At 34.0% G+C, this 144,179-nt stretch overlaps 7 protein-coding genes across 13 annotated transcripts; 2 read left to right on the top strand and 5 right to left on the bottom strand.

Annotated features, from left to right (window-relative positions):
* Window positions 1–30,103: 30,103 nt before the first annotated feature.
* Window positions 30,104–31,162, top strand: LOC139854815 (uncharacterized). The gene has a single exon (XM_071844100.1). The coding sequence runs from the start codon at window positions 30,104–30,106 to the stop codon at window positions 31,160–31,162; it is 1,059 nt and encodes a 352-aa protein (XP_071700201.1).
* An 18,424-nt stretch (window positions 31,163–49,586) lies between these two features.
* On the bottom strand, window positions 49,587–50,729 carry LOC139886305 (CCG-binding protein 1-like). Its single transcript, XM_071870069.1, has 3 exons — window positions 50,471–50,729; window positions 50,218–50,291; window positions 49,587–50,057 (listed from the first exon to the last, which is right to left on the bottom strand). Exons 1-3 carry the CDS (start codon window positions 50,646–50,648, stop codon window positions 49,716–49,718), a joined length of 594 nt encoding a protein of 197 aa, XP_071726170.1. The 5' UTR covers window positions 50,649–50,729; the 3' UTR covers window positions 49,587–49,715.
* A 456-nt stretch (window positions 50,730–51,185) lies between these two features.
* Window positions 51,186–54,165, bottom strand: LOC139886303 (LAS seventeen-binding protein 3-like). Of its 7 annotated transcripts, XM_071870064.1 has the most exons (5): window positions 53,815–54,165; window positions 53,618–53,679; window positions 53,438–53,507; window positions 52,614–52,809; window positions 51,670–52,085 (listed from the first exon to the last, which is right to left on the bottom strand). In XM_071870064.1, the coding sequence occupies exons 3-5, from the start codon at window positions 53,471–53,473 to the stop codon at window positions 52,030–52,032; spliced, it is 288 nt and encodes a 95-aa protein (XP_071726165.1). In that variant the 5' UTR covers window positions 53,474–53,507; window positions 53,618–53,679; window positions 53,815–54,165; the 3' UTR covers window positions 51,670–52,029. The 7 variants fall into 7 exon arrangements, 6 of the variants coding, with proteins under 6 accessions (XP_071726167.1, XP_071726169.1, XP_071726168.1 ...); XM_071870066.1 differs by lacking the exon at window positions 53,815–54,165 and adding an exon at window positions 51,186–51,567 and having other exon boundaries at window positions 52,078–52,154; window positions 53,438–53,802; XM_071870067.1 differs by lacking the exon at window positions 53,815–54,165 and having other exon boundaries at window positions 51,666–51,988; window positions 52,078–52,154; window positions 53,438–53,802.
* A 2,033-nt stretch (window positions 54,166–56,198) lies between these two features.
* On the bottom strand, window positions 56,199–61,294 carry LOC139886302 (uncharacterized). The gene is made up of 15 exons (XM_071870062.1): window positions 61,060–61,294; window positions 60,526–60,928; window positions 60,271–60,448; window positions 60,040–60,179; window positions 59,322–59,961; window positions 59,145–59,245; window positions 58,912–59,056; window positions 58,749–58,817; window positions 58,182–58,227; window positions 57,687–58,048; window positions 57,284–57,363; window positions 57,031–57,166; window positions 56,759–56,945; window positions 56,589–56,671; window positions 56,199–56,500 (listed from the first exon to the last, which is right to left on the bottom strand). The coding sequence occupies exons 1-15, from the start codon at window positions 61,157–61,159 to the stop codon at window positions 56,378–56,380; spliced, it is 2,793 nt and encodes a 930-aa protein (XP_071726163.1). The 5' UTR covers window positions 61,160–61,294; the 3' UTR covers window positions 56,199–56,377.
* Window positions 61,295–77,588: 16,294 nt separating this feature from the next.
* Window positions 77,589–78,584, bottom strand: LOC139854807 (uncharacterized). The gene is made up of 3 exons (XM_071844090.1): window positions 78,245–78,584; window positions 77,960–78,067; window positions 77,589–77,882 (listed from the first exon to the last, which is right to left on the bottom strand). The coding sequence occupies exons 1-3, from the start codon at window positions 78,539–78,541 to the stop codon at window positions 77,589–77,591; spliced, it is 699 nt and encodes a 232-aa protein (XP_071700191.1). The 5' UTR covers window positions 78,542–78,584.
* A 30,996-nt stretch (window positions 78,585–109,580) lies between these two features.
* On the top strand, window positions 109,581–110,269 carry LOC139886301 (uncharacterized). Its single transcript, XM_071870061.1, has one exon. It carries the CDS (start codon window positions 109,750–109,752, stop codon window positions 110,122–110,124), a length of 375 nt encoding a protein of 124 aa, XP_071726162.1. The 5' UTR covers window positions 109,581–109,749; the 3' UTR covers window positions 110,125–110,269.
* Window positions 110,270–110,718: 449 nt separating this feature from the next.
* LOC139886300 (uncharacterized) lies at window positions 110,719–111,871 on the bottom strand. Its single transcript, XM_071870060.1, has one exon. The coding sequence runs from the start codon at window positions 111,769–111,771 to the stop codon at window positions 110,881–110,883; it is 891 nt and encodes a 296-aa protein (XP_071726161.1). The 5' UTR covers window positions 111,772–111,871; the 3' UTR covers window positions 110,719–110,880.
* Between the last annotated feature and the right edge of the window lie 32,308 nt (window positions 111,872–144,179).

The following is a 144,179-nucleotide window of genomic DNA, read 5'->3' as shown; positions in this document are numbered from 1 at the left end:
AAACATTCTGGGACACAATAGGCACAATTCTGTGAATCGTCGTTCGTACGTGGTGATATAAAAACCTTGTGTTCGTAATCCTCTAAGCTCTACCTTGAGCTTATTGACCTCGTTCCTGGGACGATACTGCTCGTTCATCAATTGCTTGAATGCTGACCATGGTAGTGCGTAAGCAGCATCTTGTCCTACCTGCTCGAGATAGGTATTCCACCACGTTAATGTCGTACCTGTGAAGGTATGCGTAGCGTACTTAACTTTGTCCTCTTCAGTACACTTACTTATGGCAAACACCGATTCGACCTTCTCGGTCCACCGTTTCAATCCAATTGGTCCTTCGGTTCCATCAAATTCCAAAGGTTTGCAGGCAGTGAATTCTTTGTAGGAGCATCCTACATGATTTCTTGCGGAATTAGTTCCACTGCTAGATCCAGAGTTATTGTTATTTTGCATTGCAGCCTACACTGCGGCTATGTTCGCAGCAAGGAAAACATGGAAGTCTTCCTCACTCATGTTCAAGTTCTGACGAGTCGCCGGTGCCATTTCCTTCAAAATAGCCAAAAGAATTGAGTTAATCATATATAATTTAAAAGTAGTCAATAGTATTTCATAGCTTAATATGAACTTATTTATAAAAGCTTTTTCTTCATATTAGCATTTTATAGTTTTAATTAGGGTAGTACCTACCCGTTAAGTTCATACTTAGCAGCTATTATACAATTCAACTACTACGATTCTATATGAAAAACTTATTACAATAATATTTCGCGTTCAAACTTTATACAATATTTTACAAACTTACAATACCGCTATAATACATATAGGATGAAATATAGCACATAATAACTTTGCTACTCAGCAGCTATGAAGGCAATTCTAGTTAATACGCAAGTTGTTCAGCAAAAGAAATAAAGACACGTAATTCATAAGTCCAGAAACAAGTCATGCATTCAGGTTTTACTAAGACGACTTCCCATCATTGATCTTGTGAAAAATAACCGTTATGACCATTGGCTAGGCAGCATGTTGTAATGTCGTCAAAAGGATGAGGGTTTCGTAATGTCCAACAGCCCCGTAATAATCTAAAAACCTTGTTTCTCACCCCAACTACTGAATCCGTCACTTGTGGAAAGGTTTTATTTAAAAGCTGCAATCCGATGTTCTTTTTCTCACTTTGGTAAGAAGCGAACATCACTAACCCGTAAGCATAACATGCTTCTTTATGTTGCATGTTAGAAGCTCTTTCTAATTCACGAAATCCTATGTTGGGATATGTTGAGTCAAAATAGGTTCTTAACCCGTAGCGTAAAATTGCATTTGGGTTCCCGCATTTAACGCTTTAAAGAAAACACGGCGTAACTTACGGTCTCCCCAATGTGATATACCCCACCTATCAAAGGAAAGCCTTTTTATAAACTAAGGCATTTCTGGAAAGTCTTTCAAATGTTTGACAAGTTAATTTCGCCATAACCAAATGTGCTGATGAATTCTGACCGACTCTAGACAAGATTTCCTCAATCAAATTCTCTGGTAGGTCTTCTAAAATATTCGGTTGTCTACCCTTAACGTCCATTTTGTTTTTATACTGTAAAATAGATAAGGATTAGTTTCATAAAAGATAATTAACAAACAATACAAGCAATTTTTACATAGAACATAAAAGTACAAGTACACTACAATACATATAATACACAACATGATTACAACCCTCTAATCTGAATCACTGGTTTCTTATTCTTCGAACTTGGTTCGTTTTCCTAATTTTCTAGTAATATATGGTGTTCCTCTAATACGAGCAGTCATTTTCCACAATGGTTTAGAAAAACCTGGTGGTTTAGAGGTTCCCGGGTCATTGTTACATTTTAGGAAATACGGATGTTGCCGATACATATAAAGTTCATCGGGGTTGGAATCGGGTTTCTCTATTTTTATACCTTTTCCCTTATTATTTTCTTTCGCTTTATTAAATTGGGTCGAGGTAATTTCTATAACATCATCGGAATCCTCATCGGGATCCGATTCATCGAAAAATTGATAATCTTCCCAATATTTAGCTTCCTCGGCGAAAACACCATTGACCATTATTAACTTTGGTCCGTTGGTTGAGGATCTTATTTTATTTAATCGATTTACTATAGGTATCAATATTTCTTCCTCCGGAACCTCTTCTTCTTTCGGTTCCTCCTCTTCCGGTTCCTCCTCCTCTGGTTCCTCTTCTTCCGGTTCCTCCTCTTCCGGTTCCTCCTCTTCCGGTTCCTCTTTTTCCGGTTCCTCTTCGAGAATTTGTGAATCTTCCCAAAATATATTCGACTCTTCATTATTATTAGGTGAATTGATGGGATTTGTACTAGTGGTAGACATCTATCACACAATATCAAACACATTAAGAGGTTAATATATCACATAATATTTACATGTTAATAATATATAGTTTCCAACAAAAGCGTTTAGCAATCGTTTTTAAAGAAAACACGGTCGAAGTCCAGACTCACTAATGTATCCTAACAAACTCGATAAGACACACTATTGCAAATTTCTGGTTCTCTAAGACCAACGCTCGGATACCAACTGAAATGTCCCGTTCATATTGATTATAAACGTTCCATATTAATTGATTTCGTCGCGAGGTTTTGACCTCTATATGAGACGTTTTTCAAAGACTGCATTCATTTTTAAAACAACCATAACCTTTATTTTATCGATAAAGGTTTAAAAAAAATTATGTAGATTATCAAATAATGATAATCTAAAATATACCGTTTACACACGGCCATTACATAATAGTTTACAATATGAATATATTACATCAAAAATAAGTTTCTTGAATGCAGTTTTACATAATATCATACAAGCATGGACTCCAAATCTTGTCCTTATTTTAGTATGCAACAGCGGAAGCTCTTAATAATCACCTGAGAATAAACATGCTTAAAACGTCAACAAAAATATTGGTGAGTTATAGGTTTAACCTATATATTATCAAATCATAATAATAGACCACAAGATTTCATATTTCAATACATCACATACATAGAGATAAAAATCATTCATACGGTGAACACCTGGTAACCGACATTAACAAGATGCATATATGAATATCCCCATCATTCCGGGACATCCATCGGACATGATATAAAAACTCGAAGTACTAAAGCATCCGCTACAACGGATGGGGTTTGTTGGGCCCAATAGATCTATCTTTAGGATTCGCGTCAATTAGTAGACTGGTTTACTAATTCTTAGGTTACCAAGTAAAAGGGGCATATTCGGCTTCGATCGTTCAACCATAGAAAGTAGTTTCATGTACTTGTGTCTATTTTGTAAAATATTTATAAAGCTGCATGTATTCTCATCCCAAAAATATTAGATTTTAAAAGTGAGACTATAACTCACTTTCACATATTTTTACTTCGTCGGGAAGTAAGACTTGGCCACTGGTCGATTCACGAACCTATAACAAATATGTACATATATATCAAAGTATGTTCAAAATATATTTACAACATTTCTAATACGTTTTAATGTTTTAAGTTTATTAAGTCAACTGTCCTCGTTAGTAACCTACAACTAGTTGTCCATAGTTAGATGTATAGAAATAATTTGATATATATTATCTTGACCCAATCCACGACCCAGTGTATAAACGTCTCAGGCTAGATCACAACTCAAAGTATATATATTTTTGGAATCAACCTCAACCCTGTATAGTTAACTCCAACATTACTGCATATAGAGTGTCTATGGTTGTTCCAAATAATATATATAGATGGGTCGATATGATATGTCAAAACATTTGCATACGTGTCTATGGTATCCTAAGATTACATAATATATTAGAATATATGTATTATACAATATAAGTTATCTAGGATATGATTAATATAGATTTGTTACCAATTTTCACGTAGCTACAACAAGTAAAAAATATCCAATCTTGTTTTACCCATAACTTCTTCGTTTTAAATCCGTTTTGAGTGAATCCAATTGCTATGGTTTCATACTGAACTTAAGTTTATGAATCTATACAGAAAAATTATAAGTTTATAGTCGTAAATACAGGTTACAAGTCTTTTTTGTAAAGGTAGTCATTTCAGTCGAAAGAACGACGTCTAGATGACCATTTTGGAAAACATACTTCCACTTTGAGTTTAATCATGATTTTTGGATATAGTTTCATGTTCATCAGAAAAATCATAGTTTATCATAGTTTTTAATTAACTAACCAAAAACAGCCCGCGGTGTTACTACGACGGCGTATATCCAGTTTTACGGTGTTTTTTCAGGTTTTCAGGTTTTAAATCATTAAGTTAGCATATCATATAGATATAGAACATGTGTCTAGTTGATTTTAAAAGTCAAGTTAGAAGGATTAACTTTTGTTTGCGAACAAGTTTAGAATTAACTAAACTATGTTCTAGTGATTTCAAGTTTAAACCTTCGAATAAGGTAGTTTTATATATATGAATTGAATGATGTTATGAACATCATTACTACCTCAGGTTTTGTGGATAAACCTACTGGAAGTGAGAAAAATAGATCTAGCTTCAAAGGATCCTTGGATGGCTTGAAAGTTCTTGAAGCAGAATCATGACACGAAAACAAGTTCAAATAAGATTTCCACTCGAAATAAGATTGTTATAGTTATAGAAATTGAATCAAAGTTTGAATATGAGTATTACCTTGTATTAGAAAGATATCTTACTATAAATAAGAAAGATTTCTTGAGGTTGGATGATCAATTTACAAGATTGGAAGTAAGCTAGCAAACTTGGAAGTACTCTTGATTTTATGAAACTAGAACTTATAGAATTTATGAAGAACACTTAGAACTTGAAGATAGAACTTGAGAGAGATCAATTTGATAAATAAAATTGAAGAATGAAAGTGTTTGTAGGTGTTTTTGGTCGTTGGTATATGGATTAGATATAAAGGATGTGTAATTTTGTTTACATGTAAATAAGTCATGAATGATTACTAATATTTTTGTAATTTTATGAGATATTTCATGCTAGTTGCCAAATGATGGTTCCCACATGTGTTAGGTAACTCACATGTGCTGCTAAGAGCTGATCATTGGAGTGTATATACTAATAGTACATACATCTAAAAGCTGTGTATTATACGAGTACGAATACGGGTGCATACGAGTAGAATTGTTGATGAAACTGAACGAGGATGCAATTGTAAGCATTTTTGTTAAGTAGAAGTATTTTGATAAGTGTCTTGAAGTCTTTAAAAAGTGTATGAATACATATTAAAACACTACATGTATATACATTTTAACTGAGTCGTTAAGTCATCGTTAGTCCTTACATGTAAATGTTGTTTTGAAACCTTTAGGTTAACGATCTTGTTAAATGTTATTAACCCATTGTTTAGTATATCTAAAGAGATGTTAAATTATTACATTATCATGATATTATGATATATTAATATATCTTAGTATGATATATATACAGTTAAATGTTGTTACAACGATAATCGTTACATATATGTCTCGTTTCGAAATCATTAAGTTAGTAGTCTTGTTTTTACATATGTAGTTCATTGTTTTTTTTTTTTTTTTGATAAAATGTAGTTCATTGTTAATACACTTAATGACATGTTTACTTATCATTTATCATGATTAAACATAGTGTATCAATATCTTAATATGATTCATATGTATTTAGTAAGACGTTGTTATAACGATAATCGTTATATATATCGTTTCGAGTTTCTTAATTCAATAAACTTAATTTTATGTATATAACTCATTGTTAAAATACCTAATGAGATACTTACTTATCATAATATCATGTTAACTATATATATAATCATATATATGTCATCATATAGTTTTTATAAGTTTTAACGTTCGTGAATCACAGGTCAACTTGGGTGGTCAATTGTCTATATGAAACCTATTTAAATTAATCAAGTCTTAACAAGTTTGATTGCTAACATGTTGGAAACACTTAATCATGTAAATAACAATTTCATTTATATATATATACATGGAAATGTTCGGGCCACTACAACCCGAGCGCGAAGCTCGTTGACTTCTTCTATTACACCGGGATGATTGTTGGTTCGGACGAGCGGATGAATAAGATTCAGAATTTGAGATAGTATATTATCGTAACGAGATACTCTGGAAATGAGAGAGAAAATGGTGTCTCGAACAGGTTCGCCGGTAAGTGCTTCAGGTTCTTCGCCAAGAGGGAAATGCAGTGGATGGAAAGGATCACCTTCTTCTTGTCTCCAATGACTAAGTAGGCTACGAACCCATCCCCAATTCATCTAGAATATGTGATGGCTAATTGGTTGATCCATTCCGGTTACACTGTCTTCGGAGTTCAGGTGAATATCCATATCGGAATAGCTGTCGGAGTTTAAGGAATTTGAACTAGATACGGGATCCATCTTGTATAATTAGAGAGATAATTTTTGATATGAAATAGATTATAGAATTTAGATTGGTACTCTTCAATACATAATTTTCATATGTATATATAATACCAAAATTCCATAAATCACGGAGGAATTTTCAGAAGATGTCAGGAAAACTTTACAGTAACAGATACGCTAAGTTATGAATTAGCAGATACGCTAAGATACGAATTTTGTCTATACACTATTCATGCAATCAATGCAGTAAAACGTGTCTTGACTAAGAATGATAAGCAGGTAATTTTCGACAAGAAATGATAAGCAAAACTTTTAACATGCAGACACGGTCGAAGTCCAGACTTACTAATGCATCCTAACAACTATCAGTTAGACACACTCATGCAAGACCTAGTTCGCTAGGACCAATGCTCTGATACCAACTGTGACGATCGCTCCAAATCCATATGGACGAACACGTCATTCATCGATTTCATTGCGAGGTATTTGACCTCTATATGATATGTTTTGTAAAAATTGCATTCTTTTGAAAAGGCACACCATAAATGAATGTTTAAATCAAAGGTTTTCGACATCTGATGATTTCTATATATAGACAATCACCGTAAATAATGGTTTACAATAATACTTCCGTTGACAATGTAGTCAAAATAAGATACATGGTGATGATTTGGTGAATGCAATGTTTCCTTGAAAAAATATGTCATGTATGACTCCATGCACATAGCTTATCTAACATATAAGCAAACAGCAGAAGACTTCTAGGGAACCTGAGAATAAACATGCTAACAAGTGTCAACACAAAGGTTGGTGAGTTCATAGTTTTAATGTTGCGCATAATCGGTATATAAAGGTGGATCACAAGATTTTAGTTGTTTCATCCAGAAACGTTTATCAAAATATTCTACAAGATTGAGCACCCTGGTAACTAAACTTTAACGTCTATATAATAAGTACCCCTGTTTTAACATACATGCAATCAACATGTACAATACACGCAAACCAACGTGTACTAACCTCAAATAGCATACGTCTGTTTTATAGTTCAGGTTAGGGTTTCTATACCTAGAACAGACGGGGATGTCAAGCCCTATGGATCCATATACTACTACTCGCGCCCACCAGTTCTTATAACCGGCAGTTACTAGGTACCAAAGCTAAGGGATTTTCGGTTCAAACTCAGTATAGAATTTAGTATGTTCTTGTGTCCATTGTGTTTAAAATAAAGTGCATGTATTCTCAGCCCAAAAATATAGATTGCAAAAGCAATTAAAAAGGGAGCAAATGAAACTCACCTTAGCAGCCAAATGATGTCGTTCACCAAAATGTGACATATGTTGGTCTCAACCTAGAGAACATATGTTGGTCAATAAATGTCTATCAAGCTAGGTCAGGTCATAGTGTATCACAGTCCTAATGCTCGAGATCGACATACAAAAGTTATCCAAAGTCATTTCAAAAGGTCAATTTTGACAATAGTTCAACAAAACGAGACGTACCTTATATAAGGAGTCATTTACTCGGTTGGTAATATTCAAAAATCCAATTTATAAATCTTACAAACAAGTTGTTTAAATATTAATTACAGATTCAAAAGCAATTCCAATTAACGTCAATCATAATTCAGTTGACCATATCTTTTGATTCGTTCATCGAAATTACGCGATTTCTAAATGAAAAGTTATTGATTTTTCGCCAGCTTTCCAAAAACATGCATATCATATACCTTTTATCAGTAATATATGTATTTAATTCGTGATTCATCATAAACTGTTTAACGACGAAATTTAGCATACAAGCATGCATAAATATATATACTCGAGCACTAGACATGGATACACTATTAATATATAAAAGATAAGATATTAATGCTCACGTATCAATATAGTGATTCAATATTGCAGGAAAGTACGTAGACGCAACAGAGATGATAAACATTAGGTTTGACTTGCAAATAATACCCACGTACATTACCCATAACCTCCATAGCTATAACCACTGGCGGATCTAATGTGTTAAGAGGGGGGGCGCCCGCCCCCGGTGAATTTCAAAATTTTAGTGCAAATTTTTTCGATTTTTCGATGTTGCCCCCGGTGGAAAAAAAATTTTGCCCCAAAACCTTCATATTTTGCCCCAAAACCTTCATATTTTGCCCAAAAACCTTCAAATTTTGCTCAAAAAACTATATATTTTGCCCCAAAACCTATATATTTTGCAAAAAAAATTCCTTACGTTTTAAAAAAAAATTCGCCCCCGGTGAAAAAATTTCCTGGATCCGCCACTGGCTATAACCCATAATTTCCTTAGCTCTATCCCGCTTGAAAACCCATTTTGAAAGTGACACGCTCATGACTTCGTCGTAGTATTTTATGTATACTACTAATTAATAATACTAATAATAATATTAATCTTAATAATAATAATAATACTACTAATAATAATAATAATAATAATTTAAATAAATAAATAACTTACGGAGTAATATATAATAGAATGAAGTGAACAAAACACAAATTCGATCGAATTTATAGCACTTGAGCCACCAACTTTACCCATGCGATCGCATGGGATTCATGGGCTTTAGCCATGCGATCGCATGGCTCATAGATCCAGCTCACACTCGATTGTTTTGTAGTTCGTCGACATATTATTATATTATATATAATATATTTTAATTTATATAATTAATTATATATTATATTATATTCACGTGCATAGTTGACTTGTAATTTTTGTTCCGATAAGTCGTACATCGTCACTCGACTTATGTTCCGGTTCCAGTTTTTCGAATGTCCCTTCGTACGCTGAGAAAACTCGCTCTTTACGTTTCGTGACTCGTACCTTTGTCAAATTATAGACTTAAATTATCCATAACCTATACCACTCGAAATATAACTTATACATTCGAGTGTTTTGGTCATTTACTTCTATAAATCATCTTCTCGTTATTTGTTAATATATATATAATAACAAATCATTTTATAACCAAGTTAATATTATATTTTATCGTATTGTTAAATATATATTTTTAATATTAATAAACACGTATTAAAATACATATCGCAAATTATTCATATATCTAATTCCAACAGTTAATATTCCTTATTATTGTATGTGTCCAAATTACGTTATTTAAACAAACACTTTACCATTTATTCCGAATACCGTTAAAATGAATGATTTCTCAAATCAATGTTGACCTCACAACAGAGACCCGTAATAATATTATAATCCTTAAGAGACTCAATAAATATCTTTTAATTCAATCGTTTGGCATAATCTTTTAACTCCGTAGTTAAATATATCAATCAGATAATCAAACCAATAAGTTTAATGTACAGTATCATATACTCAACATTTTGTTACGTTTTCAAGTTATAGTATGTATCTATTTACATATAATTGTTCGTGATTCGTTGAGAATAACCGAAGAGTAATTGAATAGTTTTAAAATTTTGAGATTCAACTTTACAGACTTTGCTTATCGTGTCAGAAACATTAAATCATATCAAGAATTTGGTTCAAAATAAGTCGAAATTTTCTGGGTCATCACATTGTATCCATTGCGTTTAAAATAAAGTGCATGTATTCTCAGTCCAAAAATATAGATTGCAAAAGCAATTAAAAAGGGAGCAAATGAAACTCACATATCAATATTGTGGTTCAATATTGTAGGAAAAGTATGCAGATGCAACGGAAATGACAAATGAAAGGTTAGCCTTTGATTCACCCATGGTACCCACGAACATTACCCATAACCTCCATAGCTATAACCCATAATTTTCTTAGCTCTATCCCGCTCGAAAAACCCGTTTTGAAATAACTCGCTCATGACCTCGTCGTAGTATTTTATGTATAAAAATACTAATAGTAACACTACTACTAATAATAAAAATACGATTAATAATAATAATATTAATCTTAATAATAATAATAATAATGATATAATAATAATAATAATAATGTGATATGGCCAAAACGGATGGTTTTATTTTCGTGGTGTCGTCAGGCCGCGGCACGTCAGAATCAGCTACCACGAGGGCAAGTAGTGGGTTGTTTTTATTTATATTTAGCTGGGGTTCCAAGCTATAACTCACCTACTTGTCTTCTTTTTAACGAGTAAGTGGTAAATATAACTCAGGTACATATTTTTGTATGTTTGTTCAGTAATGTGGGACAAAAGTGCCTATATAGTTAACCCCAGTGACAAGAGGTGATAGATTAAAATTAACTAGATAAAATAGTAATTAGACAATAAAAGTAAAGATAAGTATGAAGAATAGAATTCTGAAGGGGAATTATCGCAAGAGTTTGACTTCCTAGGATAAACACTAAACCTCAATCAACTAGGCTGTGAACCTAACTGATTTGTCACTAAGAGTTTAGGCTTTGAAGATTCTGGCTAAGACAGGTATCCCTACTCCCAACGTTAACCTGAAAGGTTTGAACGACCTTATGGATGGAATCCTAGGTACATGAACAAAGTGGTTTACCCAATAAAGGAACGTCTCAGCTTTTCTTAATCCTAGTTGATCTAACTAAAGCAATATCCTACCACTAAATCACTATGCTATGCCTGAACATTAACAGATGTGCAATCTTAGATATCCTAAGGTACTGCTAATTGGGATAAAAGTCTCTCCTTTTGCGATCACTTATTCAACTCCGGATCATCTTACAATATCTCAAGAACATTGCTTCTGACACGAATCATACTTCTGAGTAAGCTAGTGTTCACTGAACTCTCTATTTAACTCTAACCACAATCTAAATGGGCAGCTCTTCTATGATGAACAAATGGTTATTCATACGTAGGTACTATATCCCTATTGTGACGTTAAGCACACATAACTACTTACCTCATATCCTAGGGTTGATCAGGTCCTAATACTAGGTTATAGCCACGTGAATAAGCGGAAAGGGTGATCCGTAAATTAAACTTCTAAACCGTCAAGGTTTCAGCATAATAATATGATAAGTTTCAGATAAAATATTCAACACATAATAAACAATTGTAACAGATAGATAATCATGTAAGATGAAAGCAACTCAAGATAATAACTTTATTAAATTAAGAAAAGCTTTCACCGTTTACAGACGAGATCTGGACCATTACAAGTGCTGACAACCTCTAGCCCGCTCCTATTACAATCTTCGGCGTTCGCCTCCGGGTACTTAATTTCCCGCTCGGAGGTGAGAAGGCCTTGAAAGCTCTAGTGGGAGAAAGTGTATTGTAGTGAGAGACTGAAGAGAGGTGTGTCTTGGAATGAATGACAAAGACCCATTAAATAGACTTGAAATTTGCCAGCATACGCCTGGTACGGCGTATGGCAGCCCGTTTTTGGCAGGCCGTATGCAAGGCAGGCCGTATGGTGGCACGTATATGGCAGGCCATTTCCATACTGGCAGGCCGTATGGCAGGCCGTATGGCTCGCTGGTCAGCCTTGATTTCCTGGATCGTAATTTGATTTCTTGTCTTTCACCGTTTTCGCTCTAGAATCTTTGTTTTAGCTCCGTTTCTTTTGATTCTTTTTGCATCGTCTTTATAATTACTTTGCCTACAAGTTTAACCAAAAAAGCGATTATTTTGCCGATAAAGATTTGAACTTTATGCTTTTGGGACTCAATATCGGGGGTAAAAACATGATATTTTTAGCCGATATCAAATATCCCACACTTAGACTTTACTTGTCCTCAAGAAAACTTCTGAACTTAAAATAGTGAGGACTTTAATTCGTAGTGATCAAGCTGTTTTGTTCCGTAAGACGGAAGGGCGAAAACTTGGTTTTTATTCTTTTTGCTATTCTCGAATCTTTTCCCGCAAGCATGAGAGGAGGTTACATAACTGAGGCTATCTCACTCGGGTCACTCATTTCACTAAAGTGTTTAGGGTGTCCTAAAGTTCTAAGAAATGAATTCACTCTTAGCCAGTCATGCTTACATTCTTCGTCATAAGCTTGATCGAGACTCAAATCTCCATCACTTATTTGCAAGAATTTTCGGTTATTAACTCAGCTTAAATTGTGAAGAGGGGGGGGGGGGGGGGGGGGGGTTCGGAAGTTTCTAGAATGCGAAGGGTTTTTGATAGATAGGAGTTACTTTTTCGAAAGATTGATTTCGGCGATCCCTTCAGCTTTTGTCAGGAATTTCTTGGTGAGCATCCTTCTTTTTGACTGCCAGGAGTTCTTTTCTCGAATCTTTGCTGGTTCTGCTCCCTTTCTCAGAGCCTTTATTCGTAGAGACTTTGCTCTAGTTTTTTTTTTTTTAAAAGCATCTTTTGCTTTTCTCTTCGAGGTCTCCTTTTGGGCGATCTTCTCTGATATTTGGCTTGGATGCTTGCATTTTTCTAGTGCGATTTTGGAGGTTTTCCCGAAAAAAGAGTGATTTAGTCGGGATTTATTTATTTATGAAGCGGATAGAGTAAGTAAAAAGAAAAATGTGAAATGGATTTGTGGAGCGAAAATGAAAACGAATGTGTATAGTGGGGGTTGTTTTTGTCTTCGCAAATAGCTGAGGTCTTCACTTAGTCATCCTCGTCAAAATGTGTGATTCTGAAATGTAGATCAAGAGCAAGTTCTGATTCCGAGATGTTAACATTGGCGCGCTCAACGGAAATATAGTGAAGCACTAAAAATGAGTGCTTATAAAACCTTATTTGGGGGTGCCTCACAACAATTATAGCAGGTCGAATTGCGCCTTTTGTTATGCAATGCTCTATTGGGAGAATTGATTTTGATTTTTCGCAAAAAGTTTTCAACCTTGTTTTACCCTTTTTGTCTATTTTGTAGCAAAAACTTTTTGATCTTTTATAGAATTTTATCATCCTTAGCGTTTTGTAATTCAAAAAGTTTTAAATTTTGTGAAAAACTTGAGGATGTTACAAGAATCATTATGTGCAACATTTTCTATCCCACACTTTAAAATAACATTGTCCTCAATGTTAAGGATACGGAGTATCCCACACTTTAGTTTTTTTTTTTTTTTTTTTTAAAAAAGAGGCGTTGTGTTATTAAAAAGTTTATGTTGGTGGGGTTGCCAATCCCATACTTAGTTTTTAAAGTGGTATAGTAATTTGCGTATATTCTATTTGAAAAGGTGATGAAGACGTATTACTCCCCTATGGTTTCAAGACGTGCAATCGGATGGTGCGCTGATTATAGATTCTTCAATTCTTGTGCCAGCGTCATCCTCGTTCAAGTCATTTTTGCTCCAGTATCCACCTCGTACGGTCTCGATCATCGTTTGCTTTGTGACGTTTATTTCATGCAATATTTATTCTAAAAACAACCATACATGATAAAACATAAAAGTAGTTATGCCCGAAACCGGGCGTACACAAATATAAGATAATGTAATGTAATGTAGCATCAGTAATAAAAGTACGAATGTTCCAAAAGATAATCATGATTACGGCTGAGGTGCTGAATATGGGGGAGAGTAGATCACGCTGGTACGGGCCCTGGTTGTGTTCCTCAATCTAGATTGACCCTCGCTGGTCATCTCCTCGTCTGTGGCAAACTGGTCTGCCAACTCTGCTGTATTCATACCCGAGGATATTCTAAATTCTATCTCATCTGATCTAGCTATTAACCCAGTTAACGATGACGTGCTCGTATGAACCATCGGCCCTGCCTGCCAACCCATACTATCCTGTAAATCTCTACCTCTTCCCCACTGCTGGTTCACATCCATACTATCAATACCCTGCGCAACCCCTGCAGTCGTACGTTGCACCAATGCCTGTTCCTACCTAGGGTCCTGACTAACAGTAGACGTGTTAACGTTGAACAACTCTTCAACAAAATTCTCGGCCCCTGTAGTCTCTGGAGGTGGCAGTAGAGGTGTAGATGTGATAATTGTACGCTGCGTGTAGTGATGAGTAGGTGGAGATGGAGGTCCTGAAAACTGATGGCTCGGGCCTGCTCCCCTAGGATCAAGGTGGGCTGTCATTACCGGGTACTCATGTGGGTATGGTGGGATGTCGAACTGCCTCCCCGCATAATGCGCAAAGTGATCCAAATTCTCAAGGATCGCGTGCTGGCAAAACCAACTCTCATGCCCGGGTATATCCCCCATGTGGTACTGGTAGCCGTACGGTGGATATCGTGGACGATCACCATCGCCAACTGATGAGTGACGGCGAGTGTCAGTGGGCCGTCCATGGGCTGTGGGGTCATCCTCATCCACAGGTTCCTGGGAACCTCGTCTCCTACTACCATCCCGTGTCCGAGTATCAGGTCTGAATCCCTGAACTCTCACCCCTGGTACCGTCCGCTTTTCAGATCCAGGTATCTCTGGGTTCTCCTGGATGATCAACTGCTCACCCTCAACGCGAATATATCTCCAGTAGCTCAACAACTTATACCCAATTTCCCCTGATACGGCCCCAATCGTATAGTTAAACCGTTCAACATCCCCTAAAACACGCATGCTCTTGAGCAACTTAGTCGCAACACCCCCTAAAACCGGCACAACCGTGCTTGCCGAATTCTTCTCACTGGTGATAGCCCGAGCTAGGAGATGCGCCACCTGTAGATTCTGGTTGTTCATTATGGCGTGCATCAGGCGCATGTCTCTGATTGTAACAACACCTCCGAATCTGGCTTTAGGATGGAGGGTTTTGGTGATTAGGTGGTAGAGGATTCGGAGTACGGGGTTGGCGAATTTTGACGCCTTTTTACTTGACTGCAATGGCCTGTTATCTGTGGTGTTCTCTTGCCAAAAAGTCTGATGATCCATGTAATTCAAGGTGGTCAATCCATCTCTGAATAAGTCCCCGGCAGCGGCTCCAAAAACTCTACTTACTCTCGTGATATGGCCAAAACGGAATGTTTTATTTTCGCGGTGTCGTCAGGCCGCGGCACGTTATAATCAGCTACCACGAGGGCAAGTAGTGGGTTGTTTTTTATTTATATTTAGCTGGGGTTCCAAGCTATAACTCACCTACTTGTCTTCCTTTTAACGATTAAGTGGTAAATATAACTCAGGTACGTATTTTTGTATGTTTGTTCAGTAATGTGGGACAAAAGTGCCTATATAGTTAACCCTAGTGACAAGAGGTGATAGATTAAGATTAACTAGATAAAATAGTAATTAGACAATAAAAGTAAAGATAGGTATGAAGAATAGAATTCTGAAGGGGAATTATCGCAAGAGTTTGACTTCCTAGGATAAACACTAAACCTCAATCAACTGGGCTGTGAACCTAACTGATTTGTCACTAAGAGTTTAGGCTTTGAAGATTCTGGCTAAGACAGGTATCCCTACTCCCAACGTTAACCTGAAAGGTTTGAACGACCTTATGGATGGAATCCTAGGTACATGAACAAAGTGGTTTACCCAATAAAGGAACGTCTCAGCTTTTCTTAATCTTAGTTGATCTAACTAAAGCAATATCCTACCACTAAATCACTATGCTATGCCTGAACATTAACAGATGTGAAATCTTAGATATCCTAAGGTACTACTAATTGGGATAAAAGTCTCTCCTTTTGCAATCACTTATTCAACCCCGGATCATCTTACAATATCTCAAAAATATTGCTTCTGACGCGAATCATGCTTATGAGTAAGCTAGTGTTCACTGAACTCTCTATTGCTAACTCTAACCACAATCTAAATGGGCAGCTATTCTATGATGAACAAATGGTTATTCATACGCAGGTACTATATCCCTATTGTGACGTTAAGCACACATAACTACTTACCTCATATCCTAGGGTTGATCAGGTCCTAATACTAGGTTATAGCCACGTGAATAAGCGAAAAGGGTGATCCGTAAATTAAACTTCTAAACCGTCAAGGTTTCAGCATAACAATATGATAAATTTCAGATAAAATATTCAACACATAATAAACAATTGTAACAGATAGATAATCATGTAAGATGAAAGCAACTCAAGATAATAACTTTATTAAATTAAGGAAAGCGTTCACCGTTTTTAAGCGAGATCTGGACCATTACAAGTGCTGACAACATCTAGCCCACTCCTATTACAATCTTCGGCGTTCGCCTCCGGGTACTTAATTTTCCACTCAGAGGTGAGAAGGCCTTGAAAGCTCTAGTGGGAGAAAGTGTATTGTAGTGGGAGAGTGAAGAGAGGTGTGTCTTGGAATGAATGACAAAGACCCATTAAATAGACTTGAAATTTACCAGCATACGCCTGGCAGGGCGTATGGCAGCCCGTTTTTGGCAGGCCGTATGCAAGGCAGGCCGTATGGTGGCACGTATATGGCAGGCCATTTCCATACTGGCAGGCCGTATGGCAGGCCGTATGGCTTGCTGGTCAGCCTTGATTTCCTGGATCGTAACTTGATTTCTTGTCTTTCACCGTTTTCGCTCTAGAATCTTCGTTTTAGCTCCGTTTCTCTTGATTCTTTTTGCATCGTCTTTGTAATTACTTTGCCTACAAGTTTAACCAAAAAATCAATTATTTTGCCGACAAAGCTTTGAACTTTATGCTTTTGGGACTCAATATCGGGGGTAAAAACGTGACTTTTTAGCCGATATCATAATGCTAATAATAATAATAATAATAATAATAATAATAATAATAATAATAATAATAATAATAATAATAATAATAATAATAATAATAATAATAATAATAATAATAATAAATATAATTATAGAGAGAGTGTGAGAGATAGATAGTTAGGTGAATGAATCAGAAAACAGAAACGATTGATATATATATAGAATAAATATAATAATATAATAATATAAATATAATATAATAATTAAAGAGAATCAAACGTGTTAAATTAAAATCCGCCATTCATTTTTTATTTAATGCCAACAGTTTATCACATACCAGTATTTCGTACTCTGTTGCTAATAATTGACGGGTAAAAGTATAAATAAAAAGAATTCCACTTTTATAATTGAACACATATATTTATTTTGGTCTTAAGCTTTATAAAACTAGCTGTAAAAAGGTCCATTTATTTATTAAAATTACTATATACGTTCGATGTAGAGTGTACGTACTAGTCTGCTGATCATTCCGTACTACCGTAAAATTCAATCGAATGAATTTTAATATTTTAAAAAGTCATATTTATTAAATACTTAAGGGGTATTCTATGTAACTTATAATTAATAATTTCTATCATGTCGCTTTCATGTGAATAGTAAATTAATTAATTTCATTTTATTTACTATTCATATGAATAGTAAATGAATTAATTTAGATTCAACTATTTACATTATTGTACGTTGTGCTTTACAGCTTGTACATCTTTGATTTAATTGCATTTTTCTTATAAATTAAGAAAAATTACATCATAAAAATAAAATGATTAAATACGTAAAAATTTTAATTTAAAAATTTCATCATTCAAAAGTAAATTTTTATCATTTCGTATGTAAATATTATTCGCATGTTTCCGTATATATAAGTATCACAAGTTATGACGTTCGTGATCGTTAGACAAATAGGGTGGTCAACCGTTATGTAAAACTCATTTACAAAAGTTTTAAAACTTGTCAAAATTCATTGTTTATCATGACAAAAATATTAAATCATATAGAGAGTTGGTTTAAATAAGTCAAAATTTTCCGGGTCATCACACCATGTCCTTTCTCCTTGTCTCTTCACTGAATAGGGCATCCTTGACCATTGACATGGTAAGTTTGCTATTTGAGTTGCTTGAAGCGACCTGTCTGAAAGGACCCGTTCATATATATTATAAACGATTCACAATAGTTGATTACATTTCGAGGTATTTGACCTCTATATGATACATTTTACAAACATTGCATTCGTTTTTAAAAGACAATCTTTCTTTACATCAAAAATTGACAGGCATGCATACCATTTCATAATATCCACTATCCAACTATAAATTGATTTAATAATAATCTTTGATGAACTCAATGACTCGAATGCAACGTTCTTCGAAATATGCTATGAAAGACTCCAAGTAATATCTTTAAAATGAGCAAATGCATAGCGGAAGATTTCTTTAACACCTGAGAATAAACATGCTTTAAAGTGTCAACCAAAAGGTTGGTGAGTTCATTAGTTTATCATAATCATTTATTTCCATCATTTTAATAGACCACAAGAATTTCATTTCCAGTTCTCATAAATATACGTCCAATGCATAGAGACAAAAAATAATCATTCATATGGTGAACACCTGGTAACCGACATTAACTAGATACATATAAGAATATCCCCTATCATTCCGGGATCCTCCTTCGGACATGATATAATTTCGAAGTACTAAAGCATCCGGTACTTTGGATGGGGTTTGTTAGGCCCAATAGATCTATCTTTAGGATTCGCGTCAATTAGGGTGTCTGTTCCCTAATTCTTAGATTACCAGACTTAATAAAAAGGGGCATATTCGACTTCGATAATTCAACCATATAATGTAGTTTCGATTACTTGTGTCTATTTCGTAAAACATTTATAAAAATTGCGCATGTATTCTCAGCCCAAAAATATAAAGGGTAAAAAGGCAAATGAAACTCACCATACTGTATTTCATAGTAAAAATACATATAACGTCATTGAACAAGTGCAAGGTTGGCCTCGGATTCACGAACGTATCAATATTGAGATTCAATATTGCAGGAAAGGTACGTAGACACAACGGAGATGATAAACACTATATTGATCTCACGAGCATACCCATGAACCATACCCAATCACCTCCATAGCTATAACCCATAATTTCCTTAATCCAATCCCACTCGAAAAACAATTTCGAAATCACTCGGACAGCACTCTGACGTAATATTTTATGTATACTAATAATATCTTGAAATAATACGGAGTAAATATATATATGTAAATCGATTGAGAGAGTTTAGAGAAAAATATTTTCAAGTTTCTTATGAAATAATGAAACCTATTGAATTCTATTTATAATAGATTTTTGAATTATTAAAGTGAATTATTAAAGTATGAATTATTAAAGTGAATTATTAAAGTATGAATTATTAAAGTGAATTATTAAAGTATGAATTATTAAAGTAAATTATTAAAGTATGAATTATTAAAGTGAATTATTAAAGTTAAAGTAAAGTAAAAATAAAGTAAAGGTATAGTTTAAGTATAGTAAAAGTATAAAACTATGTACGTATAATACGCGTATAAATATATATAATATTAATTTAAATCATTATATATATTTAATAAAATAAAATATAAATATCGTTATCTTTATCATACTGGTTAAGTAATGAGTTGTCAAAAGTGGTTCTAGATATTTATAAAAGTTATATACGTTTTAATAATAAAGTTCTTTTTAAACTGAAAACGTTTTTGTACGTTTGAAACTAAATCAAATAAATATAATAATTTTGTTTTCCAAAACCAAATATATTTTTAAGAATCATTTTGTTTAAAGGTTAAAATAATGGAAATCGTTATATCATAAAATATTTTAGAAAAGTAGAATCATATATATTCATAATAGGTTTCAAGTTTTTAAATTACAGTTTGTTGGTGAAGTATGGGATAAAGTTCAAAGATTAAATAAACGTATGAAATCATCTTAATGAAAAATGTCGAGTTACATAACTTGTCGATATCCAACATCTAAGTTATTTACACTTCACGTTCTTACTTATAAATCACTTTACCATTTTCCGAATGTTGTCAAAAAGAATAGATTTCTTAAATCACAGTGGACCTCATAACATAGACCCGTAATCATATCATAATGTATCTGATAAATCAATCATTTGATATTATCTTCTAATTCCATCGATAAACATATTGAAACAAATACGTTCATGTAAAGTATTATACGTTTAATACTTTATTAATATTCTCAAGTTATAATATATATATATACATATATATACATATTTATTTATATATAACGGTTCGTGAATCGTCGGAATTTGGTCGAGGTTATAATGAATGTATGAACACAATTTAAAATTCTTGAGATTTAACTTAACAAACTTTGCTTATCGTGTCGGAATAATATAAAGATAAAGTTTAAATTTGGTTAGAAATACTGTCCTAATCCATAAGGACGAATACAATAACATATGGTTACATCGGGAGGTACTTGACCTCCATATGTTACACTTTACAAACATTGCATTCATTTTTAAAAGACAAACTTTCATTTCATTGAAAGTTGACAGGCATGCATACCCTTTCATAATATATCCAATCTATAAATGACTTAATCTGTTATCTTCTTAACAATAATCTTTATCGAACTCAATGACTTGAATGCAACGTCTTTTGAAATATGCCATGAATGACTCCAAGTAATATCTCTAAATGAGCAAATGCACAGCGGAAAATTTCTTTCAAACCTGAGAATAAACATGCTTTCAAGTGTCAACCAAAAGATTGGTGAGTTCATTAGTTTATCATAAACATTCATCTCTATCAATTTAATAAACCACAAGATTTCATATATTTAATTGTACACGTAACCCGGGTACAAAATAACACGCGTAACCTGCGAATTAAAAATCATTCATATGGTGAACGCTTGATAACCGACTTAACTTTAATGCATAGAATATCCCCAAACAGAACCTCTCGTCTGTATAATAATAATAATCTTGAAGTACTTAAGCATCCGTACCCCGGATGGGACTTGTCGAGGTCCATAGATCTATCTTTAGGATTCGCGTCGATTAGGGGCCATACCCGTTTCTTAATCATTAGGTTACCAAGCTAAAAAGGGGTGATATTCAATATTCATAATCCAGCCATAGAATGTAGTTTTTGATCACTTGTGTCTATTTCGTAAAACTTTAATAAAATCAGCGCATGTATTCTCAGTCCCAAAAATATATATAAAAAGGGAGTAATGAAAATCACTATACTGTATTTTGTAGTAAAAATACATATGACGACATTGAACAATGCATGGTTAGCCTCGGATTCACGAACCTATATCATTATATATATATATATATATATATATATATATATATATATATATATATATATATATATATATATATATATATATATATATATATATATATTAACACACATAATTGTAATCAAACAAATTTATATATATATATATATATATATATATATATATATATATATATATATATATATATAATATATATATATATAAATATATTAGTTATAACATTTTTATATTAATAACTTATGTGTTTCATATATTCATTTTATATATTTTAAATAAATAAAAATATTAATTTTGTTCTGTTATATGTATTAAATATCTTTATATATATATATATATATATATATATATATATATATATATATATATATATATATATATATATATATATATATATATATATATATATATATATATATATATATATATATATATATATGTATCATTTGTTTGCTACAATAGTAATTATAATAATACTAAAATAATATTAGTAATGATAAAAATAATAATGATAATACTAATATTAATAGTAATGATAATAATAATAGCATTAATAATAATAATAACAATCTTATTACTAATAATAATAATACTACTTAATGATAATACTAGTAATGATAAGATTATTAGTAATAATAATAATAATAATAATAATAATAATAATAATAATAATAATAATAATAATAATAATAATAATAATAATAATAATAATTGTAAAAATTATAATCATGATAATAATAACAAATTATAACTAATACTTATATTGGTAGTAATAATAATAATAATAATAATAATAATAATAATAATAATAATAATAATAATAATAATAATAATAATAATAATAATAATAATAATAATAATAATAATAATAATAATAATGATGATAAAATCTTGTTTAATGATAATAATAATAATAATGATAAAAGTAATAATAGTTTATACCTTTAAACAAGTGGGCTTAATATTAGTCCAATAGCTTTAATACTTGCAACCCAACTTTAACTTAAGCCTAATCTAATTCTATTTGTAACAGGCCCAAAAATATATTATCCAAGCCCAAAAAGGCCTAAGACAGCTTCTTTTATTAAAAAGGAATTTGTTTGCAGTCGCCTGGATTCGAACCCAGGACCTTTCGATAATCACCAACACACTTAACCATCTTTCTGCTCCTCCATTTCTGATTATACTCACACATAAATTTAGTAATTTTGTCTGTCCTCTTCTTTATAACAGAACCCATTTAGCCTCTTCATTATCATCATCTAGTATCGGTATTATTATCACAATTATATCCTTAATCATTCGTTATTAGCAACCTATCATTATCTTAATTCTTTGTGATCATCATAATCACATATTATCATCAATTCGTTAATCATCCAACATCATCATCGATACCTATTATGACCATCACTTTATCAACATCATCTTAACGTTTCCGTTATCATTTCATTTATTAATCAACCAACACCTTTAATCATTGATATCACTAGCATAATTGTCATAAAAAAAATATTTAAACGTCTTTATACTATTTTGGTTTGGCCACACTAATTCCACTTGCATAACCTTTTTCTTTGAAATTGATAAAGCAAGGTATTTTAATGTCCAATATACCCACTTTATCAAAGCTGTAGATCGTGACCATATTCTTCTCGCTCTATCTCGTTAAACTATTCGAACGAAAGTCAACGATGATGGTTGTGAATAAGGGTGAATTTATGTGGGTTTGCTTGATGAAAACAGAAGAAAAGGTGCAGTAATGAAGCTGCTGTTACAGCAGTTACGGTTGGCCATGAATAAATAAAACAACCAACATGTGGTTGTTTGGGTCGTATTGGTTACTAGGTGTGGTGCATTCCATAGCAACAGAAAAAGGAATCAATTAGTGAGTAGTAGCAGGTTACCTTAACAGAAAACGAATAGAAGATGGTTTTGATCGTAGTAGAAGGTAGGAAACAAGCAGTAAACCGGTGACAGTAATAGTAATCGAGCATCAAGAATTTGTTTGGATGATTTTTGTGTTGTTATCCCCGAAGCAGAAACAGAAATATAGCAGTGATGGAGTAACAAGAGAAAGCATCAATGATTTTGGTTGTTGTTGTTCGAACAGATACATAAATAATACAAGTGGCAGTTATTTCAATGGTGGTGATTTGTATGGGTTGTTCGATATAACCAAAACAGAAATAGGTTGGTGATCGTTTAAAAATGAAGGTTAACCGTAGTAGTATCTAGGGATGTTTGAAGATAGTTTTGAAGGTGGTGAAGAAGAAGGTGGGTTGATCGAGTAGTGGTGTTTGAATTATCTATATGTATATATCTATATATAGAGGTGGTGTTTAAAGGTGGCGAGTGGTGATTTGTTACGATTAAACAGAAAGACAGAAGCGATTGCAGCTGTAGTTGCAGCTATATATGGTGGTTAAGATGGTGCTCGCCAACACCGAAACATAACAATAGAAGTTTAGTTATTTGGTGGTTGTGATTGAGGTGATGATCTAGTGGGTTGGTACCGAAAAGAAGTAGCAGTTGCAAAGTGGTGTTCGTAGTTTACGGTTGGCTTGGTTGGTGGTGGATCACGATGATCATGGTAGAGTGGTGGCGGTAGTATTGCAAATCAAAGAAACGGAAAACTAAAGCAAGTGGTGTGTGTGTTCGAAGGTATTGTTCGATTCTTGAAGTAGAACTAGTAACCATGGCTCAAGAAAACTAAGAAGAAGGGTGTGATTGATTGTACAAGAAACTAGAATAGTAGTAGTAGTATTAGTACGTACAAAGAAAGAAGAAAAGATTGATTGTTTCCAGTTGTTAAATTTTGATTCTATGAATTAGTGGAAGTATTATATTATATAGAGAAAAAGGAAACAGGGAAATCAAATTAATTGATATGGCATTTGGAGTTATTCTGTGTAAAGTGTTTGTGTTATTGTCTCATATTGAAGCCATCCACATATCTATATATTACAACTGTCATAATTTTATAATGAATAAATATAATAATCAAGGAAGAAAATAAACGTGCATTATTTTAGCCGCCTTATACTATTACTTTCAGGGACTGGATTTCGTACTCCGTTGTTTTTTAGTGGCGAATAAAAGTGTTCAGAAAAATTCCATATTTTTAAATTAACTATATTTATTTATTTTGGTCATTATGGTATAAAATTAGATCATTAACTATTAAATAAAATTTACATTAATTATTCACTCCCAACCCCAAGTAAAATATAAAAAGTGTTAAAATTCAACAAATAGTTTCTAAATACATTTTTAATAAGCCTAAAATTTGTAAAACTCATTTTCGGATCATCGTTTATTTTAAAATCATATAAGTTTGAATTTAACTTACTTAATATCAATCGGGACATCAAATGAGTATTACAATCATTTAATATTTATTTTTAATATACTTAATTTATATATATATATATATTTTTTAAATAATAATTATTATAATATCCTATTTTTATTTTATTTTACATAGTTAAATTTTAATAGTAACAACATATAATATTTCAAATTATATGTTCAATTACCATTTATATATATATATATATATATATATATATATATATATATATATATATATATATATATATATATATATATATATACATAGGGTGAGGATCCATGGAGAACTCATGGTAGTAGAGAACTCATGGAACTCGTGCAGATTCACATATTTTTTTTTTTTTGCAGATTTTTTTTTCTGTTCAGATTTTTTTTTTTTGCAGATTCAGTCAATCTGCGTGCAGATTGACGATTTTTTCCAGTTTTTTTTTTTTACATATCGACTTTTTTTCAGTTTTTTTATACAGATTGAGTCAATCTGCGTTTTTTTTTTTGCATTTTTTTTTTGCAGATCGACTTTTTTCTGTGCAGATTTGACTTTTTTTTTTTTGCAGATTGAGTCAATCTGCGTGCAGATTGACGTTTTTTTGCGGTTTTTTTTTTTTTGCAGATTCACTTTTTTTTCTGTGCAGATTCGCTGTTTTTTTTTTTTGCATTTTTTTTTTCCAGATTGTATTTTTTTTCATAGATTGAAGCTCAATCTCCACATAGATTGAAGTTCAATCTATGAGTTCTATGGGTTCTCTACATACTCTAGTTCTCTAGGGATCCTTTCACTTATATATATATATATATATATATATATATATATATATATATATATATATATATATATATATATATATATATATACACACACACACACACATATCTATTTACAATTAATGGTTCGTGAATCGTTGAAACTGGTCGAAGGTAATTGAATACATGAACATAGTTCCAAAATTTTCGAGACTCAACATTATAGACTTTGCTTATCTTGTCGGAAACATATAAATATCAAGTTTAAATTTGGTCAAAAATTTCCGGGTCGTCACATTGCTGAGTGTTACTACCAGCGTTTCCCAACTATCGGGAAGAGAACTAAGTAGCAATAGCGCCTGAACTTCATCGCAAAGCGGCATCTCTACAGACGATAACTGGTTGACCAAGCTCTGGAACTCACGGGTATGCTCGGCAACTGAAGTTTCACTTTTAAGCTTCATGTTGACTAAATGCCTCATCAACAGGGCTTTATTCCGAGCAGTCTTGGCCTGGTACATGTCCTCTAACTTTTTCCAGAGGACATATGCGTCTGTCTCTTGTGCAACATGGTGGAAGACACTATGATCAATCCATTGACGGATCTGACCAATAGTTTTTCGGTTTGATTTCTTCCACTCTTTTTCTTTGGCAGAATCAGGATTTGTACCCTTTAATTCAATAGGGTCAAACAAATCCTTACAGATGAGGAGATCTTCTATCTGAGGTTTCCACAGCGTGTAGTTGGTGGCAGTGAGCTTAATCATGGCTCCGAAAGATGATCCTGACTCTTCCGTGGATATTATCACCTTACAAATAATTTTTCAACACAAACGGGGTTGAAAACTTCAGAAAACTCAAAAACTCGACCAACGCCTCTAACCTGGCTCTGATACCACTTTTTGTGATTAAGAGGGGATCGACTGGACGTTGGTACACACAAATTTGAGAGAAAATAACTCTATTACTCACAAGAATAGATTACACGAGTATTACAAAACTCAAATACAAAAACTCTCAAACTAACACACTAAGAATTCTCACCTCTCTAGGATGTATTCACTCTTGGTTAGGATTACACATATCTCACACACACTAACTAGGTTGTGATTACACTTTTTCTGAATGAATTACAATGGAGCTTTGCACCTCTATTTATAGAAAATTTTGAGGAGGTGGAATGGTGTGAACGGAGATAATGTGAACACAAAAAATGGTGGCTAGCCGTAACTGTTTCCAATTTTGCTACTTCCTTATGGTGTGAACGAAAAAACAAGTGGCTAGCCGTCATTGAATTCAATTTTGCTACTTTCATATCCATAGTCAAAATTGGCAACTTTGAATATCTAGTATCTTCTAGATTGCGGTTAGAATAGAGACATCTAGCGGCATCTAGAAAATACTAGATTACGGTTGGAACTTATCAGTGTCCATATGCGTAAACCTTGGATTATCCGTACGGATGGATATAAACAACAAATTCAACATATATGAACACATATTTGATTACTCTAACAACACGATAAACATGATACTCCGTAAGTGATAACCAAACATGCATGTATTAACATTGTTCAATAACATATGTAAACAACCAATGAACTGGGGACTTTTCACATTATGTTCTAACAATTACAAACCTATTTTCTAACACTTATGTGATCTCTTAGCATTATAAAAAAGTTTTGTTAACTTAAACAAGTCGTTAAGAACTTGATTCGTGTTTAATTATGTCACGTTAACCACCATTAGTCAAGTAACGTGCATTGCTTTTTGTAAGTCTAAGTTCACGGATTATATGATGTAAAGTTTGATTATAGAGGCTTTTGTTAGGTCTATGGTTAGTTTTGTTGTTTGGGTTCGATGACGAGGTTAGTTTGATGTTTGTGGTTTAGATTGTTTTGTTGATATATAGTCAGTAGTTTCATTAGCGGGCCTTTGTTTGAGTCGTGGACCTTTGTTATTGTCAGGTTTAATGTCACTTTTTTTCATTTAGGTGCTGTTTGTTTTTTAAGATCTTTTGGTTTAAAGATCTGCGGACCATGTCTGTAAAGAAGATGTGGTCTAAAGGTCTGTATGCTGAATAGTGAAGACTATTTGTTTTTATATCTGCAAAATAACTTAGTTCTGTCTGCAGCACTTAGAAGCATATTTCTAAGTCTGCGAGGCTGCAGACATAATAAGACATTATTTTATCTTATGTCTTCAGAAAAACAAACTGTCTGCAGTAAACATGTCTGTGGGCGCGAAGACATAAGACATAATAAGGTCTGCAGACAGGAAAAAAAACAACACCTTAGCTTCTTTAATAGTGTATGTCTTCTCATTTGTTAGTCAGTCGTTCAATTGGTTGTAATTTTGTAGGAGATCGTCTTTTTGATGAAAGACTCGTTCAATAGTTACTGCAATTATATTGTTACTTATTTTGCCCTTATATAATTATATTTTGTCAAAATAGAACCATCATCTAAATTAGAGTTAAATAAAAGGTCAGAGGCGTTTTTCCGGCACCCCCAATTTCAATTTTCGTCAGCACATCTCACCCGTTTTAAGTTTAATCAGATCTCTACAATATAAATCATAGTTTCTGTTTTTAGAACAGATACACAATGTGAATTGTCATGAACATTTGACAAACACTTCAATACATATTAGTCCTAAATTGCTAATGTTCTTTTTATTGGTAATTTCAGTGGCGAAGCCAGAATTTCGAATGGATGATGTCATAAAATAATATTGTAACGTAACACATTGCAAAAAAATTAATTGACAATTCCCAGTTAATAGAAAAATTCTTAAAAGTATTTGCATTTGAAAGTTCTTCCTCATTAGACGAAACTTTTCGTTTTACAAATCTATCTAGCGTGTCTTGCATCTCTATATGATCAATATATATCAAATAGAATGTACAATTACATAAATAAATAATACATGTTATAAACTAGAAATATCGAACTAAATTAATTATAAAACCTAATGTTCAATACACCTTAAGATTCTACATTGTAAAATAATAATTAAAAATTACAAAACAATTACATCAACGAAATATAATAATTTTTTATAATCGCTTTTGCTTCTGTTGTTGCGAATTTGCGATAAAAGGATCTCTATTGAGAGTATGTTATATCCTAATACTCCGTATAATAAATTAATTATAAAGGCCATATTTTTGAATAAGCTGGTCTCGTTATTTAATATTAAAAAAATGGGTTGTGCGTTATAATATACGGAGTAATATGGACTATGGAGTATATGTTTCAACCTCTGCCACCGATAAAACTTGTCCATAAGGTTTTCATTGAACGAAGTTTGTATTATAAAAATTGGGTTGGTGTCATCATGTAATAACCCATAAATTTATATTTAATTTCGATACTATATAAGGCCCCAAAAAAAAAAAAAAAAAAAAATTTGTTGTTGTCAATTGACCCACTCCCAATCACATACCTCCGCCTCTGGGTAATTTAGTGTAGTAGAGAAATTTGGGTGTTGTTTATTTTTCACTCTGCAGATCTTTTTATATCTTAGGTATGCCCGCTTGCAGACGCTTTTATTGCAGACTGTTTGTTTTTCTGAAGGTATAAGATAAAATAATCTCTTATTTTGTCCGCAACCTCGCAGACTTAGAAATGTGCTTCTAACTGGCGCATACATGATTAAGTCATTTTGCAGAGATAAAAACAAACAGTCTTCAAAACTCAGCATGCAGACCTTCAGGCCACATCTTCATTACAGACGTGGTGCGCAGATTTTCTGGCAAAAACATCATAAAAACAAAGAGCACCTTGGTCTTCACTTGAAAATGAGTTAGGAGGTATAGAGTGTACATCCATTAAGTGATGACTACTCGGGCCCAAAAGTGATTTTTCATTCCTGACTGTTAGAGCTCTCGGTGTGGGAACAAGCACCCCGGCGTCGGATTCCGACTTTTTAACCATCGACCGTCGCCACCACACCACCCCGGCGTCGGTCCAGCGTCGACCAGGCCGGCGTCGGGTCCAAGACTTTGGTTCTTGATGTTAAGTGGGCCCCATTTTCATATTTCTAGCCGTTGCATCCGTTTTTTTTTTTTTTTTAAATTACATATTAAACCTCTATAAATACACACACAAATACCAACGAGCTTCTAGCTCAGTGGTACCCGATGCCTTTGATCCCTGGGCCCACAGTGGGGAAAGCTTTGACCAATAAAGGCGCAAGTTCGATTCTCAGTCTGGGCGCCCCGCATGGAATTATTTTCCCCTCCGGGGGGGGATATGTGAAGTGCTTCGGGGGACTAGCTAGTTGGGGTAAAGATCGCCTTGCCGTCACTGTGGTACCTGGGAGGAGGTGCTTTTCAAGCACAGGTCCCTTTCGGGGTGGGATTGGTGGGTGCTACGGCACACAGAGTTAGCGTGTCTCTGCCAATATACACGTTTTTGACCAATACACAAATCACATTATATATACTCACACAAACCTCACTTCTCTCATTTTTTATACAATACAAATAATAGTTTAAAAAATACAATGGCTTATTCATCTTCCGACGATGAGTATACGATGCTTGCACTCGAAATGTTAGAGGCCGATCAAAGTGATGAGGGGGATAGTTCTAATGTTCGTTTAACGCGACGCTATATCAGACGTGATCACCATGAAGCCACATGATCGCCTCATAAGAGACTATTTTGCTGAACGTCCGAAGTATAGCGAAGTGGAGTTCAAACGTCGATTTCGAATGAGGAGACGTGTATTCAACCGAATTATGGAAGGTATATTAATTTTTTCTGCAAATCGTTTACCTAAATATTTTGAATGGTTTCATGTTAGACCTGATTGCCGTGGCGAGTTAGGCATTAGTACACATTTAAAAATAACTGCGGCACTTCGTCAGTTGGCATACGGTTATGCACCCGATGCGTTAGACGAGTATTTACAAATGTCGGAACGTGTAGCTCGTGAAAGTTTACAGAATTTTTGTAGATGTATTACTGTTTTATATTCAAATGATTATATGCGGGAGCCTACTCGTGAGGACATGGAATGTTTATACGAGGTTCATGAGGAAAAGCACGACTTTCCCGGCATGCTAGGTAGTATAGATTGTATGCATTGGGTTTGGGGAAAATGTCCGGTTGCATGGCAAGGCCAATTTAAGCGAGGAGATCATAGTCATCCAACAATTATGCTTGAAGCCGTTGCCTCGTATGATAATTGGATATGGCATGCTTATTTTGGGGTTGTTGGGTCAAATAATGACATAAATGTGTTAAATACCAGTCCTTTGTTCGAATCGATGCTTAATGATAATTTCCCATACATCCCTTATGTTATTAATGGTGTGGAGTACAAAAGAGGTTATTATTTAGCGGATGGGATTTACCCTCAATGGGCATCGTTTGTTAAAGCGTATTCGAGTGCAGCTGATCAAAAGAGTAAATACTTTTCACGCAAACAATCTAAGGCAAGAAAAGATGTTGAGAGGACTTTTGGTATTTTACAAGGACGTTGGCATATACTACAACAACCTGCAAGGCCTTATTCGTTAAAGGCTATTCAAAGAATTATGTATGCGTGTATCATAATGCATAACATGATAGTTGAAGATAATGGGTTCAACATTTCTGAGAATAATTGGGTGTATGAACCGGTTCAAAACATGCAAACTACTTGGTACGATAGATGTGAAGAGTATAAAGCCAGGACGAAGGAATTACACGATCGGGAGGTGCATGAACGTTTACGAGACGATTTAGTCGAACATATTTGGGCTATTCGAGCTCAGGAGGAAGAAGAAGAGGCGGAGGATGAGGGGGAAGAGTGAAATTGGTCGAAGTTTATGCATTGTATTTTTATTTTGTAGTTTAATTTTTAATTATGTAACTTTTTTTTATTATTAATGAAGTTTATTTTGTGTTAATATTGTTTATTCAAATAATTAAATTAATTTTAAATAATAATTAAATAATAATAACATACAATATTTTATCTTTCCAAGACACTGAACTGACATTCTTCCTAATTCCCCTGTTTTTTTTTCACCAATGTCCGTTTCCAGTGTCAGTCCAGTCAGCGTCCAGTCATCAGCAAGACACTGAACTAACACTGAACTGACGCGTCATCACACCCAGTGCTCTTATGACTTAGTCGACACAAGTTTTGTAATGGGTAATAAGTGTTTCCGGTTATAATTCAGTAGTCTTATAACTACCTTTAGTGGTTTGATTCTTGATGTTATAATTCAGTAGGCTTATAACTACCTTTAGTGATTTGATTCTTTATTAAGAATACTAATAATGAAGTGTAAGAACAAAGATGATAATGGAGAGAAAGAAAGAAACACTTTGTAAGTGTGAGAAATGGTGCAAGTTTAATGCTTGCATTCATGGCTATTTATAGCAAAAATATCACAAGTTTAGGTAATACAATAATATTACTTTTGTGTTTCAATAATTGACTATCCATTATATATATATATATATATATATATATATATATATATATATATATATATATATATATATATATATATATATATATATATATATATATATATATATATATTATAACACTCCCCCTTGGATAGCAATTTTGTTTGTTGAAGATCAACTGTAAGTTACTGCCTCGTTAAAAACCTTGCTAAAGAAAACTCAGTGGGAAAAACTTTAGCTAAGGGAAAAAGAGTGCAGCATGGAGTTGACTCCCCCTCAAGTAGACATCGCTTCGGTTGTTACATTTTTTGAACATGTCTCATGCCAATGTTATGAACGTGTGTTCTGAAAATAGCAGTTGGAAGTGCTTTCGTGAAAAGATCAGCAGAGTTTTTGCTGGATTGAACATATCTCATTTCAATCTCGTTGTCCTTAATGAGATTTTGAGTGTATAAGAAGAATCTAGGAGGTATGTGTTTGGTTCGGTCACTTTTGATATACCCTTCTTTCATCTGTGCTATGCAAGCTGCATTATCTTCATAGATAATTGTTGGACTTTTATCGCGTTCTAGTCCACAAGAATCAGTAATGATTTGTGTCATTGATCTCAACCAAAAACATTCCCGAGTAGCTTCATGTAATGCAATCACTTCGGCATGATTTGATGATGTAGCAACAAGTGTTTGTTTTTGAGAACGCCATGATATTGCAGTACCTCCATTTAGGAATACATATCCAGTTTGAGATTTAGCTTTATGTGGATCAGATAAATAACCTGCATCAGCATAACCAACCAAATCTTGTTTTGATTCGTTAAAATAAAATAATCCTAAATCAGTAGTTCCTCGAAGGTATCGAAATATGTGTTTGATCCCATTCCAGTGTCTTTTAGTAGGAGCAGAGCTGAACCTTGCCAACAAATTAACTGCAAAAGAAATGTCAGGTCTTGTACAATTTGTAAGATACATAAGAGCTCCAATTGCACTAAGATATGGTACTTCTGGTCCAAGAATATCTTCATGATCTTCACATGGACGAAATGGATCAGTTTCAACATTGAGTGATCTAACAACCATAGGAGTACTTAATGGTTTTGCCTTGTCCATATTGAAACGTTTCAAAATCTTTTCAGTATATGTTGTTTAGTATATGTTGTTTGATGTACAAGTAAACCATTAGGCATATGCTCAATTTGTAAACCAAGGCAATACTTGGTTTTTCCGAGATCTTTCATTTCAAATTCTTTCTTTAGAAGTTGAATGGCTTCATAGATCTCTTTATTTGTACCTATGATGTTAAGATCATCAACATAAACAGCTATGATCACATATCCGGATGTTGTTTTCTTAATGAAAACACAAGGGCAAGTAAGGTTATTTGTATACCCTTTGCTTATCAAGTAATCACTTAATCGGTTATACCACATACGTCCCGATTGTTTTAACCCATATAAAGATCTTTGTAATTTAATCGAATACATTTCTTTGGGTTTTGCATTTGATGCTTCTGGTACCTTAAATCCTTCAGGTATCTTCATATATATATCACTATCAAGTGATCCATATAGGTAAGCAGTCACAACATCCATGAAATGACCCGTCCTAATCCATCCAGACAAAGTCCATATCGATTATAAACGATTCACAACAGTTGATTACATCGCGAGGTACTTGACCTCTTTATGATACATTTTACAAACATTGCATTCGTTTTTGAAAAGACAAACTTTCATTACATCAAAAGTTGACAACATGCATTCCATTTCGTAATATATCTTACTATAATAGACTTAATAATAATCTTGATGAACTCAACGACTCGAATGCAACGTCTTTTGAAATATGTCATGAATGACTCCAGATAATGTCTCTACAATGAGAAAATGCACAGCGGAAGATTTCTTTCATACCTGAGAATAAACATGCTTTAAAGTGTCAACCAAAAGGTTGGTGAGTTCATTAGTTTAACATAAATAATCATTTCATAATTTTAATAGACCACAAGATTTCATATTTTCATTTCTCGTAAACATACGTCCCATGCATAGAGACAAAAATATCATTCATATGGATTGAACACCTGGTAACCGACATTCACAATATGCATATAAGAATATCCCCATCATTCCGGGATCCTCCTTCGGACATGATATAAATTTCGAAGTACTAAAGCATCCGGTACTTTGGACGGGGCTTGTTGAGCCCAATAGATCTATCTTTAGAGTTCGCGTCAATTAGGGTTTCTGTTCCCTAATTCTTAGATTACCAGACTATATAAAAAGGGCATATTCGATTAGATAATCCAACCATAGAATGTAGTTTCGATCACTTGTGTCTATTTCGTAAAGCATTTATAAAAGCAGCGCATGTATTCTCAGTCCCAAAAATATATATTGCAAAAGTATTTAAAAAGGGAATAATGAAACTCACAATACAATATTTTGTAGTAAAAATATTCATACGACGATACTGAACAATGAAGGACTGGCCTCAGATTCACGAACCTATATCATTTGTATATATTAAAACATATAATAATATTCAAACAAGTTATTAATATTCAAACAAGTTATGTATTATCATTAATTGTAATTTTAGTAATGTATTAACCTTCGAAAATAATTTGTACATGCTCTCTAGTGCTTTGGTTATACATGACGATCAATATTTTAACAACATAATTGAAGATAGATGGTCAGGTTACCTTTCCAAAAATTCATCAAAATTTTAGTATTAACATTACTTTAATACAAATACCACTTTGTTGATTGAATATCTTAGAAAAATAAGGAGATATCTCGGCTTAATGTTTATGAGACTCTTAATGCTTAGATAACGTTAACTTCGTTCACCAATCTGGATCTATCCAACATTCGATTTATATACTCTTATAGTGCTGTCTACTTCCTTGATTATTTATAATAATCCCATGAGTAAAATAATTGAACTAACCCCACATGATCAAGCATCCGCTCGTACATGTCGTTTTCCATATTTTGTTTATTGAAAGTTATGCCTTAAAGAACCATTTTAATAATGAACAATGAATATACTACTACAATAAAATGATCTGAAAGCATATTAAAGAAAATTAATAAATACAAAATAAATTATTTATATAGCTATATACCTCAAAAAAATTATGTCGTGGATGAAGGAAACCGAACAGTAATGGAGCTATTTAGACGACATGCTGCAGTATGCTTAGGTTCGATGGTCTATAGCTACGGTCTACAGTAGTTCAAATCAAACGGACGATGAATAGTATCAATGGTGGTTTTGGGGTGGTGCTTGACAAAAACGAAACAGGAACATATACCGCAGCGAATGACAGTGGTGTTTATTGATCGAAACAAAAAAATATAGCAGCAACATGTAGTGATGTTGGTAGTGGTTGATACGTACCAAAAGTATAAATACTAGGTTATACTTAATTTTTTTTTTGTTCTTAAATTCTCTGAATGTCAGCTAAAAAAATAATAACGTCACAGGCTCAATTTCGTCAAAGCCCAAAGACAATCGGTCCCCATGCATTTTAATCATAGTCTTCCTAATTTTCAATTTTTTTTTTTTTTTTTTGGTCCAAACGTGATGTTGTTGTTTAAAACGTGACAAAGTGCATCGAGCTTGTTTATTCTTAAAGGCCATCAACATGTCACGTGTGAGATTAAATACCATGTTTGAACCCACTTTTATTACCTCACGTTTGGTGACAATGAGGCCCGGTGTGAGGATGGCCGAAGGTTAAGGTTGGTGGAAGGGTGGTTCACGATGGGTGAAAGTGGGTTTGATGAAGACGGTGGCGGGTTCATGGAGAGGTGGTTCATCGGCTGAGGGTGGTAGCCGGGAGTGGCGTATGGTGGGTCAGCGAGGATGGTGAAAATGGGTGGTGATAGGGAAGAAGAATGGATGGTGGGTGTTTGATCATCGAGAAAGAAACATTGTGTTTGTAATAGCTTTTGAACTGAGGAATGAGACATTAACAAGGTGATGGACATAAAAAGAAATCAAATATGTGGAGTTGGAGCACATAGTGCTCATGGGTTTCTGTTGGAAATGATGGTGGGTGATAATATATTTACTTTGCATATGTATATAATATAATATATAGGGATTAGATAAAAGAAATAGATGGCCGATGATGATTAACCAAGTTGGAGGAAAAGTTTAATATAATAATAATAATAAACTTAAACGTGTGAATTGAAAAAGTATGCAGCCTTTTAAATGTCATTTAGCTACCGACACTTTTCCAGCACAGTGCTATATCGTGGTCCGTTGCTAGACAGTTAACGTATAAAAGTGCTCCTAAAAATCCCGAATTTTTAGTTTAATTATATTTTATTATTTCACCCATTAACTGTTTGAAACCTGATCAAAAAGTTTCGATAATTATTTATTTTCTGTTCCAATTTATATAAACGGACTACTAATATCTAAACTTAAAAATGTAAAAATATTTTTAACAAATCTAAAATCTTCGTAATCGATTTACACTTCAACTTTTATTTTAATCTTTCATGAACATGTATTATATCTATATTAAAACTAACGAAACGTCAACCGAGTGTCACTGACGTTTACTAATTAGGTTCAAAATCAATATATTCTCTTTCTATATGCAAACACTTTTAAATAGCAAGTTTTAACTATTAAAATAAATATATTATATATATTTTTAAACAATTAGATTTAATATAATTTTATATATTTACAAGAAATATTTATATATACATATATATACATATCTATATATTTATAATAGTAGTTTTCATTACATCGCATATTATTTTACATATTTATTTCCTAAAATTAAATCATATATTATATCAAATAATATTTTAAATTATTATTATATATATATTTAAATATATATGTATCTATTTATAAATAGTTGTTCGTGAATCGTCGGAAACAGTCGAAGGTCAATTGAATATATGAATAAGTTCAAGAATTTGAGACTCAACCTAACAGACTTTGCTTATCGTGTCAAATCCACGTAAAGATTAAAGTTTGAATTTGGTCGGAAATTCCCGGGTCATCACAGTACCTACCCGTTAAAGAAATTTCGTCCCGAAATTTGAGTGAGGTGGTCATGGCTAATAATAAATATATTTTCATGACGAATATGAGTTGATAAATAGAGTTTTATCATCATTGAGTAATACAGATAAAATAATTCGATTATTCGAAGAGCACGAATGAAACTATCATGAGAGAGGTCCCAACGGGCATCGTCCACCTTCGCCCAAAAACTTGCCCAAATTTTTAGCCGTTAGTAAAATAAAAAAAAATCCAACGGCTATCCCAACGGTCACTTTTACCCTATAAAAACACCAACCATATACTTCATTTTATACACTCAAACATATATTTCTTTTACATTTCCACCTTTCTCAAAATCAAAATCAAACACTCCCAAACTGCAAAATGTTAACACTTCCCCCAATGATTGTTTCATTCGATGTTCATTACGGAGGTGATTTCCGTAATCAAATGAAGGAATATAAGTGGTGCGACAGTATTTCGTTTGAAGATATTGACATTCGTGATGTTGGTTTACAAGACTTGCTATCCTTTCTGAAGGAAAAAGTCCCGTGTGAATTCACGTCTGTTTTCTTTTATAAAGACGATTATGATGCGGATTGTAGGGCAAGTTTTATGTGTACCGATGATCAATGGTACTTTATAAAAAATACCATTGAAGATCGTGGTAAACGTATTTCTTTGTATGCGGTTCTTGAAGATGAAGAGACGTTGGGTTATCGTTACTTCGATTAATCAACTGAAGCATCAGTTGAGACATCAAGAGAAATACCGATGTCTCCAGAGTACCTCACGGATGGTGAAATGACTGGTGAACGCTACTTTGCAGATGACAATTGACGACGACGAGTAGTTTGATTGTAATCTTTTAATTTTTAATTGTCGTGATGTTTTAAAATTTTTTTTTTATTTATTTATTGTAATTTTAGTATTGTTGTCGAGTTTTATATCTTTCTTTATGTTTCAGAGCTCTTCGTCTTTTTAATCTCCTCTCAATCTCTAGTAAAACGAGTAATGGTCTAGAATTTGTAAGTATGGAGTTTCGAATGAATTTAATGTTATAATCAAGAAAGAACGTAATAGCACGATTTGATTAGTCAAATTACCAGAATCATTGAGAGTAGAGCTATCAAGAATATACTTTCTTGATATGTTCAGAAGTTAATTAGAATGAAAGAGTTATGTAACATGACACATGATGGTGGTATGATCTACTGTGAACCATCATGTCCCATTAGAACTCAGCATGACTTACTGTAATATAATCACGTTGATCAAATGTCATTATATTATACTAACTCATGCATCAATTCCCAACATTACTTCAATAACATTCATATTTTAAGCTCGAAAGTTTACAGAATATAGAAACTAGCAGTTTCTATACGATGTAATACTGATAACATGAAAAGATTAATGATTTCAGATAAGAATAGTTATAAAAATATCTCCAGAAATTTGGAGGATATTTATAATGAAAGATACGATAATATCTCGGAATATCTAAGATCAGAGAATGATAGAAACTATTGTCTGCAAGGGTTTAGAGTAAGGAGCAAGATATTCACTAAAGATTTCAACGGATTCAGAATTATCTGGATTCTTTGAATATAGGGTATGGTTCTTGTATTTGTCCTTGGTCTCCTTCATGGTTAACTTTATCCGTTTTCCATTTCCAACATTTCTGAGCTTTTCCAACATTCAGAGTATCGATTCGTAGACTGAGTGCTTTTCAGGATTTCGGATGAAAGGTCATAATTCTAAGAGATGAATGTTATACATATAACTGTTGTTGTAGATATGCTGTGAGTTTTCAAAGTACTGATTGCTGATTCCCGATAATTGGTACGTCAGTTCTCGTTACAAGATGCGGATGAGTACATGATGAGACTTCAATAGATAAATATAGTGATTTGTCCGAGAGATTTAAACCAAAGAGCAACGAGGTTACTGGTACTTCTGCTGGTAATATGATGGAATATAAAAGGTTCTCCGGTAACAATAAAAGAGTACACATATAATTCAAGGTTATAATAAGGTTGTTTTAACGAAAAGTCAAAGTTGACTTGCTAGAGCTGTGACAAAATTTGCTAATTTGGAAAGGGATTGCAAAGTTATTTTGGGTAATAATAACACTAAGAAATTAGCATAGCTACGTTTTAAACTTTTACTCAGTTGCCGAGAGTTTCTCAGGTGAAAAGTTATATGCATCAATCTTTTCTTCCGTAGATGAAATGCGGTTGGTTCATCCTATCGATTGAGGTGTTTTCAAGAATCATGAAAGGTTTGAACGCAGATTGTAATCATCAAGATACAATTGAGGTTTAAGATGAAATCAAGTGGCAAACTTGAAGAATTGCTTAGTTTCATATGTTATAATTAATATTTTAATTCATTTTAATTGTCCAATGTTGATAGTTCACAGTTAGCAGTGTACAATAATAATTCATATATAATTATATATATAATATTCGAATTAATACGTATCGTGATCCGTATATGTCTCAGACTCGATCACAACTCAAAGTATATATATTTTTATAGAATCAACCTCAACCCTGTATAGAGAACTCGATCATTACTGCATATAGAGTGTCTATGGTGATTCCAAATAATAATATATATAGATGCGTCGATATAATATGTCAAAACCTTGAATATGTGTCCCGATATTTAAAGTGCGTAAAATAAATAACAGGAATTAAATGACGATAAATAAAGTGCGTAAAGTAAATAACAGAAATTAAATGACGATAAATAAAATTGTGATAATTAAATTGCGATAAATAAACTGCGATAAATAAAATGTAATCAGTTAGCTAGGAACAGTTAGCGGAAAACAGTTAGCGTGAATTCTTAACAAAATTACTCATAGTTAATTTGTTTGTTTCTAACAAATTTTATTTGTCAAATGTTTTCTTCATTATGCCACTTGTTGGATTCTGATAAATCAAAATCCAAATATGAAATTGGATGAATATGGTTATTCTGTGGTGAACGGATTTGTATATCGGTGGATGTAAGTAGGATAGTATATGACTGTTGAATCAGCTTCGTCGAATGTACAGTGTAACTTATTAAAGTGAAATCTAAATATTCCTCGAGTATTATCTACCCGTTAAAAATATTTTCACCATTAACAGTTTGTACGAAAGAATTTTAATTACAATCTTTATGAAAATATATATACATATATATTTTCTTCAGATATAATCATGAATTTAATGAGTTAATGTGATATTAATATCATTTGATTTACTATTAGAACAAGAATATATAATCTCTAAAACATTAGAGATTACATAATCTCCATGTCGAACGAAAATTAAATAGATAGAACGATACGTAGAACGATGATTATACTCGAGGTACAGAATGAGATGTAGAAGCTGGTGATGCGGATGTTGTTGTTGGTGGTACTAATGCTGTTGGTGCTAAGGTTGGTGATGTTACTAGTGTTGGTGATACTGTTGGTGCTTGCAAATTGTGTACCGTTCTCTCTAAAATTAACACTCGAGCTCGGAGTTCTTTAACTTCTTCTACTAACCCTGGTTGGTTATCAGTGTGAGGTAGAGATCGGATATCTTTTCTAGTTTCGTTAATGGTAGTCTCAAGACGAAAAATTCTGGCAAAAAGGGTATAAACGGTGTTGCAAACAGGTTCGCCGGTGAGCGGGTCGAGTACTCCAAGATTAGGTGGTAGATTCGGTTCATGATATGGAGTACCTTCTTCCCTTTTCCATAGGGTGAGTATGTCGCGAACCCACCCCCATTTTCTCCAGTAATCACGGTAGTTGATTGGTTGGTGTGCTCCCGTCACGCTGTCTTCGGAGTCAGAGGAACTTGGTCGATTCGTAGAGGCCATCTTACGCGATCTCAGGAAAGATTTTTGGCGTGAAGAGTTTATTGATAGAAACTGATAGTTGAATGGCATTCTCAATGCATAATTTGCATAGATATATATAGTACCAGGATCCCTTAAATTAAGGAGAAATTTACGAGAGATATCAGGCAAGGTCTACAGTAACAGGTACGCTAAGATATGAATTGTCAGATACGCTAAGGTATGAATTTTGTCTATACACTATTCATGCAGTCAATGCAGTAAAACGTGTCTAGACTAAGAGTAATAAGCAAGTGATTCTCTAAAGATGATAAGCAGGTAATTTTTGACACCAAATGATAAGCAAAACTTTTGACATGCAGACACGGTCGAAGTCCAGAATCACTAATGCATCCTAACAACTTATCAGTTAGACACACCAATGCAGACATGGTTCGCTAAGACCACCGCTCTGATACCAACTGAAATGACCCGTCCTAATCCATCCAGACAAAGTCCATATCGATTATAAACGATTCACAACAGTTGATTACATCGCGAGGTACTTGACCTCTTTATGATACATTTTACAAACATTGCATTCGTTTTTGAAAAGACAAACTTTCATTACATCGAAAGTTGACAACATGCATTCCATTTCGTAATATATCTTACTATAATAGACTTAATAATAATCTTGATGAACTCAACGACTCGAATGCAACGTCTTTTGAAATATGTCATGAATGACTCCAGATAATGTCTCTACAATGAGAAAATGCACAGCGGAAGATTTCTTTCATACCTGAGAATAAACATGCTTTAAAGTGTCAACCAAAAGGTTGGTGAGTTCGTTAGTTTAACATAAATAATCATTTCATAATTTTAATAGACCACAAGATTTCATATTTCCATTTCTCGTAAACATACGTCCCATGCATAGAGACAAAAATATCATTCATATGGATTGAACACCTGGTAACCGACATTCACAATATGCATATAAGAATATCCCCATCATTCCGGGATCCTCGTTCGGACATGATATAAATTTCGAAGTACTAAAGCATCCGGTACTTTGGATGGGGCTTGTTGAGCCCAATAGATCTATCTTTAGAGTTCGCGTCAATTAGGGTTTCTGTTCCCTAATTCTTAGATTACCAGACTATATAAAAAGGGCATATTCGATTAGATAATCCAACCATAGAATGTAGTTTCGATCACTTGTGTCTATTTCGTAAAGCATTTATAAAAGCAGCGCATGTATTCTCAGTCCCAAAAATATATATTGCAAAAGTATTTAAAAAGGGAATAATGAAACTCACAATACAATATTTTGTAGTAAAAATATTCATACGACGATACTGAACAATGGAGGATTGGCCTCAGATTCACGAACCTATATCATTTGTATATATTAAAACATATAATAATATTCAAACAAGTTATTTATTATCATTAATTGTTATTTTAGTAATGTATTAACCTTCGAAAATAATTTGTACATGCTCTCTAGTGCTTTGGTTATACATGACGATCAATATTTTAACAACATAAGTGAAGATAGATGGTCAGGTTACCTTTCCAAAAATTCATCAAAATTTTAGTATTAACATTACTTTAATACAAATACCACTTTGTTGATTGAATATCTTAGAAAAATAAGGAGATATCTCGGCTTAATGTTTATGAGACTCTTAATGCTTAGATAACGTTAACTTCGTACACCAATCTGGATCTATCCAACATTCGATTTATATACTCTTATAGTGCTGTCTACTTCCTTGATTATTTATAATAATCCCATGAGTAAAATAATTGAACTAACCCCACATGATCAAGCATCCGCTCGTACATGTCGTTTTCCATATTTTGTTTATTGAAAGTTATGCCTTAAAGAACCATTTTAATAATGAACAATGAATATACTACTACAATAAAATGATCTGAAAGCATATTAAAGAAAATTAATAAATACAAAATAAATTATTTATATAGCTATATACCTCAAAAAAATTATGTCGTGGATGAAGGAAACCGAACAGTAATGGAGCTATTTAGACGACATGCTGCAGTATGCTTAGGTTCGATGGTCTATAGCTACGGTCTACAGTAGTTCAAATCAAACGGACGATGAATAGTATCAATGGTGGTTTTGGGGTGGTGCTTGACAAAAACGAAACAGGAACATATACCGCAGCGAATGACAGTGGTGTTTATTGATCGAAACAAAAAAATATAGCAGCAACATGTAGTGATGTTGGTAGTGGTTGATACGTACCAAAAGTATAAATACTAGGTTATACTTAATTTTTTTTTTTTGTTCTTAAATTCTCTGAATGTCAGCTAAAAAAATAATAACGTCACAGGCTCAATTTCGTCAAAGCCCAAAGACAATCAGTCCCCATGCATTTTAATCATAGTCTTCCTAATTTTCAATTTTTTTTTTTTTTTTTTTTTGGTCCAAACATGATGTTGTTGTTTAAAACGTGACAAAGTGCATCGAGCTTGTTTATTCTTAAAGGCCATCAACATGTCACGTGTGAGATTAAATATCATGTTTGAACCCACTTTTATTACCTCACATTTGGTGACAATGAGGCCCGGTGTGAGGATGGCCGAAGGTTAAGGTTGGTGGAAGGGTGGTTCACGATGGGTGAAAGTGGGTTTGATGAAGACGATGGCGGGTTCATGGAGAGGTGGTTCATCGGCTGAGGGTGGTAGCCGGGAGTGGCGTATGGTGGGTCAGCGAGGATGGTGAAAATGGGTGGTGATAGGGAAGAAGAATGGATGGTGGGTGTTTGATCATCGAGAAAGAAACATTGTGTTTGTAATAGCTTTTGAACTGAGGAATGAGACATTAACAAGGTGATGGACATAAAAAAAAATCAAAATATGTGGAGTTGGAGCACATAGTGCTCATGGGTTTCTGTTGGAAATGATGGTGGGTGATAATATATTTACTTTGCATATGTATATAATATAATATATAGGGATTAGATAAAAGAAATAGATGGCCGATGATGATTAATCAAGTTGGAGGAAAAGTTTAATATAATAATAATAATAAACTTAAACGTGTGAATTGAAAAAGTATGCAGCCTTTTAAATGTCATTTAGCTACCGACACTTTTCCAGCACAGTGCTATATCGTGGTCCGTTGCTAGACAGTTAACGTATAAAAGTGCTCCTAAAAATCCCGAATTTTTAGTTTAATTATATTTTATTATTTCACCCATTAACTGTTTGAAACCTGATCAAAAAGTTTCGATAATTATTTATTTTCTGTTCCAATTTATATAAACGGAGTACTAATATCTAAACTTAAAAATGTAAAAATATTTTTAACAAATCTAAAATCTTCGTAATCGATTTACACTTCAACTTTTATTTTAATCTTTCATGAACATGTATTATATCTATATTAAAACTAACGAAACGTCAACCGAGTGTCACTGACGTTTACTAATTAGGCTCGAAATCAATATATTCTCTTTCTATATGCAAACACTTTTAAATAGCAAGTTTTAACTATTAAAATAAATATATTATATATATTTTTAAACAATTAGATTTAATATAATTTTATATATTTACAAGAAATATTTATATATACATATATATACATATCTATATATTTATAATAGTAGTTTTCATTACATCGCATATTATTTTACATATTTATTTCCTAAAATTAAATCATATATTATATCAAATAATATTTTAAATTATTATTATATATATATTTAAATATATATGTATCTATTTACAAATAGTTGTTCGTGAATCGTCAGAAACAGTCGAAGGTCAATTGAATATATGAAACAGTTCAAGATTTTGAGACTCAACCTAACAGACTTTGCTTATCGTGTCAAATCCACGTAAAGATTAAAGTTTGAATTTGGTCGGAAATTCCCGGGTCATCACAATCCATGAGATGCATTTCTAAATTTTTAGAAACTGCCAGGCTGATTAAGTACCTAAAAGTAATTGCATCCATAACAGGGGAATAAGTTTCTTCATAATCAATTCCCGGTCTTTGAGAAAAACCTTGAGCTACAAGTCTAGCTTTATACCTTGTAACTTCATTTTTCTCATTTCTTTTTCGGACAAAAATCCATCTGTATCCTACAGGTTTCACATCTTTAGGAGTGAGAATGATGGATCCGAAAACTTTTCTTTTATTGAGTGATTCTAATTCAGCTCGTATTGCTTCTTTCCATTGAGCCCAATCATGTCTATTTTGACATTCAACCATAGATGTTGGTTCTGGATCATCATCATTATTCATGATGTCATATGCAACATTAAATGAAAATTTCTCATCAAGATTTTTCATTTTATTTCGGTTCCATAATATTTTTGAATATGCATAATTGATTGCAATTTCTGTATTGACATCATCAATCTCCTCTGCAGTAGGAGTACTGATTTGTGGTTCTTCTTGAACACTTTCTTTTACTTCATTATCAGCTGATTTTCTTTTTCGAGGATTTTTATCCTTTGAACCAATTGGTCTTCCACGTTTCTGACGTGGCAAAGATTCATGAGTGACGTTATTGCCAGCTTTTGGAATTTCAATTCGAGCTGGAGTATTTACTGCTGGTATATATGATTTTGTCACCGTTTTTGTATCTGTAAATGCATCAGGCAATTGATTTGCAAGTTCTTGTATATGCATTATCTTTTGAACTTCTGTCTCGCATTCTTTTGTGCGAGGATCAAGATACTTTAATTGAGGTTCACACCATGAAACATCATTTTCTTTATTTTTCATTTCTCCCCCTAATCTAGGGAACAATGTTTCATTAAAATGACAATCAGCAAAACGTGCTGTAAAAACGTCACATGTCATAGGTTCAATATACCTTAATATTGAAGATGTTTCATATCCAACATATATTACCAACCTCCTTTGAGGACCCATTTTTGTACGTTGTGGTGTCGCAATTGGAACATACACTGCACAACCAAATGTTCTAAGATGAGAAATATTTGGCTCTTGACCAAAAGCAAGTCGTAGGGGGGAATATTTATGACTTGCACTTGGTCTGATGCGAATCAATGCAGCAGCATGTAAAATTGCATGACCCCATATAGATACAGGGAGTTTTGTTCTCATTATCAATGGTCTAGCGATTAACTGTAAACGTTTAATCAATGACTCGGCTAAACCATTTTGTGTATGCAGATGAGCAACAGAATGTTCAACAACAATTCCTATAGACATGCAATAGTCATTAAATGCTTGAGATGTAAATTCACCAGCATTATCAAGTCTCACTCTTTTAATGGTGTAATCAGGAAAATGAGCTCTCAATTTAATAATTTGGGCAAGAAATTTTGCAAATGCCACATTACGGCTTGATAACAGACAAACATGAGACCATCTGCTAGATGCGTCTATTAGAACCATGAAATATCTAAATGGTCCACATGGTGGATGAATTGGTCCACATATATCACCTTGAATTCTTTCAAGAAACATTGGTGATTCTTTCTCAACCTTAAGTGGTGAGGGTCTAGTTATCAATTTTCCAAGAGAGCAAGATGTACATGGAACCATTGTATCATGATGGATTTTTCTATCCTTTAGTGGATGTCCATGAGTACATTCAATAATCCTTTTCATCATTGTTGATCCTGGATGGCCTAATCTGTTATGCCATAAACTGAATACACCAGGATCAATATATTTTTCGTTAACTACTATATGTATTTCTGGTATATTTATATGTGTATAATGTAATTCAGAACTAAGTCTTGGCAGTTTTTCAACCACATGACTCTTGTCAGTGATACTTAAATATTTCTCATTTTCTGTTGTCATTGACTGATAATCATACCCGTTAAGGTATATGTCGGAGAAACTCAATAAATTTCTGCTTGACTTGGGAGAAAATAAGGCATCATTTATTAAAAATTTTGTACCATTTGGTAGTATGAAATTTGCCTTTCCTATCCCTTTTATCAAGTTAGCAGGTCCTGATATTGTATGTATAGTTCCTTCCGTTGGTTTTAGATCAATAAAATATTTCTCGAATTTAAGTATAGTGTGTGTAGTTTCACTGTCTGCTATACAGAGATCTCCACCACTTGATTGATGTATTCCAGCAAAATTCATATTGAACTTCATATAAGAAATAAATAGTGAGTACATTAATATTACACAATATTTTACACGCAAATAGATAGTACTGAAACATTTAGCAAACATAATGACAAAGACAGACGATATTAAATCGTTTATTTTTCGAAAGACACACAACTTAAACATTCAAGAAATCTTCATATAAATCAGATGGTTTCTCAGTGACTGTTGGATCGACGTTATCCACAAAGTTTACTTCCTTTTCTTTATCTTTCAGCGAATCCTGATACATCTTAACAAGATGTTTAGATGTTCGGCAAGTATTAGCCCAGTGGCCCATTCTACCACATCTGTAGCAAGATTCTTCAGAATTTTTAGAAGAATTTTCTTCAACATCTTGTTTAGTGGGCTTGTTTTGTGGTTGATATTTATATTTTCGTGGATTATTATTTCTTTGACCACCACGGCCACGATCACGACCACGTCCTCGCCCATTACCATTACCATAAGGATGGTTTCTACCATAGTTATGGCTTTTGGCATGATGATGGTGATGGTTATTATAACCACGACCTTGCCCGCGTCCTTGTCCCTGTTTATAATTATTTGCAGTATTTGCTTCAGGGATTGCAAGTGTACCAGTAGGACGGGATTGCTGATTTTTCATTAATAGCTCATCATTTTGCTCTGCAACTAAGAGATATGAATTAAGTTCAGGATATGTTTTGAACTTTAGCATTCTCAAATTTCTTTGCACTGTGATGTTTGCAGCATTCATTGTGGAGAAAGTTTTCTCCATCATGTCTGCATCACTTATTTCATGTCCACAGAATTTAAGTTGTGAACATGTATTATACAGAGCTGAGCTATATTCATTTACTTTCTTAAAGTCTTGGAACCTTAATGTTCTCCATTGTTCCATAGCAGCTGGAAGTAAAATTTCTCTTTGATTATTGAATCTGCTTTTGAGACCTTCCCATAAAACATGGGGATCTTCTACAGTCACATAATTATTTTGTAAGCATTCATCAATATGTTGATGAATAAAGCAACATGCCGTTGCTTGTTCTTTTTCAGAACAAGTGTTGTTTTCATTTATGGCTTCAAGAATGCCCATTGATTTAAGATGCATTTTTACTTTTATAACCCATGGCATGTAGTTGTTTCCAGTTGATTCTAAAGGAGTAAATTTAAGCTTTTCCAGATTCGACATTTTCTATTAAAACAAACAACATGATAAATTATAGTCACTTTATATTCATAAGTATATAAACATTAAACATAAATTTAATATAACATAAATGATAAGTATGTGACAGTGTCGACCATATGTAAGCAATCATTAATAAATGTTATATAACATAATATAAATATTAGTAAACATAAATGATAATTAGGCGACAGTGTCGGCCATATAAATGTTAGATAATAGAAATATAAATGTTAGTAACATAAATGATAATTAGGCGACAGTGTCGGCCATATAAATGTTAGATAATTGAAATATAAATGTTAGTAACATAAATGATAATTAGACGACAGTTTCGACCATATATTATTCAGGTGGTATAACCGACCATATATCATTTAGGTGGCAGAGCCAACCATAATTAGTATTAAGATTATCGTGCTGATAACGTGTTATAATTCAGTAGGCTTATAACTACCTTTAGTGGTTTGATTCTTGATGTTATAATTCAGTAGGCTTATAACTACCTTTAGTGATTTGATTCTTGATTAAGAATACTAATAATGAAGTGTAAGAACAAAGATGATAATGGAGAGAAAGAAAGAAACACTTTGTAAGTGTGAGAAATGGTGCAAGTTTAATGCTTGCATTCATGGCTATTTATAGCAAAAATATCACAAGTTTAGGTAATACAATAATATTACTTTTGTGTATCAATAATTGACTATCCATATATATATATATATATATATATATATATATATATATATATATATATATATATATATATATATATATATAATAACATTTCCATGTTATGTCTACTTAATCGGCACAAGTTTTGTGTTGGGTCTTCTTAGTCGGTATAAGTTGTGCCGGGTTTTCATAGGTGTTGATTGTTTTTTAAAATATTTTGTTATATGATTTGAGAACCATGTCTGAAAAGTAGTGTGGCCTAAAAGTTTATAAGCTGAATAGTAAAGATTGTTTTAACATCTATAAAATAACTTAATCTTGTATGCAGCTCTTGAAAGTTAATAATACTCTGTAATAATTAATAATCTCTACATTTAATGGTAAATTATGATGCTACTGATATTGTTAAATATTCGAAATTATGCTAATTGCGTCAGTTTCAAGCAGTGTTGTAAAAGTCGGCCGACTTGACCGACGCGTCGGCCGATGCGTCGTTTTTTTGGGTTCTCCGTCCCTTTTTTCTGAAAACGACTCAAAAGACGGTCAAAGCTAAAAGTTCGGTCAAAGACGGTCAAAGTTGGTCAAAAACGGTCAAAATCATTCAAATTTTTGTCAAGATGTGATATGTTTAAAAATTAGGGTTTGTTTTCATTTTTTGGACCGCTCTTTTCTCTGTGTCCTTGCTGATTATGTACTCGGTAACATTAATTAAGTTTGAAGTTTGATTGTATTTAAATTCAAGTTCTTATTTAAGAAATTTACGGTACAGAATCAACTATTTTATACACATATAAATATATATTTAAAAAATTATCAATAAAGTCAACGTTGGTCAACGACCGATGCGTCCCCGACTCGGCCGACGCGTCCTTTTTAGGTCTCGACCGATGCGTCCCCGACTCGCGACTTTTACGACCAAGTATGTTCACAAAAATCTGAAAAATAGATTGTTTATGTGAATAGTACTCCATGACTAGAAAAACAGGGCATTAAGCTACACATTGGATCAAAAGTAGCAAGACGGATACATATATACATACAGAAGCATAATCACCTTATTCAAAACATAACTAAAACCTAACAAATCAATATAATCATAATTTTTAAGATTCGTGATCAGGAGCTTGAGAGTACCAAGCAGGGGAACGTCCTTTTGAGCGAAGCAATCGAGTAAATGGCGAATCAGGCATTCTCCCTCTCTCTTCTTCCTCCATCTCTTCTCGACTCTTCGGTAATCCATCTGGTACCGGACACATTTTTCCAACATCAACTGCATCAATATGTGTATTCTTCACCTTCATATTACTCCCGTCTGATTCGTTCTCATGTTCCAATTGCTTATTCGCCTTGTGAATTTCTGATATTCCGTGTAGACATCCTATTAATGATTTTACACCTCCTGATTCCAGTATCACTCTTTCCACCACTTCTTTTGGCGCTTCTTTCTATTCATTCATAATAAATAGAGATAGGAAGAATAATATTAATATTAATAATTTAATATTAATATTAATAATATGCTACTAAACATCAACTAATCATTAATCAATATAATAAACTGAAATTATGTGTGTTGATGAGATTACAGTAATCAGTTAATCTTACTTCGAGATCCTTGAGCTCGAAATAAGCTCTCCAGCAACTGTAAGAACGATCTCCTTCCAGAGTTGAACAATAATCTAAACAATACAGCAAATACAGTTACTAAATTGACCTATACATTAATACATACAGAATATAACCTAATAACGGTTCACTTTTTCAACAACAATTAAACGGATGATATACAGATCCATCAGAACTACTAATTTTTAGCTTAAGAGTAAACTGAATTAAATTGAGAGATAAGAAAGAGTACCTGCTAAATCATTCTCGGATTTCTGGATTAACGGAGGATCCTTAACGATTCTGTCAATTTTGCTTCGGCTAAACGGTTCAAGTTTAGGTATATAAGCGTTGTTTCTGGAGGAACAACAGATCGTCGTTGACGGAGCTAACGGCGGTGAGTAAACGGAAGGTGCTGCCCTAATCATCATCTTTGGTGATTCAATGTTTATGTGTGATTTTAAGTGTTTTTTGCTGAGTGATAATTATTTCTTTATTGAAACGTCAGTTACGGTGTTTATATATATGTAAAGGGATACTATGATTTTTTATTTAAAATAATAAAATAAAATGTACGTCAAGTGTGCTTTGGATAAGGATGAAATATCTTTTGATGACTATTTCTTTTTTCAGTTGTTGATAAACTAGAGTGACTGTGTTCTTGGCCGTTGGATGGTTATGATTGGCGGTTTATAATATTAACCCATGAGCGATAAATATTTGGTGAGGGTTGGTACTCATTACGGTAGGTGCGATACATTGAGAAGTCGCTTCCATGGGATATTTTAGTGTGAGCTACTGAGCTCTGGCCCACAACCCTTTCGCTTTTGCTTACAAAAAAAAATCTAATTTTTAAAAAGACGAATTATTAAAAGTCTTCACTAGTGAAGAGACTCGTGGATTCACGGGTTTTTAAAGAATTTTTTTTTTTTAATAATACATTATATAATCAACTTCTACGAAATAGAAAACAACAATGTTTAACCGAATATAGGAAAGAACGACAATCATTGCGAAGTTGATTGTCCATAGCTCCATTCCTTTACACATTCATCATTAAGATTGTTTAAGGTACTCCTTTATGCGAATTGTACAACCATAAATATACGAATTGAACACATCAAAAGTAGATGAGTACCTGGTCCTCTTGTTACTTTTGTCCAACATCAATAAGTAACAGAAAATGAAACAAATTATGTGAAACTGAAAATGAAATTGAAACCAATTGCAGTCTTCAAGTTCACCTCATGCAATCTTCAAGTAGATGAGTACCTGGTACCTCATGCAGTCTTCAAGTTCACCTACAAATTATACAACTAACACCCCATCCTCATACCTCATACCTCTTACCTGCAAATTTTAAGATCAAATATCAAATGATCAAGTTTTTTTTTTTGAATAATTCAAATTAAGACCTACTTGAACCAAAATTCAGATTGAGTCCACAAATTTTTTTTTGAAAAAGCAAGAAGAATGCATTATATATATATCAATCGATTTGTACATAGATGGATAAGGCCGACATTTGTTTGGCCTATCCAAAAAGAATACAACACACGGAGATAATTTGCAAAAGATTGCAAACCAAGATATTACACGAACCTAATACATACTATGATGCTATCATAGATAATAATGATATCATTAGGTTTAATGTACCGTTAACTATTATTCCATTCCATTTACACAGATATATTTTATCTTTGTATCTGATGTACCGTTGCAATTGCATTAACCAACCCATCAGTGACACCCTTCCGGTAAGCATCAACTTCAAAAATCCATCACAAACTCATATTTAATCGTAGCGAATTATTGACGATGTTCAATAGCTAGTTCATAAGTGCTAATAGTATATACCTTTGGACCTATAAAAATACCACCAAAGTCATAACTTGCTTAAGGAACTTTGATAGTTTCAGCTGATTGAGAGTTGCCTGCCCAGTTAATCAAAGTAGTCACAGTTGCATGTCCATTTAAAGAAGTGAAATTTTTAGAATACTAAGTACCAAAAGCAATAAGTTATAAAAAAAGATAATGTTTTGGACGATTAAAGGTGTTGCAACTGTGAAAACAAACAATCATCAAAAGTTGATATTTCGTAACATCGATTTATGATGAGTATTTTGATTAAATCATGATTTTTTTAGTTTTTCGGTTTTAAACGAAAACGCAACTGAACGAATTCAAATTCGACTTTTGGATCAGTTTCGGTTTTGAAATTGAATTCGGTTTCAGTTTTCAACTTGACCTCCAAAATTTTCAAAACCGAACCGATAAACACCCTTGTTTTTTCCTTTAATTCAACTTCTTTATTATACCCTTGGACCTGTTTTAGAGATGTGTTAAAATTGCCACCTCACAATCGGTTATCTGAAATTAAGTTTTTGATTTACCTTTACTACAACTGTAAGTATAGCAAGCAGCATAACCACCATCACCAGCCCTAAAATCAGCTTTAGCAGCCCGCCCAATAACACCAGCAGCGGCACTCACACCTGTACCTACCGATAAATGTGCATTGCCGCTAAACGTTCGGAAAGCATCACTGTTTCTTAGCACGATTATGAAATCAGTAACTTCCCCTCCAACCTGTTTATCCAAAATAAAACAAACAAAAAATAGTGGAAAAAAAAAATCACAACTTGACGACACAGGCAAATCCAACAGATTAAGCAAATATAATTTTTTTTAACAGCATCAGATTAAGCAAATATAATATACAGAGAGTAATTGATACAAAACACATAACATCAATCTATAATGCAAAATCTGAAGACATGATAGAAAATGAAACATTTAATTAAAGAGAATAATCAATCAGTTACTTACATGATAGGAGCCTCGGATTCAAAGACTAAGAAAATTAGTTTTGCACCATAATATACATGCTTACATCAACAAAAACTTCCTACAAATCAATAAAACTTCCTTGCTACAGTGTTACTCTACATCACATAATATGCAGATAAAACATGTGATGGGTAAGTGATGCCATATTAATATGATCAAGGTGATTAGCATATTGAAGTAGCATGACTAAATCTATTACCAAAAAATTAATGTTGAGTTTCTTCTTTCACGCATCTTATTGAGACAGTAGGTAGTACATTAATAACAAAAATAAAATACAAAACTTTAATTTGTTACTTCATATAACATATATAAATTTCACGTTGGCAATTATTGATGTCAACTGAATTGGAATATAAAACATTACCATCTCTTTATCCACTCTCTTCCAAACCACCAACATATCTCTTGTCAGTTTCCTTGTATAAACTATTCAACTATCAAGATCACAAACTATGTATTAACATAATATACTTACTTTATTGTGATTATAATAGATACATAATAATGGAAAAATACTAATTACAGAAGGTATATGAATATGCACAAATAAATACAGTAGTAAATTCAGAGCCTCATTTCATCGAACACCTGATATGCGTTCAAGAACTACATAGAATTGAACAAAACTTAATCCATTAACAATATACTGAAGGAAATTCGTAAAGAAAAACACAAAATCGAAAACCCATATGTGTTTAAATGCAAGCTTTAAACCTCGAAACTATACATAACATAATTTACCTGATGGAGATTCGTGATACAATCGCTACAATCTCTTCGAACCCCATGTTATTTTTGTGCAGTGTTTTAGAAGACAGAAATGATACAATGATAATCATCAATGGAGCGATCCGATGGCGGAGGTGTTCAGATCATCGAGAGAGAGACGATTGGGTGGTGATGGAGACAGTTTCATAGCGATCGCCGGCGCTATTTTATGGTGGTTGCGGCAGCGGTGGATTAAGAGGAGGAGAAGGAGTGGAGATGAATGCTTTTGATGAAGAGGAAGGAAGAAAGAGAATGAGATATTACAGGGAAGTTGCAGCGGGTAAAGGCACGCGTGATTTTTCTTGGAACATACTCAGTATTTGTTTTATTTTTCCAACACTCCATATCTGTTTTATTCTCTCAGTGTCTAAGTATTATAGTTCCAAGGCAATTTTAAAAATTTTAAATTATCAAGCAGGTATTTTTATTGTTCGGTTTTTTTTTTAAATACGTTTTTTTGTAAAAAAAAACCTTTAAAATGTTATTTATTTGATGATGTAAGCAAGGTTATATATTGTTGTGCCAAGTGTCCAATATTTTTTTTTAAGCTAAGGTTTAAATTACAAAGTGATGTCATTGCTATGGCATTTTCAAAGAATGTAATAGATTATTTATTCATATATAGTCGAACTGCTTATTTTTTTATTCTTTGAGAAAACGTAATTTTTTTTATTTTTTTATATTTTTTTAAAAGGCAAACCTACAATCTACACAGGAAACCACGAATATTTACATCTCACTGCCTCAATTGAGGATTGAACCCACAACCTTTAGGTTGAAGGGTTCCTCTCATACCGCTAGGCCAAGGGCCCTTTGAGAAAACGTAATAACATTCAATAGATTTGAAGATGAGAAAATTGCGCGGTTGGTCCCTGTGGTTTACATGAAATGGGGTGTTTGGTCCCTGAACTTCATTTTCGGGGTTGTTGGTCCCTGTGGTTTTCAAAACACGTGTGGTTGGTCCCTGACAGGGACCAAATACACCTGTTTTGAACTTTCATTTTCGGGGTGGTTGGTCCCTGACAGGGACCAACTACGCGTGTTTTGAAAACCACAGGGACCAACAACCCCGAAAATGAAGTTCAGGGACCAAACACCCCATTTCATATAAACCACGGGGACCAACCACGCAATTTTCTCTTTGAAGATCAAAAACTAAAATCGATACAAAAAAAAAAAAAAAAAAAAAAACCCTAACCAAATAAGCGGACATAAAACACTAACCTAAATCAGTTTCAACTAACAAGACGAAATCAAGATGACTAGGAAAGTAAATACATATCTAACAACAAATATTCTATGTAACAGTTGCAATAAAATCAAAAAATAAACATCAAAAAATAAACAGATACAACAAACAACGACAACCGCCATCACAACAACAATAAAACACCAACAACTGTTAAGCAACCCGGGCTGTCTTCAGATGAACCCAAACCGTCAAAAAACAAAATTCTCCCCTAGATTTCCAACTGGGAGATCGTCGCATGGTCCAAATCTGGAGGCGCCCAAAGAAGGAAAGGATTCACACACACACCCACGACAACAGACAACACAAAACCACCACAAACCCTACCACCCTTACCCTCGGTCCCATTAACCCATCATCCTCCGACCGCTGTTCATGGCCTTCACAAACTGCTTGAAAAAACCACCACATCCACCGTAGAAACAACTTATCAAACAGCACACCACCGGTGGCCACCACCACCAAGTGGTAGGCCACCAATCGCCGATGTAACTAACGCACTACACTTCCACCATTGTCTGGCAACCATAAGTGGCCACCACCAACTGGGTGGTAGACCACCAACTGCCAGACGATGGCAGCAGCACAACCGGTGGCCACCATCAACAGGGCGGTGAACCACGAAACACGTGGACGTCGAGGGGATAATAGGAGCAGAAAACAAAAGCACATAGGCTCTCCTTCACCATAGACGGCCAGTGACCACCACCAACAAGATGATAGACCACCAACCACCGCCGGAAAAGAAGAACCAAAACGGTCTCGTGCCGAGAAAGGTTAAAAAATGGCGACGAAAGAAAGGCCTAACAACCATAGCCACAACCACCACGAGAACGGTAGTGGAAAAATGGCTATGACCGTCTGAAACTCCGTCACCAAGAAAGGGTAGTAAAGGCTGCTGGATAAAAAACAAACCGGAAGAAAAAAGGTCAAGCCATCGACGAAATGCCGGTGGCCGGAAGTTAAACAAACCTCGAAGGCCACACAACGAAGGGGAAGATCGGAGTTGTAGAGATGACAGCATCAGCTATGAATGGGAAGAGGGAGGTGAAAGTTTATTTTAGGGTTTTAAGATAGAGGACAAGTGTACACTTCTATTCTCTCATCATACAAGTTGATGTAGTTACATTTGCAATAAAGAGTATATATGGTATATGGTATAGTGTGAAACATCTATACATATTCTAGCTACAATTCTCTTAAGAAATAAAATATAATCAAAGAATGATGATGCTGCCTAACTACTACTGATAAAATCTTTATAGAAGAGGGTATATATCAAACTTTCTACATCATCTGGCCTCTTTTCTTCTCATGAATATTTAATATAATTTCTTGCAGCTCTGGGAAAACTGTTATGAGTGCAAGTTCAAGTAAACCATACCCCAGTTGCTTTATACACACAGCAGACTGCATAATATTTAATAAAATTTTAGTGACTTCTCTTGTGCACATCTTTAAAATTAGACCATGTTAAAAAGACTAAAGGAGTGTTTACCTGCAGAAAGTAATATACGTCTTTAGCAACTCGTTTGTATTGCTTGCGCCCAATCAAGTTAACCAATGTACTCGGTGCTCCCTCTAACAAAAACACAGTTGATTATGTTTCCAACTAAAAAACACAACAGAATATGCTTCTTAATTAACTGGATAACAATAAATACTCACTGAATATCATCTTTTTTATGTCACTAGCTCTACGGGCAGCCTCAAGCTGTTCCTCAAAGGAACCTTTATTATTATTATTTTTATTTTTATTGCTTGATGGTGTCGGGCTAGATCCTTCATTTAATTCCGAAGAATCCGTTTGAGTTGTCCTTTGTTTTGTAAAGAATATTCCTCCAGGCCACAGAATCTAAAGAATTTAAAATTTCAATACCATTTAGAGTATGATTTGATATTAATTTGAATTATTATTAGTACAGTATTTGGTAACTTACATTTTGTATCCAGTGAATTCCTTGAGCGACAATACTATCGCTTCTGAGCCAATGAATTTGCCTTAACAGCCAGTCGTCTATAGCATCTTCCATCATTAACTGCAAAATTTGCTTTGACATCCAAAACACTTGCCGCCTGAAAAAAATGGTCTGCTGAGTTTTGGGGTTGAAGAATAAAAATATTACATAACTAAATTACCTAAATGATGAAAAAAAGCATTTACGTTCTGGGATAAGCTAGAAAAAAATAAACCTTAACCATCCTCTTCTGTTGAGCTGAAATATAGTGTCCACTAAGTTTAGCAATGGAACACTTACATTAGGCGGGGTCCACTGCAAAAAGAATCACGAAAAAACAAATAAGATCTTCAAAAGAAAGAAGATCAGGTCTTCAGAAGCTTACGGGAGTGTTAGTATATGTGTTTTCAGATCAACTACTAAGTGATATTGAACAATAATCATCTGACATGAACAGATGTTGAATGCTTGGAAAAAGACAATTTTGTTTAATAAAGATTTTTTGTGAAATAGACAACTTATCCCATTAGGTTAATTTTATAGGTAAACTTGTAGTCCTATTTTACCATTACATAGTCATCAGATAATAGAAGCATAATATGCAAATCTAAACAAATTAAGGGAATAGACCATATTACCTCTGCCGGCACACCAAGTGGATCGACCTTGAGACCGGGAGTTGAAGGAAAAGTTGCAGCCAGACTGAGTATTTCAGATCGAAACTCAGAAGCATTTTTCTTATACACCTCTGAGCTTTTATTCTCTTTTGACTTAGAATCTTTATCCAAATTATGATCATTAACAGATTCCACATCCTCATGAAGAAATTTTTCATGTTTATCACCATCGTCATTGTCAGAAAAACAAGAGGTAGTTTGCTTGGTACTTCTAACTGAAGCAGAAGCCTCAGGAGTATAACCCGAGCGGACAAATTTCCGCATTAAACTATCTGAAACACCTTTGAAATGGCGCACATCATCCACAGCATCGTCCACATTGACTGTTGACCAATAAAAACACAATAAAACATTGCTAATAAGTAAAGTTAGTGCATATACTTGATTCGGGTTATGTTTTTATCTATATGGGTCAACTGGGTCGTCAAACTTGATAGCTGATAGAGAGAAACATACCTGCTAATGTTCTCACTACTGATGATGACCGTCCAAAAGAGTAACCCTGCAGTGGTAATATCTTTTAAGAAAACTAGCCTTTGATATTTGCAGAACTAAACATATACATACAAACTATAAGGGCAATTGAGACCCAAACATCCAAAAATTGGGTCAAAATTTTAAACCCGTTGGGTCTTGTGGACAACAAAGAAAATAAAATGAGGGGGTCCAATCTTGACCCATTTCAAGCCTAATAAAAAATTAAATGGTCCAACAAGACCCGTTGAAACCCATTTCAAACCCGTACAAAATCTACAACATCGACGCCTCCGTCAAAACATCATCGTTGCCAAATCTTCCAGTTTTCAGTTCTCCGTTTCGCGTTTCGACTTTTAGTTTTCAGTTTTTCGATTCAGTTTTTGGTTTCGCGTTTCAGTTGCCAGTTTCGCATATTAATTTTCAATTTCGTGTTTCAGTTTTTGTTTTGCGCTTCAGTTTTCAATTTCGCGTTTCAGTTTCAACCTAAACCAGTTTGATCCTTAATCCAATCCGACCGTTTGGCAAGTATAATACAAACACACAAACCTTTGAAGACATGCTCAAGAAATCCCACACCTCATGCTGTTCAGCGATATTAGCTATAGACAAAAGATCCTGCCAAAAGAAACAAAGCTTTTATATTATAAAATAACAGATTAAGCTTTTGTAAAGTAATAATAACTGGAGTTAGATAGATGTAGGATCATACTTGAAGGTATTTGTCAAGCTGTATACAACGTTGATGAACAAATGCATCTTCTGTGCTAGACGAGAATATCCTTTTAGGAGGCAAATGTAACGTATAATTAGGAATATCCTTAAGATGGCGGTGCAATCTCTCAAAATTTCTATATCTGCTGACAAATAAGCATAATAACAATAGTTAACCAATTTCTTCAGCAACCATAGACAAATGGTATTAGACCAGCTAAGAAACAAGACCTTCTTTTCACAAACCAAGTCTTGTTCACCACATCTGTTACCGCAATGGAATACACTGCATATGGATTTGATTTAGGGTCTTCAAAGTATGCTCCTAGAACCTGTAAAATGTACATAACATCAAAATTAATACGGATTAAAACAATGTAAATTTAAGTTTTTACAAAAGAATCATACTCGGCACTTAAGCTTTGGAACATATCCACCAGTACGTGTTACTTTTTCAGGAGCAGTATTAACATTACGAACATCGTTATTATCGCATACATTCGCACTATAAAACTCTGAAATTATAGGTCCACCAACTTGGATTGCACCAGTTCCTTTTTGATTGTGAATGTTCAAATCAGAAGCGTTATTTGACTTTTCGGAGTTAGGTTTACTTCCTAAAGCAACACTGGAATTTTCATCGATTAATTCAGACAGATTTGATGTCTTGCTTTGGTCGCACACAAGCCCACAATCAAGATTTTGTTCGCATTGTGGATCATAAAAAGTATCACTGTTCTTTCCAGATTTCTTTTTATAGTTTCTTCCTTTAGTCCACATATTTTCAAGATTCTCGGGCTGAAGAACTTCTGTCCTTCTCTGGGTTGCAGCCTCAAGAACCCGAGCCCAAGCAGACGACTTTGGCTGCCCTGATTCATTTTCAACCGCACCACTAAAATTTGTGCCAGGTGGATTTGAAACTCCTTCCTTATTTGTAGCAGCGGGCTGATTCTTGTCCTGACCCGTAACAGTTGATGACTGATCATCACCACCCTCTTTTTCTCCCTTGTTGGCGAGGAAAATACCCTCAATTAACTCATTGATTTGCCTGCCAAATAATAACTCATCAAATATTATTATGCAAAAAAACGAAGCAAATGTCAACCAGAGATTTATATAAACTCACCCAGGGCTAGCGAATCTCATTACAGGTTCCATTACCAAGCAAGTCAAAAGCTCTCGCACAATGCACCGAACTATCGGGCATTGAGCTTCTCTTGGTCTAAGTACTGCAGCCAAAAGCGCCCCCATTACCTGCTTAAGAAACTACAAAACTAAGCAACATCAGATAACATTCATTCACATAACACCAGTAATGATACTTCAAATTTTTACATACAGAACTCTCCACTCACACCTTGTACTCACTCTCGGAAGATATCAAAGCTGGATGAAGGTCCTTAGAAGCCATAAGATGATGTTTCAATCGTTCATCTCGTTCTTCAGAAGACAATGTCACCATAACTTCTCTCCCAATTTCAGCTTGGTTTTTCCTAAAAAGCTCCAAGTGATCTCCTATCAGATCAACTACATCCCTGACATAATCGTATCTCGTTAGCAAACAAACAAAATCACAGCTTTTGAAAACTACATACATCTAGAAACACAGAACCTCGTTAGCAAGTCAACAAGGTTTATATCTTTAACTCTAGTTGAAATTTCACCAACAACATCCATAATAATCGCGTGTATCAACTGCGGTGCTTCCTTATCAGGCGTTATATCCCCATACCACAAATCAATAACAAACTCCTGCAAAATTTTGTTAACAAAATCCTCCATAGCAGCCTCGACTACAGGAGAATTGATTTTCCTCTTCCATTTAGGCGGTGGAGGTAATGTCGAAAGACGTGAGTCGTTCACAGATAATTGTTTCTTCTCTAAATGTGATAAATAAGATTGACGATTTGGTTTTCGTATCTTCCAATGGAATTCAACTTCATTTATCAAATAATGAGCCCCTGATATTATCACAATTGCTATAGGTACATTCATCCACATTGATTTACTTGTATCTGTAACAATTATACATACACATTAGAAATACATATGTACATATACATACATGTGCATCTATATATGATTTATGTTTATAAATTAGGAATATAAATTAGGGCTAATATATTTGAAATTTGATATTACGTACGGGTTAAGAAGTAAGTGACGACGAAAATGCAAACGGTCCACCAAACAGTGCGAAGTTTTGCTTCTTCGATGATATCTTGTAAGGTCTCCATGGCGTTCATTGAAAATAAACCCTAATTTTAAATTAAAAGCATCATACCTTGAGGAATTGATGATTTGAAATAGAATATTGTGGTGATTTGAATTGTGAATAAGAAATTGATTCGATTGGGCAACAATTGAAGTCTTAATTCATAATTTTGTGATCAATAAACAAACGTTTGTTATTTGAATTTTGGGGAGTAATAATAATAATTAATGGAGTAATAAATAATTATAATTAATTAATTAATAATAAAATAAAAGAGTTTGCGGGAAATGTTGTTGAGACGGTTATTTACGTAAAAGCTCCTAAATTATACTCGTAATTCAGTAACAAATTATCCAAATGTTATTTCCAAACTTGTTTTTGATAGATCCAAACAAATTTACTAAAGTACCCTTAATGATGTGTTATACAGATTTTTCATTTTCAAATTATTGGAGGGTATAATTAGAAATTAAATATGCGTGGATCTATCAAATAGATGTTTGGAAATATCACCTCCCTTTTTATTTGCATAAGAGTCTTACCACAGCTAATTAATGATTAATTTTAAATTTGCAATTAATTACTGTAATATGTAATATTTAATTATACACTTATAGCCCCAATTCGGAATAGCTTAATTATATTGGGCTATTTGAAAAAAAAAAAAAAACAAAAAAAAAAAAACTTTCACTTCTTGTGACACTACTAGAAAATCTGGAATTGGCTCGGTCAAAAAATCCGTCCCTAAATACCGACGGAATTTTGACGAGTTTCCAACGAACCCACTTTTGCGACGGTTTAGCGACGAATTAACTACGGTAACTCGTCCGTCGGTAATCTGTCCCTAAATATAAGTTTTGCGACGGATTACCAACGGATTAGCTACGTCCATAAATCCGTCCGTAATCCGTCCCTAAATATAATGCTTTGCGACGAATTACCAACGGATTTGCTTCGTCCATAAATTCACCCCTAATCCGTCGGTAAAATCATAATATTAGGGACGGATGTTTTTTATAATTAAGGTTTTATCGAGTTTACGAGCACGAATGAACACGTATAAGTACTAAAATGTCTTGAAATACACTTATACTATCAAATATATCATATATACATCAATACATGATACGTTTGTCGCATCTATTCCTTCGGTCTTGTGGTTTTGATATAGGTTCTATAATCGTTGTTAGTGAATATATGTATACCCGTACGAGTGTTTGCATTTATAAGCTACTTAGTAATTTTAAAAATGTCTGTTAACTAATATAGATGCATTTAGGAATAAGTGTCTATGCGTTTTCGTCTAAATCGTAATTTTAAAAAATATATAAATATTAGGTCGTCCCTAATCCGTCGGTAAATCAGAATATTAGGGACGGATTTGGGACGGATGTTTTTTATAATTAAGATTTTATCGAGTTTACGAGTACGAATGAACATGTATAAGTACCAAAATGTCTTAGGATACACTTGTACTATCAAATATAACATATATACATCAATACATTATATGTTTGTTAGATGTATACATTCGATGTAGTATTTTTATATATAGGTTACATAATCGTTGTTATCGACTATATGTATACCCGAACAAGTGTTTGCATTTATATGCTGACTAGTATTTTTTAAAATGTTTGTTAGCAAATATAAATGCATTTGGGAATGAGCTGTAGTGACCCGAACTTTTCCATGTTTTTATATATTAATTGAGATTGATATTTAAATGATTAAATGTTTCCAACATGTTAAGCAATCAAACTTGTTAAGACTTGATTAATTGAAATATGTTTCATATAGACAATTGACCACCCAAGTTGACCGGTGATTCACGAACGTTAAAACTTGTAAAAACTATATGATGACATATATATGGATATATATATATAGTTAACATGATAATATGATAAGTAAACATATCATTAAGTATATTAACAATGAATTACATATGTAAAAACAAGACTACTAACTTAATGATTTTTAAACGAGACATATATGTAACGGTTATCGTTGTAAAGACATTTAATGTATATATATCATATTAAGAGATATTCATACATGATAATATCATGATAATATAATAATTTAAAATCTCATTTGATATTATAAATATTGGGTTAACAACATTTAACAAGATCGTTAACCTAAAGGTTTCAAAACAACACTTACATGTAACGACTAACGATGACTTAACGACTCAGTTAAAATGTATATACATGTAGTGTTTTAATATGTATTTATACACTTTTGAAAGACTTCAATACACTTATCAAAATACTTCTACTTAACAAAAATGCTTACAATTACATCCTCGTTCAGTTTCATCAACAATTCTACTCGTATGCACCCGTATTCGTACTCGTACAACACACAGCTTTTAGATGTATGTACTATTGGTATATACACTCCAATGATCACCTCTTAGCAGCCCATGTGAGTCACCTAACACATGTGGGAACTATCATTTGGCAACTAGCATGAAATATCTCATAAAATTACAAAAATATGAGTAATCATTCATGACTTATTTACATGAAAACAAAATTACATATCCTTTATATCTAATCCATACACCAACGACCAAAAACACCTACAAACACTTTCATTCTTCAATTTTCTTCATCTAATTGATCTCTCTCAAGTTCTATCTTCAAGTTCTAAGTGTTCTTCATATATTCTACAAGTTCTAGTTACATAAAATCAAGAATACTTTCAAGTTTGCTAGCTCACTTCCAATCTTGTAAGGTGATCGTCCAACCTCAAGAAATCTTTGTTTCTTACAGTAGGTTATCATTTAATACAAGGTAATAATCATATTCAAACTTTGGTTCAATTTCTATAACTATAACAATCTTATTTCAAGTGATGATCTTACTTGAACTTGTTTTCGTGTCATGATTCTGCTTCAAGAACTTCGAGCCATCCAAGGATCCGTTGAAGCTAGATCCATTTTTCTCTTTTCCAGTAGGTTTATCCAAAGAACTTAAGGTAGTAATGATGTTCATAACATCATTCGATTCATACATATAAAGCTATCTTATTCGAAGGTTTAAACTTGTAATCACTAGAACATAGTTTAATTAATTCTAAACTTGTTCGCAAACAAAAGTTAATCCTTCTAACTTGACTTTTAAAATCAAATAAACACATGTTCTATATCTATATGATATGCTAACTTAATGATTTAAAACCTGGAAACACGAAAAACACCGTAAAACCGGATTTACGCCGTCGTAGTAACACCGCGGGCTGTTTTGGGTTAGTTAATTAAAAACTATGATAAACTTTGATTTAAAAGTTGTTATTCTGAGAAAATGATTTTTATTATGAACATGAAACTATATCCAAAAATTATGGTTAAACTCAAAGTGGAAGTATGTTTTCTAAAATGGTCATCTAGACGTCGTTCTTTCTACTGAAATGACTACCTTTACAAAAATGACTTGTAACTTATTTTTCCGACTATAAACCTATACTTTTTCTGTTTATATTCATAAAATAGAGTTCAATATGAAACCATAGCAATTTGATTCACTCAAAACGGATTTAAAATGAAGAAGTTATGGGTAAAACAAGATTGGATAATTTTTCTCATTTTAGCTACGTGAAAATTGGTAACAAATCTATTCCAACCATAACTTAATCAACTTGTATTGTATATTATGTAATCTTGAGATACCATAGACACGTATACAATGTTTCGACCTATCATGTCGACACATCTATATATATTTCGGAACAACCATAGACACTCTATATGTGAATGTTGGAGTTAGCTATACAGGGTTGAGGTTGATTCCAAAATATATATAGTTTGAGTTGTGATCAATACTGAGATACGTATACACTGGGTCGTGGATTGATTCAAGATAATATTTATCGATTTATTTCTGTACATCTAACTGTGGACAACTAGTTGTAGGTTACTAACGAGGACAGCTGACTTAATAAACTTAAAACATCAAAATATATTAAAAGTGTTGTAAATATATTTTGAACATACTTTGATATATATGTATATATTGTTATAGGTTCGTGAATCAACCAGTGGCCAAGTCTTACTTCCTGACGAAGTAAAAATCTGTGAAAGTGAGTTATAGTCCCACTTTTAAAATCTAATATTTTTGGGATGAGAATACATGCAGGTTTTATAAATGATTTACAAAATAGACACAAGTACGTGAAACTACATTCTATGGTTGAATTATCGAAATCGAATATGCCCCTTTTTATTAAGTCTGGTAATCTAAGAATTAGGGAACAGACACCCTAATTGACGCGAATCCTAAAGATAGATCTATTGGGCCTAACAAACCCCATCCAAAGTACCGGATGCTTTAGTACTTCGAAATTTATATCATATCCGAAGGGTGTCCCGGAATGATGGGGATATTCTTATATATGCATCTTGTTAATGTCGGTTACCAGGTGTTCACCATTTGAATGATTTTTATCTCTATGTATGGGATGTGTATAGAAATATGAAATCTTGTGGTCTATTGTTACGATTTGATATATATAGGTTAAACCTATAACTCACCAACATTTTTGTTGACGTTTTAAGCATGTTTATTCTCAGGTGATTATTAAGAGCTTCCGCTGTCGCATACTTAAATAAGGACGAGATTTGGAGTCCATGCTTGTATGATATTGTGTAAAAACTGCATTCAAGAAACTTATTTTGTTGTAACATATTTGTATTGTAAACCATTATGTAATGGTCGTGTGTAAACAGGATATTTTAGATTATCATTATTTGGTAATCTACGTAAAGCTTTTTAAACCTTTATTGATGAAATAAAGGTTATGGTTTATTTTAAAATGAATGCAGTCTTTGAAAAACGTCTCATATAGAGGTCAAAACCTCGCAACGAAATCAATTAATATGGAACGTTTTTAATCAATAAGAACGGGACATTTCAGTTGGTATCCGAGCGTTGGTCTTAGAGAACCAGAATTTTGCATTAGTGTGTCTTATCGAGTTTGTTAGGATGCATTAGTGAGTCTGGACTTCGACCGTGTTTACTTGAAAAATGATTGCTTAACAAATTTTGTTGAAAACTATATATTTTTAACATGTGAATATTATGTGATATATTAATCTCTTAACGCGTTTGATATTATGTGATAGATGTCTACCTCTAGAACAAGTCCCATTGACTCACCTAATAATAATGAAGAGTCAAATGTAAATTGGAATGATTCGTGGACTGATTCACAAGTTCCCGAAGAGGAACCGGAAGAAGAGTCGGAACCGGAAGAAGAATCGGAACCGAAAGAAGAATCGGAACCGGATGAAGAATCGGAACCGGATGAAGAAATAGAACCGGTGGGGGAAATAATAAAACAGTTAAGTAAAAGAAAATCCTCAACCAACCGACCAAGGTTAATTATGGTCAATGGTGTTTCCGCCAAGGTAGCAAAATATTGGGAGGATTACCAATTCTCCGATGAATCGGATTCCGACTAGAATTCCGATGATGTTATAGAAATTACCCCAACTGAATTTAAAAAGGCAAAAGAAAATAATAAGGGAAAGGGCATAAAAATAGAGAAATCTAATTCCAACCCCGATGAACTTTATATGTATCGTCAACCCCCGAAGTCCTTAAGTTGTAACAATGACCCGGGAACCTCTAAACCACCAGGTTTTTCTAAACCAATGTGGATAACGACGGCTCGTATTAGGGGAACATCATATATCCCTAGAAACTTAGCAAAACGAACCAAAACCGAAGAAGAAGAAACAAGCGAGTCGGAATAAGATAGTTGTATTCGTGTGGTGTAATATAAGTAATATAGTGTGCTTATGCTTTATGATATATGTAAAAATTGCTTGTATTAATAAGTATTTTTTTATGAATCTAACTCTTGTCTATTTTACAGTATAAAAACACAAAATGGATAGACAGCCCAATATTTTAAGAGACCTACCCGGAGACATGATTGATGAAATCTTGTCTAGAGTCGGTCAGAATTCTTCGGCACAACTATTTAAGGCGAGATCAGTTTGTAAGACATTCGAAGAACGTTCCAAGAATGCCTTGGTTTATAAAAGGCTTTCGTTCGAAAGATGGGGGATATCACATTGGGAAATCCATAAGTTACGATGTGTTTACTTTGACGCATATATTGCGGGGAACCCAAATGCTATTTTACGCAATGGGTTAAGAAATTATTTTGACTCAATATATCCGAATATTGGACTTCGTGATTTAGAAAAAGCGACTAACATGCAACATAAAGAAGCATGTTATGCTTACGGATTAGTAATGTTCGCTTCTCACCAAAGTGAGAACAAGAACATCGGGCTACAACTATTAAACAAAACGTTCCCACAAGTGACGGAGTCGGTAATTGGGGTAAGAAATGAGGTTTTTAGATTGTTACGGGACTGTTGGACATTACGTAACCCTCGTCCCTTTGACGACGTTACAACACGCTGTCTTATCAACGACCATAATGGTTATGTTCCACAAGACCAAGGATGGGAAGTAATCCTAGTAAAACCAGAATGCATGACTTGTTTCTGGACGTATGAATTACGTGTCTTTATTGCCTTTGCTGAACGACTTGTGTACTAGCTAGAATTATCTTCACAACCATCTTGTATCAAATTTATTGTGTGCTATATTTCATGCTATATGTAAAATAAGCGGTATTGTAAGTTTGTAAAATATTGTGTAAAAGTTTGAACGCGAAATATTATTATAATCAGTTTTTCATATAGAATTGTAGTAGTTGAATTGTATATTAGCTACTAAGTATGAACTTAACGGGTAGGTACTACCCGAATTTAAACTTATAAAACGCTAATATGAAGAAAAAGCTTTTATAAATGAGTTCATATTATGCTACGAAATACTATTAACTACTCTTAATATTCTGTATGATTAACTTGTTCCATTTGACTATTTTGAAGGAAATGGCACCGACTACTCGACACACCGTGAATATGAATGAAGAGAAATTCCGTACTTTTCTAGCTTCAAACATAGCCGCAGTACAGGCTGCGCTACATACCAACAATAACCTTGGATCTAGCAGTACAGGAAATCGTGTAGAATGCACCTACAAAAAATTCACGGCCTGCAAACCTTTGGAATTTGATGGAACCGAAGGACCGATCGGATTGAAACGGTGGACCGAGAAGGTCGAATCGGTGTTTGCCATAAGTAAGTGTACTGAAGAGGACAAAGTAAAGTACGCTACGCATACCTTCACAGGTTCTGCGTTAACATGGTGGAATACCTATCTAGAGCAAGTGGGACAAGACGATGCGTACGCACTACCGTGGTCAGCATTCAAGCACTTGATGAACGAGAAGTACCGTCCCAGAACCGAGGTCAATAAGCTCAAGACAGAACTTAGAGGGTTACGAACCCAAGGATTTGATATTACCACGTACGAAAGACGATTCACAGAATTGTGCCTATTGTGTCCGGGAGCATTCGAAGATGAGGAAGAGAAGATCGACGCGTTTGTGAAAGGATTACCGGATAGAATCCAAGAAGATATAAGTTCACACGAGCCCGCCTCCATACAACAGGCATGTAGAATGGCTCACAAACTAGTGAACCAGATTGAAGAAAGAATTAAAGAACAGACTGCTGAAGAGGCCAATGTGAAGCAAGTCAAAAGAAAGTGGGAGGAAAACGGTGATAAGAATCACCATTACAACAACAACAGCAATTACAACAATAATCGCAACAATTATCCCAACAATCGCAACATCAATCGCAACTACAACAAACGGCCCAACAACAACAACAACAACAACAACAACAGCAACTACAACAACAATAATAACCGCAACAACAACAACAATCAGAAGCAGCTATGCCAAAGGTGTGAAAAGTATCACTCTGGGTTCTGCACCAAATTTTGCAACAAGTGTAAAAGAAATGGTCATAGCGCGGTGAAGTGTGAGGTCTACGGACCAGGGGTTAATAGAACAAAAGGAACAAATGGTGTCGGAACGAGTAATGGCGGAGGAAGTAGTGTCGGAGCAAGTTATGCCAATGTAGTTTGTTATAAATGTGGAAAACCGGGCCACATTATTAGAAATTGCCCGAACCAGGAGAACACGAATGGACAAGGCCGCGGAAGAGATTTCAATATTAATGCGGCAGAGGCACAGGAAGACCTGGAGCTTGTTACGGGTACGTTTCTTATTGACAATAAATCTGCTTACGTTTTATTTGATTTGGGTGCGGATAGAAGCTATATGAGTAGAGATTTTTGTGCTAAATTAAGTTGTCCATTGACGCCTTTAGATAGTAAATTTTTACTCGAATTAGCAAATGGTAAATTAATTTCAGCAGATAATATATGTCGGAATCGAGAAATTAAACTGGTTAGCGAAACATTTAAGATTGATTTGATACCAGTAGAGTTAGGGAGTTTTGATGTGATAATCGGTATGGACTGGTTGAAAGAAGTGAAAGCAGAGATCGTTTGTTACAAAAATGCAATTCGCATTATACGAGAAAAAGGAAAACCCTTAATGGTGTACGGAGAAAAGGGCAACACGAAGCTACATCTTATTAGTAATTTGAAGGCACAAAAACTAATAAGAAAAGGTTGCTATGCTGTTCTAGCACACGTCGAGAAAGTACAAATTGAAGAAAAGGGCATCAATGATGTTCCCATTGCAAAAGAATTTCCCGATGTATTTTCGAAAGAATTACCGGGATTACCCCCACATCGATCCGTTGAATTTCAAATAGATCTTGTACCAGGAGCTGCACCAATAGCTCATGCTCCTTACAGACTCGCACCCAGCGAGATGAAAGAACTGCAAAGCCAATTACAAGAACTTTTAGAGCGTGGTTTCATTCGACCAAGCACATCACCGTGGGGAGCTCCTGTTTTGTTTGTCAAGAAGAAAGATGGTACATTCAGGTTGTGTATCGACTACCGAGAGTTGAACAAACTTACCATCAAGAACCGCTACCCACTACCGAGAATCGACGACTTATTTGATCAACTACAAGGCTCGTCTGTTTATTCAAAGATTGACTTACGTTCCGGGTATCATCAAATGCGGGTGAAAGAAGATGATATTCCAAAGACTGCTTTCAGAACACGTTACGGTCATTACAAGTTTATGGTCATGCCGTTTGGTTTAACTAATGCACCAGCTGTGTTCATGGACCTTATGAACCGAGTGTGTGGACCATACCTTGACAAGTTTGTCACTGTTTTCATTGATGACATACTTATTTACTCAAAGAATGACCAAGAACACGGTGAACATTTGAGAAAGGTGTTAGAAGTATTGAGGAAGGAAGAATTGTACGCTAAGTTTTCAAAGTGTGCATTTTGGTTGGAAGAAGTTCAATTCCTCGGTCACATAGTGAACAAAGAAGGTATTAAGGTGGATCCGGCAAAGATAGAAACTGTTGAAAAGTGGGAAACTCCGAAAACTCCGAAACACATACGCCAGTTTTTAGGACTAGCTGGTTACTACAGAAGGTTCATCCAAGACTTTTCCAGAATAGCAAAAACCTTGACTGCATTAACGCATAAAGGGAAGAAATTTGAATGGAATGATGAACAAGAGAAAGCGTTTCAGTTATTGAAGAAAAAGCTAACTACGGCACCTATATTGTCATTGCCTGAAGGGAATGATGATTTTGTGATTTATTGTGATGCATCAAAGCAAGGTCTCGGTTGTGTATTAATGCAACGAACGAAGGTGATTGCTTATGCGTCTAGACAATTGAAGATTCACGAACAAAATTATACGACGCATGATTTGGAATTAGGCGCGGTTGTTTTTGCATTAAAGACTTGGAGGCACTACTTATATGGGGTCAAAAGTATTATATATACCAACCATAAAAGTCTTCAACACATATTTAATCAGAAACAACTGAATATGAGGCAGCGTAGGTGGATTGAATTATTGAATGATTATGACTTTGAGATTCGTTACCACCCGGGGAAGGCAAATGTGGTAGCCGATGCCTTGAGCAGGAAGGACAGAGAACCCATTCGAGTAAAATCTATGAATATAATGATTCATAATAACATTACTACTCAAATAAAGGAGGCGCAACAAGGAGTTTTAAAAGAGGGAAATTTAAAGGATGAAATACCCAAAGGATCGGAGAAGCATCTTAATATTCGGAAAGACGAAACCCGGTATAGGGCTGAAAGGATTTGGGTACCAAAATTTGGAGATATGAGAGAAATGGTACTTAGAGAAGCTCATAAAACCAGATACTCAATACATCCTGGAACGGGGAAGATGTACAAGGATCTCAAGAAACATTTTTGGTGGCCGGGTATGAAAGCCGATGTTGCTAAATACGTAGGAGAATGTTTGACGTGTTCTAAGGTCAAAGCTGAGCATCAGAAACCATCAGGTCTACTTCAACAACCCGAAATCCCGGAATGGAAATGGGAAAACATTACCATGGATTTCATCACTAAATTGCCAAGGACTGCAAGTGGTTTTGATACTATTTGGGTAATAGTTGATCGTCTCACCAAATCAGCACACTTCCTACCAATAAGAGAAGATGACAAGATGGAGAAGTTAGCACGACTGTATTTGAAGGAAGTCATCTCCAGACATGGAATACCAATCTCTATTATCTCTGATAGGGATGGCAGATTTATTTCAAGATTCTGGCAGTCATTACAGCAAGCATTAGGAACTTGTCTAGACATGAGTACTGCCTATCATCCACAAACTGATGGGCAGAGCGAAAGGACGATACAAACGCTTGAAGACATGCTACGAGCATGTGTTATTGATTTCGGAAACAGTTGGGATCGACATCTACCGTTAGCAGAATTTTCCTACAACAACAGCTACCATTCAAGCATTGAGATGGCGCCGTTTGAAGCACTTTATGGTAGAAAGTGCAGGTCTCCGATTTGTTGGAGTGAAGTGGGGGATATACAGATTACGGGTCCGGAGATTATACAAGAAACTACCGAGAAGATCATCCAAATTCAACAACGGTTGAAAACCGCCCAAAGTCGACAAAAGAGCTACGCTGACATTAAAAGAAAAGATATAGAATTTGAAATTGGAGAGATGGTCATGCTTAAAGTTGCACCTTGGAAAGGCGTTGTTCGATTTGGTAAACGAGGGAAATTAAATCCAAGGTATATTGGACCATTCAAGATTATTGATCGTGTCGGACCAGTAGCTTACCGACTTGAGTTACCTCAACAACTCGCGGCTGTACATAACACTTTCCATGTTTCGAATTTGAAGAAATGTTTTGCTAAAGAAGATCTCTCTATTCCGTTAGATGAAATCCAAATCAACGAAAAACTTCAATTCATTGAAGAACCCGTCGAAATAATGGATCGTGAGGTTAAAAGACTTAAGCAAAACAAGATACCAATTGTTAAGGTTCGATGGAATGCTCGTAGAGGACCCGAGTTCACCTGGGAGCGTGAAGATCAGATGAAGAAGAAATACCCGCATCTATTTCCAGAAGATTCGTCAACACCTTCAACAGCTTAAAATTTCGGGACGAAATTTATTTAACGGGTAGGTACTGTAGTGACCCGAACTTTTCCATGTTTTTATATATTAATTGAGATTGATATTTAAATGATTAAATGTTTCCAACATGTTAAGCAATCAAACTTGTTAAGACTTGATTAATTGAAATATGTTTCATATAGACAATTGACCACCCAAGTTGACCGGTGATTCACGAACGTTAAAACTTGTAAAAACTATATGATGACATATATATGGATATATATATAGTTAACATGATAATATGATAAGTAAACATATCATTAAGTATATTAACAATGAACTACATATGTAAAAACAAGACTACTAACTTAATGATTTTTAAACGAGACATATATGTAACGATTATCGTTGTAAAGACATTTAATGTATATATATCATATTAAGAGATATTCATACATGATAATATCATGATAATATAATAATTTAAAATCTCATTTGATATTATAAATATTGGGTTAACAACATTTAACAAGATCGTTAACCTAAAGGTTTCAAAACAACACTTACATGTAACGACTAACGATGACTTAACGACTCAGTTAAAATGTATATACATGTAGTGTTTTAATATGTATTTATACACTTTTGAAAGACTTCAATACACTTATCAAAATACTTCTACTTAACAAAAATGCTTACAATTACATCCTCGTTCAGTTTCATCAACAATTCTACTCGTATGCACCCGTATTCGTACTCGTACAACACACAGCTTTTAGATGTATGTACTATTGGTATATACACTCCAATGATCAGCTCTTAGCAGCCCATGAAATATCTCATAAAATTACAAAAATATGAGTAATCACTCATGACTTATTTACATGAAAACAAAATTACATATCCTTTATATCTAATCCATACACCAACGACCAAAAACACCTACAAACACTTTCATTCTTCAATTTTCTTCATCTAATTGATCTCTCTCAAGTTCTATCTTCAAGTTCTAAGTGTTCTTCATATATTCTACAAGTTCTAGTTACATAAAATCAAGAATACTTTCAAGTTTGCTAGCTCACTTCCAATCTTGTAAGGTGATCTTCCAACCTCAAGAAATCTTTGTTTCTTACAGTAGGTTATTATTCTAATACAAGATAATAATCATATTCAAACTTTGGTTCAATTTCTATAACTATAACAATCTTATTTCAAGTGATGATCTTACTTGAACTTGTTTTCGTGTCATGATTCTGCTTCAAGAACTTCGAGCCATCCAAGGATCCGTTGAAGCTAGATCCATTTTTCTCTTTTCCAGTAGGTTTATCCAAGGAACTTAAGGTAGTAATGATGTTCATAACATCATTCGATTCATACATATAAAGCTATCTTATTCGAAGGTTTAAACTTGTAATCACTAGAACATAGTTTAATTAATTCTAAACTTGTTCGCAAACAAAAGTTAATCCTTCTAACTTGACTTTTAAAATCAACTAAACACATGTTCTATATCTATATGATATGCTAACTCAATGATTTAAAACCTGGAAACACGAAAAACACCGTAAAACCGGATTTACGCCGTCGTAGTAACACCGCGGGCTGTTTTGGGTTAGTTAATTAAAAACTATGATAAACTTTGATTTAAAAGTTGTTATTCTGAGAAAATGATTTTTATTATGAACATGAAACTATATCCAAAAATTATGGTTAAACTCAAAGTGGAAGTATGTTTTCTAAAATGGTCATCTAGACGTCGTTCTTTCGACTGAAATGACTACCTTTACAAAAACGACTTGTAACTTATTTTTCCGAATATAAACCTATACTTTTTCTGTTTAGATTCATAAAATAGAGTTCAATATGAAACCATAGCAATTTGATTCACTCAAAACGGATTTAAAATGAAGAAGTTATGGGTAAAACAAGATTGGATAATTTTTCTCATTTTAGCTACGTGAAAATTGGTAACAAATCTATTCCAACCATAACTTAATCAACTTGTATTGTATATTATGTAATCTTGAGATACCATAGACACGTATACAATGTTTCGACCTATCATGTCGACACATCTATATATATTTCGGAACAACCATAGACACTCTATATGTGAATGTTGGAGTTAGCTATACAGGGTTGAGGTTGATTCCAAAATATATATAGTTTGAGTTGTGATCAATACTGAGATACGTATACACTGGGTCGTGGATTGATTCAAGATAATATTTATCGATTTATTTCTGTACATCTAACTGTGGACAACTAGTTGTAGGTTACTAACGAGGACAGCTGACTTAATAAACTTAAAACATCAAAATATATTAAAAGTGTTGTAAATATATTTTGAACATACTTTGATATATATGTATATATTGTTATAGGTTCGTGAATCAACCAGTGGCCAAGTCTTACTTCCTGACGAAGTAAAAATCTGTGAAAGTGAGTTATAGTCCCACTTTTAAAATCTAATATTTTTGGGATGAGAATACATGCAGGTTTTATAAATGATTTACAAAATAGACACAAGTACGTGAAACTACATTCTATGGTTGAATTATCGAAATCGAATATGCCCCTTTTTATTAAGTCTGGTAATCTAAGAATTAGGGAATAGACACCCTAATTGACGCGAATCCTAAAGATAGATCTATTGGGCCTAACAAACCCCATCCAAAGTACCGGATGCTTTAGTACTTCGAAATTTATATCATATCCGAAGGGTGTCCCGGAATGATGGGGATATTCTTATATATGCATCTTGTTAATGTCGGTTACCAGGTGTTCACCATATGAATGATTTTTATCTCTATGTATGGGATGTGTATAGAAATATGAAATCTTGTGGTCTATTGTTACGATTTGATATATATAGGTTAAACCTATAACTCACCAACATTTTTGTTGACGTTTTAAGCATGTTTATTCTCAGGTGATTATTAAGAGCTTCCGCTGTCGCATACTTAAATAAGGACGAGATTTGGAGTCCATGCTTGTATGATATTGTGTAAAAACTGCATTCAAGAAACTTATTTTGTTGTAACATATTTGTATTGTAAACCATTATGTAATGGTCGTGTGTAAACAGGATATTTTAGATTATCATTATTTGGTAATCTACGTAAAGCTTTTTAAACCTTTATTGATGAAATAAAGGTTATGGTTTGTTTTAAAATGAATGCAGTCTTTGAAAAACGTCTCATATAGAGGTCAAAACCTCGCAACGAAATCAATTAATATGGAACGTTTTTAATCAATAAGAACGGGACATTTCATGAGCGTCTATGCGTTTTCGTATAAATCGTAATTTAAAAATATATATAAATATATGGTCGTCCCTAATCCGTCGGCAAAACAGAGTAGTATGGACGGATTTGGAACAGATGTTTTTATAATTGAGTTTATATCGAGTTTACGAGCACGAATGAACACCCATAAGTTCCAAAATGTCTTAGAATACACTTATACTATCAAATATATCATATATACATCAATATGGTATACGTTCGTCGGATGTATACCTTCTATATAGTGTTTATATATATATGTTGCATAATCGTTGTTAGTGAATATATGTTTACCCGTACGTGTGTCGCATTTCTACGCTACTTAGTATTTTTTAAACGTTTGTTAACTAATATGGATGCATTTAGGAATGAGCATCTATGCGTTTTCGTCTAAATCGTAATTAAAAAAAAAATATATAAATTTATGGTCGTCCCTAATCCATCGGTAAATCAGAGTATTAGGGACGGATTTGGGACGGATATTTTTTATAATTTAGATTTTATCGAGTTTACGATCATGAATGAACACGCATAAGTTCCAAAATGTCTTAAAATACACTTATACTATCAAATATGTCATACATACATCAATATGATATACGTTCTGTCGCTAATCCGTCGCTAAATTTGGGTGCCGTCCCAAAATCCGTCGCTAATTTTTCCCAAGGGCGATTTTAGGGTCGGCTTCAATCTGTCGGAAATCCGTCGCTAAACACGTTTTGGGACTGATTAGGGACAGATTTTGTCGTCGCTAATTTCAGATTTTCTTGTAGTGTGAGTTCTATATGCAGGGGCGGATTTGATGGCGTTCAACATGTGCGCTTGCACATGGCCCATTATTAAAAGGGGCATATAATCCATCAATATGTAGTACTTATGAAAAATATTATTATGCCTGATGATGGTATTAACCTAATTTTTTGGTATTTATTAAACTTACTTTTACATATATTAAAAACTTTTGTGTACAAAAGGCCTATTTTTTATCAATTGAACATGACCTATATGAAATATTGAATCGACGGGCCTCTGTATATATGGAACAAACTTTTGCTTGATCCAACTTGTAGGACCTGAATGAGGACAAAGTTAATCATAACCTTGCAAATTTGGAGCTTATAACATATGAAAATATGATCCTAGGAGCATCAACAATAATTGGAGATTGAAGTGCAATTATAGCCCATATTAGTTGAAAAGTTTACATGAGTTACTTGTAGCTTGATGTTCCCACCTAGCTAGCAACGGGTGTTTTGCTATGATGTGTCATTCCGACAACACCACAAATCCACAATACTCCTTATGAGCGTTATGGGCGAGTCTCGGGCGGGTATTTAAGCGACTTTTGAGCGGGTCATGCATCAATTTTGTACAGGCATTTGTGTGGGCGTCGATCAATTTTTTTAAGGAAGTAATGAGAACACCCCTAGGGGCACAAAATGGGGTGTGCATCAAGATTCAGTCACCATTACCAATGATTTTACGATGTATTTCATAATTTAACATTCAAGCAAGGTATATGTAGTTTGGTTACAATTGTGCTAATATAGAAGATAATCTACTTTTACTGGAAGTTTTTAGTTTGGATTTCGCTTTGTGGTCTTTAACCTGTAGATAACAAATTTTTTGATAACTTTCATTGCTGTTAGTAAGGTAATACGGTATTACTATCTGCTTTTATGCACAAATACAAGTTACTGACCAAAGATAACACACTTCTATGTACCCGCAACAATGCCATTGATATCTTCATATAACCCAACTAGCGAATACTGTCTGAGGTTTTCGACCTCATACCACGAATTAAGGGCTTCTAACATCTTATCTGTACCCGAAAATGCTAATTGCACACTAATGTTGCAATCAACTGATCCACCATTAGTCTTGCATTTAGAAACTAGTGTAGCGCATCCTTGATTGTTGAGGCAAACTCCCGATCTCTCTTCGCACGAATTGCACCCAAACTTCTTCCAGTATAAGTTCACAAGTCTGCCTTCTTGGAATTCAAGAACCTTCCAAAAGTAATATCAAATTAATCATAAACATACGATAATTCAAAATATTGTAATTAATGCTTTACTTATCTTACCAGAGTGAAACTAGTAATGATGTGGGATTTATCCGCGACTAATGTAGGTATTGATCTTGCTGCATATTGTCTTCCTGCAAATGCAACCATATATCCACCAGCTTTTGCCTGTGAATTATGCCAAATGCTGTTACCTACGATTGTACTGTATTGTATTTTGCAGCAACATTGTTGTGAAGTTTAACGTAAATGTTTTTACATTTTAAGACATAAAAATCCTAAATCCGCCCCTGTTGCGTAACTAATATAGTAACTTTAATAATGAGTGTAATAGAAGAAATATACCGGATCAAAATTTGAGGTGTTGATGGTGAGAAAAGTGAGCTCATCGACTTTTGGCCGAAAAACAGCAAGTTGGGCGTTGGAACCACTGAGGGAGAGACGACGATCGCAGGGTGATAGCTGGATTTGATCAGAGAAAAAAGAATCTTTTGAAGAAAATGCGAGTCCGAATGTAAATCCATCCCATCTTTGAACTTTTGTGTCTGCACATGGATCGAACACTTTGTTGGTGTCTAGCGAATCAACACCAATCATGAACGCCATAATCGTTGCCCGAAACATGATCTTATTTGCATTCATACTGACCACCTTCAAGTTAATCAACTAATATAGTTTTGCAGAAATTAAAACCTTAGACTAAAAGTTCAATCATCGCTAATCAGATTAAATTCCATACATGAAAAAGGAAAACGTACAGAAGAATGGGGTTGATGAAATCTTAACTTTTATCACACTTGTCGTTGGTTTATTAATAGTAGGTGATACTAATTATAAGGGTTTTAATTAAAGTTACTTGTAGATACAGTTTTTGCTTAAAAAGAAGAAAAAGTGGATGACTAATTGAAAGAGGCTAAAAAAGGAGCTTGAAACGGTTTAATCGGCTGGGCAGATGGATCTTGTCCTAAAAGTTGTTATGGAAGTTGACAAGTAATCATGAATGCAAACATTTGTAATGGAGGTAACCGTGTTTATTTTAATTAATTGCTCCCCAATATACATAAAATTTATCAATATAACTAATAGACAAAATCCCGTAGCATTATTCATTAATAGTATCAGGGGTATTTTGGTCAGTTCGCCTTTTTTTTAACTTCCACTTTGCCAAATAAAACCCCCCCCCTAAACTTTGTTCAAACATTAAAACCGGCCACCCAAACAGGGGGGTAAAGTGCCAAAACAACATTTTCATAAAAAATCTTAAATATACTCCACCCAAATATTCAACAGGTCATATCATCTCGCTCGCAACGAGTTAAATTTTTCTGGCATCATCGTTAAATCCGAAATAATTTTAAGAACACAAACTCACTAACTATACGCAAAACGGATTCTTTTTAAAAACGCTAAATATTTTGGGTACTTTTTATACACATTGATTTTGCATTAAATTTTTAAAAGTCGACAATTCCATAGCTAAACACGGAGATGCAGATATATTGTTAATTTAAGGTAACATTTAAATCTTTCACGGGTTATACATTTTAGTTCGACTCGAGTTGGGCTTCAACGACATCATCGTTAGCCACGAAATAATTTTACAAACTAAACTCAATAAAATACATTGAAAATCGAACCCCCAGCGCGAAACGAGGGTTCGAAAACTAGTTAAGTCATATTAATTAGGAAACTCGAACACTTTGGAGTAGGCCCTTAGCATGGTACGGTTCTGTCCCAAATTAATTCAGACGGTTCTGTCTCGAATCCCAAATTAATGAAAGAAGTCGTATCGAGGACCGTACCAAATAATTTCGGTTCGGTCCGGTTCGGTTCTATGATTTTCGGTTCAGTTCCCAGGAAAGAACCGTCCCACTTGAGTACACTCAACATTGATGACTGGAATTGCGATTACAGCCGGTCTACTTCTCATGAGAGGTGGCAAAAGCGTATGTATTTCCATTTTGATCTTCAACTTGCTCACATGGCGTATGTATTATTCTTGATTATATAAGACTATAAGAAATATTTGATATTTGTTATGAATACCTGCATTTTAACATGAATATATGTACCTTAAATATGCCATGAATTCTTAGAAAGTCGTTTGATAAACATGTCAATTAAACAAAATGTGTATTTGTTGTTTCTTGTTAACCACTTTGCACATGTTTTAATGCCCAAAAAACTTGTCCATGAGGACTTGAGGGTGTAAGTGAACACACCTAAATTTGAATGAAAGATTTTGTTTAGATTTAAAATTTAAATGGGTTCTTTAGTCTAAACTAACATGATTTTAGGACCTGCAAAATATATATTTTTCAATAAGTGTTTTTTTAAAAAAAATAATAATAATTAGACCGATATTTTTAGTAATATTAACAAGTACACGATGAACCACAACTACGTGGAAATATGGAGGAGTGTATGCAATAATCTTAAACAAAGATACAAAAGACGAATGAAAATCATCATTTTAAAGTGTTAATCTTTCTATTTGATGGTTTAACAAATACAACATGAAAAAAATATAATAAAAAGACAATAACACTAGGAACTATTTGTTAAATTATAGATAGTTAAAATGTAAATATTCCGGTCCGGTCCGTTTCCCGGGTTTTTCGGGTCCGGTACGTCCCGTACCGAGGACCGAAAAATATGAAATTTAAGGACCACGGACCGTACCGAAATTCTTCGGTCCGATTCAGTCTGGTCCTTGGTTTTTTCCCGTACCATACACACCCCTACTTTGGAGCTATATTACGTTTTACATTGAAAATACGTTTTTTTTTGCTGAAAATAACGAGAACTTTCATAAAGTTAGAAAAAGTTTTCGAAAAGAAAACGAATTCAACAAGAAGTACAAAAGAGGATCCCGGTGAGGCTCGAACCTAGAAACTTCTACCAAACGAACTATCTATACGGAACCTCACCTTACCTAACTGAAATCAAACAAAAACAAATTAGACGATACAAATAAGAACTAACACCAAATGACAACGAATCAAGAAACATGAAATCGAAAAAAGAACTCAAATGTTCTTAATGAACACGCCTAATTTAGCCCTTTCGGCCCCTTGAATCACTCTATCTTTACGCTTATGGTGATTCTTGTTCCTAGTCGGCGAACACGGGATTTCGAAAGAAATCGTACCCGGTTCACTCTCGGCTAAACATGTCATCATATTATCAAAAGCCGCAAAAGCCTCGTCAGTCATCCCATGCTTTGTCAACCCCGACGAAGCGCCGATGCTCGGGTTTGCATAAACATTCTTCTTATCTACCTTGCCCGCCATAAACAAGTTTTGAATGGCATCCCCATACTCCAAATCACCTTCATGATCCACAAGCTTAAAAGATCCCGAGGTAGATGCAACGTTCCTTCTTGACCACAAATTCACGCCTTCGAAAAGATCCCTAGGAACCTTCCTATTTAAAACATACCACGACTTGCAAATGCCATTACACGAAAGATCCTCGCAGTCACAATATAACCTTCCACTACGCCCAATCAAAATCAGTAAAGGCCTATCGACATTCATTACCTCTTCTCGATTCATGTTCAAATCATCCGTCTTTTTCTTCTTCTCTTTTTTTAAAACGAGTCAATCTTTCAGCAAAAGTAATATCGTCATCACTATCATGAGCAGAAACAGACACATAAGACTTCAATTCAACACTACAAGAACCCGATAAATTGTTGTTTTCTGCCACATTTTGCTCACCCAAATCAACAGGTGAAACAATTATATTAATAGCAACCGGATTAACAGATTGCACCCTCTCTTCTGCCTCATTATTCAAAGAACCTGGTAGCGAAACAATGGGATTTGGAACGTCACAAATATCCAATTCGTCAACATTTAAGCTACCATATCTGATACCCCCAAAATTTACACTGTCCGAAACCTTCTTTAAAACCGAATCCTTCACCGAACCGAACCTAATGACAGGAGAACATGTAAACTTGTTCGTCTCTTAACTCGGTCCCCCCCCCCCCCGTTCTCTATTTTTGAGTTGACACGAATATCAAGAGCCTTTGTTGAACCGGCTAAAGAATCGATTTGATTACAATACACCGACTCCTTGAGTCGAACAACTTTCTCAATAACTTTTGATCCACTAGTCACTATAAACCTATTAGTGGCCTCCATCAGATGTTGATCGAAAGTGTCAAAAATGAACCGATGCACAATATTGGGATTCGATAACTCCGACGCCCAAACAACACACTTAGAAAACGAAGAGTTCACTAAATATACATCAACCATATCATGAATATGTTTTGCACTAGTAGATTTAACAAAACAATGAACCCACATTACCCAAATCGGAAGAAGACTTCGACACCGCAATTACTTCACCAAAAAGAGAACCTAGGATCGAAGCATTAACCTTTGAAGCATACGAAACAGGTAAACCCATTACTTCCAACCAAGCATATCGATGGAAAGATTCTACGGATTCAGAAGCAAGAGCGATCAAAACAAACTTACGAGACTAAGAGTTGATGATGTTGTGATAGCTTTCTTCATCTCCATAAATACAGATGAACCCATAATGCCCGAACCGAGTAATATGTGAAACGTGAGCCTTACACTCAATCAAAAAACTTGAAACCTTCGTAGCCTCAATCGGAACCAAGTCAATTAACATGACCGCCAAGTTTAACTGGTTTAAAATCATGTCATTTGGAACAGCTCTGCACCTCAATTTAATGCCCGAAATAGGCCTTAGTTTATTACTCGATCTGCCAGAATTAGTCCTCCCTTTAGCCTTTGGCCATCCAACGTAAATTGATAAGCCAAACACATTGGAGCCGTTGAGCTCGACAACTGCTTTTTGTGCATCTAGTGCGTGAACATAAGATACAAATAAATACCGTCTAGATGGCCACCATATGATCTCCGCTAGAGTCCCGATTCGTCCAAAAGTAGATTCCCCCATGTTATGAGTAACCGAGGCCTCAATTCTATTGATAAAAACAGTGTTATTGCCTTTGTCTAACGACTCACCTTCAAAATTTGGGCCTCCATCTACAGGAATCGAAGAACAGTTGAAGAGATTGCCAAAGGTAATAGGAGAATGAAATGGAGAATATGTAGGAGAATGATTGTTTGTGGCGGAGTGCTTGATAGATTTAGGGTTCATAATGTGTAGGTATTTATTTGATTTGAAAAGGAAAAGGAATTAAGGTAGATGGGAATTGAAAATAGTGAGGTGATTGAAGTCTTTTAATGGATCTAAAAGAAATTTCAGAATAAAAGGTGGGATGATGATGAAGGAAAGTGGAGGAGATGTTGAAAATATACATGTAATGACAAAAGTCTGTTTCTAATAAAGTACTCCGTAACATTTACTCCCTTCTTAATGGTCAATGAAAGTGTCTATTTTAACTAAACACACAATTTTACACAATTCTATTTAACATATATTTGGTTCTATTTATTTAGTCATCACCAAGCGTCGATTTAGTGGCGACTTAACTGTTGCTTAGAGCCTAAATTGAATTTCATGTAGGCTTTTTGATTGGAACTTGATAGTGCTCCAAATGATCATATATTTATTCGTAATATCCTTCCAATATGTAAAGTTTTTAATTGTAATTTCCTTATTTTTAATTGTAATCGTTTAAATAAATAAGTGTGAAGACGAAAGACGAAGATCGCTCGAAAATGAAGATTTAAAGACGAAAACGAAGATTTGAAAGACGAAAACGTCCAAAATGCTCAAACGTACAAGTTACACTCCAAGTGATTTAATTTATCGATGAATAACGTCTAAAAATTGACAAGAGTACAAGTCGCGGAACGCAAAGTACAAGATTTTAAAGCACACGAGAAGTCGTTCGAGAAACCGGAACCGAGACATAAACCGGACGTAAATGTACAAGTCAACGGAGCTAAAATTACAAGTCAACTATGCACAAGAATATAATATAATATATATATAATTAATAATAATAATAATAATAATAATAATAATAATATAATAATAATAATAAAACTATAATAATAAAATCATTCACCGTGTGAATGAATTGCAAAAGATGGAATCAATTAGTCAACAAATTTCGGCCAGCTAAAAAGTTGCAATAGTATTCCAAATATGCCTATAAATACAGAGCTTCATTCATTCATTCACTGATTAAAGGGGCACCATATCAATATTTCTCTACTCCCTCTGTAATATATATATATATATATATATATATATATATATATATATATATATATATATATATATATAATAGTTTAGTTTTATATTAGGTTAGTTTGGGTAATGTAAAGGTTATTTTACGGGTTTTGAAGTCGAAGTTCTGTCCGTGTAACACTACGCGATAAATAATCATTGTAAGTTATGTTCTCCTTTTTAAATTAATGTCTCGTAACTAAGTTATTATTATGCTTATTTGAGCCGAAGTAATCGTGATGTTGGACTAAATATTAAGACGGAGTTATTGGACTTTGGACCATAATTAGGGTTTGGACAAAAGACCGACACTTGTGGAAATTGGACCATAGGCTATTAATGGACTTTATATTTGATTAATATAGAGATTTACAATTTGACGTATCTATAAATAACCACATGCGCTTGATCGGGTATGTAACGACCCGACAAAATCGTCATTGACGGCGCCGTTAACTTAGGTCCCGTTGCGTGGTCATAGTCCCCCTATGAGACGTGTTTGATCAAAATTATGTCACATTCATTTGAAACATGTAAGACTTTCAAAGTTTTAAGTTACCAAACGGTTCGACAACAAGTTTAAGTTTACAAGAGTGATAAAGTATAAATGAAATAACTTGCGACATAATTAGTTTAAAATCACGGTTGCTATAAATAGCGTAAGTATGTATGTATGCTCGATTCCAAGCAAGTATGAGTGTACGCGGAAGCATGTATCAAATAGCCATTCATGAACCTGAGAAACATATAGAAAACTGTCAACGAAAAACGTTGGTGAAATCATAGGTGTATTTGTAAACGTTGTTTTTGAACCACAAGATTTTGTATTTCCATAACGTTGATTATCCAAATCGTTTGCATTCCAAAAGTACGTTTGCGAGCACCCAATTATCAAGACTTAACTGTTTTGTACACTGTTACGTAGTGTTCGAATATACACTAAACCCGAAAATATATTTCATCCGCTAACGGTAGCGAACCGTCCGAATGAGGCTCGTCAAGCCCATGTGATCACATAATATAAGTTCTCGCTTACACCCTGCAAGTGTAACTAATGATAATTGAATTGAGGCTTTTTGTTCTAACTCGCTGTGGAATGTTTGTTTTCGTACTCGTGTTCAAAGTATAAAGTATGTAGTATAAAACTGTATATGTTTCTCATCTCATGATTTAAAAGTATAAAAGTTGTTGAAAGATGGGACTATGATCTCACCTCGAGTGCACGAGTAAAAATGTACTTCACAAAGTAAACGTGTGCATGAAAGTTGTTTAGCCTTGACCTAAACAAGTAAGTTGTATCAATTGATGGTTACGACACAAGGTCGGGCGAAATGTGTTCAATTAGTCCTACGGCTCGTTACGACTCGATTAATATAGCATGTGAATCAAGTTGTCAAGTTTCATGCAAAATATAAGTATAAAAGCACGTTAGAACGATTGCAATAGTTTTGGTTAAGTTTGACTAAAAGTCAAACTTTGGTAAAAGTCAACGAGGTCGGGTCGGTATTCGATGATTTTCTAAGTTATATATTCATATATGAGTATGTTAGAACAAGTTACATATTACTTGGAGGTGCGTAGCATAGTTAGAATTAAACGGCAAACGACCAAACGAAGCAGAAATTTGTAGTTCATCTGGACGGCGTCCAAATAGGCTGGACGGCATCCAGATGTGAAAGCCAGGACGGCGTCCAAGATATGGGACGGCATCCCAATGAACTGCAGGTTGCTGAAGCTGAAATTTGACAAGTCTCGAACCAAACTCATTTCAAACATAACATATGAACCGAAAACACTGAAGACACGTATCTTATATCGTTGGAAAGGTATTTTGACGAGGAATACAACTAAACACATATCATCAAATAAATACATCATTTAAAATGACCAAATCCTCGTCTAATGATTGTTAAAAGTTCATCATTGATGTTTCAAGTTTGTAAAACGCATTTTATGATTCGGGCAACCAATTTACATGTATTATATGCCGTTTCGAAGGTAATTTAACATACATTGCAATTAAACACTTTCTAACAACGTCTCATGGCATTCAAGGCATCAAAAGTTCATTTTAAAAGCTATCAAACCCTAGCCAAGAATCACAAAATCAATAATCATGTTAATGCAAGGTTTTCATGTCATCCAACATACCAAAACGAAGCTAATAATGCTAGTAACACCTTTAACACACAAGGTTTAACATCTAACAACATTTAATCAACCAAAATCAAAGATTTAACAAACCCATTTTAAGTGTTCATGCTAGTTTATGCAAAACAACATGATCGAGCAAATAAATCACATATTCATGTTATAAACGAGCCATAGACACTAACTAACACCATTTCAAGTCTATAAAACGAATTTGAAAAATCTAGAGTTTTTAGAAATCTTACCCCAAGTAGTGAAATTGGTACCAAAATGTAGAAGATGAAGAGAGCATCACAAAAGTACAATTTGTTTTGATGTTTGCTTGCTTGATTTGAAATAGATGATGATTCTTTGAAGATGTTAAAAAGTGTGTTCTTGAGCTAGAGAGGAAAAAAGAGATGAGGGAGGTGAAAATGGAATGAATGGTGGAAAGAGTGGGTTGACTAGTTGACCTAGTCAACTAGTTTGCCCACTTGGAAACTTCGGTCCCTCAAGTTTAAAGCGGGTGCGTGAATTAACCAAACGAATTATTTTTAAAAATGCTAGAGTAAACGAGTGATGTTATAATTAAATAACGGGTATATTAAGAACATTAGTCAACGAAGATACGAATTTAGATAACGAAAGATATTATTAAAAAAAAGACGGTGTTAAAATAAATTTAACGGAAAAATGCGGGATGTTACAGGGTACGGTGGGCGGGATATTTATAAATACTAATAATTATTCATTTGACCGGAAACGGGGATGGATTAATAGTCAATGGACTCATTAAAACAAGGGTGGATTACATTCAAGGGTAATTGGTGTAATTGTTAACAAAGTATTAAAACCTTGGATTACACGCAGTCGATAACCTGGTGTAATTATTAACAAAGTATTAAAACCTTGTTACAGTTTGAATCCCTAATTAGTTGGAATATTTGACTTCGGGAATAAGGTTAATTTGACGATCATTTTATAATTTTGACCGATGGACTATTATGGGCAAAAACCATATAGGTATCAAATAAATCCAGGACAAAAGACAATTAACCCAGGGTAATAAATTAAAATCAAAACGTCAAACATCATGATTACGGAAGTTTAAATAAGAATAATTATTTTATTTTATTTCTTATCGCAATTTTATATATCGTCAATTAAATATCGTTATTTACTTTACGCATTTTAATTATCGTCATTTATCTTTACGCTTAAAATATAAAATCAACAAAACAGTCATTAAACGCTAAAACCCCCCTTTTATAATAATAATAATTGTAATATATATATTTTGTACAAATATAGTTATATAAAAATATAGTGTAAAATAAATCGTCTCCCTGTGGAACGAACCACACTTACTAAAAACTATACTACTCTACGATTAGGTACACTGCCTATAGTGTTGTAGCAGAGTTTAGGTATATCCCATTTGTAAATAAATAATTAAAACTTGTGTAATTTGTATTGTATTTCGTAATAAAAATATATAGTATTTCGTATACCTCCGCTGCACACATCAAGTTATTGGCTCCGCTGCCGGGGAATCGGTGAAAAACGCTATATTTTATTAAAACTATATTTTTGTAAAAATATATAATTTCTTATTTTGTAAAAATATTTTATATTAATCATAAGTGTTAAAAACATAATATATATATATATATATATATATATATATATATATATATATATATATATATATATATATATATATATATATATATATATATATATATATATATATATATATATATATATTTTAAGAGTTTGTTTAAAATCTATAAAATTAAAATGTGTTTTAGTTTTATTTCTAATTTTTAAAATACAAGTTTATTTTATTTACTATATATATTTTAAGTTTTTAAAAAAAAAAAACTGCTCGTGACAGCAATAATTGGTAAAATGTGCGTGTATTGTGAATTCTTAAAAGCTGTTGACAGGACACCCTTTTTGAATTGTGCGTAGTTGTTCCTTTTAGATTCCATGTTGCATATATGCAACAAAAGAGTCATTGAAAATCTCTGCACTCTTATCCACTTGTGTTTGTTTTAATATATAGTTAATTAAATTAGAATAGGATAAATAACTAGTATTCAAGTTGTTAAAATATAGTATTTAAATAATAATAAAAATAGAATAATTATTCTTAATAATAGAAATAACTAGAATAAGATTAAATTAATTATAAGTATTTAGATTTAGATTAAGTAAATTAGTTAAGTTGAATTAATTTCAAAAAAAAAAATTCTTTATTGTTAGCGATTAAACTAATAGACCCCAATTTTCTGGTTCGTAGTAATAGTTGGATTTGTTAGTGGCGAGTTGTGGATTTTCCGATTTAAAGGATCCTGGCTATCTGCTGCATCTATTGGCTATTCGAAACGTGGGCAAAAGCAGAAAAGTCTATTAATTTGATAACTTATATAATTTTTAGTTTTATAACTAATAGAATAATTAGTAAATGCACCACATTGTAGCTAAAATTTGGTAATAAACGTATTATGAAAAATCTTGAAAATATCTTGGAAACTCTTTCTGACATCCAAAATCAATTAAATCAATACTCTCAAACGGGTGTTGATGACAATTCGTTTGGTCAATCTTGGATCACGAATGATGAAACAATAACTGGTTGTGAAATCTGTGGAGATTATCACTCAACATGGGAATGTTATTATTACGTTCCTATGGAAAATTATGCACCCATAGAACCTGAATGGAATGATTATGAGGAATACAATTTAAATTGGGATTATTCTCAAGAATATATCCAAACTCAACAACCAGAGGACGAGGAAAATTATGTGTCTGAAATTTTTTTAGATTATATGAAAATCAAACTCGAAGAATTTGATGCTCAAAATGAACAGATAAGAGAGTTTGCAAATTGGCAAGCTGAAACTCTATCAGACTACACACCTGTAGATCTGAGGAGTCGTGTGCAAGAAAATCTTATATCATCGAATTTTGATGAATTCGAGAGCTCCGAAATCACCAATTATCCCGATGATACTTTTTATTCAGTTTTACAAATTTCACAACATATCGTCACATTAGCCTCTACCGACGAAATCATCAATCCATCAATGGATGAAGAAGAAGTAAGGGTGACAAATTGGTACTCTTGGAAAAACGATAACGTTGAAAATTTTACCCCCGAGACCAAAATGGTTGGACCGATAAGGACCGTTAAAGAAGAAGAATTTGCTTCGATCCCGAAATTCACCATTCCACAACCTTCCAACCCAATATTCTCAATAGACGAGTCATCTACCGAAGATGAACTACGAGCTGTAATAGATAACGACACCACAAATTTTACCCAATTGGGTAATAGAGGTGAAAACTTTGATCCCGAGAATGAACGGAAGAAAATGTTAGGAATTGTCCACCCTAAAGAAATGTGTATGTCGGTGTATAACGATCCATTTGACCAAGAACCAGAAAAGAGACATATCCATTTACCAAAAGCTACACTTAAAAAAGAATTAAGTAGTGACAATAGGGTGGGTCTAAACTTTAAACCCATTGATATATTATACACCACCCGAGATGTAAATAACTGGCTCACTATTCTAATTCGTGGAACTTATTCTACAGACTTCACATGTCGTCAGCTAAGTGTGGGGAATTCTAACCCCACTTAACGTTAAATTAGGGGTTCGGGTTAGTGCATAACTCGTTAATAAAAATGCATGATAAATTAGGGTAAATACGCATTTTCAAAAATTAGCAAACAGTTCAGAAAAGTAACCATTTTTGAAGAAAAACATGTGTGATAAAACAACAAAAGTAATGAACAAAGAGGAACGCCATCTATCATTCGACGAGCTTTGTAATTACAAACTGGGTATTTTTAATCACTTTTCTACACTAATCACCCTCATGAATTTATAATTATAGTCTGATTTCATGCAAATGAGGGCATTGCATGATCTTAAGTGTGGGGAAGGGTTATAAATTCTCTCGCGTTTATACTTGGTTTATTTTCTAAATTTTATGAAAATTTGAAAAAATTTCAACTAAATGAATTCAAAATCATGTTTATACATATTTATGAACGATAAAACTAGGTGTTAATGCCAAAATTATTGTTACCCTAAAAAGAGGACATAAATTGAGAAACAACTAAAACGATTGAATTTATTTATTAGAAATAAAAAGACGCATGAAAAAAGCCAAGTGTGGGGAGAATGTACCAAGTTCTTCAATTAAAAACTATCTATCACATGTTTCTGTAAAGTTATTGCAGGTGCTTTTGTTTTGGACTAAATTAACTGTTTTACCCGTAATATTGTAATAAAGATGAAAGAAAAGATGGATCTACAAGATGAATCAATTCCATCATTAAAAGGAAGTAAAGTCTTCAAAGACACGCGCTTCTTGATTTAGGTCAAGAAGTTGTCGTCCAGACCAGCTGTAGGTTGACGAAAATCTAGAAAAGTCATCTCTAAAATCAGCAGGAAATCCACAGACCTCAGCATCAAACAGGGTCACTAAGTGGTCAGACTTATCCTAACCATGAGAGGATCTGTCTCGTAAAATGAGGAGAGCGCCATGCAAATTAGCTTGATAAGACTAATGAATCAGACCCCCCAGAAAGGATAATCTCCTTAAAGATTAAAAATCAGCTTTTAAGACTGATATTACTCAATCCTTGAGATTGACTTTAAAGATTGAAAATTACAAACTCATGGAATTCAATGATATCTAAACTCGAGCTTGAACGAGAAAATATTTTGATAAAATTAAAATCGATTTGTTTTCTGAAAACCTATTTTCAATGCGTTCATTACCATTGAACGTAAAATCCTAAGAATTCACCAAAATTCATTAGGTCACCTGAACCAAATTGGGTGTCAACAGTAAGAACGGTGGTTGCATAGCATGGTCGAAGACAGGACCTTGTGCCAGACCAAAAAACTATAGGGTGATCTTTGCTGTTGCTCCTACAAATGATAGTAATTCCATCCGATACGTTTTTGACCATAATTATTTGCATGTCATGGGACATTGCCTTAACAGTTGCTTGTTCAAAGCTTTCCTTTACAACCGGATGGTAGTTTACCGAAAGGTAATATACGGGACAAGTAAACTGGACGTGTGCTTTTCTAATACAAGTTAGCAAGTGGGTGACACAAAATCGCAAGTTTTGAGCTAAAATTTTAATTTATAAAACTCACAAAACCCACAAAAATATTTTGCAAACACCGATGAATGGTTATTCCGGAAAACTTATCTAGGGTAAAAGCTAGAATGAATTTTCAAAAGATCAAATGTTTTCATAAAGATCCAATTTCCTTAAAGGATCTAAATTTTTATAGTCATGTTGGACTGTAAACCATATCGTTACTATCATTGTTTATACCGTCGTATCAAAATCACTGATGTATAAACTATAAAGTGTGAGAATAAAAAAGTGATTCAAGTGAAGTGTGATTTTATTTCAAGTTCTATATTGCTTGAGGACAAGCAACGTTCAAGTGTGGGGATATTTGATAGTGCTCCAAATGATCATATATTTAGTCGTAATATCCTTCTAATATGTAAAGTATTTAATTGTAATTTCCTTATTTTTAATTGTAATCATTTAAATAAATAAGTGTGAAGACGAAAGACGAAGATCGCTCGAAAATGAAGATTTAAAGACGAAAACGAAGATTTGAAAGACGAAAACGTCCAAAATGCTCAAACGTACAAGTTACACTCCAAGTGATTTAATTTATCGATGAATAACGTCTAAAAATTGATAAGAGTACAAGTCGCAGAACGCGAAGTACAAGATTTTAAAGCACACGAAAAGATGTTCGAGAAACAGGAACCGAGACATAAACCGGACGTAAATGTACAAGTCAACGGAGCTAAAATTACAAGTCAATTATGCACAATTATATAATATAATATATATAAAATTAATAATAATAATAATAATATAATAATAAAACTATAATAATAAAATCATTCACCGTGTGAATGAATTGCAAAAGATGGAATCAATTAGTCAACAAATTTCGGCCAGCTAAAAAGTTGCAATAGTATTCCAAATATGCCTATAAATACAGAGCTTCATTCACTGATTAAAGAGGCACCATATCAATATCTCTCTACTCCCTCTGTAATATATATATATATATATATATATATATATATATATATATATATATATATATATATATATATATATATATATATAATAGTTTAGTTTTATATTAGGTTAGTTTGGTAATGTAAAGGTTATTTTACGGGTTTTGAAGTCGAAGTTCTGTCCGTGTAACACTACACGATAAATAATCATTGTAAGTTATGTTCTCCTTTTTAAATTAATGTCTCGTAACTAAGTTATTATTATGCTTATTTGAGTCGAAGTAATCGTGATGTTGGACTTTATATTTGATTAATATAGAGATTTACAATTTGACGTATCTATAAATAACCACATACGCTTGATCGGGTACGGTGGGCGGGATATTTATAAATACTAATAATTGTTCATTTGACCGGAAACGGGGATGGATTAATAGTCAATGGACTCATTAAAACAGGGGTGGATTACATTCAAGGGTAATTGGTGTAATTGTTAACAAAGTATTAAAACCTTGGATTACACGAAGTCGATAACCTGGTGTAATTATTAACAAAGTATTAAAACCTTGTTACAGTTTGAATCCCTAATTAGTTGGAATATTTGACTTCAGGAATAAGGTTAATTTGACGATCATTTTATAATTATGACCGATGGACTATTATGGGCAAAACCAGATAGGTATCAAATAAATCCAGGATAAAGGACAATTAACCCAGGGTAATAAATTAAAATCAAAACGTCAAACATCATGATTACGGAAGTTTAAATAAGCATAATTATTTTATTTTATTTCTTATCGCAATTTTATATATCGTCAATTAAATATCGTTATTTACTTTACGCATTTTAATTATCGTCATTTATCTTTATGTTTAAAATATAAATTCGACAAACCAGTCATTAAACGGTAAAACCCCCCTTTTATAATAATAATAATTGTAATATATATATTTTGTACAAATATAGTTATATAAAAATATAGTGTAAAATAAGTCGTCTCCCTGTGGAACGAACCGGACTTACTAAAAACTATACTACTCTACGATTAGGTACACTACCTATAGTGTTGTAGCAGAGTTTAGGTATATCCCATTTGTAAATAAATAATTAAAACTTGTGTGTAGAGACCCGTCCTAATCCATCCGGACGAAGTCCACATCGATTATAAACGATTCACAATAGTTGATTACATCGCGAGGTACTTGACCTCTATATGATACATTTTACAAACATTGCATTCGTTTTTAAAAGACAAACTTTCATTTCCTCGAAGCTTGATGGCATGCATACCATTTCATAATATATCCAACTATAATTGACTTAATAATAATCTTGATGAACTCAACGACTCGAATGCAACGTCTTTTAAAATATGCCATGAATGACTCCAAGTAATATCTCTAAAATGAGCAAATGCACAGCAGAAGATTTCTTTAATACCTGAGAATAAACATGCTTTCAAGTGTCAACCAAAAGGTTGGCGAGTTCATTAGTTTATCATAAATAATCAATTCTTTCATTTTAATAGACCACAAGATTTCATATTCAGTTCTCATAAATATACGTCTCATGCATAGAGACAAAATATCATTCATATGGATTGAACACCTGGTAACCGACATTCACAATACACATATAAGAATATCCCCATCATTCCGGGATCCTCCTTCGGACACGATATAATTTCGAAGTACTAAAGCATCCGGTACTTTGGATGGGGCTTGTTGGGCCCGATAGATCTATCTTTAGAGTTCGCGTCAATTAGGGTGTCTGTTCCCTAATTCTTAGATTACCAGACTTAATAAAAAGGGGCATATTCATTTTTGATCATTCAACCATAGAACGTAATTTCGATTACTTGTGTCTATTTCGTAAAACAGTTATAAAAGTTGCGCATGTATTCTCAGCCCAAAAATATAAAGGGTAAAAAGGTAAATGAAACTCACAATACTGTATTTTGTAGTAAAAATACATATGACGACATTGAACAATGCAGGGTTGGCCTCGGATTCACGAACCTATATCAAGTATTAACACATTATAGTATATTAACACATTATAGTATAAATCAATTAAGTTTATATATTTGTTATGTATTAATTATTCTTATAATATATTATGATACTTATTTGATATTTAATTAATGTTATATCAATAATATTAGTTGAAACATAATTTTATGTAATATTAGTATATTTTATGTAATAATATATTTACATATATATCTTTTGTTTTGTAAAATTAATAATTGTAGAAATACCTAAGGATAATAATAATAATATTAATAATAATAATAATTTTTAAAAGTATAAAACTACCTTAGGAGTCAGTTTTAAAAAAAATTGCACCAAGCCGGGCTCGAACCCGAGACCTCTCGCTCACTCATCAACACCCTTAACCATTCCTCCATTTCAGTTTTTCTGATTTATAATACAAACCCAAATACTTATCTATTACATGTTTCAACCCACTTCATCTTCTTCACCAAAATCTAAACAATCAAACAACTTCATTCTTAATAGTCAATCATCAAAATGGTTTTAGGACTTCTAAACAAACATGAAACAAAAAATAAAAATGTGTTCATGATATAAAAAAAATGAGAAAAAAAACAAAAAAATCCTACTGCTTGCTAGTAGCCAAGAAAAAAAAAATTTGTTTTCAATTTTGAGTTCGTTTTGGACAATCTTTACAACATGAAACATGTTTCAAATCATTCCTAAAAACTATTGAAATCATCAATTGAACTTAAAACATCAAAACAAACTCTAATTTCTCCAAAAACAAAACAGTTGACTTTTGACAATTTAACTTTGACTCGCAAATTCGAATTCGTTATCAAGAATTGGAACTTGAGATTTTGCAGGAAGTTTAAGTAAATGATTCCTAACAACTCTATATTTTTAGGTTTTGAAATTTGTTTCGAATTCACGTTAGTGTATATCACTGTGAAGAACTCAAGAACTCAAAAATTGATTTTTAGATTAAGTGTTATAGGTTATGATTACAACATGAATTGTGTTGCAAATCATTCCTATAATCTTTATGGATCGTCAAATTAACTGGAGATATCAAAACAAACTCGAATTTGATTTAAGAACACTTAGTTGACTTTGAAAACCAAAACTTTGACTCTCAAATTAGAAATTAATAGAAAGAATTGAGGATTGAAAACTTACAGATAGTTTAGATAGACGATTCCTAACATGACTGCATTATTACATTTTGAAAATTTGTTCTAAATCAAAATATGGTGAAAAAGATGAATGTACAGAGTGTCGAGCTTATTTTCTGGGTTTTCTTTGTTTTCAACTCAAATTGCAGTTTGTAACTTATATAGAGTGATTAGGTACATGATTTAACAGTTAAATTGATTTCCAATTGATTTGTGAAGTAGACTTATAACAAACTGGAGACATGAAGTACGTAAATTATTTTCATGTGAAGAAAAAGAAAAAAAATTGATAGTTACTTCTAACAGAATGGGATTCCCTATTTTTATTTTTAATAAATATTAATAGTAAATACCCTAATAATATTAATAATAATTCTAATAAAATAACTAAATAATATCATAAAAATGATAATAAATAAAAATAAGAATTCGTTTAAATCATAAATAAATTTTAATCTTAATTATCTTGTACATTATTTTATATTTTCAATTCAAATGATTATTTTGTATTTTATTAATACAACTTAATATGCACTCTTATATTTATATATGTATATATATTTACATATTTATTTACACACAATTGTTCGTGAATCGTCAGAAATAGTCACAGGTTAAATGAATCTATATAAATAGTTCAAACATTTCGAGACTCAACATTACAGGCTTTGCTTATTGTGTTGGAACATATAAAGATTAAGTTTTAATTTGGTCGGAAATTTCCGGGTCGTCACAGTACCTACCCGTTAAAGAAATTTCGTCCCGAAATTTGAGTGGAATGGTCATGGCTGACAATAAGTATGTTTTCATGACGTATCCGAGCTAGAAATTAGAGTTTTATCATCAGTGAGTAATATAGGTAAAAAAAAATTTGATTACGCGAAGAGTATAATCGAAGCTATCGCAAGAGAGGGAACTGATGACGTAGTTATGATTGATTTCCGGAATTCATGGGATTTAAAGAAAATCTTCGTAATAAGATTTGGTTCTTCGGCGATACAGGAAATCAGATCTTCTTTGATTAAATTCAATAATCTGTTTCGATTGCTCTGTCGGATATTTTACTATAAATCCACTCCCTTCGTTTCCTTATTTTCACAGCTCACACCTTCCATTCTTTCTCCCCTGATTCATATTTTTAAAGCATTCATTAATATGCTCCATCCAGTTCTGATCCTTGATATACTCTTAACTTTCATATCTGTCATTCTTCTCTTTCATCTATCACCGGAGGATTATATTTACTTCTACTATTATCTTGGGGTTATAGTGTTTTTAATTTTCCCGTGCCTTTACGTGGCAATACGTATTGATATGCACGGTTTGTAATTTATGTGTTGTTGTCGAGCTTTATATTTTCTTTATATTCAAGAGTTCCATACTTTCGTCTCCTCTTCCCGACTTCAAGTCAAGCGAATAATGGTCCGGAATTCGTAGATATGGATTTTGAAATGAACATAGTTAATGTTCTAGAAGGAAATCGTAATGGCACGATCTTGATTTTTCAAATTACTAGAATATTTGAAAAGATAGAACTATTAAGAATATATGTTCTTGATATACTTGGAGATTGGGTAGAATGTAAGAGTCGTGTAACATGGCACATGATGACGTTATGATCTGTGAATCATCACGTTCCATTAGAAACTCAGCATGACTTACTGTAATATAATCACGTTGATCAAGTGTCATTATATTATACTAACTCATGCATCAGTTCCCAACATTACTTCAATAACATTCATATTTCAAGCTCGAAAGTTTACAGAATATAGAAACTAACAGTTTCTATATGATGTAACACTGATAGCACGAAGAGATTAATGATTTCAGATAAGAATTGTTATGAAAATATTCTCGGAAATATCAAAGATATTTATGATGATATTTTCAGAATTTCTGAGATCGAATGTTGATGAAGAAAATCCTTTCGCAAGGATTTAGAATAAATAAGGAGCAAGATATTCACTAAAGACTTCATCAGAAACAGAATCATCAGGGTTCTTTATGTACAAGTTTAGTCCTTGTGATTTGCTCAGAGTCTCCTTCATGGTTTACTCAATTCGTTTTTCAGTACCAAACTTCCTTTTGAGCTTTTCCAACGTATCTTTTTTTTTTTTATCAAACTTTTGACTGTTAAAATCATCCATAGTTTTTGTTGCTTCATTCAACTTTTCAAAATTTAGAGCATTAATTCACAGACTGGGTGCTTTTCTGAATTTCAGAATGGAAGATCATAGTTCTAAGAGATAAATGTTATATGGATACATATAACTGTTGATGTGGAAACGTTGCGAGACTCAAAATACAAATTTGCTGATTCCCGGTAATTGGTATGGCAGTTGTCGTTACAAGATGCGGATGAGTATATGATAGGGTTTCAATGAATAAATATAATGATTTGTCAGAGAGATTTAAGCCAAAAAAAACAACGAGGCTTCTGGTACGTCTTCTGGTAATATGGTGGAATATAAAAGAATTCTCCGTTATAAAAAGGGTAATTGTATATATCAGGATTATAGTAAGGCTACTTCGAATGAAAAGTCGAAGTTGACTTGCTGGATCTGTGACAAAATTGGCTACTTTGAAAAGGGATCGCAAAGTTATTTTTGCTAATAAATGCCAAAGGATCTGATGCGGCTACGTGTTAAACTTTTACTCAGTTGCCGAGAGTTTCTCAGGTGCATAACTATATGCATAAACCTTTCCTTTCGTAGATGAAGTGCGGTTGATTCATCCTATCGATTGAGGTGTTTTCAAGAATCATGAAAGGTTTGAACGCAGATTGTAATCGTCAAGATACAGATGAGGTTTAAGATGAGATCAAGTGGCAAACTTGAAGATATGTTTAGTTTCATATGTTATAATCAATATTTTAATTCATTTTAATTATCCAATGTCGACAGTCCATATTTGATAGTCCACAATTAACAGTCCGATAATACATATATAGCTTAAAATATAATATCCGAATTAATTAATACGTATCGGGACCCGTGTACATGTCTCAGACTCGATCACAACTCAAAGTATATATATTATTATAGAATCAACCTCAACCCTGTATAGAGAACTCGATCATTACTGCATATAGAGTGTCTATGGTGATTTCAAATAATATATATAGATGCATCGTTATGATATGTCAAAACCTTGTATACGTGTCCCGATATTTAAAGTGCGTAAAATAAATAACAGGAATTAAATAACGATAACTAAAGTGTGTAAAGTAAATAACAGAAATTAGATGACAATAAATAAAATTGCGGGAATGTAAATTGCGATAATTAAATTGCAATAAATAAAATGCGATAAATAGAATGTAATCAGTTAGCTAGGAACAGTTAGCTGGAACAGTTAGCATGGTTTCTTAACAAAATTCCATATTGTTAATTAGTCTGTTTCTAATCAATTTTTATTGTGTCCATTATTTCTTCATTATGCCACTTGTTGGATTCTGGTAAGTAAAAATCCAAATATGAAATTGAATTTGAATGAAAATGGTTATTCTGTGGTGAACAGATTCGTATATCGATAGATGTAGGTAGGATGGTAATCGACCGTTGAATCAGATTCGAAGACTGTACAATGTAACTTATTAATGTGAAATCTTAAATATTTCTCGGGTATTACCTACCCGTTAAAATATTTTTACCATTAACAGTTTGTATGAAAGAATTTTTAATCACAATCTTTATGAAAATATATTTACATATATATTTTCTTCAGATGTAATTATGGATTTAATGAGTCAATGTGATATTAAACTCATCAGATTTACGATTAGAACTATGATACATAATCTCTAAAACATTAGAGTTTACATAATCGTCATGTCGAACGAAGATAAATGATGTAGAATGATTTGTGGAACGATAATTATACTCGAGGTACAGAATGAGATGTTGAGGCATGGATTGTTGAAACTTGGGTTGTTGGTGGTACTGGTGCCATTGGTGCTAAGGCTGGTGATGTTACTGGTGTTGGTGATACTGTTGATGATTGCAAATTGTATACCGTGCTCTCTAAAGTTAATACTTGAGCTCGGAGTTCTATAACTTCTTCTACTAACCCGAGTTGTTTATCAATGTGAGGTAGAGGTCGGATATCTTCTCTAGTTCCATTAATGGTAGTTTCAAGACGAAAAATTCTTGCAAATAGGGTATAAATGGTATTGCGAACGGGTTCGCCGGTGAGCGGGTCAAGTACTCCAAGGTCAGGTGGTAGATTTGATTCATGATATGGAGTACCTTCTTCCTTTCTCCATAGGGTGAGTATGTCGCGAACCCATCCCCATTTTCTACAGTAATCACGGTAGTTGATTGGTTGGTGTGCTCCTGTCACGCTGTCTTCGGAGTCAGAGGAACTTGGTTGATTCGTAGAGGCCATCTTAAACGATCTCAGGAAAGATTTTTGGTATGAAGAGTTTAGTGGCATCAATTGATAGTTAGATGGTATTCTCAATGCATAATTTGCATAGATATATATATAGTACCAGGATCCCTTAAATTAAGGAGAAATTTACGAGAGATATCAGGCAAGGTCTACAGTAACAGATACACTAAGATATGAATTGTCAGATACGCTAAGATATGAATTTTGTCTATACACTATTCATGCAGTCAATGCAGTAAAATGTGTCTAGACTAAGAATAATGAGTAGGTAATTTCCTAAGGATGATAAGCAGATGTCTTCCGATAAAAATGATAAGCAAAACTTTTGACATGCAGACACGGTCGAAGTCCAGACTCACTAATGCATCCTAACGACTATCAGTTAGGCACGCTAATGCAAGACGTGGTTCGCTAAGACCACCGCTCTGATACCAACTGTAGAGACCCGTCCTAATCCATCCGGATGAAGTCCACATCGATTATAAATGATTCACAATAGTTGATTACATCGCGAGGTACTTGACCTCTATATGATACATTTTACAAACATTGCATTCGTTTTTAAAAGACAAACTTTCATTTCCTCGAAGCTTGACGGCATGTATACCATTTCATAATATATCCAACTATAATTGACTTAATAATAATCTTGATGAACTCAACGACTCGAATGCAACGTCTTTTAAAATATGCCATGAATGACTCCAAGTAATATCTCTAAAATGAGCAAATGCACAGCGAAAGATTTCTTTAATACCTGAGAATAAACATGCTTTCAAGTGTCAACCAAAAGGTTGGTGAGTTCATTAGTTTATCATAAATAATCAATTCTTTCATTTTAATAGACCACAAGATTTCATATTCAGTTCTCATAAATATACGTCCCATGCATAGAGACAAAATATCATTCATATGGATTGAACACCTGGTAACCGACATTCACAATACGCATATAAGAATATCCCCATCATTCCGGGATCCTCCTTCGGACATGATATAAATTTCGAAGTACTAAAGCATCCGGTACTTTGGATGTGGCTTGTTGGGCCCGATAGATCTATCTTTAGAGTTCGCGTCAATTAGGGTGTCGGTTCCCTAATTCTTAGATTACCAGACTTAATAAAAAGGGGCATATTCATTTTCGATCATTCAACCATAGAACGTAATTTCGATTACTTGTGTCTATTTCGTAAAACAGTTATAAAAGTTGCGCATGTATTCTCAGCCCAAAAATATAAAGGGTAAAAAGGTAAATGAAACTCACAATACTGTATTTTGTAGTAAAAATACATATGACGACATTGAACAATGCAGGGTTGGCCTCGGATTCACGAACCTATATCAAGTATTAACACATTATAGTATAAATCAATTAAGTTTATATATTTGTTATGTATTAATTATTCTTATAATATATTATGATACTTATTTGATATTTAATTAATGTTATATCAATAATATTAGTTGAAACATAATTTTATGTAATATTAGTATATTTTATGTAATAATATATTTACATATATATCTTTTGTTTTGTAAAATTAATAATTGTAGAAATACCTAAGGATAATAATAATAATATTAATAATAATAATAATTTTTAAAAGTATAAAACTACCTTAGGAGTCAGTTTTAAAAAAAATTGCACCAAGCCGGGCTCGAACCCGAGACCTCTCGCTCACTCATCAACACCCTTAACCATTCCTCCATTTCAGTTTTTCTGATTTATAATACAAACCCAAATACTTATCTATTACATGTTTCAACCCACTTCATCTTCTTCACCAAAATCTAAACAATCAAACAACTTTATTCTTAATAGTCAATCATCAAAATGGTTTTAGGACTTCTAAACAAACATGAAACAAAAAATAAAAATGTGTTCATGATATAAAAAAAATGAGAAAAAAAAACAAAAAAATCCTACTGCTTGCTAGTAGCCAAGAAAAAAAAAATTTGTTTTCAATTTTGAGTTCGTTTTGGACAATCTTTACAACATGAAACATGTTTCAAATCATTCCTAAAAACTATTGAAATCATCAATTGAACTTAAAACATCAAAACAAACTCTAATTTCTCCAAGAACAAAACAGTTGACTTTTAACAATTTAACTTTGACTCGCAAATTCGAATTCGTTATCCAGAATTGGAACTTGAGATTTTGCAGGAAGTTTAAGTAAATGATTCCTAACAACTCTATATTTTTAGTTTTTGAAATTTGTTTCGAATTCACGTTAGTGTATATCACTGTGAAGAACTCAAGACCTCAAAAATTGATTTTTAGATTAAGTGTTATAGGTTATGATTACAACATGAATTGTGTTGCAAATCATTCCTATAATCTTTATGGATCATCAAATTAACTGGAGATATCAAAACAAACTCGAATTTGATTCAAGAACACTTAGTTGACTTTGAAAACCAAAACTTTGACTCTCAAATTAGAAATTAATAGAAAGAATTGAGGATTGAAAACTTACAGATAGTTTAGATAGACGATTCCTAACATGACTGCATTATTACATTTTGAAAATTTGTTCTAAATCAAAATATGGTGAAAAAGATGAATGTACAGAGTGTCGAGCTTATTTTCTGGGTTTTCTTTGTTTTCAACTCAAATTGCAGTTTGTAACTTATATAGAGTGATTAGGTACATGATTTAACAGTTAAATTGATTTCCAATTGATTTGTCAAGTAGACTTGTAACAAACTGGAGACATGAAGTACGTAAATTATTTTCATGTGAAGAAAAAGAAAAAAAAATTGATAGTTACTTCTAACAGAATGGGATTCCCTATTTTTATTTTTAATAAATATTAATAGTAAATACCCTAATAATATTAATAATAATTCTAATAAAATAACTAAATAATATCATAAAAATGATAATAAATAAAAATAAGAATTCGTTTAAATCATAAATAAATTTTAATCTTAATTATCTTGTACATTATTTTACATTTTCAATTCAAATGATTATTTTGTATTTTATTAATACAACTTAATATGCACTCTTATATTTATATATGTATATATATTTACATATTTATTTACACACAATTGTTCGTGAATCATCGGAAATAGTCACAGGTTAAATGAATCTATATAAATAGTTCAAACATTTCGAGACTCAACATTACAGGCTTTGCTTATTGTGTTGGAACATATAAAAATTAAGTTTTAATTTGGTCAGAAATTTTCGGGTCGTCACATTGTGTAATTTGTATCGTATTTCGTAATAAAAATATATAGTATTTCGTATACCTCCGCTGCACACATCAGAACTTGAGTATAATAGCAGCTGTGGACAAGTAATTTTAAACAGAGAAGATGAAAATTAAGATGATAAATATTAAAAGATGAATATATCTTATTATTGTTGATGAAAGATGATAAACCGTAATCAGAAAGATCACTAGATCTTCTGCCCAAGCCTCTGGCCTTAATACACAGTTAACACACAATGAAAAAGATGAGCTAACAAACTACATGACCCTCCTATATAATAACAAACATAAACAATCCTAGCCATCCATCATTCCCTTCATAGCATTCTTCCTTTAGTATATTTTTCACTTGTTGGGTTCGGGCTGGACTTTCTTTGGTTGGATCATAAAAGTGATGGGCTTGTTCTCTATCACTACCGCCTCGATAACAATAGGCTTGTCCTCAAGCCTAAGATATGACTGTTGCCATGGAATAATCCATTGACGAACTTGCTTATTCTTCCAAATTGCAGCTTTCATAGAATCGGATTGCCATGCGATAAATCATTGTCGCATTTGTTTTTCAGCATTCAGGAATGCATAAGATATTAAACAGCTACCCTTGGTGGGACAAAATGAATTAGCGTCCCTGCTACAAAGATAATTTGTTTTAACGGTGGTAAACCATTCCTCCCCAACATTCTTACCCTTTGAATCAATATACGGCTTGAGTCGTTTCATTTGTTCTACTCCTGTTGCAAACCGTTTTCCTTTAGACCAAACTGCCTCTTGTTCCCGAGCATAACATGTTTCTCCCTTCGGTCCTCCCAATGGAGTAGTAGTAGCCATTTCAACTTCTTCATAAGCTTCTTTTAGATGCGTTTCCTTCACAGGACCTGTCCATGAAGACTTTATATCCCCAAAGAAAACACAAGGTATATTCTCATATGAGCGCAAATTCTGATCAGTTTCACCATTGAACCAGATAAATTCACTAATCATACGATAGATTGACACTCGTTAACCATCATCTCAACGTCAACTTTTGATCCCGTTGCCACCCAGGTAGGGTCAAATAGCAATTTGAGTAACTCATGGAGCTGCAGAATTTCAACTAGTGCACTCATGATTTTGCAAAATTCGACATGATTTGCCTCTAGCTTGAGTAGCTTCACTCTCTTTGATTGTGCAATACAAGTAAACTCAGGAATTGAGGAAGATATATTATTAAAATTTTTGCATATTGCATTATCCCAAAATTTAATTAATTGTCGTCTCGATGCAATACCAAGAGTGATATTCAGAAGGCCGATATCACAAACGAGAACATCTACTTGATAGTTGAAGCTACCAAATTGAAGAGCGATGGCCTTACACTGTTCAAAGAATCCAATCATGTTCCCGTATCCCAAATCGTATATTCGAGCGATAAATGGATGTAACAGGTAACTCAAGAGCTTCAACGTGTATCATGGAAATGAAATTGTGTGCAGATCTATTGTCAACCAGAACTAGAGATGGGTAATTGTTCAAACTTCCCATTAGTTTGATCATACAAAAATAAGGGAAAGAATCAGAGAGAGCACCTTGATGTTTTAGGGTTTGGCACTCTCCATCAATGGAGTTATCAACAATTGTAGTGGTTTGAAGTGTGCTAAAACTGAAATAAAATCCTTTGAGTCGACGTTCTTTCCATTCGTGTTTTAATAATTCTCTTGTGTTATGTCTTATAGTCGTTGGGGTTTTATTAAAAGTGATGGGTTGGGATTGGGACAGATTAGAATTGGGCCTAGGTAATAATGGGCTGGTATGAATGAGTTTGTCAATCAATGGATAGGTTATGTGAATGGTCTTATAGAATTGGGCGATGACAGAATAAAAAAAAATTAGGGTTACCTCTCTTGGCAATCCTATCAAATGCAGTAAATCCAGGGGAAAATACTGTTGCGTAATTAGCTTGCCCAAAATTGCTAACCACGCCAACAACAGATTCGATGTTGATGACTCTTTCCTTCCTCTTTTGCATCATAATTTTCGTAGCTGCCTTAATTTCTTCTTTATCTTCTTCCTTAATTTCTTCCTGGAGGTTCTTAATTTCTTCCTTAATTTCTACCACGGATGTGGAAGTTGTGATTGCAATATGACTAGAGTGTTCAATTGCTTGATCGCATGAATTAGGGTGTAAAGCACCGACCAATTTGTTAATTTTTTCATCCAGACCTTTCAGTAACATGCCGAATTCTTTAAATGGGTTTTCAGTAGTATTGTTGGTGTTTTCATCTCTAGTGTTGACTGAAGGAGAACCAAATACGGATTTTCTCCTGGAAATTGGCTTTCCTCCATGACCGATGGCTATGACAATGTGGCGTGCAAGATCCATCGCTCGATCACAAGTCTCTGGATTCAATAGTCGTAACCAATTGCTAATATATTCATGTAATCCACTTATAAAGATTTCAATTGCTGATCAGCAGATAGGTCAGAAATTAGGGCACATGAGACCTTATATTCATCGATATATTCCTCAATATTCTGAGTAGCGATGGTGTTTTGTTGTAATAATGAAGTTGAAGAGAATGAATCTGGAGGCGGTGTTGAATTCCCAACATATGAATTGATTCTGGATTGCAATTGGGTGGTGATTGGTGGTTGTTTTTCTGGGTTTACCATGGTAGAGAAGAGGGTAGAGGGCAATGGAACCATTGATAGGAACTTGAATATAATAGCAGCAGTGGACAAGTAATTTTAAACAGAGAAGATGAAAATTAAGATGATAAATATTAAAAGATGAACATATCTTATTATTGATGATGAAAGATGATAAACAATAATCAGAAAGATCACTAGATCTTCTGCCCAAGCCTATGGCCGAAATACACAGTTAACACACAATGAAAAAGACGATCTAACAAACTACATGACCCTATAATAACAAACAAAATCAATCCTAGCCATCCATCATTCCCTTCATAGCATTCTTCCTTTAGTATATTTTTCACTTGTTGGGTTCGGGCTGGACTTTCTTTGGTTGGATCATAAAAGTGATGAGCTTGTTCTCTATCACTTTTAAACTCATAGAAATTTGATTCTACCATTCTAATGACGTCTCTTTTCTATTTTCGTTTTTATTTTTTTAATATCCTTCTTTTAAGTTTTTTTTTTTTTAAGTCGGGGGTTCTCACAGAATTAATCTCTCTACCCTGGAGTAGAGAGAAGAATGACTTTCGAAAAAAATTTCTCGACTTGTAGATAGACTTGTAGATAGAGAATTGTCTACACCTCACCTCCCGTGTTTTGTTGTTGTTGTTGTTGTCGTCTATTTTACATCCAACAGCTGGTCAGTCCTAATGAGAAGAGGCCGGGCGACTAAAAAAACCACCACCGTGGACAACAAAAGCTCCATCACTAGCTCATCGCAATTGTCAAAGTCTAATCGATCTTCGTGGGGCAAGAGAACTACCAACCGCCGCCATCAAAGGTAAAATATATTTCTTGTAAATTAAACCTGTTTCTTCTAGGCAAATGATATTACCCTTTTTCTTCTAAGTTATTATGTTAAACTTCCTTTGAACAATTCTACCAATACTACTTGACCCCATATTGATCTGTGTACCTGTCTTACTTTCCATTATAATTCTTTTCCCTTTAATCAATTGAGCTAAAACCCTTGGTGATGGCAGCCTATTGGCTTCAATTAATACCTTAAATTCAACAAGATATATTAAAAACTTAGGCCCCGTTTTTTGAACGAATGGAATGTGTCAAAGTAATTGAATATGAAAAAATTGGAATTTTGAACGAATGGAATGTGTCAAAAGAATTGAATCTGAAAAAATGGAATTGATAAATTTAATGGAATGTGAAAAAAATGTGTTTTTTATATACATGGGATGGAATTAAATTCCATTCCATTCCATTTTATAAAATAACTAAAAAGTCATACAAAAAAGTTTATGTTTACAATTTTCATTTTCATTTTTCAAACATGCGTATCGATTTTCACTAGTCGAAAACCCTTTTTCGAAAATGCGTATCGAAAAAGCTCGTCGAAAGCACATGCTGAAAAAGCGAGTTGAAAACGCCCGCCGAAAAAGCGAATTGAAAACGCCCGTCAAAAACGTTCGTCGAAAAAGTGAATTGAAAACGCCCGTCGAAAACACAATGGTGTTATCAGGTGTACCTGCACTAATCAGTGTCTTTTAATTGTAAATAACTAAAGCAAATTGTTAAATGGTGGACAAGACAAATCAAGTTTTTTATGGGTAGAGATACATCTATCATATAAGTCTATCAAAATTGTATATTGATAACCCAAGTTATTATCAATGCACAATCTTAACCATTATATCAAATAATATTGTGATATCATTGCCCACTTTATAATGTACTTTGAAGTGAACCATGTTAGGAATTCACGAGGACTCCACCCAACAACCGTGATCTACCATGATCACAAACTCACAACGATAAATGTATAAATAAAGCATCACAATAAAATAAAAATAAACGATATGGAGATTTAACGTGGTTATATCCCAACTCCATAACACGGAAAATGGTTAAATTCACGGGCGTAAACCAGAGATTTATTACTATTAATTTTGTGCACGCATGTTACAGGTACACAGGATATATTTATAGTGCTAAACTAAGACGAATCAAACACAAACAAGGACTCCAAATCCAAATCCAACTTCTACCCGTCTGAAGCAATTTCGCGGTCGCAATGATCCCTGCGCGGTCGCGAGAATCCTCAAACTCATCAAACCTTGTTTTAGTCGACCTCCCGTTTGATTCTTTGTTTAATTCGAACTTCGCCCTCAACAAACCATACAAGTTAAGTTCACCGTGGCAAACACAATGTAAAACTTAAGTACATAGATAAATTCAGTTAGTAAGTTTGGCATAATGATTTCATCAGTTGTGAAGTCTTTGTCAACTCTGTCTACAACTGTTATAAGGTTGGCAATAATGAGATGCATATTTACCAAATCATTCATATATGGTTGGTCTAAAACATTTAATTGAACCCATATACTCCTTTGTCTCCTACACATTACATGTAATTAATATTAACTATCTTTCAAGGTAAGAAAAAAGTGGTTCAAGGTGCGGAAATGGCTAAATTCGGTGTGTTCATCAAGGACATCTGAGTTATTTTGAGTTCCTTTATCGGTTTCTTGATTCATGTCATGTTGTAGTAGCTTGCTTATGCTTTATGTCGTGTCTTTTTTGTTTGTTGTGTTTAGTTCCAGTTTAGGTTAAGCGAGTCTCGGTATAGATAGTTGGTTGGTATTCGTTTTCTAGGTACGAGCCTCGCCGATGTCCTCAATTGTGCTTCCTGTTGAATTCGTTTTCTTTTCGAAAACGTGTCTTGTTTTTATAAAGTTCTCGTTATTTTCGCTAAAAAAATGATAGATGAATGATTGTCTACATCTCACATCCCTCATATCTCACACATGTGGGATTGAGTTTTGTTGTTGTCGTTGTATCTTTCAAAGTCTACATATTTTTGAAATGACCAAGGGCGGATCTAGTTTAAGCCTAGTGGTTGCACAGACAACCACTGAAATACGCGATGTAGTGAAATTGTTTTTGGTTTTTTAGCTAGTGATATCACTGTGTAATTTTTTTGTGTGACACCATTACATAGTGTAATTTTTTTTTAACTAGTGATACCAGTAACTACGATTCCGTCATCATTGTTCTTATACAACTTCATGTAAATAATAATAATGATTTTATTTGAAATATACTTGCAAACTTATCAAAAAGATATGCTTGTAAGGTAGGAGTTTACAACAACAACAACAACAAAACCCAATACCACATGAGTGGTGTATGGAGGAGGTGAGATGTAGACAATCCTTTCCCTATCCGAGAATAAAGACAAGTCATCTCTCTCTTTATTCGATGGATAAAGATATTGCTTCCGAGAGAACTCCGACCTTTAAGTAGGAAAAAGGTTTTTTTTTAAAAAAAAAAATTAAAAATACTAAAATAAAAATAATAATAGACGCCATGAAAATGGTAGAATCAAATTTCTATGGGTTTGAAATCCTGCCTGAAATTTAATTTAGACTCTAAGAGTCAGTCAAGTCGCCAATAAATAGACGATTGATATCGACTTAATAGAGCCGTGGTAAGGTAGGAGTTTCTTTTATGAAATCATCATGAGTGGGTCAATATGTTGTTTGTAACAGTACTACCAAAAATGCCTACATAAATTAATACTTCCTCCGACCCTATATTATTGTCTACTATTCCATTTTGGGATGTCCCAAATTAATTGTCCACTTTCATAAATAGAAAGGAAAGAAGATATTTCATTGGTGGATCTGGACAGAGAAGAAATTTCATTGGTGGAGAAATAAAGTTAGTGGAATTTCCTAAAACTGTGTGTTTTTTGTCTGGTGACAATAAATATGAGACGGAGGGAGTATTATTGGTAAAGATATTAGGTAGGGACAAGTAGGCAAAAGTATATGTGTTAAACACAAGTTCTGAAATCCCTCATCTTGTCATCTCTTTCACAACCAACCATTCACCTTCTCATCTTATCTAAATATCTTTCTTTTTTATTTTCTTTTCTTTCATCATCTTTCAAGTTTTCAATCAACTCTTTCAAACCCAAATCATTTTGCTAACCACAATAATCCCAATGGCAACAACCTCAGCCACCCTATCCCCAGTCAACTTCACCGTGGTTGCACCCACCAGGACTTCTGGTAGAACCACCACCACCACAACCAAGGTGACTTACATCAAAGGTATGAACTCATTTGGTGGGCTTAAAGCCCATAACACAGTTGCTGCATTGGGCCTTCCTGTTTGCACTGAACAACAATTTGCAAACATTGTTTCTTCATTGAACAAACCATCATCATCATCTAAAGGTGGTGCACTCACTTCCACTTGTAGTGCAGTTGCTGAGATTTTTAAAATTGCTGCTATCATGAATGGACTTACTCTTATTGGAGTTGCAGTTGGTTTTGTTCTTCTTCGGATCGAAGCGGCTGTGGAAGAAGCAGAGTAAGATTGTGAAGATATATTTATGCAAATTTTTTTACTACCAAAGATGTATCTTTGTTTGATTGCTGAATTCATGTAGAATCAATCATAAATGTATGTATGGAGCAGATATTTATAATTATTAATACCATCATCTATGCTTTCTTATATGCGAAAAATAATGTGCTAAGGAAATTGAATTTATTCTAACCACTTTTTATGTTAAATTCTAATTATTTACAGAAATTATGAACATAACCACTAAACATTAGTTCATATATATTGTTTAACACAAATTGACAGTTCAGTTATTAGAAAGTCTCTTTAAAGCGCAATTCATACACAAATCAAGTCATTATATGTTTCCAAAAGTATTATCTTTATATTAGCATTGAATATGTGAATACTTAGAGGTAATTAGCAATCTTTATATTTCTTAAATTAGATAATAATTGCTCTGTTGTAGCATATGTGAAACATATTGCAATATAATCATGTGAATCTGCCCAAACATTACTATAAAGTGTTAAACACTTTAACTATGTAAGATCATATATACTAAAACTAACATCCATTCACCCCTAATACGTATAAACAATAATAATTCGATACTGTTAAAGTCTGATATTATATTATTAATATTAATATTAATAATTTATTATTATTAGAAGTAGCATCAAAGAGTTTTGACAATTTTTAGCATCCTGATTGAGTGTCCTTCATAATCTGTATACATAAGTTGCATCGTTGCTAATTACTACCAGTATAAAAAAACAAGTTTTTATGGATGATTAACTTGCTTAATTCCGCCAACTGATAAGGGGATCTCAGCAACTCGACTATCAAGCCGTTCATACTCAATTGTTTGAGCTTTGTGTGCAACCTTTTTCGGAAAAAACAAACATAAACACACCACAAATATCAAAATCCCAGCAAGTATCCAACTGAACTGCAAGTTAGCTAGTCCTTTAGCTCTTAAAAGCGCTTTGTGGCTTCTACAACTAACCGCACCATGCATATCACTATCACCATCATGGCCTAACCGTATGGTGCATCCTTTCGGGACTAACTCAGGGACCCATAACACCAATCCCATGTTAATGAACCAGAACCCCTGAAACGCAACTGATATAGCAAGAACGAGTGATGAACAGAAGCTGGACGGAAACATTGTAATTGATAAAGATGTTAAAAGTGAAACGATAACAATAAGTTGCGTTAGCCAATGGTAATGGCCCTCGAGTCCCATATGATCAGCTGAGTGATAATGAAGTAAAAATAGCTCTTGGCCGAAAACAGACGCAGCTAAGATTCCAGTAACTTCAAATAAGGTGTCAGATTTATGAGTTAATTCGGTTAAAAGGGTAAAACCGGAATATATGACTAAGTGTAGAAACATAGTGGCGTGCTCGTAATTATTGAGCTTGAAATCGAATGAGAACAAAGGGTAGTCCAAAACCTGCATAACAATAGAAAATATGGAAAATGAAAGTATAAACACGAGCTCCACGTAAACCAGTTTGGAGAACGGGCTCACAAACGGGTGCCAAAACCTTGACTTGAAATGTGTCGGGCCGTTTTGGTGGTAGGCTCGGATAGTATTGATGATGTGCCAGAAGCCAAGTAGAGCAAGAGCTGAACCAGGGACTAAATGTCCAACAAGTGTTCCCATTGAGTTTTGTGTAGTTGAAAAACTGGAATTTTGTAATCAAGAACAATATTTGTGCATAAATACATCAAGATTTAATCATGCAAGACAAATGAAATATAAAGTTATAGGATAATAATCCAAGTAGTGCATGGTGAAGGTGAATGTTGTATGTATATTCCACAAACAAGTAATCAGAAAAAGACAGGCATTTTAAGTAATAATTGAAAAAAGATGTTCATAGTGAAAATTCAACATGTGTTGTAAAGAAACAAATATGTTGATAACTAACAAACTATACCGAAAAAATACCTTATTTTTGCATGAGCTAGAAAGTAATCTTTCCTTGTTGAAGTGGACATTATTTCCACTAGAATTGTTTTTAAAACAAGATGATCCTACCTGTCTGATTAAACTTAAGCAATTAAGGACAATAATTAAGAGTTTAATAAGGATTGTGCTTAAGAATATTCACACGAAACTTTGAAAGATCCGTTTCGTACGGTTTGTTTAAAGAGGAGAAGAAGTAAAGGCATAAAATACAAACTTTGGAAGATTGATCAAAAGATCATTTCATAAGTATGAAGATCAATAAAATAAGCAAACATGTTAAGCACTCATCAAAAGAGATCAAAAGTTTAGAAAATGATATACAAAGTTTAAGGTTGAGACGGATAGTAAGAGTAACCACTATGTAGAGTTATGAAGGTGTAACAAATTGTACTTACAACTTTAAGAAGCAATGAAAATGGTACATAGAAAAATATAGAATATAGAATGTGTTGTGACAATTTGCTAAGCTCACCCACACCAGCGGAAGCGTGGATATAATTGTTTGAGGCAAACTTTCGAGAAATAATAGAATGCAAAATAAAGTAACTGATAACACGGCGATTTAACGTGGTTCGGCAAAACCCTGCCTACATCCACCCCAAGAGTCTCCTTTATTCTTATAATATAAAAGTACCCGGTACAAAAAAAAGTACACTATGAGTTAAACCCAAACCCAAGCCCCTTAAATTTTAGTATAAAATCTAAGTTTCTCGTACACTCTTTTACACTCCTTACAAGAATAAAACTCTCAACCTCACAAAGAAAGGTTCCCGTTGATATTACCGATCAACTCCCTATCTACTTTGTGATATCCTCACAAATAAACACACTCCGTTGATAAACCCTATCAACTATGTTTTTCTCTCATTTGTGATATCTTGATCCTCTCTCTCTTTTGGATCACTTGATCCCACTCTTGGATGATCTTCTCATCTCTTCATGTTATGTATTTATAGATCAACATATACATGTGAAAACTATATGTGAAACCAATAACCAACTTGACATGTGAAGATGCAAAATACAAATCAAACTTTTCCTTTGACTTCAACAAAGTTAGGCAATCATGTGAAAGCATATAATAGTCATAGCCACTTGTTTAGCATGCAAACTTCAATTTCAATTTGTCAACATAAATGTTTGTCAATAATTTAGACTATGTCCAACAATCTCCACCTTGACGAACATTTATCTTCTTCTTCACCGAAAATACTATCACTTAGTACTTTCACCATTGGCCTCCTTATTACCGCTGCACACACCTTGAATCACCTTGGTCCTGAACCCCGATTCAAATAAACTGGCCAATAATCATGTGCAGCTAACCCTTTCAACTTACCTAGTTGAAACCGAAGAGGAGTCTCGAATCACCTCTTCCACCACAGTAGGATTTTCCTTCTCACCATCGTCTACCTTGGTCAAACATGTCCCAACATGTTCCCGACCTGTTTTCCGCGTGCACGTTTTCAAAACCTTCGAGACACGAGTACATTTTGTACTCGCCACCAGACGATATAAACCCTCATACTTCTCTCCTTTTATCGGGACCTTCACGCCACGTGTGATTTTCATAACTCCACCTACGGCCTAATAGGCGTATCCTTGAGAATCCACCTGGCTTAAGGATATTAGATTCTTGCACATCTTTGGTGCGTACGCCACACCACCAAGCGTGTAAGCAGCTCCGTGAAACAATTTTATTTTCACCATGCCAACACCCTCAACATCACATGTCGATCCACCACCTAAAGTCAACACCCCAGCCTTCTTTAATATTAGCTTATCAAAATAAGCTTTCTTGGAACACACATGCATCGTACAACCCGAATCTAAAATTCATTCATATTGAGCAGAAATAGAACTTTTGGAGACTGTGAGAACATCTCCTAAATTAACCGATTCATTATCTACTTTATTAACTGTTACTACAGCTAATGAACCCCAGATTTATCTTCACCATTCTTCCAGAGTGAACAACCCATCTTATAGTGACCCAACTCTTGACATTTGATGCACTGGACATCCTTCACACCGTCTTCAGATCTAGACCTACTATTATCACTCGATCTCTTCTCGGCAAACCTTCCCCTTCCATGACCAACTATAGCAAACCCATGCTCAAAACGGCCACTGGATCTTCGTCTCTTATCAGGTGATAAGATTACCGGTACTACATCCTCCATCTTTACAGTAGCCTTACCATAAAGAACAGTAGTGACCATAATATCATACGAACTGGGAAGAGAGGCAAGAAGAATAAGGGTCTTATCTTCTTCCTCAATATAAACCTCAACTTTTCCAAGTTGATCCACCGGACCATTAAACACATTCATGTGTTCAATAATATCCCAATCGTCATCCGCCATCTCAAATGGATCCACCTTAAATTGCATACCGCCGTTTCTTGCCATCTCCAAACAAAAACTATCCGATAAACCTGGATACGCTCTGATACCACTTGTTATGACAATTTTCCTAGCGCACCCACACCAGCGGAAGCGCGGATATAATTGTTTGAGGCAAACTTTCGAGAAATAATAGAATGCAAAATAAAGTAACTGATAACACAACGATTTAACGTGGTTTGATAAAACCCTGCCTACATCCACCCCAAGAGTCTCCTTTATTCTTATAATATAAAAGTACCCGGTACAAGAAAAAGTACACTATGAGTTAAACTCAAACCCAAGCCCCTTAGATTTTAGTATAAAATCTAAGTTTCTCCTACACTCTTTTACACTCCTTACAAGAATAAAACTCTCAACCTCACAAAGAAAGGTTCCCTTTGATATTACCGATCAACTCCCTATCTACTTTGTGATACCCTCACAAATAAACACACTCCGTTGATAAACCCTATCAACTATGTTTTTCTCTCATTTGTGATATCTTGATCCTCTCTCTCTCTTTTAGATCACTTGATCCCACTCTTGGATGATCTTCTCATCTCTTCATGCTATGTATTTATAGATCAACATATACATGTGAAAACTATATGTGAAACCAATAACCAACTTGACATGTGAAGATGCAAAATACAAATCAAACTTTTCCTTTCACTTCAACAAAGTTAGGCAAGCATGTGAAAGCATATAATAGTCATAGCCACTTGTTTAGCATGCAAACTTCAATTTCAATTTGACAACATATATGTTTGTCAATAATTTAGACTATGTCCAACAGAATGCTCCACAAGTCAAATTAGAAGATTTAATAGCAGAATAACTCTGTTCTTGAAATACCAACATTTAAACTCTTGTTACAATTCAAGGTGTTAATCACCTTCACCGTTACAGGGTTAACCCCCCATTTCACAACCTTTTCACGTCATAATGATACCGCCTAAAACTCTCCAGAACCTTGTTACTAATGTAAAATCATATACGTATATATTTAGAGTAAAGGGCAAATTACATACAAATGTAACATATTTTCACTGTTTTCCTATTCTAGGTAATCTATTTCATTCGGATATAAAAAAAGGAGTCTTTTTTCAAAAGTTAATCAAAAAAGGGGTGTCGTTAACTTTTGTTATCTTTCTCAGTTAAGTGTCAACTTCGCATAACATGTCAAGTCCTTTATCGACCAACATTTTCAACTCACGATTTCGACTCACATTTTCGACGCGCGATTCCAACGTACGCTTTCGACCTGCATTTTGGACGCGTGTTTTGAGGCGCATTTTCAGCGTGCATTTTCAAGGCGCGTTTTTTTACCAAAGTTTTCGACCAGCGTTTTAGAGGCACGTTTTCAACTCGCGATTTAAGGGGCGTTTACGAGGCGCGTTTTCGAAAACGCTCCTCGAAAAACGCGCGCCTTAGAATCGTGCCTCGAAATCGCGAATTGAAAACGCACCTCTAGGACGCTGGTCGAAAACCCTGGTAAAAAATGCGCCTCGACAACACGCCTCAAAAAAAGCGCGCCGAAAACGCATGTCGGAACCGCGCGTCGAAAACATGCGACGCAATCGCGAATTGAAAATGTTGGTCGATAAAGGACTTGACATGTTATGCGAAGTTGACACTTAATGAGAAAGTTAACAAAAGTTAATGACACCCCTCTTTTTTATTAACTTTTGAAAAAGAACTCCTTTTTTTATATCCGAATGAAATAGATAACCTAGAATGGGAAAACATGGAAAATATGTTACCTTTTTATAGAATTTGCCCTAGAGTAAATTACCAAGATAGTCAATAATATTAGAATAAAGGTCAACAATAGTCAACAAAGGCAAATTACCTTTTTAGGTAATTTGACTTTAGGATCATAAGTGTGTACTTCATCATTTCCTAAGATGGAAGATCACAAGAAAACATAGTTTCCAGGGTCAACGGCTATAAGACTGATCAAACAGCCTGCACACAACAACTCTTTCCTACTTTGTAATGGTGGTTCCAAAAATGTAAATGGAGCCTAACCAAATATAGAATTAGTTGTTATCAAACTTGGTGTATATAAACACTCATCAAATGTAACTTGAACTCAACTCAATTGTATCAATTCAGTTAATGAAAAACAGTCACTGATCAATTATTTACAACACTTCAGCTTTTAATTCTTAGTTTTAACATGGTATCAGAGTTAACGGTATCGATCCTTTGATCAAGATAATCGTTTTATGGCTCAATAATCTACCACGAATATAGCTACCATGTCTAAGATTGACGGTAGCCCAGAATTAATCCAAGCTGCAATGTCAATCTTAGACGGCAGCTCAGCTCATAATGAAAGGAGTTACCTTGAAGTTCTCTGCAAGCCTTTAATCATTGCCGGAACAGAAACAATCAACATTAACCACCATAAACCACTACAGCCGTTAAACTGCGTGTACTGTGGTATGTTACATCATACAGTGATTCAATGTTTCAAGGTCATTGGTTATCCCAAATGGTGGAACAAGGAGAAACGTGGCAGGGTTGTGATGACAATAGAGATTACCGGCGGCCGCCATAGGGTTACCGGCGATGGCATCTCCAAATCATCTCAGAATCACACAAAAGGTACTCCAAACATTAAATACGTACCTCAATTAAAAAGGAAAAATTCCAAATCAATGAGGATAAATCCCAGATCTGTTGGTTCTGTCAAATGGGTGAGGGTTAAACCCTCTATAACGACCCTCATTTTTCCATTATATACTTTTTCTTATTAAATTGCCCAACAATATAATCAAACTTAATAATTAAACTTTAAGCGATAATTGTTAAGCGTTAAGAATTACAAAATATACTAATTAACTTTGTACATTAATTGACAAGTTAATAAAAATGATAAGTTAATTAACTTTCGTGAACAAATAAATAACTTTAAAACTTGTGTATTAAAAATAATTAAACTAGGATAATTAAGGAATCATTAAAGCTAAATTAAAGTATAGGGACTTAAGTGAAAAAGATAAACCCTAAACCCCTAAAACCCTAGCCGATTTTGGAAGGGCAAAATTACCCTTCTACCCCTCTAATTTTCGGCCCAAACCAACAACCCTAACCCCCTCTTCAAGCCAACTTGTTCCCTAAGTAATTCCTTAATAAACCCTAATTCTAGAATAGTCCTAACACTCCTATAAATAGAGGCCTAACCTAAACCTAATTCTTGTACCAAATCACAACAACAATTCTCTCCCAAAAATCTCTCTCCCACCCTCTTGTTTTCAGCCAAAACTGAAACCCCAACACCAACATCACCATCAAAATCATCAAGGATTTCCAAGTGATCTTCAAGTGTTCTTCGCGTTCTTCGTGTTCTTCAAGAATCTTCAAGGAGTTCTTCAAGTTTTTCAAGGCTTTGATCTTCAATCTTCATCGTGTTCATCACTTCTCTGTTAGTCATCTTGAATCTTCAAAGGTATAACATAAACCCTAAACTATTTACATAAACTTTGATTCGTTTAATTCATATTCATGTTATAACACATTCATAAACATATACACACATTGATCTACACATGAAAAAAAAAATATTTGTATGTATATGTATGTCGACCAAGAAAAAAAAAGGGGAAAAGGAAAGTTTGATCTTAAAACCCTAGGTTATTACATGAAAGATTTGTTTATGATTAATTTAGGAAACAAAATAACTATATATACATATAAATATATATCGACATATACATATATATACATGCAAAGAAATATTATATATATATATATATATATATATATATATATATATATATAACCTAATTATAAAACCCTAATTACTTAAACCCTAAATCATTAAACCTAACCCTAATTATTTAATACCACTTTAGTTATTAAAACCCTAATTTACTAAACTCTAGGACATTAATTAAACCCTAGTCATTTATTACAAACCCTAATCATTTAAAATACCACTTTAATTAACTAACCCTAATTAATGAAACCCTAATACTACTTATACTATTAATTAACATGTATACACTATTACTATTACTAACACCTATAACCTACTACTTATATTATAACACATAAAAAAATATTTTGGGATATGTATTAGAGATGTATAGATCTTCGAACTTTCTTGACGAATGGTTTCTACGAAACTCTAGGAGGAAGGGTTTGGATTTCCGATTTAAAGGGTCCTATAGCTCAAGCCCCTAGACCTGAAATGGCCATTCGAAGGGAAAGGGGTGATTGGAAGCTTATCTAATACGACAAGTATCCTAAAATGGAAAACACTCTTAAAGTAGAAACTTTCTAGTTATAGAAACTTACTAAGATAAGAAGCCTACTAAAAGTGGAAACTTTCTAAAAATAGAAATTTAGTAGGAAAAGAAACTTAGTAAAACGAACTATACTTACAACACTATCATACTTAAACATCTACTTAAACTTGGGCAAAAACACTTACTACTCTTAAATGTCAATAGGTTGACTTTCTGTTCGTTCCAAACTTTCTATTCCGAGGAATAATCGTCATCTCTCTCTGCTTACTAAGGTGAACTTCATAGCCCCACTTTACTTTGTGCACAACTTATTTAACTTTTTGGGATGAGACACATTCTGCTTTTACTATTTACGATTTAGACACAAGTACCAACTGCTAAACTATGCTATACCCGGCTATGTCCGACTAAGTCCCTACAGTGATATTTTTAATTGCTCGTTGATTGCATGCTTAATTATTGGGGGTAGGCCTATTGGGAGTAACGTCCCCGATACATTTGACTAAGTCATTGTATTACTTAATAATGAAATTAAACCGACAAGTATGAACTACAACTTGTCTTTGGGGCAAACTTAAACGTTTAGTCTAAATATCATGCACTGGCATAACTTTTTGATCTGCGAGATCAACTTTATAAACTAAATCTTGTGGTCTAAAACAACGGTCAAACTTATTTATTAAACCTATGAACTTCACTCAACCTTTTTGGTTGACACTTTAGCATGTTTTGTCTCAGGTGCTATTTGATTCAAGCTTTCTTTCTTACTGCTTATGTGGTGCTACTTGGACATAGGATCAAGAGATATCGCATTATTTACTTTTGCATTTGAACATTTACATTATTGTTACTTCCATCATTGTAACGACATTTCATTTTCCGCTGTGTACTCTCAATAAAGATAATTTTATCATTTAGTATTGTTCTCGTTTATTATAATATGTTGGTTTGTTTGGTATTAAGTCACATTTCGCCGAGGCACTAACTGGGGGTGTGATAGATTGGTATCAGAGCAAACCAGGCTGTTATAGAGAACCATGATTGCATCTTTATGTGTGCCTTACTTGTTAGCTAGGGTGCCTTAGTGTAACGACCCGAATTTTTCCGATCATTTTATACCTATGAGATTAATATTTACATAAATTAAACCTTACCAACATGATAAGTAATCTAAATTGTTGAGATTTATGTTTTTAAAAAGAGTTTTACACAACGTTTGACCGTCCAATTTGACCGATGATATCACGAACTATATAACAAACGATAATTATACGTTTGTGTATATATATGTATTTATATATATTTAACATGATCTAAGAATGGTTTAACATCTCATTGTGTACTAATAACAATAAGTTATAAGTATACTTTGAGACTACTAACTTAAGTTTTCAAAATGATAACTATACGTAACGTTATTTGACATATATACCTTTAACCTATAATACTTATACAAGTATCGTATAAATATGTATTTAATCACTTTTAAAGGGCTTATATACATAAAACAATATAAGTATATTTACAAAAGATAGCTATATTTGAATTCTCGTTCCGTTTCCTCAAAATTTCTACACGTATACCTAGAGTATATGTACTCGTATCATACCCAGCTCCTATACGTATTTACTATTAGTATATACACATCACAATCACTTTATTAGCAGCCATGAGTCAGCCAATTTTGGATCTTAGCATGCATGATTAATCAATTTGGCATATTACAAGACTTTTGCACAATATTACAAATTTATACATCTTTTCACCACCATTTATACTCCATTCCAATTTCATTTTTACTACACATTTTCTCTAACCAAAAACACACTCTTAGGAACCTTAAGTGTTCTTCACAATCTCAGCAAATAACCATGAAGATCTAGCTTCAAAAACAAGCCTTAATCATCATAATAAATTCCTTACAAGAAAACTTCAATAATCCTTCCAAAAATACAAGTTTACTTCCAACCTTTTGATCCAACTCCACCACTCTTTTGGTTCTAGGATTTTTCTCATCTTTTACAGTAACTTTGTCCAAGTAACTTGAGGTAGTAACCTTGTTCATAACCTTATTCGATTCATATTTATATAGCTATCTTATTTTGTGTTGTAAAATTTTAACAACAAGAACATAGTTTGAATGATTTCAAACTTGTTTGCAAACTAAATAGATCCTTCTAACTTAACTTTTAAAACACTTCAAGACCTGTAATATATCATAATGATATGCTAACTTAACAAGATATAACTTGGTTTTACAAAGAACATCTTAAAAACTGAATCTACGTCGTCGGAGTGCAACCTGGGGCTGTTTTGGGTTGGATAATTAAAAACCATCTTAAGCTTTGAATTGGAAGTTCATGTTTTGGAAAAATGATATTTCTTATGAATATGTGAACACATAAAAATTTCATGGTTTAACTCAAAGTGTAAGTATTTTTAGAAAAATGATCATTAAATGTTGTTTTTATGATGGAAAATGATCACCTTCATAAGTTTCACCAAAGTTTGACCTATAACCTGTGATTTCGAATACAACCTAAGGTATTTTCAGTTCATATTCTTAAAATTTGACTCGATCCAAGGAAGTGGCAAGTTGAACCAACAAAAACGGAGTTGTAATGAAGAAACTACGACTAAAACAAGATCGGGTATCCGAAGCTAGTTTAGCTACGAAAATATTTGGAGAAAAATTAAATTAATCATATATTTGTAATTAATATGATATTTCATATATATTTACTTATGATTTGATTTTATATATTTCAGGACCACCCGTAGACAACACGAGAAGATTAATCATAAGTCCTCATGATTGTACGCAACACGTCATTTGACAACACGGTACTTTATGTACGCAACACGTCACTTGACAACATGGTACCATGGGTCGAGATTAATTCTGATCAATACGAATACGATGAGGTCTTTATTTATTTTATTTAAGCAACTAATTGTGGACCACTAACATCGGACTGCTAACTACGGACTAAGAAAATATTAAAAGTATTAAAAGTATATATATATATATATATATATATATATATATATATATATATATATATATATATATATATATGTAACGATTACTTAAAAAGAAAATATGTTGATATATTATATATATGATTAGGTTCGTGATATCAATCGGAGACCAAGTCGTGTTATATATCTTCAAGGCAAAAGTGAGTATATAGTCCCACTTTTAAACTCTAAATATTTCGGGATGAGAATACATGCATTTTATGATTTACGTTATGGACATAAGTGATTAAAAATATATATTCTACGTTGAGTTGTACCACTGGCATACTTCCCTGTAACTTGGTAACTATTATTTACATGAGGTATTGTAAACGTGAATCCTGTTGATAGATCTATCGGGCCTGACAACCCCAACCGGACTGGACGACCAGTATTCAACGGTTGCACAGTACTTCGTTTCGGTGACTACACTTGGTACGGTGTAGTAAGATTTCATAATAAAGGGAATATGCGACGTTGATTAAATGTTAAGTATGGTTATCAAGTGCTCAACAACTTAGAATATTTTTATTAAAACGTTTATATATGAAATCTTGTGGTCTATATTTATAACGCTGCCGGCATTAAACCTATATCTCACCAACTTTATGTTGACGTTTTAAGCATGTTTATTCTCAGGTGATAACTAAAAGCTTCCGCTGCAACATGTTGAATTTAAGCAAGATCTTGAGTATGCATATTTGTGTCAAAAATAAAACTGCATATCGGAGGATTTGTAATGTAAAATATGTTGGAAGTCGTATTGTTATTATCACATGTAAAGTTTGTAAGTCTAAGATTATCGCTAAACGATAATCATTATTAAGTTGTTTAAACTTTGTATTTGTAATAAAAGCTATGGTTTGTATTGTAAAAACGAATGCAGTTTTTGAAAAATGTCGCATATAGAGGTCAATACCTCGCGATGAAATTATATGTTATTGTATTCGTCCTTATGGTTAAGGTCGGGTTATGACATGTGGTATCAGAGCGTTGGTCTTAGAGAACTAGAGAATTTGCATTAGTGTGTCTTATCGAGTTTGTTAGGATGCATTAGTGAGTCTGGACTTTGACCGTGTTTGATTTCGAAAACTAATGCTTATCCTTGTTGGTTAAAAAAAATTTTAATATGTAAATATTATGTGGTACTAACGTGCTAGTTGTTATGTGATAGATGTCTGGCTTAGAACTTGTTATCACATTCAGCGACTCCAAACCAGAATCTTCAGATGGTGTTCCAGTCATTAACCTTTCCGATAATGAAAACAATACCTTTGGGGAAGACTCACAATTTTCGGATGAATCAATTGAAGAGGAACCGGAAAGTGATCCTGAGGAGGAAGAAATACAGGAAATTACGAAAGACAAGTTCGAAAGAGGAAAGAAACGAAAGGCTACTGAATTGGAAAATCCAAATTCCGAGTTTAGTAAGGATGTTGTGGCACCAACTCCACCAGACACTTCCACCCCTATTCCCGCTATTCCTATTAGTTCTATCCCGGCATCCAGTTCTTCAGCCCCTCAGCCAAAACGCAGGGAGACAATCAAGATAACCTATAAGCGATTTCGTTGAACACAAACGTTTTGGGTTAAATGATGCGCTGTTGTTTTAAACCATGGGATCATATAACGTTTTGTATAATATTACTAGTGTGGTTTGCTTAATGTTTGATGTAAGATAAGCATATGTAAAATAGTGAAGTGTGAAATGCAATAATTTTCCATGGTTGAGTATTATTTGGGTGATAGTAATTGATTTCTGTACTAAGCTATTAAGTATGAACTTTAACGGGTAGGTACTACCCTAGATATAATTATAAAACGCTAATAAGAAGAAAAGGCTTTTATAATAATAACTGGTTGATATTATTAATAAGCTACGATGTACTGTAAATACATACTACATCTATAATATTCCATGTGAATAATTATTTTTTTTCATTCTTATTGAAGATTATGGCGCGATTGAATCGAATGACGGAACAAGAAATTGAGGAACTCATCAATCAGCGAGTGGACGACAGAATGTTATGGGTCGAGGATGCAAGAGGTGCTGCAGTTAACCCAAATCCTCGTGTGGGATGTACTTACAAAACTTTTCAAGGTTGCAAGCCCTCATCATTCAGTGGAACAGAAGGACCGGCCGGTTTAACCTGGTGGATTGAAAAGATTGAGTCTGTGTTTAAAATCAGTGGTTGTATTGAGAAGGACATGACCAAGTATGCATCGTGCACCTTACAAGATAGTGCACTCACATGGTGGAAAAACAATGTGAAGGCCGTAGGAGGAGATGTAGCTTATGATACTCCCTGGGAAGAATTCAAAACAATGCTAATCAATGAGTATTGTCCAAGGAACGAGGTTAGGAAGTTGGAAGCTGAATTACGAAGCCTGAAAGTTTTTGGTACTGAACTCACCAACTACAATCAGCGATTCATGGAATTAGCTTTGCTATGTCCCGAATTGGTACCAACCGAAGAACGGAAGATAGAACTGTACAAAGATGGTTTACCTAAAAATGTCAAGGCAAATGTTACAGCATCGAAACCCAAGACTATTCATGAAGCCATCACCATGGCAAACGAGTTGATGGACCAGATTATTCTGGATAAGAACACCGATGTCAAGACATCAGAAAACAAAAGAAAGTGGGAAGGTAATCAACAATCCAACAAGAAACAAGAAACCACGCAAGGTGTGGGTAGTGGTTCAAACTTAGGTTACAAAGGACGAAATCCTTTATGTAACAGATGCCACAAACATCACTCTGGTTATTGTAATGTGGTGTGCGATAATTGTAATCGAAGGGGTCATCTTGCTGAAGATTGTAGGATTCCTGTTACAAATACCAATGGCACCAAGACTCCTGCCACCAATGCAAATAGAACTGCCTTGGCCACTGTTACTTGTTATGGGTGTGGGAAATAGGGTCATTATAAGAGCCAGTGGCCAAATCCAGAGAAGAATAACAGATCTGCACGTGGAAGAGCATTTATTATTAATGCTAGAGAGGCGTATGAAGACTCGGAGCTGGTTACGGGTACGTTTATCATTAATAACTTATCAGCATCTATTATATTTGATACTGGTGCCGATAGAAGTTACGTGTGTAGAGACTTTTACGCTAAATTGAATTGTTCATCATTACCTCTAGATGCTAAGTACATGATTGAGTTAGCTAATGGTAAACTAATTAAAGCCGATAAAATTTGCTGTGATTGTAAAATAAGTTTAGCCGGAGAAACATTTAAGATTGATTTGACACCCGTAGAATTAGGAAGTTTTGACGTAATTATCGGCATGGACTGGATGTCCAAAGTAGGAGTCGAAGTGGTGTGTGCTGAAAAGGCAATTCGTATTCCTCGAAAGGATAAATCAATGATAATGATTTACGGAGATAAAGGTAACCCAAACCTAAATCTCATTAGCTATTTGAAAGCTCGAAAGTGCTTAGAAAAGGGATGTTATGCCATCCTAGCACATGTAAAGAAAGTTGAAGAAAAGGAGAAGAATATTAATGATGTAAATGTAGTAAGAGACTTTCCCGATGTATTTTCGGAAGAATTACTGGGACTACCTCCTTTCAGGTCTGTAGAATTTCAAATAGATCTTGTACCAGGAGCTGCACCTGTTGCTCGTGCTCCATATAGACTTGCATCATCCGAGTTAAAAGAACTTCAGAGTCAGTTAAAAGAATTACTGGACCGATGATTCATACGACCAAGTACTTCACCGTGGGGAGCTCCAATTTTATTTGTTAAAAAGAAAGATGGATCTTTTAGGATGTGTATAGATTATCGTGAATTAAATAAGTTAACTATCAAGAATCGGTATCCACTACCGAGAATTGATGACTTATTTGATCAACTGCAAGGATCATGTGTTTACTCAAAAATCGACCTAAGATCGGGCTATCATCAACTACGTGTCAAAGAAGAAGACATTCCGAAAACTGCTTTTCGGACACTTTATGGTCATTGCGAATTTTTGGTCATGCCGTTTGGATTGACGAATGCGCCAGCTGTATTCATAGATCTCATGAATCGAGTTTGTAGTCCATATTTAGATAAGTTTGTTATCGTTTTCATTGACCATATTCTTATCTATTCCAAAAATGAGCAAGAGCATGAGCACCATTTAAGGTTGGTATTAGAATTGTTAAGAAAAGAACAGTTATACGCCAAATTTTCTAAGTGTGCGTTTTGGTTGAAAGAAGTGCAATTTCTTGGCCATGTTGTTAGTAGCAAAGGAATTCAGGTTGACCCAGCTAAAATTGAGGCCATTGAAAAACGGGAGACTCCTAAGACACCAACGCAGATACGCCAATTTTTGAGTTTAGCTGGTTATTATAGAAGGTTTATTCAAGATTTTTCCCGAATAGCTAAACCATTAACAGCGTTAACGCAAAAAGGGAAGAAGTACGAATGGACTTCTAAGCAGGAGAGTGCATTTCAATTACTGAAGAAGAAGTTGACTACAGCACCTATTTTATTGTTACCTGAAGGGAACGATGATTTTGAGATATATTGTGACGCTTCGCGACAAGGTTTTGGTTGCGTCCTTATGCAACAGAAGAAAGTTATAGCATACGCATCCCGACAATTGAAGATTCATGAGCAGAATTATGCGACGCATGATTTAGAATTGGGAGCAGTAGTGTTTGTATTGAAGATATGGAGACACTACTTATATGGGGTTAAATGCACTGTGTTTACCGATCATAAAAGCCTTCAACATATCTTCGATTAGAAACAGCTGAACATGAGGCAACGTAGGTGGGTCGAGCTGATAAACGACTATGATTGTGAGATTCGCTATCATCCCGGGAAAGCGAATGTAGTGGCCGATGCTCTAAGCAGAAAGGAACGAGAACCAATTCGAGTACGAGCGATGAACATACAAATTCGCATGAATCTCAACTCACAAATCAAAGAGGCTCAACGAGAAGCTCTTACTAAAGAAAACATAGGAAATGAAATAATGAAGAAGTATGAGAAGCAACTCGTTATACGGAAAGACGGAATTCGATATTTTGCAAACCGTATTTGGGTACCGAAGTTGGGTGGATTAAGGAAGTTGATATTGAATGAGGCGCACAAGACAAGATACTCGATACATCCTGGAGTTGGAAAGATGTACCAAGATCTTAAGACGCATTATTGGTGGCCTAATTTAAAGACAGACGTTGCAACATATGTTGGGGAATGTTTAACTTGTTCTAAATTTAAAGCAGAACACCAGAAGCCGTCAGGGTTACTTCAACAACCAGAAATCCCAGAATGGAAATGGGATGGTATTACCATGGATTTCATCACAAAGTTACCTAAGACTGCCTGGGGTTATGACACCATTTGGGTAATAGTTGATCGTCTCACCAAATCTGCACAATTTTTGCCTATAAAGGAAACGGATAGAATGGAGAAACTATTACGACTGTACATAAAGGAAATTGTTTCAAGGCATGGAATACCTATTTCCATTATATCCGATAGTGATAGTAGATTTACATCAAAGTTCTGGCAATCCCTACAGGAGGCCCTAGGAACTCGTTTGGATATGAGTACCGCATATCATCCGCAAACTGATGGGCAGAGTGAAAGAACAATTCAGACTCTTGAGGACATGCTCAGGGCATGTGTGATCGATTTTGGAAACGGATGGGATAAATATCTACCATTAGCAGAATTCTCGTATAATAACAGTTATCATGCGAGCATTGAAGCTGCACCATTCGAAGCATTGTATGGAAGGAAGTGTAGATCCCCTATCTGTTGGAATGAAGTAGGAGATTGACAATTAACTGGTCCCGAGATCATACACGAAACGACTGAGAAGATAGTACAAATCAAGGAGAGATTGAAAACAGCCCGTAGTCGCCAAAAGAGCTACGCCGATGTCCGAAGGAAACCATTAGAGTTTCAGATCGGTGACATGGTTATGTTAAAGGTGTCACCTTGGAAAGGTGTAATACGTTTCGGTAAAAGGGGTAAACTGAACCCAAGGTATGTAGGCCCGTTCAAGATCATCGAACGCATTGGACCGGTAGCTTATCGACTCGAGTTACCGCAACAACTCGCCGAAGTACATAATACATTTCACGTATCAAACCTTAAGAAATGTCTAGCAAAGGAAGATCTCACCATTCCTCTTGAAGAAATCCAAGTTGACGAGAAACTACAATTCATAGAAGAACCAGTCGAAATCATGGACCGTGAAGTTAAACAACTCAAGCAGAGCAACATACCGATCGTTAAGGTTTGTTGGAATGCTCGAAGGGGTCTCGAGTTTACTTGGGAACGAGAGGATCAGATGAAACGAAAGTACCCACATTTGTTTCCCGAGAACGCAAAATAGGTACAATTTTAAAATTTCGGGACGAAATTTATTTAACGGGTAGGTACTGTAACGACCCGGATTTTTTCGATCATTTTATACCTATGAGATTAATATTTACATAAATTAAACCTTACCAACATGATAAGTAATCTAAATTGTTGAGATTTATGTTTTTAAAAAGAGTTTTACACAACGTTTGATCGTCCAATTTGACCGATGATATCACGAACTATATAACAAACGATAATTATACGTTTGTGTATATATATGTATTTATATATATTTAACATGATCTAAGAATGGTTTAACATCTCATTGTGTACTAATAACAATAAGTTGTAAGTATACTTTGAGACTACTAACTTAAGTTTTCAAAATGATAACTATACGTAACGTTATTTGACATATATACCTTTAACCTATAATACTTATACAAGTATCGTATAAATATGTATTTAATCACTTTTAAAGGGCTTATATACATAAAACAATATAAGTATATTTACAAAAGATAGCTATATTTGAATTCTCGTTCCGTTTCCTCAAAATTTCTACACGTATACCTAGAGTATATGTACTCGTATCATACCCAGCTCCTATACGTATTTACTATTAGTATATACACATCACAATCACTTTATTAGCAGCCATGAGTCAGCCAATTTTAGATCTTAGCATGCATGATTAATCAATTTGGCATATTACAAGACTTTTGCACAATATTACAAATTTATACATCTTTTCACCACCATTTATACTCCATTCCAATTTCATTTTTACTACACATTTTCTCTAACCAAAAACACACTCTTAGGAACCTTAAGTGTTCTTCACAATCTCAGCAAATAACCATGAAGATCTAGCTTCAAAAACAAGCCTTAATCATCATAATAAATTCCTTACAAGAAAACTTCAATAATCCTTCCAAAAATATAAGTTTACTTTCAACCTTTTGATCCAACTCCACCACTCTTTTGGTTCTAGGATTTTTCTCATCTTTTACAGTAACTTTGTCCAAGTAACTTGAGGTAGTAACCTTGTTCATAACCTTATTCGATTCATATTTATATAGCTATCTTATTTTGTGTTGTAAAATTTTAACAACAAGAACATAGTTTGAATGATTTCAAACTTGTTTGCAAACTAAATAGATCCTTCTAACTTAACTTTTAAAACACTTCAAGACCTGTAATATATCATAATGATATGCTAACTTAACAAGATATAACTTGGTTTTACAAAGAACATCTTAAAAACTGAATCTACGTCGTCGGAGTGCAACCTGGGGCTGTTTTGGGTTGGATAATTAAAAACCATCTTAAGCTTTGAATTGGAAGTTCATGTTTTGGAAAAATGATATTTCTTATGAATATGCTAACACATAAAAATTTCACGGTTTAACTCAAAGTGTAAGTATTTTTAGAAAAATGATCATTAAATGTTGTTTTTATGATGGAAAATGATCACCTTCATAAGTTTCACCAAAGTTTGACCTATAACCTGTGATTTCGAATACAACCTAAGGTATTTTTAGTTCATATTCTTAAAATTTGACTCGATCCAAGGAAGTGGCAAGTTGAACCAACAAAAACGGAGTTGTAATGAAGAAACTACGACTAAAACAAGATCGGGTATCCGAAGCTAGTTTAGCTACGAAAATATTTGGAGAAAAATTAAATTAATCATATATTTCTAATTAATATGATATTTCATATATATTTACTTATGATTTGATTTTATATATTTCAGGACTACCCGTAAACAACACGAGAAGATTAATCATAAGACCTCATGATTGTACGCAACACGTCATTTGACAACACGGTACTTTATGTACGCAACACGTCACTTGACAACATGGTACAATGGGTCGAGATTAATTCTGATCAATACGAATACGATGGGGTCTTTATTTATTTTATTTAAGCAACTAATTGTGGACCACTAACATCGGACTGCTAACTACGGACTAAGAAAATTTTAAAAGTACATATATATATATATATATATATATATATATATATATATATATATGTAACGATTACTTAAAAAGAAAATATGTTGATATATTATATATATGGTTAGGTTCGTGATATCAATCGGAGACCAAGTCGTGTTATATATCTTCAAGGCAAAAGTGAGTATATAGTCCCACTTTTAAACTCTAAATATTTCGGGATGAGAATACATGCATTTTATGATTTACGTTATGGACACAAGTGATTAAAAATATATATTCTACGTTGAGTTGTACCACTGGCATACTTCCCTGTAACTTGGTAACTATTATTTACATGAGGTATTGTAAACGCGAATCCTGTTGATAGATCTATCGGGCCTGACAACCCCAACCGGACTGGACGACCAGTATTCAACGGTTGCACAGTACTTCGTTTCGGTGACTACACTTGGTACGGTGTAGTAAGATTTCATAATAAAGGGAATATGCGACGTTGATTAAATGTTAAGTATGGTTATCAAGTGCTCAACAACTTAGAATATTTTTATTAAAACGTTTATATATGAAATCTTGTGGTCTATATTTATAACGCTGCCGGCATTAAACCTATATCTCACCAACTTTATGTTGACGTTTTAAGCATGTTTATTCTCAGGTGATAACTAAAAGCTTCCGCTGCAACATGTTGAATTTAAGCAAGATCTTGAGTATGCATATTTGTGTAAAAATAAAACTGCATATCGGAGGATTTGTAATGTAAAATATGTTGGAAGTCGTATTGTTATTATCACATGTAAAGTTTGTAAGTCTAAGATTATCGCTAAACGATAATCATTATTAAGTTGTTTAAACTTTGTATTTGTAATAAAAGCTATGGTTTGTATTGTAAAAACGAATGCAGTTTTTGAAAAATGTCACATATAGAGGTCAATACCTCGCGATGAAATTATATGTTATTGTATTCGTCCTTATGGTTAAGGTCGGGTTATGACATGTGGTATCAGAGCGTTGGTCTTAGAGAACCAGAGAATTTGCATTAGTGTGTCTTATCGAGTTTGTTAGGATGCATTAGTGAGTCTGGACTTTGACCGTGTTTGATTTTGAAAACTAATGCTTATCCTTGTTGGTTAAAAAAAAAATTTTAATATGTAAATATTATGTGGTACTAACGTGCTAGTTGTTATGTGATAGATGTCTGGCTTAGAACTTGTTATCACATTCAGCGACTCCGAACCAGAATCTTCAGATGGTGTTCCAGTCATTAACCTGTCCGATGATGAAAACGATACCTTTGGGGAAGACTCACAATTTTCGGATGAATCAATTGAAGAGGAACCGGAAAGTGATCCTGAGGAGGAAGAAATACAGGAAATTTCGAAAGACAAGTTCGAAAGAGGAAAGAAACGAAAGGCTACTGAATTGGAAAATCCAAATCCCGAGTTTAGTAAGGATGTTGTGGCACCAACTCCACCAGACACTTCCACCCCTATTCCTGCTATTCCTATTAGTTCTATCCCGGCATCCAGTTCTTCAGCCCCTCAGTCAAAACGCAGGGAGACAGTCAAGATAACCTATAAGCGATTTCGTTGAACACAAACGTTTTGGGTTAAATGATGCGCTGTTGTTTTAAATCATGGGATCATATAACGTTTTGTATAATATTACTAGTGTGGTTTGCTTAATGTTTGATGTAAGATAAGCATATGTAAAATAGTGAAGTGTGAAATGCAATAATTTTCCATGGTTGAGTATTATTTGGGTGATAGTAATTGATTTCTGTACTAAGCTATTAAGTATGAACTTTAACGGGTAGGTACTACCCTAGATATAATTATAAAACGCTAATAAGAAGAAAAGGCTTTTATAATAATAACTGGTTGATATTATTAATAAGCTACGATGTACTGTAAATACATACTACATCTATAATATTCCATGTGAATAATTATTTTTTTTCATTCTTATTGAAGATTATGGCGCGATTGAATCGAATGACGGAACAAGAAATTGAGGAACTCATCAATCAGCGAGTGGATGACAGAATGTTATGGGTCGAGGATGCAAGAGGTGCTGCAGTTAACCCAAATCCTCGTGTGGGATGTACTTACAAAACTTTTCAAGGTTGCAAGCCCTCATCATTCAGTGGAACAGAAGGACCGATCGGTTTAACCCGGTGGATTGAAAAGATTGAGTCTGTGTTTAAAATCAGTGGTTGTATTGAGAAGGACATGACCAAGTATGCATCGTGCACCTTACAAGATAGTGCACTCACATGGTGGAAAAACTATGTGAAGGCCGTAGGAGGAGATGTAGCTTATGATACTCCCTGGAAAGAATTCAAAACAATGCTAATCAGCGAGTATTGTCCAAGGAACGAGGTTAGGAAGTTGGAAGCTGAATTACGAAGCCTGAAAGTTTTTGGTACTGAACTCACCAACTACAATCAGTGATTCATGAAATTAGCTTTGCTATGTCCCGAATTGGTACCAATCGAAGAACGGAAGATAGAACTGTACAAAGATGGTTTACCTAAAAATGTCAAGGCAAATGTTACAGCATCGAAACCCAAGACTATTCATGAAGCCATCACCATGGAAAACGAGTTGATGGACCAGATTATTCTGGATAAGAACACCGATGTCAAGACATCAGAAAACAGTCGTGTTACCAACCTTTACGACAACCTCGAGTACCTCTACGAAAAGCAAAAAGAAAAGAACGAACGATATGATAAGTTTATGAAAGAGTCCCTCGATTCTCAAACCGAAAGGCTAGAGAAACTTGTGAAGGATAACATGGAGAAAGTGATGAAGCAGTCAGAGGATGAGAAGAAGAGATATGAAGACTACTTCAATCTTGACATTTCCTAGTTATTTTCCTATTTTTCCATCTATGTAAAGGCTATGCCTTAACATATTTCTATTTCCAAATCGTTTATTAAAAGGCTTATTTAACGCCTCGTTCCTTAATAGTATAAAGTGTTTTATTTATATCATGTGATATCAATACTTTATCTTATTCATACTTGTAATTGCTCAACCCTATAACTTGTTAACTTATCTGACTTATGTTCACTTATGTTGCAACATCATGATTCGTCCAGCTGCACCTACTGTTAACAATATCGTATTGACTACCGTGCAATTCCAACAACTACTCACTGCCGCACAAGGCAACAATCAAGCTAATAATGTTAATCCTCAACCGAAACCTTGTTCATACAGGGACTTCACAAACTGTAATCCTCCCGCATTTAAAGGAAATGAAGAAGCTGTCGAATTAGTTCGCTGGTTCGAGAATATGTAATCCATTTTTTGCATTTGCAACCGTGGTGATAACGATCGAGTAAAGTATGCCACTAGCTCATTAGGTGGTAATGCTTTAACTTGGTGGTCTGCTCATGCCAAGTCCGTAGGAATTGATAATGCTAATGCAATTCCATGGGACGAACTCAAAAGCATGATGGTCAACAAATTCTGCCCAAAGAGTCAAGTTCAGAAACTTGAAGCTGAGTTCTAGGAACTCAAGGTGAAGGGTACTGATATTGAGAACTACACCAACCGATTTCTTGAGCTTTCTACTTTATGTCCCGAGATGTTTCCTACCGAAGCTAGAAGGATTGAACGATATATTGAAGGTCTTCCCAAATATGTTCAGGGGAATGTTATTGCTACCGAGAAGGTTACTCTAGATGCTGTGATTCTCATGGCACAAAATCTAATGTTGGACAAGAGAAGAAGAGCGTCGGCCATTAAGCCTGTTGACACTAAGGGTAATGAAGGAAAAAGGAAGTTTGAGCCGTCTCAAGGTTTGACTCAGAATGACAGTAAGAAGCTTGCGGATAGTACGAGGACGAATTATAAGGGTACCTATCCTTTTTGTATTCGTTGTGAGAGACATCACCCGGGGCGGTGCACTGCTATATGTGCGTTGTGTAAGAAAGTGGGACACGTAGCTAAGACGTGTAAGACTCCTCCAAAGGATAAGGTGATTGTTCCTGCTAAAGCTCCTCCAACTTGCTATACTTGTGGAGAAAAGGGACACATTAGTCCGAATTGTCCTAAGAAAAAGGATAATCCTGCTACTGGAGCTAATGCTACTGCTGTGAAGGGTCGTACGTTTGTTATTACTGCTGCTGAAGCCCGAGATGAGGATGAGGTCATCACGGGTACGTATCTTGTCAATAATTGTTATGCAACTATTTTATTCGATACTGGTGCTGACCGAAGTTATGTGTCTAGTGATTTTTGTACCCTGTTTACTGAAAAGCCTCAACCCTTAGAAACCAAAAGATTAGTAGAAGTAGCTAATGGAAAGATCATGCAAGTCGATTAAATCTATAAAAACTGCAACCTAATCTTAGCCAATAAAGAATTTAAGATAGACCTTTTGCCGATCGAGCTCGGAAATTTTGACGTCGTAGTTGGAATGGATCGGTTACGTCCATTACATGCTGCCATCATGTGTTATGATAAAACTGTTCATGTTCCATTGGGAAATGGAGAGACTCTCATCATCCAAGGTGAAAAGAGTGGTTCCAATCTCAATATTATCTCATGTATTAAAACTCACAAATACCTTATGAAAGGTTATCCAGCTATTCTAGCCCACATTAAGATGATTGAATCGACAGAGAAGCGTATTGAAGATGTACCAGTGGTTAAAGATTTTCCCGATGTGTTTCCCGAAGATCTTTCTGGTCTTCCACCTCCTCGACAAGTTGAATTCCAAATTGATTTAACTCCCGGTGCTGCTCCTATTGCTAAAGCTCCGTATCGTTTAGCACCTTCCGAGATGAAGGAATTATCCAACCAACTCCAAGAACTATTGGATAAAGGTTTTATTCGTCCAAGTTCGTCCCCATGGGGAGCTCCTATTCTGTTTGTTAAGAAGAAAGATGATACGTTAAGGATGTGCATTGATTATCGCGAACTTAACAAGCTTATATCAAGAATCGTTATCCGTTGCCGCATATTGATGATTTATTCGACCAACTCCAAGGGTCAAGCGTCTATTCAAAGATTGATTTGAGATCCGGTTATCACCAACTCCAAGTCAAGGAATCCGATATTCCTAAGACTACTTTTCACACTCGCTATGGGCACTATGAATTTTGTGTCATGCCTTTTGGTTTGACCGATGCTCTGCCGTATTCATAGATCTTATGAACCGCGTTTGCAAACCCTATCTCGACAAATTCGTCATTGTTTTCATTGATGACATCTTGATCTACTTTAAAAGTGAGGAAGAACATGAGCAACATTTGTGAATGATTCTTGAACTCTTACGGAAGGAACAACTCTATGCTAAATTTTCTAAGTGCGAATTTTGGCTCAAAACCGTACAATTCCTTGGACATGTTGTTGATAGTGAAGGAATACATGTCGACCCAGCTAAGATTACCGCTATTCAAAACTGAGAGATACCAAAGATTGCAAAGCATATTCGTCAATTTTTGGGACTTGCCGGTTACTATAGGAGATTTATAAAAGATTTTTCCCTACTTGCTAAACCTCTTACGAAGCTAACTCAAAAAGGGAATAAATTTGAGTGGTCCGAAGAACAGGAATCTGCTTTCAAGATTCTGAAGGAGAAATTGACCACAGCTCCAATCCTCTCTTTACCTGAAGGTACTGATGACTTTGTTGTTTACTGTAATGCCTCAAAGCAAGGCTTTAGTTGTGTTTTAATGCAACGTGAAAAGGTTATTGCCTACGCATCTAGACAGTTAAAGAAACATGAAGAGAACTATACCACACATGACCTTGAGTTAGGTGCCGTGGTATTTGCATTAAAGATATGGAGACATTATTTGTATGGTACTCATTTTACGGTGTACACTGATCATATAAGTCTTCGACACATCTTTGGTCAGAAACAGTTGAATATGAGGCAAAGTCGATGGCTCGAGTTATTGGACGAGTATCATTGTGAGCTGAAATATCATCCTGGCAAGGCGAATGTAGTTATCAATGCCCTTAGTCGAAAGGACGATGCTAAACGCGTTCGTGCTCTAAATCTAAAAATCAAATTGAATCTTATATCACGAATCTGTGAAGCTCAATTGGAAGCTATTAAACCGACACTAATCGAAGGTGAAGGACCTATAGGTTTTGAGAACCAACTTCAAGTGAAAGCTAATGGTACACGGTACTTTGGCGATAGAATTTGGGTTCCTCGCTTCGGTAATCTCCGTAAACTAGTCTTGGATGAAGCTCATAAGACTAGATACTCTATTCATCCCGGTTCCAGTAAGATGTATCACGATGTGAAGCAATTCTACTGGTGGCCTAACATGAAAGCCGACATTGCTACTTATGTTAGTAAGTGTCTTAATTGTTTGAAAGTCAAGGCCGAACATCAAAAGCCTTCTGGTCTGTTGACACAACCCGATATTCCGCAGTGGAAGTGGGAGTGCATCACTATGGACTTCGTTACTAAGTTACCTAAGACTTTGAACGGTAACGATACTATTTGAGTCGTAGTTGATCATCTTACTAAATCTGCACATTTCATACCGATTAAGGAAACTGACAAGATGGAGAGATTATCACAACTTTATATTAAAGAAATTGTCTCACGTCATGGTGTTCCTATCTCGATTATTTCTGATCGCGACAGTCGATTTGTTTCTAGATTCTGGAAAACTTTACAATCTGCTCTTGGAACTCAACTCGACATGAGTACAACCTATCATCCACAAACTGATGGTCAGAGTGAATGAACTATTCAAAACCATGGAAGATATGCTACGTGCTTGTGCAATCGATTTTGGCAAAGGTTGGGATAGACATCTACCTTTAGTTGAATTTTTTTACAACAACAGTTATCACTCCAGTATTAAAGCTGCACCTTTTGAAGCTTTATATGGCTGGAAGTGTAGATCCCCTTTGTGTTGGGACAAACTCGAGGACATACATTTAACTAGTCCTGAAATCATTCACAAAACTACCGAAAAGATCGTTCAGGTCAAGCAACGATTAGAAACTGCCCGTAGCCGACAAAAGAGCTATGCCGATAAGAAACGAAAAGACATCAAATACCAAGTTGGAGATAAAGTCATGTTGAAAGTATCCCCTTGGAAAGGTGTTGTCCGCTTCGGTAAACGAAGTAAACTCAGTCCACGATATGTTGGACCTTTCACAGTCACTCAAAGAGTTGGTCCCGTGGCATACCGATTAGAACAACCAACTGAACTTAGCGAAGTACATGATGTGTTTCATGTCTCAAATCTTAAACGGTGTCTTGCTGATGACATACTGGTTATTCCTCTGGATGATGTCCGCATTGATGAGCAAATGCACTTCGTTGAAGAACCTATAGAAGGAGAGGTCAAACAAATGCGTAAAAGCAACATACCTATCGTTAAAGTCCGTTGGAATTCGCGTAGAGGCCCCGAATATACCTGGGAACGCAAAGACCACATGAAACGGAACTATCCCATCTCTTCTCAACTGCTGATGCAAACGAGGAATCTACCTAAAAACTTCGGGACGAAGTTTTCAATAACGGGAAGGTAATATAACGACCCTCATTTTTCCATTCTATACTTTTCCTTATTAAATTATCCAAGAATATAATCAAACTTAATAATTAAACTTGAAGCTATAATTGTTAAGCGTTAAGAATTATAAAATATACTAATTAACTTTGTACATTAATTGACAAGTTTATAAAAATGATAAGTTAATTAACTTTCGTGAACAAATAAATAACTTTAAAACTTGTGTATTAAAAATAATTAAACTAGGATAATTAAGGAATCATTTAAGCTAAATTAAAGTATAAGGACTTAAGTGAAAAAGATAAACCCTAAACCCCTAAAACCCTAGCCGATTTTAGAAGGGCAAAATTACCCTTCTACCCCTCTAATTTTCGGCCCAAACCAACAACCCTAACACCCTCTTCAAGCCAACTTGTTCCCTAAGTAATTCCTTAATAAACCCTAATTCTAGAATAGTCCTAACACTCCTATAAATAGAGGCCTAACCTAAACCTAATTCTTATACCAAATCACAACAACAATTCTCTCCCAAAAATCTCTCTCCCTCCCTCTTGTTTTCGGCCAAAACCGAAACCCCAACACCAACATCACCATTGAAATCTTCAAGGATTTCCAAGTGATCTTCGGTGTTCTTCGCATTCTTCGTGTTCTTCAAGAATCTTCAAGGAGTTCTTCAAGTGTTTCAAGGCTTTGATCTTCAATCTTCATCGTGTTCATCACTTCTTTGTTAGTCATCTTGAATCTTCAAAGGTATAACATAAACCCTAAACTATTTACATAAACTTTGATTCGTTTAATTCATATTCATGTTATAACACATTCATAAACATATACACACATTGATCTACACATGAAAAAAAAAAATTTGTATGTATATGTATGTCGACCAAGAAAAAAAAAAAAGAGAAAAGGAAAGTTTGATCTTAAAACCCTAGGTTATTACATGAAAGATTTGTTTATGGTTAATTTAGGAAACAAAATAACTATATATACATATAAATATATATCGACATATACATATATATACATGCAAAGAAATATATATATATATATATATATATATATATATATATATATATATATATATATATATATATATATATATATATATATATATATATATATATATATAAACCCTAATTATAAAACCCTAATTACTTAAACCCTAATTCATTAAACCTAACCCTAATTATTTAATACCACTTTAGTTATTAAAACCCTAATTTATTAAACCCTAATTTACTAAACCCTAGTCATTTATTACAAACCCCAATCATTTAAAATACCACTTAAATTAACTAACCCTAATTAATGAAACCCTAATACTACTTATACTATTAATTAACATGTATACAATGTTACTATTACTAACACTTATAACCTACTACTTATATTATAACACATAAAAAAACATTTTGGGATATGTATTAGAGATGCATAGATCTTCGAACTTTCTTGACGAATGGTTTCTACGAAACTCTAGGCGGAAGGGTTTGGATTTCTGATTTAAAGGGTCCTATAGCTCAAGCCCCTAGACCTGAAATGGTCATTCGAAGGGAAAGGGGTGATTGGAAGCTTATCTAATATGACAAGTATCCTAAAATGGAAAACACTCTTAAAGTAGAAACTTTCTAGTTATAGAAACTTACTAAGATAAGAAACCTACTAAAAGTGAAAACTTTCTAAAAATATAAATTTACTAGGAAAAGAAACTTAGTAAAACGAACTATACTTACAACACTATCATACTTAAACATCTACTTAAACTTGGGCAAAAACACTTACTACTCTTAAATGTCAATAGGTTGACTTTCTGTTCATTCCAAACTTTCTATTCCGAGGAATAATCGTCATCTCTCTCTGCTTATTAAGGTGAACATCATAGCCCCACTTTACTTTGTGCACAACTTATTTAACTTTTTGGGGTGAGACACATGCTGCTTTTACTATTTAAAATTTAGACACAAGTACCAACTGCTAAACTATGCTATACCCGGCTATGTCCGACTAAGTCCCTACAGTGATATTTTTAATTGCTCGTTGATTGCATGCTTAATTATTGGGGGTAGGCCTATCGGCAGTAACGTCCCCGATACATTTGACTAAGTCATTGTATTACTTAATAATGAAATTAAACCAACAAGTATAAACTACAACTTGTCTTTGGGGCAAACTTGAACATTTAGTCTAAATATCACGCACTGGTATAACTTTTTGATCTGTGAGATCAACTTTATAAACTAAATCTTGTGGTCTAAAACAACGGTCAAACTTATTTATTAAACCTATGAACTTCACTCTACCTTTTTGGTTGACACTTTAGCATGTTTTGTCTCATGTGCTGTTTGATTCAAGCTTTTTTTCTTACTGCTTATGTGGTGCTACTTGGACATAGGATCAAGAGATATCGCATTATTTACTTTTGCATTTGAACATTTACATTATTGTTACTTCCATCATTGTAACGACATTTCATTTTCCGCTGCGTACTCTCAATAAAGATAATTTTATCATTTAGTATTGTTCTCGTTTATTATAATATGTTGGTTTATTTGGTATTAAGTCACATTTCGCCCAGGCCCTAACTGGGGGTGTGATACCCTCAAACCCTAAGATCGATTACACCCACCAATCGATCAAATTAAAGAGGGAATATCCCAAATCCATCAAAGAAAACTACTATCTGTTTTCTTGTCTTCATAATATTGAAGAGGAAGAGGGATTAAAACCCATTCTCAAATCCAAAAGTTACATGAACTGTAATAAAAATAATCGACTGGATCTAGGAGATGATAATTCATCTGAGAAATCGATTAGAAATTTCTGAGAAATCGATTAGAAATAAAGATGATAAAATTTTTGGGGAGACTGGATCTAGGGGACATCGACCAGATATTCACACTGACCCACGCATGTACATTGGGAAGGTACAAAATACCCACGCGTATACTCATACTGACTATGAATGGTGGGATATAGGGGTCACGGGTTTTTTTTAAGGAAAAAGGTATTGGGGTGGATCAAATAAATGTTGGGCCAAACCAAGTGAAGAAACCTCAGGCCCAAAACTCAAATTATATTGTTACAAATACCCAATTCATAAATCATTTTGATAAAACCCAAACTGTTGTGACCCAACCTCAGGCCCAAAAATCTAACGTTTTTATTAAAAAGGTACAAAACTCTGTTATTTCTGAAAATAAAAATAACTCATGTGTTACCGGAAAAGCCAATGTTATTTCAAATAATATTAAGAGTAACGAATGGATTTTTGATTGTGGTGCTACCCACACCATGAGTTTTGAAAAATCCGACTTTTATACTTAATCAAAACCTCGGGTTACTAAAATTCAAACGGCCAATGGAGGTGTTGTACAAGTTGAAGGGGGTGGAAAAATTGAAATTACTCCGACCATGAACTTATCTAATTGTTTATATATTCCAACCTTGTCACATAAACTTTTATCCGTTAGTCACGTTACAAAAGAATTGAATTGTTTCGCTTTACTATATCCCACCTTCTGTGTCCTTCAAGATATCAGAACTGGGGAAATTATTGGGCGTGGCACCGAACAGCGCGGGTTGTACTATGTGAACGAAGTAACCCAACAAGGTACCGTGATGCTTGCTCATGGAACACCTTCGAGGGAAGCTTGGTTATGGCATAGGAGGTTGGGTCACCCATCTTCTATCAAATGTTACCTTAAATTGTGAAACTTGTATTTTGGCTAAAAGCCACCGAAGTACTTCTAAACTAAGTAATACGAGGAAAGATGTTCCTTTTGCTTTAATCCATTCAGATGTTTGGGGTCCTGCACCGGTTATTGGGGGAAAAAATTTCGATATTTTGTCTTATTTATTGACGATCATACCCGAATGACTTGGATTTATTTTCTAACACACAAATCAGAAGTCTTTCAGAAATTTTCTCACTTTTATAAAATGGTACAAACCTAATTTAATAAAAACATACAAATGTTGAGATCCGATAATGGGGTGAATTTGTAAACTCATCAATGAAATCTTTTTGCGAAAATAATGGGATTATTCATCAAACCTCGTGTGCCCATACCTCCGAGCAAAATGGCGTAGCCGAACGAAAAAATCGACTACTTTTAGAAATGACAAGAGCATTATTAATTGAATCCAAAGTTCCGAAGAGTTTTTAGCCCGAAGCTCTTGCTTCCGCTACTTATCTTATCAATCGTTTACCTACCAAAGTTTTGGGCACGAAAACCCCGAAAGATACCCTTTCCATATTTCATACCCTTCCGACTTCATTTAGCATCGAACCTCGAATATTTGGGTGCTCGGTCTTTATTCACATTCCAAAAAACGAATTCACCAAGCTTGATCCTTGTGCAAAAAAGTGCGTTATGGTTGGTTATGGCATTAACCAAAAGGGGTATCAGTGTTATAGCCCTAGAAAATGTCATGTCTTCACCACTATGAATTGTGACTTTATCGAAACCGAATACTTTATAATACCCAACTCACGAGTGAGGGGAGAAAGAGGATGATGCCACTTTGAGTTGGATAACTTGGATGCCTAAAGCCGACAATATTCAAACTCCAACACCGGGTCCCGATAATATCCAAACATCAACAACAAATGATAGTCCCGAATCACCAAATCCTAGTCCCGAAGTACCAAATGATAATCTCGAATCACCAAATCCTAGTCCTGAATCACCAAATGATAATCCCGAAACACCAAATCCTTGTCCCGAACCACCAAACATTGAACCTAATAAAAATTCCTCAAATAATAATCAATATAGTCCAAGCTATGGTGCACCATTGGATAACGATTTAACTTCCGCTGAAACCAATGAAAAATATGTTCTACCACAAAGAATAAACAGAGGTGTTCCACCAAAGAGGTACTCTCCAGAAAAGGAAGATCAAATATCAAGGTATCCTATTGCTAATATAGCTCAAGGAAATCTATCAAGTGAAGCACAAAAGTTCAACTCTGTATTATACTCTGAAGAGATTCCAACCACGGTTGATCAAGCCATGAAGTCTGAAAAATGGAAGAAGACCATGGTAGAAGAAATGGAAGCACTCAAGAAAAGTAACACATGGGAAAAATGTATCATCCCTCAAGGAAAAAAACCAGTAGGGAATCGATGGGTGTTTACAATAAAATACAAACCAGATGGTACCATTGAAAGGTACAAAGCCCGGCTAGTTGCCAAGGGATATACTCAAACATATGGAATAGATTATTCTGAGACATTCTCATCAGTTGCGAAGATTGATACCATCAGGGTCCTTTTCTCAATTGCTGCAAACGAGGAATGGCCACTTCACCAATTTGATGTGAAGAATGCCTTTCTACATGGTGAACTAAAAGAAGAAGTCTATATGGAAGCTCCTCCAGGATTCTCTGGGAATTTCAAAAATGGGGAAGTTTGTCGACTTAAGAAATCTTTATATGGGTTAAAACAATCCCCACGGGCTCGGTTTGGGAGATTCACATTGTATATGAAAAAATATAACTTTAAACAAAGTAACTCGGATCATACACTATTTTTTAAAAGAAAGAAAATTTTAATTACATGTCTAATTATTTATGTCGATGATATGATAATAACAGGAAATGATAAAAATGAAATCTCTAATTTAAAATTAAACTTATTTAAAGAATTTGAAATGAAAGATTTAGGCAGACTTAAATACTTCTTGGGGATTGAAGTATTAAGAACCCAACATGGGATATTTATCTATCAAAAGAAATATATTCTTGATCTTCTTGCAGAAACATGAATGATTGATTGCAAACCAGCCGAGACTCCAATGATTCCAAATCAAAAGCTATACATCGAAGATAATATTGATTCCATTGATAAAGGAAAATACCAAAGGATATTCAGAAACCTTATCTGTAACGCCCCGTACAAAACCATCGTGTACGGTTCATCAACAGGATCATTACAAGGTCAAACACTATATGCTGTTTGAAAACCAGTTTTGCATTCATAAAAAGATAGCGTTTTACAAAAGATAACGTGACACGAAGGTCGTTACAAAGTCATTGTTTGAAAATAAGATAAGTTAAGATTGCAAAAGAAAAGTTCCATGATTGAGACATCTCTAAGTGATGCAGCGGAAATCTAACACAGTAGGTCCATAACAGCAAGTCTATAACACCAAGACAGCAATTCTAACAGCAGAAGCAACATCGTCTAAGCACCTGAGAAATATACGCTTAAAAGTCAACAAGAATGTTGGTGGGCTATAGTTTGTAATCAGTAAAGTAATGTAGACCACGAGATTTCAGTGCTTCAATCAGCAGTTTAAATCAGTATGAAAAGTATATGCTTAACCGTGGGCACTCGGTAACTAGACTTAACGTATGTATATTATCCCCCTAAAAGTGCACTTGGCGAGTGCGTTTGTCCTAGAAAGTATTAAACACCCGTTGTCTGCTAGCGCGACTAGAGCGAGTGGGGTTGTCAAACCTTATGGATCCATATCTAAGATTCGCGTTCACGGTTAGAAAACCAATGATTAAACGTTACCGAGCTAAGGGGAATCTTTGTGTTGTTATATCACCCACACATATGTAAAGTTTAAGTACTCGTGTCTATTATGTAAAACGTAAAAAGTGCATGTATTCTCAGTCC

This window comes from Rutidosis leptorrhynchoides, chromosome 1 (assembly GCF_046630445.1).
Source record: "Rutidosis leptorrhynchoides isolate AG116_Rl617_1_P2 chromosome 1, CSIRO_AGI_Rlap_v1, whole genome shotgun sequence".
In the NCBI taxonomy this organism is placed as follows: Eukaryota; Viridiplantae; Streptophyta; class Magnoliopsida; order Asterales; family Asteraceae; genus Rutidosis; species Rutidosis leptorrhynchoides.
This window is presented reverse-complemented; position numbering and strand designations above follow the sequence as displayed.

Coding starts and splice junctions, on each gene's coding strand:
- LOC139854815 (XM_071844100.1), top strand. CDS start 30,104: ATGGAAGGTATATTAATTTTTTCTGCAAATCGTTTACCTAAATATTTT.
- LOC139886305 (XM_071870069.1), bottom strand. CDS start 50,648: ATGATGATTAGGGCAGCACCTTCCGTTTACTCACCGCCGTTAGCTCCG. Junction 50,292..50,470: donor ATCCGAGAATGATTTAGCAG/GTACTCTTTCTT, acceptor TGTATTGTTTAG/ATTATTGTTCAACTCTGGAA. Junction 50,058..50,217: donor TCGAGCTCAAGGATCTCGAA/GTAAGATTAACT, acceptor ATGAATGAATAG/AAAGAAGCGCCAAAAGAAGT.
- LOC139886303 (XM_071870064.1), bottom strand. CDS start 53,473: ATGTTGGTGGTTTGGAAGAGAGTGGATAAAGAGATG. Junction 52,810..53,437: donor AGAGAGTGGATAAAGAGATG/GTAATGTTTTAT, acceptor TTGGATAAACAG/GTTGGAGGGGAAGTTACTGA. Junction 52,086..52,613: donor TACTTACAGTTGTAGTAAAG/GTAAATCAAAAA, acceptor GTATTTTTATAG/GTCCAAAGGTATATACTATT.
- LOC139886302 (XM_071870062.1), bottom strand. CDS start 61,159: ATGAACGCCATGGAGACCTTACAAGATATCATCGAAGAAGCAAAACTT. Junction 60,180..60,270: donor CTTCCGAGAGTGAGTACAAG/GTGTGAGTGGAG, acceptor TTAGTTTTGTAG/TTTCTTAAGCAGGTAATGGG. Junction 58,228..58,748: donor TCTTGAGCATGTCTTCAAAG/GTTTGTGTGTTT, acceptor TTACCACTGCAG/GGTTACTCTTTTGGACGGTC.
- LOC139854807 (XM_071844090.1), bottom strand. CDS start 78,541: ATGAATGCAAATAAGATCATGTTTCGGGCAACGATTATGGCGTTCATG. Junction 78,068..78,244: donor ACACCTCAAATTTTGATCCG/GTATATTTCTTC, acceptor CATAATTCACAG/GCAAAAGCTGGTGGATATAT. Junction 77,883..77,959: donor TCATTACTAGTTTCACTCTG/GTAAGATAAGTA, acceptor TACTTTTGGAAG/GTTCTTGAATTCCAAGAAGG.
- LOC139886301 (XM_071870061.1), top strand. CDS start 109,750: ATGGCAACAACCTCAGCCACCCTATCCCCAGTCAACTTCACCGTGGTT.
- LOC139886300 (XM_071870060.1), bottom strand. CDS start 111,771: ATGGGAACACTTGTTGGACATTTAGTCCCTGGTTCAGCTCTTGCTCTA.